Genomic DNA, 122,500 nt, shown 5'->3' on the forward strand with positions numbered 1-122,500 from the left:
CCAAATCGAGTTGCCAAGACGTAAATATTAACAGGATAAAAGACCCCCGCTTTTCACCCTGCGTCTCTACTGCAATATTAAAAGAAGGAAAAAAAAACTTATGCAATATTTGCTGGGGTCAGAGAGCTGCACCAAGGTGGCAAAAGAGGACTCGGGGTGCAAATTCGGAATTCGTATGAACCGGGCAATATTCGCGAAAGGCTTTGACTGAGTGGGAGAAAAGGTGGAGACGAAAAAAGAAAAAATATTGTTTGGGAAAAATCGTGTCGTTTTTAGCTGTTCTTCAACTTCCTTTTTTTTTTTTATTCGGGATCTCGGGACGTCAGAAATGCATTAGTACCTAGGTCTAATCTTGCTGAGAGAGAGAGAGAGAGAGAGAGAGAGAGAGAGAGAAGATGAGACCTGATTGCAAATTAGGGACACGAAAAATATGATGAATTTTATACAAGTCTCTTCGTTCTCTGTCTGTCTGTCAGTCTGTGATGTTTTTTTCTCTGTTTTAATAATCCTTTAATTAAAAGTGAACTAACATATAAGGATTCATAATCTATAAACAATATTATTAATTTTCTAATCATATAATTAAAATGTTAACTTAATTAGGGAAAAGCAAAAACAATGTTGAAAACGTGTCAAAAACAGAGGAAGGGTAATATAAGAGATGGTCGGGGTAGATATCTTGTCCTAATCTATATGAATGTTATCCGCTATATTGTCTTTCACCAGCCAGTGGAGTTTTTACTTCCTAGCAAGGGATAAAAATAGATTATAAATTGTTTAAAATATATAGAATAAATGTTTTTATTTGTGAAATATTATTATTATTATTATTATTATCATTAGTAGTAGTAGTAGTAGTAGTAGTAGCAGCAGTAGTAGGATACTCAGGCAAACTGTTCTATGTTTCCTTATTTCCTTTCCTCACTGGGCTATTTTCCCTGTTGGAGCCCTTGGTCTTGTAGCATCCTGCTTTTCCAACTAGGGATGAAGCTTAACTAATAATAATAATAGAGATAATAATAATAATAATAATAATAATAATACTAATAATAATAGTTGTAGTAGTAGTAACGGTAGTACTGGAGAGAGAGAGAGAGAGAGAGAGAGAGAGAGAGAGAGAGAAATAAATCTCAGTTTTTCCCGCCATTTTTTTTCCCCCAAAAAAATCTCTAGCAACGTCAAGACTCGAGTTCCCCCAACTGAACTGTTTCGAACACTCGCCTCAAGACAGTTCCATCCAAAACAAGAGCAATTGCTACAGTTTCAATTGGGCAGTTGGCATCAGAAGCTTCGAGGCTATAGGGCCTCGTGGGTTCTCTGGAACGGGAATGGAAAGATTCCAGTTTCCAGATGAATGGGAATCGGCTCTGGAATGGGAATGAGATTCCCGTTCGGAGTGAAAATACGAGACGACAGACGGAGATAGAGAGGTAATACACTCATATCTATCTATCTATCTATCTATCCATATGTATATATATATATATATATATATAACACCAACAAGAAATACAGCTGTTTCTAGTTCACTACAGGACAAAGACCTCAGACATGTCCTTGCTCATGTCTGAGGTTTGGCCATTCTCATCACCACGATGGCCACTGGGGGTTGGTGATGGTGGGAGACTTAATCTGATCGACTACAACAAACCAACATAGTATGGGTGGCCATGACTAGTACATCTTTGCTTACTGATATATATATATATATATATATATAATACATACATATATATATATTCTTTATATATATACATATCTATATATTTTATATACAACTTATCAACCAAGCCCTTCTCCTTATAAGCTGCGACCCACAACAGTCGACTATGTACCTGAATTCTTATGACTGATCTTAGCACCGAACAGTAATGCATTTGCTGGTGGGCTGAGTATCATAACTGATAAGAAATAATTTAATTTTAATAAGTAATAAATGGCTCCAGATAAAGAATAAAATTGAGACACTGTGCCACTCACCTTGATATATTCTGGATACTATTACATTTCAAAGCGATTCTTTATACATGACCAGACCACCTGAATCATTTAGAATCAATAGCTTTCCTTATGCTTCAACTTAAGCCATACATTTGTTGTACACGCGCGCACACGTAGAAATACTCTTTAGCCAAGCTTGCAACGAACCTTCGCAGTCTGGTGCAAAAGGCAGTGGGTTATCATGAGGCCCAAGAGACCAAACAGGAAGAGTTCGATTCATAATAGAAAGATCTTAATCGAACAACAATCAACTGATTCTCAATTTCAAATCGAGGTCCTCCGCTTAGTTAAGAAATGGACGCGTCATCGGCCTAATCGTAAACCCAGATAAATCCACAGGGAAAGGCTCTAAGCGCGCTTGCATGCAAGTCCCCATCTCTCCACTCTTCACATGAATGTCCTGATAAGCGCTTCATTATCGGCTGAAAGCAATAAGCGAATGCTTGGTTCTCTCTTGGTCCCAGATCTCTGCTGCAATGAACAAGAAGAAGAAGAAGAAGAATCGAAGGAAGACCATCGATGTAAACAAAGGCGGGAAACTGGAACCGTTCTCTCCGGAGAGAGAGATACAAAACGCAATTATGCTCCAACTACGAGCGTTTGAGAGCATCTCGGAGCATTTGGAATCTTTGGGAGACAATATGAGCACAGCAGGTGGGAGGGTGGACACAATTATGCCCGCCCAAATGGGCGTGTAGGGACCTGGCACTTGATGGAGGGCGTTGTGAATGGTTCCGCTGATCCGGGCGTTGTCATATTATTGCCTCTTTCGACTAATCCTTACATCTGACGCTTCCAAGATTTTCCTTCTTCCTTTGCCTTCGAGTTTCGATGGAAGGAGAGCTCTCTCTCTCTCTCTCTCTCTCTCTCTCTCTCTCCCCCTTATTATCTAATTACCTCTTCCACATGAGTAGTGTTCAGAAACATCAAAGCCAGGCTACCTAACCCCTCTCCATCAAGCCATCCCCAAACCCCAGGGGGACACGGGACACCCCCCCCCCCCAGACTTCATTACTTCACAGCAGAGAGCGAAAGGGGACAGACGGGGTCTCCCCCCCCCCCCCCCCAAAGACCACTCGGATATTCGGTCCCTCATTTTCTGGTCTGTTTTTCTGGTCTTTTTTTTCCAGTTTCTTTCTTTTGTTTTGGTCTTTTACAATATTGTTTTTAGTCTTTTTATAAGTCTATTAGGTTGTTTGGTCTTTAATTAAGTCTTTTTTTGAGATTTTTTGAACTTTTGGGCTTTAGTTCCAAGTATTTTTTTAAGAGAGAGAGAGAGAGAGAGAGAGAGAGAGAGAGAGAGAGAGAGTTTTGATTAAGACCACTGTTTATTTCCTCGTCTTTTGTTTAAAGTCTGCCTACCATTTTCTGGGATGTGATTTAATCTCTTTCAAAAATATTAACTGGAAAGATATTATCAATACAGTATACACACACACACACACACACACATATATATATATATATATATATTATATATATACACAGTCATACCCCTTTCTGAGTGCGGATACCTCAACACGGTGAAAGGGTTTGCGTATCGTCATGATCAGGAAAGGTGTACTAGTCAGGGCCTCCCATACTAGGTTGTTTCGCTGTTAGCGAATAGACTGAAGTCTCCCACCTTCACCAATCGGCGGTGGCCAGCGTAGTGAAAACTAGCCAGATCCCAGACATGAATAAGCGCATGTCTGAGGCTTATGTCCTGCAGTGGACTAAAAAGGGCTCTATTTGTTGTAAGACTCCTATCTGCCAATTAAGGGCGCAACACTTCACACCAAGGGGTCCACAACTCTTCAGTAGAATCCACTCCACCTTGAGAGATATTGACACATGCTAATTAACCCTTAGAATATATCTCCTCTCCCATGGGATCCACAACCCTCCATCAAGGTGTTCAAACCCCTTGTCATTGGAAAACCCTCGATATTCCAGATGTATAGATCTTCCTCATTAGGAAAATTCTAATTGAGCTGACTCTTCGTGTCAGTCAGGTGTCAAATACTCCGATATGTGGACGACACTATGTCACATCTGGAGTCCAGGATTCTCTAACTAATTCTTCTTCTTGATCGATATTTTGTAAACAAAGTGATTTTGAGAAAAGTCTGAATTGAAGAAATTGTTGTTTTTTCTCCTCTCTCTCTCTCCTCTCTCTCTCTCTCTCTCTCTCTCTCTCTCTCTCTCATTATGCTAAGCCTAGAAAGGGGAAGGAGGCTGGCTACTCTTTGTAAATATCATTAAAGAGAGAGAGAGAGAGAGAGAGAGAGAGAGAGAGAGAGTGGGGTCTCCTTACCTAATCAGTATGAAGGATACATATAGATTTCCATCCATTTTTTTATATCAATATGCTAAAAATGTGGAATTTCTTTATTCATATTAATGTATATGTTATGTATGGCTAATATTAACTTATTGTACCATGCATATGAATGGTAGAGAGAGAGAGAGAGAGAGAGAGAGATGGGTTGGTGAAACATCTTTTAGAAATACAAGATCGAATCTCCCGTTTTCTGTTCATCAAATGGCGCCCTGTCCTGTCGTCTGCCACACCTCCGAAGGGGGGAACCAAGATGCCCAATTATATCTTGTCGTATCTCTCTCATCCTATTGATTTCGAATGCCCTCGGGAGGTCCTCGAGAGGGCAAAGTGTCTCCGAATTTATTGACGTCATTATAAAGGCCTGCCCTTGATCATGTCCGCCGGAGGAGAGAGGGTTTTTATTTGTACGTCGTCTTCTTCAGAATAATTGATGGATCCTTCTGATCTTCTTCTGTTATTCTTTACGGTTTTTTTTGAAGATAGGTACCTGGAAAGGCCCCAGAATGTATTAATAGACCCCTGGACCCAGAATGTATAAATAGACCCCTGGTCCCAGAATGTATTAATAGACCCCTGGTCCCAGAATGTATAAATAGGCCCCTGGTCTCAAAATGTATAAATAGGCCCCTGGTCCCAGAATGTATGAATAGGCCACGGTCCCAGAATGTATTAAAAGACCTCTGGTCCCAGAATGTATTAAAAGACCCCTAGTCTTAGAATGTATAAATAGCCCCCTGGTCCCCAAATGTATAAATAGGCCACAGTCCCAGAATATATTAATAGACCCCTGGTCCCAGAATGTATAAACAGGCTCTAGTCCCAGAATGTATTAAAAGACCTCTGTCCCTGATTGTATTAATAGGGCCCTGGCCCCAGAATGTATAAAAAGGCCCCTGGTACCAAAATTTATTAAAATACCCCTGGTCCCAGAATGTATAAATAGACCCCTGGTCCCAGAATGTATAAATAGTCCCCAAGTCACAAACTGTATAATCATCCCCTTAGTCCCAGAATGTATTAAAAGACCTCTAGTCCCAGAATGTATTAATAGGGCCCTGGCCCCAGAATGTATTAAAATACATCTGGTCCCAGAATGTATAAACAGGCTCTAGTCCCAGATTGTTTGAAAATACCTATGATCCTAGAAGATATGAAATTTGCTCTGGTCCCAAAATATATGGTAATTACTGGTCCCAGAATATATTAACAGACTTCTGGACCCAGTATGTACGAAAAGGCCTATGGTATCATAATGTATGAAAAGGTCTATGATCTCAGAATGTATGAAAAGGCCTATGATCTCAGAATGTATTAAAAGGCCTATGATCTTAGAATGTATGAAAAGGCCTATAGTCTCAGAATGTATGAAAAGGCCTATGGTCTCAGAATGTATGAAAAGGCCTATGGTCTTAGAATGTATGAAAAGGCCTATGGTCTCAGAATGTATTAAAAGGCCTATGGTCTCAGAATGTATTAAAAGGCCTATGGTCTCAGAATGTATGAAAATATCTATGGTCTCAGAATGTATGAAAATATCTACGGTGCCAGAATGTATGAAGGGCCTATGGTCTCAGAAAGTATAATAAGGCTTTTAGACCCAAATCTTTTTTAGATTGTATTTTTCGTAAATTATTATCATAGCAACAATAATAATACTTATTCCTTCATATTCCCAAAATCTCCATTATTCCTCCCTGTCCTATTTCCTCTTTTCCTCAAGTTTTTCCTCACTTTCTCTTTTTCCCTCGTTCCCTCCATCTCATTTTTCCTCTGAGGAAAAAAATATTCACGAGACCTTAGCTTTTGTATTCGTGTGGGTCGGAAATAGGAAAATTTATATGTCAAAGGTCCAAGTTTGCTGCTCTGTTCGGGGGGCCAATCTCGCTTTATCGCTAGGGGAGAGAGAGAGAGAGAGAGAGAGAGAGAGAGAGAGAGAGAGAGAGAGAGAGAGAGAAAGAGAGAGTTAGTTCATCTCATGAACAGCAGGAAACTTGTTTTCTTATTAATAATACGAAAATTACTCTTTTATAGGAATACATTTTTTAGAATTCATTCATTATTTTGTAATCGACTTTTAAATAACTGACAGATGAAAAAACAAATCTCCCTCTCTCTCTCACTCTCTCTCTCTCTCTCTCTCTCTCTCTCTTTTTCCGTCCATTTTTGACGGGTCACGTACGCTAGCATTACATAAATTATAAAAAAATAATATTAATCTATTTACTTAGGCTCGTACCCCTCTGGATTTCCCGCCCAAAATCATAACAAAAACATTAAAACTCTATTTTTATTAGGCAGCACTTAACCCCTTCCGGGCAGCCAATCTGAACAAAGTTAATGAAAAAAAAAGACCTCCTTTCTCTTATACATATTTTTCATTCTCATCTTTCAAGTGAATAAAAATGTCTGGGGGGAAATGAATGATGAATAAAAAGGCCGCGAAAATAAGTGGGAGTTAAAATCCGTGCGTAGATAATGGACCGGAAAGGCGAAGTTAAATGGCTGGTAAAATGACGGTTTTGTTTTGATTTGAATAAAAATACTTTAATGGTGTTTATTCGTTCGTTTGTTTGTTTCAGGATATGATAAGTTGTTTAGTAAGTTGACGAAGGAATAGTTGATCAAATCTTGTGTTTTAAATTTTTCATACGAAAATTGTTTTAATTATACAATTATCAATCTATCTATCTATCTATCTATCTATCTATCTATATATATATATATATATATATATATATATATATATATATATATATATATATATATATATATATATATCATCTCCTACACCTATTGATGCAATTGGGCCTCGGTTAGATTTCTCCAGTCGTCACTATCTTAGGATTTTAATTCAATACTTCTCCATTCATCATCTCCTACTTCACGCTTCATAGTCCTCAGCCATGTAGGCCTGGGTCTTCCAACTATATATATATATATATATATATATATATATATATATATATATATATATATATATATATATATATATAAAAGAACCACAGGGAAAATTTATTTTCAATATTTTACTTTTTGTAAAAAAAAAGGCATTTATAGTTTTTTTTTCATTATTAAAAATTGCACAAAATAATACTATTTTTTTCCCCGAAATAATGTTTTTTTTATATTATTTGTTTATAAAAAAATAGTTTCCATAATTTCTTTTTTAGTCAAAATATGAATTGTGGTTTTTTCCATTATATGAAATTGGCTAATTCAGATCATTTTTTGATAATGCTGAGAGAGAGAGAGAGAGAGAGAGAGAGAGAGAGAGAGAGGAGAGAGAGAGAGAGAGAGAGAGAGGGAATCACAAGCACTCTTCTAAGCACAGAAAAAAAACTAGCTAGTATGATTGAGTGTTTTACCGATGATAAAGTTATTCAATCTCTCTCTCTCTCTCTCTCTCTCTCTCTCTCTCTCTCTCTCTCTCTCTCTCTCTTCTTCCGCTGATCGATTCTCCATTCATTTGTCACGCGATACTCCTGTAGAGAGAGAGAGAGAGAGAGAGAGAGAGAGAGAGAGAGAGAGAGAGAGAGAGAGAGAGAGAGAGAGAGAGAATAAGAAAAAAATGCTAATTAACGAACAGAGAGACACGCAGACAATGAAGAGGTAATTGAAACAAGATTAAAGACTTAAGCGGAGAGAAAACGAGAAGAAATAGACAATAGATAGGAAATGAATGACATAAACAGAGGAAGAAACAGAAATAACAAACTAGAAAAAGGACAGAGAGAGAGAGAGAGAGAGAGAGAGAGAGAGAGAGAGAAGAGAGAGAGAGAGAGAGAGAGAGAATCAGCATCAGATATAATTGTCTTTTGGAAGTGAAATCAATTGATTTTAAGAAAATATTATACAATACCTACACACATACACGCACACACACACATACACACAATCTCCCCTATATAATAAAGAGCATGTATATATATATATATATATATATATATATATATATATATATATATATATATATATATATATATATATATATATATATATACATATGTATATATATATATATATATATATATATATATATATATATTTCTATAAATATATATATGCGTGAAAATCACAGGAAAACGTGATGCTCAGATGCAGAAGAACCACAGGGAAAATGAAAATACGAAATATACACTTGAGTCCTGACTAGTTTCGTGATACTTCTTCAGAGGACTGATTTATTGAGAGAGGTTTCTTTACATTTTATAGGGAAAGCAAACGTACGATTATACATATAGAGATTTAGAGAACAATGACACTCCCTTACCAGCTACCTGGGCTTGAGTCAGGTGTTAAGTGGGAGGAGTCCCCAAGCTCATTAGACACCTGCCAAAAAGGGTCATTTCTAGTGGCGGGTATATTCTTGTTTTTTCTTTTTTACTTTGAGTACAGTTTATTTATATGAAAACACGGTAGCCTTATCTATATAAATACATAAGCAAAACATACACAAACATACAAATATATATATATATATATTTATATATATATATATATATATATATATATATATATATATATATATATATATATATATATATATATATATATATATATTACAACAAAATTCAATCAACATCCATAAAAATTCTTAAAAACTAATGGGTCAATGATCTTCAAATTCATCACAAAGTGACAGTCCTTCCTAATCTCATATTTGTTAGGAAACATCTCCGTGTAGCAATCTGTTGGACTGGGGTTCAAGACCCGCTCAAGCGCGATAGTTTCTTGTCGAGGCTGCAACCTCACTATCCTTGTGAGCTAAGCGGGGGTGCCGGTGTTCAGGGAGCCTATGAAAGTCTACATTCTAAATCATCTACAGCCATTCCCTGGCGCATCCTGGTTCTAGCTTGGGCGGAGAGGGCTTGGGTGCTGATCCTATGTATATATGGTCAGTCTCCAGGGCATTGTCCTGTTCTTTGTCTCTGCCATTCATGAGCGACCTTTAAAACCTTTAAACTAAATAGGTATCATTTCTTACTAGGGCAGTTTGTAACACAAGTCGACCCACTTTTTCCCACATTTGCTGTTTTAAGTCGTCAGTCGTTGAATCGCCTCTTTCCTCCCACCACCAGGCTTTGGAATGTTCTCCTTGCTTCTGTATTCCTAAACTCTCATCATAACCTTCCATCTAGGGTAGTGCAGTCAGGGCACCTTATATGGAGCACTGTGGGCATTACACCCATCCCCTGAACGATCTCCTTGGCCCCAGGGGCCAGGCATTGCAGTCCCAAATCCAGTCTAGATAACGTCAAATGTACAACCTCCTTTTGTTGTTGTTGTGGCAGACTGATAAGGGTCTTAACAGAGAGACGTACTTGACATAACTGACTTCATTCAAATGATGTAACAAGCTTATATACAAACGGTTGAGGGTAACAATGGCATGAAAGTTTAACAATGTGAAACATGCAGTGGCAAGCTTAAGAAGGTTTTTTCTATTATCATTGCAGGAAAGAGAGAGTGAGAGAGAGAGAGTGAGAGAGAGAGTTGAAGAGGCCCAAGTCAAAAGTCCATTCTAAATAACGTCAAATGAACAACCTCCTTTAGTTGTTGTCTCTGTTTACGTCAGAGTTCCAATTCATCCCTGTGATTTGGTCCATCTCAGGCTCTTCCCTCTTGAGCAGTCGCCGGCCATTTGCATAATTAGCGACGAGGAGAAAAACTAGACGGTATTTAAACCCGACAAACACTGAATCCATGTTTGTACACAGATGTCCGATGTTTACTTGTTTACTTGTTTATCCTCGGATACAAACAGTGGGAGTTACTGCCGTACCATTTACATAATTAGGCATTTTTTTTTTAATTTGGCTTTTTAGGGGGTCGTGTGTCTGCCACTCTTTTGTCTTTAATTTAGAAGGGATTAGTAATCTATTTAACGATCTATTTGTCTATCTATCTATGTCAGTATCTATCTATCTTTAAACATATAAGTGAAATATTCATGAAAATAAGAAAAGTTTAAAACAAACTGTCCGTGGTGGTGACTGAAGAAGGGAAATAGCTGAATTGTATGAAATAAGATTTCATCTTAGCAAGTGAAAGTTCAGGTTATAGATAATTCTATTAAAAGAAAAGAGTTATATTAACAAATATCAAAGCACTGAAAAGCTATGCGAATTAAAGCACAGTTTGTGATGAACGTATTGAATAAAAGAAAATGCGCTTTTTGGATGTAGGACAGAAAGAACACGCCCAGGAAGAAACCAGAGCAGGCTAAACATTTCCTTGCTTGCGATGTGAATAAACTTAATCCCATTAGTGTCCAGTGTAGGACAAAAGATGAAATCATTTCAATTTCATAATAAGACATATCGCTCTTGACTAAATATTTGTTTAGTTACCGCTGGAATGAAAACAAAAAGTGTCAACTGATTTATCTGCCGGGATTAGTCGTGGAAGCGAGTCGTGCGTTTAAGAGGGAATTACTGGGTATATATATATATATATATATATATATATATACATTGCAGGGTAAAGGCTTTAAACATGTCCTTATCCATGTCTGGGATTTGGCCAGTTTCCATCATTACATTGACCACTGCAAACCAACCTCGTATGGGTGTCCCTGACTAGTACAGCTTTGCTGATCATGACAATAAGTGAGTCCTTTCACCATGTTAGGGTATCCCACTGTGGGTGCAAAATTGAATGTATGATATCATACAGTACTCGGAAATTGTCACGAGTAAGCGTGCTTAACGTATAAGTTTAGAATTAGCTTTGTGTGACCCTGTTTGTTGACATAAATGTAAAAGTTTAGAATAAGCTTTATTTATTTGATGGTTTATCTATGCTATGTTTTGTCGAGGTCATCACATACCTTTTATGTTTATTTTGGATTTATGAGGTTATTAATAATAATTTGTGTAAGTGTTTTTGTAGAGGTGAATGCCTGCATTTAGATATATTTTAATCAATGACTTATTTCATGTACTTTTCATTCATGTATGATATTAGAAGTGTTATAGTAATTAATAGTAGATGTGTAGATGTGCTTGTATACATGAATGCACGAGTCTATGTTTAGAAATTCTTGTCTACGACTAACATTATCTACTTTTCGCTGACGTATAATCTCATGATAAGTTTTTACAACTAAGAAGAATTAGGAAAAAGACAAATGATCTAATAAATATCCTTAGCAACTAAAGATTAGCTAAGTAATTATGTCATGTGGTTGTACTTGTAGACATGAATGCAATAGTTTGCCTTTTGCTGTTCGAATCAACGGCTTATCTGATTTAATTTTCAGTGGTGTATAACAACACGGTGTGGATGAACATTAAATCATATCAAGTGGTGTGGCTTAAACCAAAGTATATGATAATAAGAGAATTACAGATAGCAGTAGGCCTAGTTATATAGAATTATTGGGAACTTCATATGGAAGGAGAATTATATTGAAACGATTCTTTGTGTTATTATAATAAACAGTATTATTTAAGCATTTATAAATATCACTTTATCCATAGATTATTTGGTTTTAAAATTCCAGCAACTTTTGATTTTTAAAAAAATATTCAAAATATCAATTTTCTCACCAGAAACCATTTTTAAACCGTTGAAGTTTTCAGGTCATCAATTTATCCGATTCCATGCGTTCGGAAGATGACTTTGACTTCGCCGTAGAGTAAAGCTGTATATTCTACGACTCCAACAGACACAGCATCTTTAATCTGAGAATCCTCATTGTCCGGGTGATATTTAGAAGCTTTTGGGGATCCTGATTGATAGAATAATTAAGCAACATTGCTGGAATTTGCTGCCTTAATTACAACGCTATGAGGCCTTTCGGACGCGTGGACTAGGTAACTCTCACTCCGCCTGTATGGCTAACGGTATTTTTGGAATTTTAAAACGAATAAAGACAGATAAAATTGTTTATTATATATAAAAAAGAATGCAGATTACAAAAGCATAATTTATATAATTTATTCTAATTACATTAATATAATTTGTTGAATAAATGTAATGCATCGGTCTATAATCTCCCGAGTTCTTAATGGCGAAGTAATCGGTCATTATCAGTGCAATTCTTCGTCTAAAAGGCGGGTAGCCTTTTTATCACTTGGTATATTTACCTCTCAGTGTTCAGGGAGGTAAGAGGTGTGAGGTGGGAGGTAAGTGAGAGGCACGAAGATATGAGAGGAAGGGAGAGGTATAGGTGGGGCGGAACGATCTCCCGATCTGGAGGGAGAAACTACCTACTGAACGAACCCCTATATCCATCATTACTATATTTTATTTCGAAATTATAATAACTATGTATTTTATACTTCCATTATGCTTAATATATATCCTATATATCGTATGTCTATTTAGATATGGTTTTAATTGTCTATTAATTTAAAAACAAGGAAAATTTCAAAACGTAAAAGAATCGATTTGGAAGCGTTCATTAACAAGAGGGCTTACAGAAAACGGCTGACATAAACAGTATTTTAACCTAAAGTTTTTAAGTATTTTATATTTTCATATAGATATTTTATGTATAGACCCAAGTGATATGAGTCTATTTAGATATGATTTTATTGTCTATAAATTTATTAAAAGAAAAAAAATGAAAATAACCAAAATAAATTTGGAAACTTTCATCAACGTGAAAGCTAACGGAAAACGGCTGCATAAACAGTATTTTAACTTCCCAAAGTTTTTAAGCCCTTTATAGTTTATGTATAAATATTTTATATATAGACGAAATTAGTATGAATTTCTATAATCCCATAGCATCTATAAAACTATATTTACCATAATCATATATTTATATTTAATAATTTAGCCAAAATAAATATATTTTTAGCAACTTTTCTCGAATTTTTCAACCAACGAAGCCATCTGCTTCGTAATAGAGATCGGAATTTGAAATTATCTGTGGTATTAAGGGAGGAATTCTCTCTCTCTCTCTCTCTCTCTCTCTCTCTCTCTCTCTCTCTCTCTCTCTCTCTCTCTCTGACACAAAGGCAATAGTCTTATATTATTATTATTATTATTATTATTATTATTATTATTATTATTATTATTATTATTATTATTATTATTATTATTATTATTATTTAAACTACAATCCAAGTTGGAAAAACAGGATTTTACAAGCCATATACTACTATCCTAAGTGTTACTACTAGCAATAGCCTATTAGTAGCTAGTAACTAGCACCCATATCTATTATTGTTACTAGGTAAGCTACAATCCTAGTTGCAAAATGAGGATGGTACAAGCTATATGTTACTTTTTAAGTGTTACTACTAGCAATAGACCTATTACTGGTTAGTAAATAGCACCATTAGTAGCCAGTCCCTAGACCGACTCACCTGGTAATACCAGCATACCAGCCCAAAATCGTTTGCCCTATTTGACTATCACTACTAGCACTAAAACTATTACTAGCTAGTAACTAGCACCATTAATAGTTAGTAGCTAATCTCTAGATCGACTCAGCTGGGAATACCAGCATACCAGCCCCAAATCCTTTGTCCTATTTAAATATGACTACTAGCGCTAGACCTATTACTAGCTAGTAACTACTACCACTAGTGGCTGGTAGCCAGTCCCTAGATCGACTCAGCTGGGAATACCAGCTTACCAACCCCATTTAACTATTACTGCTAGCGCTAGACCTATTACTAGCTAGTAACTAGCACCATTAATAGCTAGTAGCTAATCCCTAGACCGACTCAACTGGGAATACCAGCATACCAGCCCCAAATCCTTTGTCCTATTTAACTATTACTACTATCGCTGGACCTATTACTAGCTAGTAACTGCTACCATTAGTGGCTAGTAGCCGGTCCTTAGATCAACTCAGCTGGGAATACCAGCATACCAGCCCTAAAATTTTGTTCTATTTAACTGTCATAACTAGCACTAGACCTATTACTAGCTAGTAACTACTACCATTAGTGGCTAGTAGCCACTCCCCAGATCGACTCAGCTGGGAATACCAGCCCTAAATCCTTTGTCCTATATAACTATTACTACTAGCGCTAGACCTATTACAACTAGTAACTACTGCCATTAGTGGCTAGTAGCCAGTCCCTAGATCGACTCAGCTGGGAATACCAGCATACCAGTCCCTTCGAGCTTTGCTTCCGGTTAAGGGGAGATCCGGATACCAGCCCCAATTTCCGGGTGAATTAAACATGGCCGACAAGGCAGACATCTTGACCAGATTGTATTATTCAGTTTTCTGATACAGGCAACTGTTCTTGTTGCTACTCTGTGTATTAATACACTTTTGTGTGTTTGTGTGTGTGTATAATGTGTTTTTTAAATTGGATATTGTTTAGATATACATTAGAAGGAATTATTAGTCCTATGTCTTTTCTTATTTGTGATTTTATTAGGCCTATGCATTTCACCCACTGCTTTGAATAGTTTTTGTGTGTTCTGTGTATTAATACACTTTTGCGTGTTTATTTGCGTGTATAATTTGCTTTAAATAGGACAGTATTTAAATGTTTACACATCAGAGAGAATAATTGGTCCTGTATCTTATTGTGTGTGTGTGTGTGTGTGTGTGTGTGTGTGTGTGTGTGTAATTTATAGCTTACCAATTAAATACATATCAAAATTAATTACAATTTTTTAAATTTTTGGTGTTTCATTGTGCCAATACAATTTTTTATCTAGTGTTTGCCAGACGGGGGTTCGAGCCCCCCGCTCAGACTCGTTAGTGCTTTTAGCGTCTGCAACCTTACCATCCTTGTGAGCTAAGGTTTGTGGGAGCCTATAGGTCTATCTGCTGAGTCATCAGCAGCCATTGCCTACCCCTCCTTGGTCCTAGCTTGGATGGAGAAGGGGCTTGGGTGCTGATCATATTTCATTTGGTCAGTCTCTAGGGCATTGTCCTGCTTGCTAGGTCTATGTCACTGTCCCTTGCCTTTGCAAATCATTTACTAAAGCTTCAATATGAGAATCAATGTCAGCAGCTATTATAAAATAATTTATTTCCTTATTTCCTTTCCTCACTGGGCTATTTTTCCCAATTGGAGCCCTTGGGCTTATAGCATCTTACATATGATCAGCGCCCAAGCCCCCTCTCCAACCAACCAAGGACCAAGGAGGGACAGGCAATGGCTGCTGATGACCCAGCCGGTAGACCTAATAGGTTTCTCCAACCCCCCCCCCGCCCATCCTTAGCTCACAAGGATGCAACGACCAAAGGAACTAATGAGTGAGCAGGACTCGAACCTCAGTGATAATCCAGATTTGTCTAATTTCAAACATAAAAAACTTAACAAATTTAATGTCCTTAAATGTAGCCAATCATGTATCTCTTTGGTCCACACCAGGCACATTAAAAAGTAGTCTTTTATCCAAGTATTTATAGCAGTTTGGTTACATTAAATAGTTTCTATAGATTATATATGAAAGATATATTTTAAAGTGGTTAGTGTTCGTATAATATTTCATTTCAATTGCTCGTTACTTCTATACAATAGTTTGTTTATTTCCTTTCCTCACTGGGCTATTTTTTTCCCTGTTGAAGCCCTTGGGCTTATAGCATCCTGCTTTTCCAACTAGGGTTGTAGCGTAGCTAATAATAATAATAATAATAATAATAATAATAATAATAATAATAAGATAATAAAAGTTCATTACACTGAAAATTGTATATAGGCCTACCAAGTTTTTCCTCGTGGTATTTTAAATCTAATTAGTAGGCCTACAATTTTGATGGTATAGTACAATATCCGCTGTTTAAGATATATAAAATTAGATTTATAACTATTATTGAAGGTAAAAATGTAATTATATACGTATGTAGGCCTATGTGTGGTGTATAAAATACAGTAGATAAAATTAGATTTTGTAACTATTATTAAAGGTAAAACTGTAGTTATAAACTATGTATGTATGTATGTATGTATGTATGTATGTGGCTGAATACAGTAGAAATAAATATAATTTTATATTTTTAGTATTTTTCATTCTGGGCAATCATAAAATATATAAGCTATACCTTTAATGTATTATAAATTCATGTATTTTCAATGTTATAAAGGTAATGATTATGTATGTATTTATAAAGATTATATTATAATTATGAATTGTTTTATTTATGACTCTGGGTAAACTTAGAAAATATAAATTTCTTTTAGCATGTTAATTAGGCAAATAATCACTAATAGGCATTAAATATAGTAAAAATATAAATATTGTAGCTTTATAAAAGTAATCATTATGTATTTGAAAATAATAATTATATTGCAAATGTAAAAAAATGGTATTTTACCGAAAGAACCATCGTTCAATTATATATAAATTACATTTTATCTTCATAATTAAGCTAATAATCGGTAATAAACCATTATTATATTAATTATAAAACTATTAAAATTAATATAAAAGTAATTACAACCTCTTTTACTATAAAAATTATATTATAAATCTGAAAAATTGGTATTTTGAAAAAAGAACCATCGTACAAGTTCTCTGTCGCCCCAAACGTAAACAAATCCACGATTCTCTCAACCTTCAACATATTTGATGTAAAAAATGCCTGTTTCAGAGGAGTAAGTCATATAAAATGCACATTTACAGTATATTTTACGTATTTTAAGGAGATTCACAACGTATTTTATATAAGATATTTGTTATATAAGTGAGAAAACTTCCGTTATTTACGAGCTCCTTGTTCAGATTGTGCAATGGGGTTCGGTCGAATCATCCTGTTATTTACTATATTAATAGTTATATTAACTATAATGTTATTTAAATAACGCCATATGTTACATGTATATGTAATATTTCAATGGTTACTAAGTTGTAGGTGATTTATAGGGATTAGCCTCGTATTTTTGTGAAGACGACCCACCGCCTGTACCATTTCACCGCATTTACCGGTAAAATTAATAAAACAACCTTAATTATTAAAATAAAATGTTCTTAACGTATTTATACCTAAGTTGAACGGTTATAATGGAGGAATATGTTGCTAAAATTGGTTTCCTTAATGTTAAAGAGGATTAATTGTTGGATTTACAACTTGGTGTTATGGTGAAACCATATTTTAAAATATAAATGTATTACTCAAGGCTACAACCTTGCAACCAGAACTGGCATGCTCCTTTCCTATCTTCATGTCTTCAGCTTCCCGTAAGGCCTTGTTCAAACAGGGCGGTTTGCACCGCATATTTTTATAATCTCTGTCTCGGAGCTTTTGTCCGCATAAGTAATTAAAATGTACTTAAAAAATCACTGTGGCACAATTAATGTTCTAATAGAAATATAGGAGCCTTTGTATATCAGCGGCCAGTTCCTCCATCGTACGTAAATAATGAACACATCTAACCTAAACTTCAAGCCATATCGTTACCTGCTTACCAAACGGGGGCTAATGTCCACTGCGGCCCCCTTACACTGCCGTATTCTTAGTCGGCTGTCATCATACATACATTACAGGTGGCCGCTCTCATACATACACCCCAACTAATGTTCAAATAGCGATATATTGATATAAACTAGTTGAAAGTGTTGTGAGAATGTTGAGTGAAACGATGTGGCATATATTTATTCTTGTACAATATTCCTGATGACTGAAAAAAAGAAGTGTTTCTGGCGTAGATGTAGGTAGCTGATGCAAATAATTGGGGAAATCCATATTTTTTTTTAATTCTAAAAGATTTAAAAATCCAAAAATTATGGCTTTGATAAAAATCACATATTAATGAAGAAACAAACACACAAACATCGGTATTATTGTACTCTATTTCAGGGCAATGTAACCTAGGGAAAAAACACTTTTTTCTATAGAAAAAGGTCCGCTCTTCAAAAATGACACTCGTTCCTGTCGCAAATGAATAGTTTCAGAAATATATATATATCTATATCCACCGATAATGGGGAACCCCCAGTGGGAACTCGGCGTTTTGGGTGGGGAAAACATACTGGGAAACGGTATATAATGGTAAAACAAGCCTTTTCTTCTCTATACATTACCCTCTTGGATGTATAATAAACCGATGAAAAAATACGCTAATTATTTATATCCTATACTAACAGTACATTTTTCATTTATTTGTTGACATTCTACAGTATGTGTAGGTTGTAGTCGCTCACGTTCGTTCGTTTGTACATAGCAGTTTTCAACCTTTTGCACATAAACTCCTCCCACCTGCGCATAAACTCGCCTCCACCAATAGGATTACTTCTTCTCTTATAACCCCTCCCCATTTCCCCTTCGTCACCTTACCCACCACATTCAAGGATTCGACTTCACTCGGTTTATTCAAATATTTGCCTTGATCCAGTACAACTATACCATTCCTTTTATGTAATGACCTTGTATACATATTACGTTTGACCCAAGAAATACTCGTTTTATTATCCGATAAATTATAAAATAACCTTATTTTATATTCCCATTGAATATTATTTATCATACACTCCTTTTTATCTTGCTACATTACTTTTATACATTTTGTTATTACCTTGTCACGCCCAGGTTTCACATAAATACTTGCTCTGGACAAGTTTTCCATTCTAGATCGTTCATGTTTCTTTTTCTGGACTCCGTTGTTTTTCCGTTAACCAATCACGAACCCATACATATGGAAAGTTTGCACCGGGGATTGGTTAATATTTCCCAACCCCCTTCCCTTATCTCTTCAAGTGGTCTCTTCATACCCCTTCCAACAAATCTTTTTCCGTGGAACCCTTTGTCCTAGTCAGGTCTTTGTTATTTCAAGTGAGGTTTTTTCGTATTTTACGATGGAAGTTATAGAAACTTGTAACGGCTGCAGTCTTCCATACTTGAAAGCATTTGCTAAATTTCATGGGGAATTTTGGGATACATCATCCAATGTTGATAATTTCCTTAAATCACATAATGTAATACCCCAACGTTTACAGTGTTCCAAGTCTCAACACCCCGGTGACCCACAAGTTTCGTTGTCCGGGTCATAAAAGTAAGTCATTAATTTCTTTAATTTTAATGATTTTAGTGTGCGCAGCTCAACATTACTGCTTGCCAGTACATACGAGCTTGATGTTTTATTTTCATGCGAGCGAAGCGAGCCAGTGGCGGAACAATGTTAACTTAACATTGATAGTATTAGTTAATATGAACGTAACATTGCTAAAGTTAGCAATGTCAGCGCAACATTGCTAATATTAGCGTATCTTTGCTAACGTTAGCAACGTCAGCGTAATATTGCTAATGTCAGCGTTCTTGATGAGTGAAGTGAGGACGGAAATTGAACAAGAGCCATTATATTTAAACATTTTAACGGAAAATATATTTTTTCCTGTAGGAAATAAAGTGATTTAACCGGTTTTCACCTTCATTTCATCCGCAACAACAACAACAACAACCAGTTCGGCTACTTGAAGTTAGTTGAACTGGTTGTTCTGTTTGTTTGCGGTTGAAGTGAAGCTCAAATTCGGTTAAATCACGTCATTTACTACAGGAAAACATATATTTTCTGTTCGAAATACAGTACAACTTTACCCAAACATCACCTAATGTAAGGTTCCCCACCTAACCTAAGGTTCCCCACCTAACTTAACCTAGGAGCTGTGTCCTTACAAACAATAAATGAATTTGAGACATGGCTCGCCAAACCTTACGGCGTAAACTGTCGAGTGCGAACAGCGCTTAAGGCAGGCAACATCCCTGTGTTTACTTCTTCCCTTTTGAAATTTGGTGTGCCCAACTAACTAGTAAAGTACATTTTAAATGCCTTATATTATCGCCATCAGAATCTATTTATATCACCAGCAATACATTTGATTCTTTGACTTGACTTGGATTGCTATTTCCTTACCTACTGAGGGGAGTTACTCTCCTCTTCAGATCCCCCCTAATGAACCTCTTGTCAATTCGCGTGATGCTATATCAAAGCGCTTTGTACCTTGGGTGACGTCTGTTGTTTTTGGTAAATGCTGTAATGGAAGAAACCATGGTCGCTTCACCTAATTTTTTATATTGATTTGAACTTATGAATTATTTGGTGTGGTAGGATTATTTTCCTAGGTTTATGAATAATCGGTTAGGTAAGAATATATTCCTTAACTTGTGAATAATCATTTAGGTAGGACTATTTTCCTAAATTTATGGATAATTAGTCTGTTAAGATTATTTTCCTGAAGTTTACGAATAATCAGTCGGGTAATATTATTTTCCCATGGTTTTGGATAATCGGTCAGGTAGGATTATTTTCTTAAGGTTATGAATAATCAATGAGGTAGGATTATTCTCCATGCTTTTGAAATACATTGTACGAGTTTTATTCTCGTAAATGTTCTGATCGGGTGGAAATGGAATGAAACGACCAACCTATCTACAACTCTATATGCTACCCATGGTGTTAAATACTGCTTTGTATTTGCTTTTACGCAATCTCATTCTTACCAAATATGTTTCTTTCATATGAATTTGTCCGTAAAAGCATTGTTTGTGCATATGAATTAGTTACAAATTTTTTCAACGTTATCTTGAGGTATACATGTTGGTTTGCATAGGGAGCATATGCCTCCCTTCCTGATTACGTAAGGACATTAATTTAGATCAGGTTCGGTTGGAGCACCCTTTAACTTCCTTAAAATTCTTTAACCCTTTTACCCCCAGGCTATTTGGAAATTTCCAACCCTTAACCCCCAGGGGGTTATTTTTTTCCCCAGCACATTTTGCAGTATATTTTTTTTTAGATTGCTCTAACAGCCTTAATATTTGTCAGAGAGAGGTCAGGTTGGTTGCATTCTCTTGGAAAATGCCTGAATTTTCTCAAAAAATTATCAAAAATATGAAAAAAAGAATTTTTATAGCATTTTTTTGCAAGGACGTACTGGTACGTCTATGTGGGTAAAGGGATGGCTTTTGTGAAACGTACTAGTACATCCTTTGGGGGTTAAAGGGTTAACACATCGCTTATCTCGGTCAATATTGGAAACAGGATTGTAAGCCAGACGATAATACTGTATATGATTAAGAAGTGTTTGCCCATTAGTTAAAATCACTTTACATTACAGCTTTTAAAGATGAGAAATAAAGATATTAGCTTTCAACGTAGCTTACAGGCTTTGTACAAATAGTTAGAAATCAAAACAAACACGCACACATTGCCCTGACCGTATTTGAATGATCCACTTTATTAGCAATGCTTTAATGAAATTGTGTACAAATTAGATTTTTCCACTTAAGCAATCTATCCCATACCATTTCACTGCTGTTTTGAGGTATACCTTCGCCGAGGGAGTCAGGTGTACGCTAACATGGCGGATATAGTGAGGTATTTGAAAAAGATCGTTAGTTGATATGTATCATTTAATGTCAGTTTGGTAACCTTTCTATTCTACCATATTTAAAAATGTCCAGAGTTTATTAAATTATGTGTTTTTACTAACAAACTATGATAATACAAACCATCTTGGTTATGGTAACATTCTGATGCCGTTTGGTTGTGCTTGGCCTGATGTAAAGCTAATGGTTAGCCAATAGAAATTTACAGTACCCGGTTTCCAGAACTAGTAAATGCCGAAACCTCGCGTTCCTTGATGACCCATATACCACAGTCTTACATATTGTACTTTACGTAGGAATTCCTTTATCCGAAAATGATTAACCCTTTTACCCCCAAAGGACGTACTGGTACGTTTCACAAAACACATCCCTTTACCCCCATGGACGTACAGGTACGTCCTTGCAAAAAAACTGCTATTTACAATTTTTTTTGCATATATTTGATAATTTTTTGAGAAACTTAAGGCATTTTCCAAGAGAATGAGACCAACCTGACCTCTCTTATGACGAAAATTAAGGCTGTTAGAGCAATTTAGAAAATACATACTGCAAAATGTGCTTGAAAACAAAAATAACCCCTGGGGGTTAAGGGTTGGAAAGTTCCAAATAGCCTGGGGGTAAAAGGGTTAATGTAATACCGTCATGCCCTAGCCTTATGGAACATGTTAAGTAACATCTTGCTGTGAATTACTCCAAGCTATGATATTTCAGGGTATTAGAAATGAATAGGGAACTATTTAAAGTAATGTAACCAACATCAATTATTGTAGTCTTACAAAAACAATCCCTGGAAAAGTTTTGCTTCATTCAGCATTCATGTCGAGGAATTATCATCAGTGAGAACATACTGACGGAACTTTTTGTCTTTTTCAGAGTGAAGTCCAGTTGGGCTGATGAAGTCGAGGAGGTAGAGGGTGAGTTGGTAGTTATGGGTACATTTCTATGTATCTTTGGTGTGGTTCAACAATACCGTAATCAGATTGAATAAACTTACATCTCAGGAAGCTATTTTGTCTAATAAACTACATCTGTCAATCTTCTTTGACAATCTCTAGTTATAATCTTGTTTTGATAAAGGTTCAACCTTTTAATTTAGTGATAAGAAAGTATTAGAATCAATAGAGCATAGTTCTAAACTGTTGGTTGAATGATAAGAAAGCATTATAGCATATTACCCAATCTCTTAACAAATTTCCATCTCTTTCAGGAGGAAGTCTCCCGGCCCCAGTCGAGAAGAGCGACAAAAACTCCAAGACAATCACGGAGTATGCATTCAATGAGGAGGGCAAAAAGATTAAGGTTTGATGCCCCCCAGATGTCGTAATATATTCATGCAGATAGAGGGACATTGGCAGGGGTGCTTTAGATTTTATTCATAATCTTATATTTTCAATATTAATCTTACCCGATGATCATGTAGCTGTCAACTCCGTTGCCCGACAGAAATCTAAGGTCGGGATACGCCAGCGATCGCTATACAGGTGGGGGTGTACACAACAGCGCCATCTGTGAGCAGGTACTCAAGTACTTCTTGTCAACAAGAACTCAATTTTTCCTCTGTCGTGCCACCGGCAAGACCTACTTGGATACGCTGTTGATTCTGGAGTTGTTTTTCACGATTTTGGTGATGTATTCACTCTAGATTTTAGCCTTCGCTATTCAGGAAGCTTTATCATTAGCTTAGCAAGCTTTTGGAATTAATTTGGATTAATTGTTAACGAACTTTGCTAGATTTTGGAATCCCCCCTTGACTATTTCTACAATTCAAGATGTCTGACCAGTCTCAAGCCCCTAAGTACAGGCAGTGTAGTGTTAGGGCTTGTACTAGGCGTCTTCCGAAGGCCTCCATAGATCCTCACACCGTTTGTTCCAATTGTAGGGGTAAATCCTGTCAATTGGAAGATCGATGTGAGGAATGCATTGGGCTTTCGGAATTCGATTTTAACGAATTCCTTAAAAATGCACGTAGGCTAGAGAAGGATAGAATCAGGAGGAGTTCTTCTCGCTCTGTGGATTTTTCCTCTCCCCATGCCCCTCAACCTTTTCCTTCCCCTGTAGTGGTGACTCCCGACCCTGCTACTAGTGCTCAGCCATCTATGGCGGATATGATGCGTGCCATTCAGGCTCTCGGTGACAGAGTGGAGTCATTGGCTAATGACCGTAATCAGCTTTTGGCAGATGTCAAAGAGCTGAAAGCGAAAAGTGCAGTGGGAAGTGTTTGTGCAAGTGAAGTGAAAAGTGTCAGTGTCAGTGTTGCGCATGAGGGTACATCTGTTCGTGCCAGTCGTCCTCCTAGTCCGGGACCTCTTGCAAGCTCCCAAGCCCAGGGGAGAAGCAATGTCGAAGGACCAAAGGGTTCGGCAGGCCTTGATCAGCGTACGGATGTACCCTCAGTGGTTGCGGACGTTTCTCTTAGAGATCGTCCCATCCACATACAGACGAATGAGCCCTATCATCCCTCGTCTGTGGAAGAAGTTTCCAGGAGGAAACGATGGACCAAGGTCTCACGACCTCTTAAGCGTAAGGTCCCTTCCGAGCGAGTCCAACGGCCCAGGTGTAGCCACTGGGTCAGTTCGGACTCGCCGCAGTCTTCCGAAGACTGCACACCTCCCAAGAGAGGTAGAGTGGTTCCACAACAGGCTACTGCTCCAACCACGGTAGACCCTAAGTGGTCCATGCTGCAGACTATGCAGTCTCAGCTTGCTGCGTTCATGCAAGAGTATCATGCTGAGAAGGTTGACACTGCCCCCGTTAGCCTACAACCTGCCGCGGTTGTGCGCTCAGCAGATACTGCGGCTTCCTGCTCCCACACTCCACCTGTGAGACCTCCACCACCGATGCGCAGTCCTCCCTGCCAGACGCATGTTCTTGCTGCACCATCCGTTAACATGCGTGAGCTACCGCATCAGCAGTGGGAAGGTGCTGTAGAGCTGCCGGGTTCTGACTCTATGCGGCATGCTCCGCAACCCATGCGGCATGCTCCGCATCCCATACGGCATGCTCCGCAACCCACGGCAGTCCCTCCAACGCACCAGCACTCTGCCTTTGTTGTTGCCAGCTCGCAGACTGACCAGCAGCGGCATGATGTTGGATCCGCAGCAGCTACACATGCACCTGTGCTGCCGGATTCAGCCGTTCAGCTTTCTGCTCTGCCTTTGCCACTTCCTACTCAGCTTTCGGATGATGGAGTTTCGGATGACGAAGATGCACATGTGGATGAACCGCACTCAGACTTAGAAGAGCCCAAGTCTACACCTCCCTCCTTAGACTTTCGTAAAGTCCTTGCCTTGTTCAGGGATTTGTATCCAGAACAGTTTGTGTCTGCAACCCCTCGCTCTCCTCCCTCCGAGTTTGCTCTGGGCATGCAGTCTGCTGCTCCTGCCTTCACCAAGCTTGTCCTCGCACGCTCATCCAAGAGAGCTTTGAGGGTTATGGGAGAGTGGTTGCAGACCAAGAAGCAACTGGGAAAGACTGCTTTCATCTTTCCCCCTACCAAGCTTGCTTCCAAATCTAGCGTCTGGTATGCCACGGGAGAGCAACCCGGCTTGGGAGTTCCTGCCTCTGCCCAGGGCGACTTTTCAAGTCTGGTTGACTCTCCCCGCAGGCTGGCTATGAGACGATCGAAGATTTGCTGGTCCTTTTCTGACATGGATCATCTGTTGAAGGGGGTCTTTCGTGCTTTTGAGATCTTCAACTTCCTCGATTGGTGTTTGGGAGCGTTAAGCAGAAAGACTTCCCCTTCGGATAAGGACTCTGCCATGCTGATCATGTCTTGCATGGACAAAGCCATTCGGGATGGGTCTGGTGAACTTGCGGCTTCTTACACGTCGGGAGTGCTTAAGAAGAGAGAACATCTTTGCTCCTTCTTGTCGTCTGGTATCACTCCTTGCCAGAAGTCGGAGTTGTTGTTTGCTCCTCTCTCCAAATGTCTGTTTCCGGAGGAGCTGATCAAGGGGATGGCTGCCTCACTGGTCCAGAAGGATACCCATGATCTGATGGCTTCTTCTGCACGTAAGGCTAAAGCTTTACCTTCCGTGCCTAGACCTTTCCGTCCTGCAGCAGTAGACACACCAGCTACTAGGTTCATCCCGCCCTTTCGTGGCAGAACCTCCAGCAGAGGAGGTACCCGTGCCGACAGTCACCGTGGCAAATCCAAGAAGGGTTCCAAGTCCGCAAAAGGCAGGTTCTGACTGCCTTCCTCTCCAGACAGCAGTGGTAGCCAGGCTCAAGTTCTTCTGGCGAGCTTGGGAGAGCAGAGGTGCAGACGCTCAGTCTGTGAAGTGGCTAAAGGAGGGGTACAGAATTCCGTTCTGCCGCAGTCCCCCTCTAGCTACATCTCCCATCAACCTCTCTCCCAACTACAAGGAGAAGGACAAGAGGCTAGCGTTGCAACAAGAGGTGTCGCTCTTGCTACAAAAGGGAGCGGTAGTCATAGTCCGGGACCATCAATCCCCGGGCTTCTACAACCGTCTCTTCCTGGTAGCGAAGAAGACAGGAGGTTGGAGACCGGTGCTGGACGTCAGTGCTCTCAATGCTTTTGTCACCAAGCAGACGTTCACGATGGAGACGACGAAGTCGGTCCTTGCAGCGGTCAGGAAGGAGGACTGGATGGTCTCGTTAGACCTGAAAGACGCGTACTTTCACGTCCCCATCCATCCAGACTCCCAACCTTTCCTAAGGTTCGTCTTTGGAAAGGTCGTGTACCAATTCCAAGCCCTGTGCTTTGGCCTAAGCACGGCACCTCTTGTGTTTACCAAACTGATGAGGAATATTGCCAAATTCCTTCACTTGGCAGACATCAGAGCCTCCCTCTATTTGGACGACTGGCTTTTAAGAGCTCCGTCAAGTCGTCGCTGTCTGGAGAATCTCAGATGGACTATGGATCTGACCAAGGAATTGGGCCTCCTGGTCAATATAGAGAAGTCCCAACTCGTCCCATCCCAGACCATTGTCTATCTAGGTATGGAGATTCAGAGTCGAGCTTTTCGGGCTTTTCCGTCGGCCCCAAGGATCAATCAAGCCCTAGAATGCATCCAGAGCATGCTGAGAAGGAACCGATGTTCAGTCAGGCAGTGGATGAGTCTAACAGGGACACTTTCATCGCTGGCCCAGTTCATCGAGTTAGGGAGACTCCACCTCCGCCCCCTTCAGTATCATCTAGCTGCTCACTGGAGAAAGGACATGACGCTAGAGGCGGTCTCAGTGCCTGTTTCCGAAGAGATGAGGTCTACACTAACGTGGTGGAAGAACAGCATTCTTCTCAAGGAAGGTCTTCCATTGGCTGTTCAGACCCCCGACCACCGTCTCTTCTCGGACGCATCGGACACGGGCTGGGGTGCGACACTGGACGGACAGGAATGCTCGGGCACGTGGAATCAGGAGCAAAGGACACTTCACATCAATTGCAAGGAGCTTTTGGCAGTTCATCTGGCCTTGATAAACTTCAAGTCCCTCCAGCTAAGCAAGGTGGTGGAGGTGAACTCCGACAACACCACAGCCTTGGCTTACATCTCCAAGCAAGGAGGGACTCATTCGAGGAAGTTGTTCGAGATCGCAAGGGACCTCCTCATTTGGTCAAAAGATCGAAAGCTTTCGCTGGTAACGAGGTTCATTCAGGGCGACATGAATGTCATGGCAGATCGCCTCAGCCGGAAGGGTCAGGTCATCCCCACAGAGTGGACCCTTCACAAGAATGTTTGCAGCAGACTATGGGCCCTGTGGGGTCAGCCCACCATAGATCTATTCGCTACCTCGATGACCAAGAGGCTCCCGATGTATTGTTCTCCGATTCCAGACCCAGCAGCAGTTCACGTGGATGCCTTTCTGCTGGATTGGTCCCATCTAGACCTGTATGCGTTCCCTCCGTTCAAGATTGTCAACAGGGTACTTCAGAAGTTCGCTTCCCACGAAGGGACACGGTTGACGTTGGTTGCTCCCCTCTGGCCTGCGAGAGAATGGTTCACCGAGGTACTGCAATGGCTAGTGGACGTTCCCAGGACTCTTCCTCTAAGAGTGGACCTTCTGCGTCAGCCTCACGTAAAGAAGGTACACCCAAGCCTCCACGCTCTTCGTCTGACTGCCTTCAGACTATCGAAAGACTCTCAAGAGCTAGAGGCTTTTCGAAGGAGGCAGCCAGAGCGTTTGCCAGAGCAAGGAGGACATCCACTCTCAGAGTCTATCAGTCAAAATGGGAAGTCTTCCGAAGCTGGTGCAAGGCGAATGCAGTTTCCTCAACCAGTACCTCTGTAACACAGATAGCTGACTTTCTGTTACATCTCAGGAATGTAAGATCCCTCTCAGCTCCTACGATCAAGGGTTACAGGAGTATGTTGGCAGCGGTCTTCCGCCACAGAGGCTTGGATCTTTCCACCAACAAAGATCTACAGGACCTTCTTAGGTCTTTTGAGACCTCAAAGGAACGTCGGTTGTCCACTCCAGGCTGGAACCTAGACGTGGTTTTAAGGTTCCTGATGTCATCAAGATTCGAACCGCTTCAATCAGCCTCTTTTAAGGATCTCACATTAAAGACTCTTTTCCTCGTTTGCTTAGCAACAGCTAAAAGAGTCAGTGAGATCCACGCCTTCAGCAGGAACATAGGTTTTACATCTGAAACGGCTACATGTTCCTTGCAGCTCGGTTTTTTGGCTAAAAACGAGCTTCCTTCCCGTCCTTGGCCCAAGTCGTTCGAGATCCCAAGCCTGTCCAACTTGGTGGGGAACGAACTAGAGAGAGTACTTTGCCCAGTAAGAGCTCTTAAGTACTATTTAAGACGGACAAAGCCATTACGAGGACAATCAGAAGCTTTATGGTGTTCTATCAAGAAGCCTGCTCTTCCGATGTCTAAGAACGCAGTTTCTTACTACATCAGGCTTCTGATTAGAGAGGCTCATTCTCATCTGAAGGAAGAAGACCTTGCTTTGCTGAAGGTAAGGACGCATGAAGTAAGAGCTGTCGCTACTTCAGTGGCCTTCAAACAGAACCGTTCTCTGCAGAGTGTTATGGATGCAACCTATTGGAGAAGCAAGTCAGTGTTCGCATCATTCTATCTCAAAGATGTCCAGTCTCTTTACGGGAACTGCTACACCCTGGGACCATTCGTAGCAGCGAGTGCAGTAGTAGGTGAGGGCTCAGCCACTACATTCCCATAATCCCATAACCTTTTTTAATCTTTCTCTTGAAATACTTTTTATTGTTGTTTTTGGGTTGTACGGAAGGCTAAGAAGTCTTCCGCATCCTGGTTGATTTGGCGGGTGGTCAAATTCTTTCTTGAGAAGCGCCTAGATTAGAGGTTGTGATGAGGTCCTTTAGTATGGGTTGCAACCCTTCATACTTCGGCACCTAGGAGTCGTTCAGCATCCTAAGAGGACCGCTAGGCTCAGTAAGGAAGACGTACTTAAAAAAGGCAGAGTAATGGTTCAAGTCGACTTCCTTACCAGGTACTTATTTATTTTATGTTTGTTATTTTGAATAACTGATAAAATGAAATACGGGATACTTAGCTTCTAATGTTAACATGTATGCTGGTCTCCACCCACCACCCTGGGTGTGAATCAGCTACATGATCATCGGGTAAGATTAATATTGAAAAATGTTATTTTCATTAGTAAAATAAATTTTTGAATATACTTACCCGATGATCATGAATTTAAGGACCCACCCTTCCTCCCCATAGAGAACCAGTGGACCGAGGAGAAAATTGAGTTCTTGTTGACAAGAAGTACTTGAGTACCTGCTCACAGATGGCGCTGTTGTGTACACCCCCACCTGTATAGCGATCGCTGGCGTATCCCGACCTTAGATTTCTGTCGGGCAACGGAGTTGACAGCTACATGATCATCGGGTAAGTATATTCAAAAATTTATTTTACTAATGAAAATAACATTTTTCTGTGGAATTGTTTGTTCCTACACGTATGCAAACCTGTCGTCCTTTGTAATAGGTAACTTCTTCATTGGAGCGGGAATGTTTTGATTTCTTAACGATGAGTGGCGATCATGGGCGAGTAACCCCGCCCATTTTATTGTCAAAGACTTCACTTTTGTCATCGGTAGCAACTAGTTGATGTTCTTTTTCTCTTTCTTACAGTTTGGATGTTTTTTTTGTCTGCTATTTAAACAGGGAGATGAAGCAAGATGCTCTTTAATGCTACGGGAATTGTGGACGATGTAACCGATTCATGGCTAAAGTGGCTGTCCAATCACAGACAGTGTTATTTCTACGTGGAGATTTACTAAAACTTCTACATAACAGCCCTGGTTTGGTCCCCCGGAACACGTCTAAGGAATCAGGAGAACGTGGATCTTCATTGGTGAATTTCCCCGGTGCTGCATGTCGGTAGTCGAGAAAACATTGATCTACATCGCTAAGTTTCTCAAGGATTTTGGTGGCGTTTGCCAAGAGAACCCCGCACTCCAGTGCACACTGAAAGCTTTCCTGTTGCCATGGAGGTTGTCACTGATGCATTTAACTTGAAGAAGTTGGCATCTATAGGTCCCTCTGATTGACCTTTATTTTTAAACCATATTGAAGGAACTGTTAGCAAAGGATATTTTTCCCCTGGTGTGCAAGACCTAAGAAGCAGCCTGCAGTGCCCTTGCCAGCATTGGTGATCTCGGTGTCTGTGGCCCCCTAAACAATTCCTGTGCCAGTGATAGTGATTACTGCTTCGCCAATGAGTGTGCCCCATTGTTGTGGTTCCTTTCCCTTTGGAAAAGCTGTCAATGGTCACTCAGACCTTGACTCCTCTTCCAGCAGTGTTTGTTGAGGAAGCCTGGTTGAAGGGTGTATGCCCTTGGCTTCCTCCTCTTTCCTCTTCCACCTGTTCCTGATTCTGGCTCTCCTTTCAAGAAGAAGAAAAAGTCCTAGAATGCTGATCACAAAAAGGTCTCATGGAACCTCTAGCCATCTCACTTCTCATCTGGGAGAGGTTGATGGCTCCTGGGTCGGGGTTGTGGCCTTGGAAACCATGCTTATCAAAAGTGCTTGTGTTGGAGGAGCTTAAATCTACCTCCTCCTCACCCTTCCTATTTGGATGTTGGAGCACTGTTCTCTTCTCTTTGCCTAGGGGTACTTCTGCATTCCTGATAGAGAAGATGGCGGCTCTCAAGGATGTCGTCGCCTGCCATCGTTGTTTCTGAGTTGGTGGGTGAAGACCATAGTTCTGTGTTTAGTAGCAGAAGGCGATGCTGAGTTCGTAGCCATGATCAACAGTTGGAAACATACAGGATACTGCGTGTCACTGCTTTGATTGGTGCCAGACACCAGCCACACTCCAGTGTCGACGGCAAATGATCTCACCTCTGTCATCTGCTCCCAATCATGTTGCTGGCTCGTATTTTTTGGGCAGAGATAGATCTCCTGAGTACCCCGACAAGAAACAAGAGGACCTTAGGTTGTCTTGACATGAAGGCGCTGGTCCTTTCCCTGGCAATGATAGATACCTGAGTTTCTCAGTCATTGACCAGTGCCTTGGCGCAAGGTTCAAAACCTCTGGAATTATAAAATGACCAGATCTGAAGATTGGAGAATTTACTTGTGTCCAGCAAAATCCTGCTGTTGCATTTTGGAGGCAGCAGAGGTTCTATGTGTCAAGTCTTAGCTACTGTTGCCTTTACAGGTAGACCTCCAGTATCTGCCTTGTCAGATTTTTCTTTCCTTGTAGAGTCAGAACGAGAGGCACGTCCTTGGCGTCCGAGTCAGCAATCTTAGGGTCTTCTGCAAAGGCCATACTCCAAGCATCTCATGGCTTGACCAGATCATGTGAGATGATAGGTTGAATAATTACTTGCTCTTTGGTGATGTACATGATGCACGTGCTGTGTGGAGGGAGGGCAGTGACCTTTATTGGCACACCTGTGTGCTAATTGAATAGATTGCCAATTAAAGAAATACCTTGTTGTCCCGATTGTCTTGCGGTGAGATATGGTTTGACGCTGCATTCCACGTCGCTATTCTTGGAGAGCAATGTCAAGGCAGCAGTGAAAAAGTAGAGGACAGCATCGCAGGATCCCCATCTCATCGTGCAGTAGCCTTCTAGGGTCTCAGCTCTTCAAAGGCCACTGGAGCCATGCCTTCAGGATTGGATGTAAGGAAGACCTTGGTCTTTCCTAAGCACCAATTGGCAACATCTTCCTCTTAGACACGGTTCTTTCAGTTCTTTCAAGGACCTTAATCTGGCCAGTTGAGGGAAGAAGGGAGAATGAGGGGGAAGTGTATACTGAAGTTGGTGTTCCTCCCTCTCCTGCTACTGTAAGTAGGGCCATGGCTGTCATGCCATTGGGCAACTTAACAGCGACACGGGACTGAGCCTTGGGTAGAGAGTGTCTTTCAGTACCTTTACTCGCTACATAATCATGTCTGGCGGCTCCATCTGTCTTGAAGACTGGTAACGATCGTGTCCCATCCTCTAACATTACCGGACGTAGGGCATTATTGACCTAAGTGGAAGGGACGTCGAAGCGGATCTCTGGCTTCTACACAGGGGAAGTCAGGCGGGGCTGGAGACGTCTCTCCTCCAGAACCAGTTTGTCGTCTCTTCTCCAGAACCAGTTTGTCGTCTCTCCTCCAGAACCAGTTTGTCCAGCAAACAATATTCAAGATGGAAGCTGTAGAAAGTGTACCAACTTCATACTTTTTCAATGGATCTGAATGATGCATGCTTCCAAGTACAGTAATACCTTGGTATTCGACCATAATTTGTTCTAAAAAGATGGTTGAAGACCGATTTGTTCCAGTTGATTCGCTAGTAGCATGAAGTAATGCAGTTATGTAGCTTTCGCACAAACAGGGTACACTCGGGCACACTATTCTATCTAATTTCTCTTCCTCTTGTTTTGTTAAAGTATTTAAAGTTTATATATGAAATATTTATTTTTCAATATTAATCTTACCCGATAATCATGTAGCTGTCAACTCCGTTGCCCGACAGAATTCTACGGACGGGATACGCCAGCGATCGCTATACAAGAGGGGGGTGTACTCACCAGCGCCATCTGTGGTCAGGTACTCCAGTACTTCTTGACAACACCACCTCAATTTTTTCCTCTGTCGTGCTTCCGACAAGACCTACATGGATACGCTTATGATTTTGGAGTCTTTGTTCACGGTTTTGGTGAAGTATTGCTCTGAGATTTCAGCTTTCGCTATACAGGAAGCTTTTCCCTTAGCTTAGATAGCTTTTGGATTGATTTTGATTAATGGTATAACGATCTTTGCTTTAATTTGGAATCCCCCCTTGACTGTTCTCTGATTCAAGATGTCCGACCATTCTCAAGCTCCTACCCAAAGACGATGTAGTACTTGTATTAGGCGTCTTCCGAAGGCCTCGGTTGATCCTCACACCGTTTGTTCCGACTGTAGGGGAAAATCCTGTCAGTTGGAAGATCGATGTGAGGAATGTGCCGGGCTTTCGGAATTTGATTTTATTCAATTCCTCAAGTATACGACTAAGTTAGAGAGAGAGAGAGTTAGGAGGAGTTCGGCTCGCTCTTTACTTTATTCCTCCCCCCATGATCCTCAACCTTTTCCTCCCCCTGTAGTGGCTACCCCCGAACCTATTATTAGTGCTCAGCCTGATATGTCGGATGTTTTACGTGCCATTCAGGCTTTAGGTGATAAGGTGGAGTCGGTAGTGAGTGACCACAAGTTTCTCTTGGCAGATGTCAAGGAACTTAAAGTGAAAAGTGCAGTGGGAAGTGGTAGTGCCAGTGCTGTGCCTAGTGTCAGTGTCAGTGTTGCGCATGAGGATACTTCTGTGCGTGCCAGTCGTCCTCCCAGTCCGGGACCTCTTGCAAGCTCCCAAGCCCAGGGGAGAAGCAATGTCGAAGGGCAAAAGGGTTCGGCAGGCCTTGATCGGCGCACAGTAGTATCCTCAGTGGTTGCGGGCGTATCTTATAGAGATCGTCACTTCCACTCTCAGACGATTGAGCCCTTTATATCCTCGTCTGCAGAAGATGTTTCCGGGAGGAAACGCTGGACCCAGGTCTCAAGGCCTCTTAAGCGTAAGGTCCAGACCGCGCGAGTCCAACAGCCCGGGTGTAGCCACTGGGCTAGTTCGGACTCGCCGCAGTCATCGGATGGCTGCACGCCTCCTAAGAGAGGTAAAGCGATGCCTCAACAGACCTCAACTTCTGTTAAAGCTATGCCTCAACAGACCTCAACTTCTGTTGATCCCAAGTTGGCTATGCAGCAGACTATGCAGTCGCAGCTTGCGGTGTTGATGCAGGAGTTTCAGGCAGAGAAGGTTATCACACCTCCTCCTGCGAGCGCTCCCCCACCTCTGCGCAGTCCAGCCTGCCAGACGTATGAGGTTGAGGTTCCTCAAGCTACCTCCATGCGTGAGCTGCCGCATTGGGAGTTGCCAGATACCAGCGCTGTGCAGCAACCTCCACTTTCCTTGAGGCAGGAGCCTCTTGCCACGCGGCAACCTCCTCAACACTTGGGGCAGGAGCCTTATGCTTTGCAGCAACCTCCTCTACCCTTGAGGCAGGAGCCTCTTGCGTTGCAACCATCCTCGAGGCAGCAACCTCTTGCGGTGCGACTACCTCCACCATCCTTGAGGCAGCAACCTCAACTCTTGCAGCAGCCACCTCCACTTTCCTCGAGGCGAGAACCTCAACTCTCGAGGCAAGCACCTCAACTCTTGAGGCTAGAACCTCAACTCGTGGGACAAGAGCCTCTCTCTGCGCAGCCACCTCAACCCTTGAGGCAAGCGCAACTCTTGAGGCAGGAACCTCATGCTATGAGACAGCCACCTCAACGCATGCAGCAACCGCATTCTTCTCAGCTTAAGCCGCTTCCTATTCAACTTGAACCGCAGACTATGCAGCATGAGCCTCATGCTTTACAGCATGAGCCTCTCACCACGCTTGCTCCTCAGACCTCCGCAGAACCTCCTTCATCCCAGCCTCAGGACTTTGTCATTACCAGCCCTCATCCTCTTCAGCAGAGTCTTGAGGATGAATCCGCTAGTGCGCATGCACCCGTTCTTCAGGATTCAGCCATTCAGCATACTGCTTTATCGTTACCTCTCGCTTCTCAACACTCAGGTGATGAGGTTTCTGAGGATGAGGCTGCTCACCTGGATGATCCTTCATCTGATGTGGAGGAACCCAAGTCATTGCCACCCTCCATTGACTTTCGCAAGGTCCTTACTCTGTTCAGAGAGTTATACCCTGAACACTTTGTTTCTGCTACCCCTCGTTCTCCTCCATCCGAGTTCTCTCTAGGCATGCAACCTGTTAAGTCTGCCTACACTAAGCTTGTCTTTGCTAGATCTTCAAAGAGAGCTTTGAGAATGTTAGGGGATTGGTTGCAGTCCAAGCAGCAACTGGGAAAGACGTCTTTTATGTTTCCGCCTCCTAAGCTGGCTTCTAAGGCGGGCGTCTGGTATGCCACGGGAGAGGAACCAGGCTTGGGGGTCCCTGCCTCTGCCCAGGCTGACTTCTCAAGTTTGGTTGACTCTCCACGAAGGTCGGCTATGAGACGCTCTAAGGTCTGCTGGACCTTTTCGGACCTGGACCACTTCTTAAAGGGAGTCTTTCGCGCCTTTGAAATTTTTAATTTCCTCGACTGGTGCCTGGGGGCCTTGAGCAAGAAGACTGCCCCTTCTGACAAAGACTCGGCCATGCTGATCATGTCCTGTATGGACAAAGCAATTCGCGATGGTTCCGGCGAACTTGCCTCTATGTTTGTATCGGGAGTCCTCAAGAAAAGGGAACAACTTTGCTCCTTCCTTTCCACTGGTATCACCTCTTGCCAAAGGTCACAGTTACTTTTTGCTCCTCTTTCTAAGTTCCTGTTTCCTGAGGATCTTATCAAGGAAATGTCTGCGGCTCTTATACAGAAGGATACGCATGACCTCGTGGCCTCTTCAGCACGGAAGGCTAAGGTTGCACCTTCAGTACCAAGAACTTACCGCACCCCAGTGGCTGATACTCCTGCTACCAGATTTATTCCGCCCTTTCGTGGCAGAGCCCCCAGCCGAGGAAGTACCCGCCCAGACGGTCACAGGGGCAGGTCCAAGAAAGGTACCAAGTCTTCGAAAAGCAAACATTGACTCTCCTCCTCTCCAGACAGCCGTAGGAGCCAGACTCAAGACCTTCTGGCAAGCTTGGGAAAGAAGAGGTGCAGACGCCCAGTCTGTCAAGTGGCTAAGGGAGGGTTACAGGATCCCATTCTGCCGCAATCCCCCTCTGACCACTTCTCCCATCAACCTCTCTCCCAACTACAAGGAAAAGGACAAGAGGCTAGCGTTACATCAAGAGGTGTCGCTCCTGTTACAGAAGGAGGCAGTGGTGATAGTCCGGGATCATCAATCCCCGGGCTTTTACAACCGTCTCTTCCTGGTGGCCAAGAAGACAGGAGGTTGGAGACCGGTGCTGGACGTCAGTGCGCTCAATGCTTATGTCACCAAGCAGACGTTCACTATGGAGACGACGAAGTCGGTCCTAGCAGCGGTCAGGCAGGAGGACTGGATGGTCTCGTTGGATCTGAAAGACGCCTACTTTCACGTCCCCATTCATCCAGACTCCCAACCTTTTCTGAGATTCGTTTTTGGAAAGGTTGTGTACCAATTCCAAGCCCTGTGTTTTGGCCTAAGCACGGCACCTATGGTGTTTACGCGACTGACGAGGAATATTGCCAAATTCCTCCACTTGGCGGACATCAGAGCCTCCCTTTATTTAGACAACTGGCTTTTAAGAGCCCCCACAAGTCGTCGCTGTCTGGAGAGTCTCAGATGGACTTTGGACTTGACCAAGGAACTGGGTCTTTTGGTCAACTTAGAGAAGTCCCAGCTTATTCCTTCCCAAACCATCGTTTACCTGGGAATGGAGATTCAGAGTCAAGCTTTTCGGGCTTTTCCGTCGGCCCCAAGAATCAACCAAGCCCTAGAGTGCATCCTGAGCATGCTGAAGAGGAACAGATGCTCGGTGAGACAGTGGATGAGTCTAACAGGGACCCTGTCATCGTTAGCCCTGTTCACCGAGTTAGGGAGACTCCACCTCCGCCCCCTTCAATACCATCTAGCAGCTCACTGGGACAAGAATATGACGCTCGAAGCGGTCTCTATTCCTGTTACCAAAGAGATGAAGACCACTCTCTTGTGGTGGAAGAGCAACATCCTTCTCAAGGAGGGTCTCTCGTTAGCTGTTCAGACCCCCAATCTTCATCTCTATTCGGACGCATCAGACTCGGGCTGGGGCGCGACCTTGGACGGACAGGAATGCTCGGGAAACAAGGAACAAGGAACAGGAAACGCTTCACTTCAATTGCAAAGAGTTGTTGGCAGTACATCTGGCCTTAATGAACTTCAAGTCCCTCCTGCTAAGCAAGGTGGTGGAGGTGAACTCCGACAACACCACAGCCTTGGCGTACATCTCCAAGCAGGGAGGGACTCATTCGAGGAAGCTGTACGAGATAGCAAGGGACCTCCTCATTTGGTCAAGAAGTCGAAACCTCACGCTGGTAACGAGATTCATTCAAGGCAATATGAATGTCTCGGCAGATCGCCTCAGCAGGAAGGGTCAAGTCATCCCCACAGAATGGACCCTTCACAAGAACGTGTGCAACAGGCTTTGGGCCTTGTGGGGTCAGCCAACGATAGATCTGTTCGCTACCTCGATGACCAAGAGGCTCCCATTGTACTGTTCCCCAATCCCAGACCCGGCAGCAGTTCACGTGGATGCTTTTCTGCTGGATTGGTCCCACCTCGATCTATATGCATTCCCGCCGTTCAAGATCATCAACAGAGTTATTCAGAAGTTTGTCTCTCACGAAGGGACACGGCTGACGTTGGTTGCTCCCCTTTGGCCTGCAAGAGAATGGTTCACAGAGGTACTGCAATGGCTGGTCGACGTTCCCAGGACTCTCCCTCTAAGAGTGGACCTTCTACGTCAACCTCACGTAAAGAAGGTACACCCAAGCCTCCACGCTCTTCGTCTGACTGCCTTCAGACTATCGAAAGACTCTCTAGAGCTAGAGGCTTTTCGAAGGAGGCAGCCAGAGCGATTGCCAGAGCAAGGAGGATATCCACTCGCAGAGTCTATCAATCCAAGTGGGAAGTCTTCCGAAGCTGGTGCAGAGCCAATGCAGTTTCCTCTACCAGTACCTCTGTAACCCAAGTTGCTGACTTCCTGTTGCATCTTAGGAATGTTAGATCTCTTTCGGCTCCTACGATAAAAGGGTACAGAAGTATGTTGGCAACAGTTTTCCGCCACAGAGGCTTGGATCTTTCCTCCAACAAAGATCTACAGGACATCCTTAAGTCTTTCGAGACCTCTAAAGAACGTCGCTTGTCCACTCCAGGCTGGAATCTAGACGTAGTCTTAAGGTTCCTTATGTCTCCTAGATTTGAACCTCTCCAGTCAGCCTCTTTCAAAGACCTTACTCTCAAAACTCTTTTCCTCGTCTGCCTTGCAACAGCCAAAAGAGTTAGTGAGGTTCACGCCTTCAGCAGGAACATAGGATTCACATCCGAAACAGCTACATGTTCCTTACAGCTCGGGTTTTTGGCAAAAAATGAACTTCCTTCACGTCCTTGGCCTAGGTCGTTCGAAATTCCTAGCCTTTCCAACATGGTGGGTAACGAGCTAGAGAGAGTTCTTTGCCCTGTCAGAGCTCTAAAGTACTATCTTAAAAGGTCAAAACCTATACGAGGACAATCAGAGGCCTTATGGTGTGCCATTAAGAAACCTTCGATGCCTATGTCCAAGAACGCAGTTTCGTATTACATAAGGCTTCTGATTAGAGAAGCTCATTCTCACATGAAGGATGAAGACCTTGCTTTGCTGAAGGTAAGGACACACGAAGTGAGAGCTGTGGCTACTTCGATGGCCTTCAAACAGAACCGTTCTCTGCAGAGTATTATGGATGCAACCTATTGGAGGAGCAAGTCAGTGTTTGCATCATTCTATCTCAAAGATGTCCAGTCTCTTTACGAGAACTGCTACACCCTGGGACCATTCGTAGCAGCGAGTGCAGTAGTAGGTGAGGGCTCAGCCACTACATTCCCTTAATCCCATAACCTTTTTTAACCTTTCTCTTGAATGCTTTTATTGTTGTTTTTGGGTTGTTACGGTAGGCTAAGAAGCCTTCTGCATCCTAGTTGATTTGGCGGGTGGTCAATTCTTTCTTGAGAAGCGCCTAGGTTAGAGGTTGTGTAGAGGTCCTTTAGTATGGGTTGCAGCCCTTTATACTTCAGCACCTTAGAGTTGTTCAGCCTCCTAAGAGGAACGCTGCGCTCAGTAAGGAAGACGAACTTATTAAAGGCAGAGTAATGGTTCAAGTCGACTTCCTTACCAGGTACTTATAATTTCATTGTTATTTTGAATAACTGATAATATGAAATACGGGATACTTAGCTTCTTGATTAACATGTACACTGGTTTTCACCCACCCCCCTGGGTGTGAATCAGCTACATGATTATCGGGTAAGATTAATATTGAAAAATGTTATTTTCATTAGTAAAATAAATTTTTGAATATACTTACCCGATAATCATGATTTAATTGACCCACCCTTCCTCCCCATAGAGAACCAGTGGACCGAGGAAAAAATTGAGGTGGTGTTGTCAAGAAGTACTGGAGTACCTGACCACAGATGGCGCTGGTGAGTACACCCCCCTCTTGTATAGCGATCGCTGGCGTATCCCGTCCGTAGAATTCTGTCGGGCAACGGAGTTGACAGCTACATGATTATCGGGTAAGTATATTCAAAAATTTATTTTACTAATGAAAATAACATTTTAATGTTGTTACTGTTCTTAAAATATTTTATTTATCCTTGTTTCCTTTCCTCACTGGGCTATTTTTCCTGTTGGGGCCCCTGGGCTTATAGCGTCCTGCTTTTCCAATTAGGGTTGTAGCTTAGCAATTAATAATAATGATAATAATAATATAAAGCTCTTAACCCTTTTACCCCCAGGCTATTTGGAAATTTCCAACCTTTAACCCCCAGGGGTTATTTTTTTTCAAGCACATTTTGCAGTATATTTTTTTTCAAATTGCTCTAACAGCCTTAATTTTCATCATAGAGAGGTCAGGTTGGTCTCATTCTCTTGGAAAATGCCTGGAGTTTCTCAAAAAAATTATCAAAAATATGCAAAAAAAAATTCAAATAGCAGTTTTTTTGCAAGGACATACCGGTACGTCCATGTGGTTAAAGGGATGAGTTTTGTGAAATGTACCAGTATGGTCTTTTGGGGGTAAAAGGGTTAATAGTAATAAGAACATTAGAAGTCATTTTAACATTAGAAAACTGGACGATATGATGAATGGATGGCGGTGTAGGGAGGAAGGTAGGAGTCATTGCCGGGAAGGGGAATCCCCTTCCATAAAAAGTCTGGTAATTGAGGTTTCGGGGCAGCTTTTCCTTTAATTAAAAACTGGTCGAAGCTTTGTTGCTTTTAGCCTTTTTGCAGAATTTTACGGTAATGAGACATAGCATTAAAGAAGGTCCTCAACTTATTAATTGGTTCCAAGAAGCCGAATTTTGTTATATTTTGTTCGTCGAATTGTTTCTAAGCCAAATCTTGTTAAATTTTGGCCTAGCATAGGCCTAACCTGATTCCCATGCCTATGATTTCCAGCTGCAAAAGTGAACAATTAGTCAGGTTTCATGTGCAATAGAAATCAGGTTATTACAAATGTTGTAAGGGTAGAAGAGACTTTAACTATGGTAAGCGGTTCTTCTAAGAGAAGGACACTCCAAAATCAAACCATTGTTCTCTAGTCTTAAGTAGTGCCTTAGCCTCTGTACCATGGTCTTCCACTGTCTTGGGTTAGAGTTCTCTTGCTTGAGGTTACACTTGGGCACACTTATTCTAACTAAATTCTCCTCTTGTTTTGTTAAAGCTTTTATAATTTATAAAGGAAATATTTATTTTAATGTTACTGTTCTTAGAATATTTAATTTTTCCTTGTTTACTTTTCTCACTGGGCTATTCTCCGTTTTGGAGCCCCTAGGCTTATAGCATGCTGCTTTTTCAACTAGGGTTATAGCTTAGCAAGTAATAATAACAATAATAATTGAATGATATAATCTTTATTTATTACAGTATTTTTTTTATCTTCTCATTGTTATTTTCATTTAGATTTGTGTTTGTTTCGAGAACGTCTGTATCGTTTGAAAAGGTTTACAGCTCTGCATTGATTATAACAGCATTGACTTCTCCACATCCTCGAGTATTTGAGGCCTTTGCTTCGTCAAAGTAGTGACTCCTTTGGCAACATTAGCTCCTCCCTTTAGCATTTCTTTATTCTGTAAAATAGTCGATATCTTCTACTTAGCCGTAGAGTCTTCGAGAGCACGATCCAACGCACTTATTACATTTTCGTGTTTCGCACTGATTTCCTTCTTCAGTTCGATGTTTGGTCGCGCTGTTTTCCTTTTTTCATGTCCACTTTCACTCTTGTTCTTCTTTGGATCCATATTTAACCCTTTTACCCTCAAAGGACATACTGGTACGTTTCACAAAACTCATCCCTTTATACCCATGGACGTACTGATACGTTCTTGCAAAAAACTGCTATTTACATTTTTTTTTTGCATATTTTTGATAATTTTTTGAGAAACTTCAGGCATTTTCCAAGAGAATGAGACCAACCTGACCTCTGTATGATGAAAATTAAGGCTGTTAGAGCAATTTAAAAAAAAAAATATACTGCAAAATGTGCTTGAAAAAAAAATAACCCCTGGGGGTTAAGGGTTAAGTTCCAAATAGCCTGGGGGTAAAAGGGTTAAGTGCTTATGAATCAAAATAAATAATAAACGATGCTAACCAAAGATGTACCACAGTGTAACGCAGAAGATTAGCCAGAGCGTATGTTTACGTTCATCCGAAATCCCCGCGAGTCTTGTTACTATCGAAATTGTGGCCAGGAAGCTCTTCACAAACACACACACACACAAACAGGGGTAAAAACATAACCTCCTTCCAATTTTGTTAGTGAAGGTAATTACTGGTCAGGCCCTATCAGCTATCTTATCCCTATATTGATAGGAGATTGCTAGAGTCATCTGCCTTGCACAGATAGAAAGAAAAATGATGAACCAGTTCAGATCTAGGGGACTTCTTCCCCCCAATAATCGAGTCTCCCTATCTTAAAGGAGGAAAGATTTGAATACGAGCATGAACTGATGACGAGGGTTTAAAGGTAATTAATATTTCTTCCGTTTATCCCGGGGTTAGCCTTAGGGCGCGTATCACTCCGCCTGAGGTTAACCCTCACAGAAAACGGAAGTAGGGTAAACTACACAAAACTCTGGTCGGATGGGAGGAGATCCCAGATACTCCTAAGAAAGTAGTTCGAGGTAAGTACGGTTAGGAAAAATACAAATTACTAAAAATTTGTGTTTTCTTCCGATTATTGAACTTGCCACTCCCACCACTTCTCTCAGTCCGGAGCCATAGGTTGTTTGGATCACTTGTCCACATTCACCACTTTTCGTTAGATATGTTGACGAATAAGAAGGCTTTTTCCAGCCACTCGGAAGACTCAGGTTAGTATAGCTAAGAAAAATACGGTATTTTCAATTTTTTATTCTTAATGTGCTGAAAGTGGTTTTATTTATAATAGTGACAAAACTTTACTAAATTCTTAAAGAATGGAATGATCGTTTAGAAAAGGGCAATGCCCCTTTTATTTCGAGTAAAAGAAAAGGAACTTAAGTATTCAACAAAATGGATATTTACTGTATATTATTATAAAATGAGATGATATTCATTACTGTTTGAAGTCTTATAGCCATTCCACACGATATGAAAGAAATGATTTCAATATAGGTGGATATTCTGGCAATACTTTCTATCAATTTGAAGCAGTCAATCAAGATAAATGAATACTTTAATGCGTATAATGAGACAGTTCTGTCGTATCATTCCAAGTAATGAGCACTTTGTCAATTGTTGAATTTTTATATCGAATGTCTTCGTAGAGAAGCGCGTGACCTAACCGACCCCTTTCGTTACAGATCGTCAGTAATTACCGCATTGAGAAGGTGCGTGTGGCGAGGACCATCGCCAAGAGGAAGACCTGGGCCAAGTACGGCCTGAGCAAGACAGACAAACCGGGACCCAATCCCGCCACCACCATAAATGCCGAGGATGTTTTCATGCACGTGAGTAGAGATTGATCCTTCTGTTGGGGTTTGACGTAATTTGTGTGCGTGCGTTTGTTTGCGAACAGCTTTTTGGGCACAAATTTTAATTGTAGACTAATGAAACTTGCAGGGATTAACTGCAGGAAATGATTGAATTTTGGAAGGTTAGAGGTCACGGTTAAGCAAAATGTCTAATTCACGTAATCAGCCATAAGTTTGAACATCGTTGTCACAAAAACTTCAAACTTGGTTAACCCTTTTACCCCCAGGCTATTTGTAACTTTCCAACCCTTTACTCCCAGGGTTTATTTTTTTTTCAAGCACATTTTGCAGTATAATTTATTTAAATTGCTCTAACAGCCTTAATTTTCGTCATAGAGAGGTCAGGTTGGTCCCATTCTCTTGGAAAATGCCTGAAGTTTCTGAAAAAAATTTCAAAAATATGCAAAAAAAAATATAAATAGCAGTTTTTTGCAAGGACGTACCGGTACGTCCATGGGGGTTAAGGGATGAGTTTTGTGAAACGTACCAGTACGTCCTTTGGGGGTAAAAGGGTTAATAATTGAGTGTATGAAAATACACGCCAATTAATACATGTTAAGATCAAATGTCTTATAATCATACAATCATAGAAATGATTGTATGATGTCTAGGGATGATTTCTAGGTTTGGTACGTATTTCTAGTATGGGGAGATTTCCTCCAAAATGGCCGCCATCTTCTGGTACGTATTTCTAGTATGGGGAGATTTCCTCCAAGATGGCTGCTGCATCCAAAGGGAAAACAGTCTATGTTTTGAGAGCGGATGCTTCTAGATGAAAACTACAAGAGACTGGATTTGTTCAAAACATTTTTCTACACCAGATGAATGCCGTTTTGTGCCGTTTATTGGCAATATATAATTAGATTGATGAATTGGCCAATTACACTTCAATTCCATCAAAACAAATGCTTAACTCGCTTCATTATATGAGTTTAACGAATGTGGAGTCAGCTGAACATAAGTGTTGTTACGTTTAATGAATAAAGAGTTAGATCTAGTGACAAAGAAGTTACTGGGCGAAAATAGGTATAGACGGGTATTTGTGATCTCCACGAATATGTCCATCAGACTGTACAGTATATGCATGGTGATTATACAGGGCACCAGACCACGAGGAGCCCCGAAAATGCGCTATAAAGATCAACTAAAGCGCACCCTGGCTCTAACTGACATCGATCCTTCCTCATGGGAAGAAACAGCCAGGGACAGGAAAACCTGGAGGAGTACAGTACACCATGGCACCGTGGACTTCGAGGAGAAGAGGAGACAAAATGAGGAGGCTAGGAGGAGAAGAAGGAGAGAGCGATTAGATCAGTCCCGCCCACCACCTACCCTCCCCTGTGAACACTGTCCGCGACTCTTCCACCACAGACTAGGACTTAACAGCCACATCAGACATAAGCACCCACCCCAAAGATAGGAGGCTGATGGCTAACGACAGAACCCAATACTCGGACACGAGCGGGCGCCGACGACGATACTGTGCCGCAATTTGCAGGTCCCAGGGGCCTTATTGGGCTGTCCTAAGCTGGAATTACACAATGGTTGGTATATGGTCTACGTGAAGTTATATGTACCAAGGATGAAATAATGAAAACTGAATAAACAACCAATGAATCAATCAGATTCTGAACTGAAAATTCCTTTCAAAACTTACTTTAGTGCGAGGGATATCTGGCCGTCTCGTCCACCAGTGCCTTTGTATATACCATGTGCATAACTGGCCTTATATATTTTGTTTGCAATTGCTTGAATTTCCACTAGCACAAATTCTTGATACCAAGTTCTTTCTGCATTCACATAAGTTTGGTCTGTAACAAATCTTGCAATTACACATCAGGAAAATACTTGAATATTGGCTCGGTAATATGAGGAGAAATGAATAAGGAATATAGAGTATTTTTAAGTTAGTAACAACTTTGAAATAGATCTTTCACATATAATCTACGAAGTGAGACTCGTGTCAACCTATTCGGCATAAAACCATTCGCAGCAAGTTTGAACCTCTCAAGTTCCGCTGATCAACTGCGAGGTTAGGAAAGCAGCGATTGAATTTACTCTATTGGTTATGAAACTTTGAGATTAAAAGGTAGTTTTGCTCATACAGTAGGTTCTCAACTTACAGACTTAATAGGTTTCAAGAAACTGTTTACAAGTTAAATTTTGTTAAAGTTTGTTAAGGTTTCATATGAAATAGATATCAGGGTATTACAAATGTTGTTTTGCTTACTCTATTAAATATAATGTTTTATTACAATATTTCTTTATATTATCTTTATTATTTTCAGTTTGATTTGTGTTTGTATCTCTAAATATCTGTTAAGTCAAATGTTTCTAAGTTTGGGGCCCTCTGTATTTTTCAGTTAAAGGACTTGATATGAAGCTGAAACTAATTTAAGATTCATTATTAACAAGTTAACCCTTTTACCCCCAGTCTATTTGGAACTTTCCAACCCTTAACCCCCAGGGGTTATTTTTTTTTCAAGCACATTTTGCAATATATATCTTTTAAATTGCTCTAACAGCCTTAATTTTCATTATAGAGAGGTCAAGTTGGTCTCATTCTCTTGGAAAATGCCTGAAGTTTCTCAAAAAATGATAAAAAATATGCAAAAAAAAATGTAAATAGCAGTTTTTTGCAAGGACGTACCGGTACGTCCATGGGGGTAAAGGGATGAGTTTTGTGAAACGTACCAGTACGTCCTTTGGGGGTAAAAGGGGTTAAATATATCTTCCATTAATGAAGAAATTAAAAATGCAATTCGTTTCGTTTCTTTTCGGCAGTTTTTGACCAACAAAGAAGAGGACCAGAATGAACAGGAGGACCTCAAGAAGAAGCTCCTGGACCAGCAGAAGGGTCAGGTCAAGTGTCGTCTCTGCAAGGAGGACCATTGGACCAAGCAGTGCCCTTACAAGGACAAGCTGGAGCCGTTGCGCACGTCTCTGTTGGTCTGTATATCGAGGGTTTCTTGTTGCGGGTTATTACCTCCGCCAACGAAATTGGAAGGTTATGTTTTCGTTACTGTTTGTGTCTTATATGGTTGTGAACAGCTTCCTGGCCATAATTTTAATCTTAGAGTAATGAAACTTGGAGGGATTAACTGTTATAACTTATGTAAAAAGCTGGAAATGATTAAATTTTAGAATGTCAAGGTCAAAGGTCAAGCAAAATGTCCAATTCACGTAATCAGCCATAAGTTTGGACATCGTTGTCACCTTGACTTCAAATTTGGTTCATATTTGATTGTATGAAAATCCACGCCAATTAATACATGTTAAGGTTAAAGGTTAAAGGTTAAGGTTGAGAAATAAGCTTCTGCAGAAAAGGTCTGTGCTCTACTGAGTGCCCCTCTAGTATTTTTACGTTTGCTTATGGGTAAACAAGTGAATGAAGGTGTGGGTAGGTTACTGATATTAACACTTTTTATGAATAGAACTTACCTGGCAGTTATATATATATAGCTGAGTCTCTGACTGCGGCAGAATTAAATCGAAAATCGCGGCAACCGCCTTGTGGTGGTTGTGTGGTTAGATGGTTAACAACCCTTACAGGGTGGTACTTGGAATCATTCCCATTTTCTGTTCCTCAGATTATCTCTGCCGGCCGGATCGACAACATCGTTGGTCCGCCTTTCAGAGTTTTTCGGATCGCTTTCCCTTCATCGCCTGTTTGGACTTCGTTTTTGGTGAAGTACACTGTGTTGGGATTTGGCAATCGTGTTATTTTTGTTTTTTGTCTTTTTTCCTTCATTATCATGAGTGAGAAAATTCATTATCGTGTTTGTGCGAATGATATTTGCAAGGTGAGGTTGCCGAAACTTTCGGTTGACCCTCACACTATCTGTATGGGTTGCAGGGGGTTTGAATGTGCCTTAGATAATAAGTGCAAGGAATGCGAGGTTTTAAGTGATAATGATTGGTTAGCTGTGCAGCGCTATGTGCGCAAACTCGAGATTGATAGAGTTAGAAGAGCTAAATCAAAGTCAAAGTCTGCTAGTGAGCCTAGCTTAGATTTATCTATTGACCCTTTGCTTGTAACCCCTTTGGAAGGTATTCCTTCCCCAAATGTAGTGACTCCTGCCCCTTCTACAGGACCTGTGCCTACGGATGACCCTGGGTATGCTAAATTAGCTGCTGAATTGGAGGCCATTAAAGCACAGTTGGAGGCCTTTAAAGGTAAGTGTGTTGGTGAAATTAGTGCTTGTGAAAGTGCAGTGGAGGTGGCGACTGATCGAATCTGTCATACCCCTAGGTCTAGACCTCTACCAAGCTCCCAGGACCAAGGGAGAAGGTACGTCGAAAGCCGAAAGGGGGTGAGAGGTGCTTATCCTCGGTCAGTCGTCGCCTCTGACAGTCCTGTTGCGATCTCCCAGGCTGCTCTTGACCGCCGTAGGAAAGGCGTGTCGGATATGTTTGTGTCTTCGCCTGATCGTTCTCCCAGACGTAATTGGCGTTACGAATCAAGACCAATGAAGAGAGGGTGGAACCGGGACGTGCAGTCTCGTTCTCCCTCTCCCGGTTCGAGTAGCAGAGACCCTGATCCTTCGGAAGACGATTTCGATGTTCCTGTTAAAAGGGCGAAACAGAGAGTCCTTAGCCCAGTTAATCCTGCTAGACTCCCTGCTTCTTCTGCCAGCGCTCCCAGTCAAGCCGTACGACAACTGCCGTCTTCGGCACCGCGAGAGCCAGCGGAGGTTGCTAAAGCTTTCATGGTTGTTATGCAGGAACAACTTTCATCGTTAGTTAAAGCTTTCAGCCACCCTTCTCAGTCCGTCAGACGTAAGGACGTCTCTGCCTGTTAAGAGATCTTCTTCTAAGAGAGATTTTAGTATCTCTCCCAAGAAACCTCTGCGCACTTCGTCGGCCGTACGACAACGTGCACCCTCTTCATCGGCACGCTGCCAGGAATTTCCTTCCCCCCCCTCCCGCCGCCAGGACAATACTGCCTCTCGTTCTCGGCGCCGTGACGATTCCGTTTCCCTTTCGAAACACCTGGACGTTACTGCCTCGTTTCTTAGGAAACAGGATGAATGCAGTCTGCATTTTCAAGGCGACGGCAGCCTGCATCTTCAGGACGCTTCCGTTTCTCGTCATCGTGACGATACTGCCTCTCGTCATTGTGACGATACCGCTGCTCGTCATCGTGAGGATACCGCCTCTCGCCGACTGGGTGTTAGCGGCGCTCGGCGCCAGGATTCAAACAGCTCTCGCTGCCAGACTGCTGGCAGCCCAACTCTTCGGGATGTTATCCTTGAGCAGGACCTCGAAGATATTTCGGAAGAGGAAGAAAAACCTGCCGACTCTTCTAGCGATTACAAGGTTCTTTCTCGCTCTCTTTTGGAACTTTATGGGGAGGAATTTCAACCTTCGGCCCCTCGTTCTCCTCAGTCTCAATTTACCAGGAAGAAAGCTACTAAACCTTCGGCCTTCATCAAAATGAAACTTTCAATTTCGGCCAGGAAAGCTCTCGCTAAAGTGGTTGATTGGATGGAGGAACGGAGACAAGCTGTCAAGACCACCTTTTCTTTTCCACCGTCCCGGCTCGCTTCCAAGGCCGGTATGTGGTATGAGACAGGGGAACCTTTGGGGTTAGGAGTGCCTTCCTCCTCCCAAGGTGACTTCTCGGCTCTTGTGGACTCGGCAAGAAGGCATGCTTTAAATTCTGCCAAGGTGATGTGGTCCATGTCGCAGCTTGATCACCTCGTCAAGGGAATTTTCAGGGTTTTCGAGGTTTTCAGCTTCCTGGACTGGTCTCTCGGGACTCTGGCCAGGAAGTCTGAACTCCTGGAGGACAAGAAGGACCTGACGAGTATCATGTCCTGCATGGACAAAGCTCTAAGGGATGGAGCTAATGAATTGGCTTCCCTTTTCTCAGCAGGGGTCTTAAAGAAGAGGGCCCTTTTGTGCTCCTTCACCTCTAGATCTGTGACTGTTGCCCAGAAGTCGGAGCTGCTTTACGCCCCTTTTTCTCGTCATTTTTTTCCTGAAGCTCTGGTCAGAGATATCTCCCTTTCTCTGGCTCAGAAGGCTACTCAGGACCTTTTGTCTCGGTCGGCTAGAAAGACCTTACCTGTTGCTCCTGCTCCTCTGAAGGAGGAGGAGAAGAAGTTTCACCAGCCCTTTCGGGGAAGGATCTCCTCGAGAGCAGATTTTAGGGGGAGAAGACAAGAGTCAGGGCCAAGGAGCAGCAGGGGTGCGTTTAGGCCTCGGTCCAAAAAATGAGATGGAAGTCCTCCAGACTCCAGTAGGGGCAAGACTATCTCGTTTTTGGCAGTCTTGGGAAAGGAGAGGGCCGGACACTTGGTCCCTCTCAGTCGTCAAGGAAGGTTACAAGATCCCCTTTTTAGCTCCTCGGACACCCCTTTAAGGGTATACTCGGACGCGAACGACCCCGACGCCAAAAAAAATTCTTGAAAAATCAGTTTTTGCAGTAACCTCCTTTTTTCTTTTGCCAAAAAAAACTTCAATGAATGCTTAAAACAACTGTAAAGATAAATACTACTCATCTGCAGAAAAACTATTTATTATAAATATTTTAAAAAATTAAGTAGAAAAAAAAAGACCTGACATAAAAATTCATAAAAAAAAGTTTATACATATATACACAAATCCTTTTAGGAATTGATTCTTGAATGTTTAGGACACATCTTGATGTATTTTGGATGAAGTCAGACCCATGGAGGTGAAGATCTGAAATGAGAAAAAAAGGGTAACTTTTTTTGGCCAAAAAAATTTGTCCAAATTTCATGAATTTTTTTGGGTACCCAAATGAAATAGGAAGTGGCTAATTTTTTTAGGGAATAAACATATGTTATCTTAAAATAGAAATATGTAAAAAAATCTTCATTATTTTGTAAATTACATTTATATCAGGGGCCATATCTAAAGGTAATTTTTTGAGTACTTAGAAATTTCGTAAAAAAATACATATATTTAATATATAATATGATATTTATGCAGGTAAAAATATACCAAAATATCACAAATTCTATAGGGAACAAGAATATATATAGATAGGGCAGCTTACGCTTCGGATATGTCCACAAAATGGCCGCCAACCACACTGACTCAGACTCCCTAATCTGCCACTTGAAATGTAGGAAGGGTATGTCAATTTCAAGGTGTTATTTACTAATCTAATTATTATTGGATATGCATAAAAATTGTATGGTGGGTTGCTGGATAATTGTCGATTATTTTACGACTATAAAATTAAAATTCTGACCCAAAAAAAATTTTTTGAAGGGAAATAAAATCGAAAAAAAAAAATGTAAAACAATATATTTTAGCTAAAAAAATTTGATGATATTCAATCAAAAAAAAAAGTAAACAAAATTTTCCGACAAATAAACATCTAGAGGAATCATTACTCTGTGATAGTTCCTTAGTACGTAGTAATTTTGAAAGAATTGGGAAAAAACGAAAAAATGGCAATCACCGGAAAATCGAACACATACCTATATATACGCCATATCTGGCTAAAAAAAAGATAGGCATGGGTAGCCAGATCATCTAGAAACACTTTCCAACACTATAAAAATATAAGTTTTGCGACACTACTTGCCAATTCCTTACGGTAACATGACTAAGCGAAAAAATGCAAAACAAATAAAAAGTGGCACTCGCGGAAAAATGGCTAACATTCTAATATACGGCATTTCAGAAAAAAAAAAATTCAGCCACGTGCTAGGCAAACCATCAAGGCACATTTTCCGACAAATAAACATCTAAATGAATCATTACTCTGTGATAGTTCCTTAGTACGTAGTAATTTTGAAAGAAATGGGAAAAAACGAAAAAATGGCAATCACAGGAAAATCGAACACATACCTATATATACGCCATATCTGGCTAAAAAAAAAAGATAGGCATGGGTAGCCAGATCATCTAGAAACACTTTCCAACACTATAAAATTACTGTATAAGTTTTGCGACACTACTTGCCAATTCCTTACGGTAACATGACTAAGCAAAAAAATGCAAAACACATAAAAAGGGGCACTCGTGGAAAAATGGCCATTCTAATATACGGCATTTCAGAAAAAAAAAAAATTTCAGCCACGTGCTAGGCAAACCATCAAGGCACATTTTCCGACAAATAAACATATAAATGAATCATTACTCTGTGATAGTTCCTTAGTACGTAGTAATTTTGAAAGAAATGGGAAAAAACGAAAAAATGGCAATCACAGGAAAATCGAACACATACTTATATATACGCCATATCTGGCTAAAAAAAAAATAGGCATGGGTAGCCAGATCATCTAGAAACACTTTCCAACACTATAAAAATATAAGTTTTGCGACACTACTTGCCAATTCCTTACGGTAACATGACTAAGCAAAAAAATGCAAAACAAATAAAAAGGGGCACTCGCGGAAAAATGCCCAACATTCTAATAAACGGCATCTCAGATAAAAAAAAGACATGCACGTGCTAGCCCAACCATCAAGGCACACTTTCTAACACATAAACATGAAAAAAAATCAATAATATACGGCAATTCCTTACTATGTAGTAAATTTTTACAAATATTGAAAAAAAAAACAGAAATTGGCAACCGCAGTTAAATACCCAATATACCAATAACTACGTCGTATCTGACAAAAACAAAATCACGCATGGGTAGCCAGATCATCTAGACACACTTTCCAACACTAAAAAAGCAAAAGTTTTACGACACTATTTCGCAATATCTTACGGAAAAATGACTTGGCAAAAAAATGAAAAAAAATGAAAAAGGGGTACTCTCGGTAAAATGCCCAACATTCTAATATACGGCATCTCAGATAAAAAAAAAGACATGCACGTGTTAGCCCAACCATCAAGGCACACTTTCTAACACATAAACATGAAAAAAAAAAGAATAATATACGGCAATTCCTTACTACGTAGTAATTTTTACAAATATTGAAAAAAAAAACAGAAATTAGTAACCGCAGTTAAATACCCAATATACCAATAACTACGTCGTATCTGACAAAAACAAAGTCATGCATGGGTAGCCAGATCATCTAGACACACTTTCCAACACTAAACAAGCAAAAGTTTTACGACATTATTTGGCAATATCTTACGGAAAAATGACTTGGCAAAAAATGAAAAAAAAATGAAAAAGAGGCACTCGCGGTAAAATGGTCCTCGTGGTGATGAACGACATTTTAACTAAAAAAAAAATCATGCACATGGTAGCCAAACAATCCACCAAGACTTTCCACAACTGATAACCTATACAAGTTGCACCATTCTACGACAATTTCATAATACGTAATAACTTTGATAATTATGCAAACTACCTTAGAAGGGTAAACTCGGTCGCGCTCGACCCCGACGCGTCTCAGAAATCGGGGAAGGAGTACAGCTACAGCAATGCACATCTGGACACTACTAGAGCGTGTAGGGGAGACACCTCCTGCAGGTCGATCACCCACAAATTCAGTCACGGGGGTGAGTCACGTGAGAAAAACCTGTTTTTTTTTTACGCTCGGGGTCGCGAACGACCCATCGTACCTATCCAGGGTTAAAGAAACCACCTCTCTCAAACTCTCCCCTGGCCTTAGTGGCTCAGTACACCGACGCGGGGAAACGAGAGGCTCTTCTGGAGCTAGTCGACCAGATGTTGGTCAAGGGAGCAATAGAGCCAGTTCAAGACCTCGCCTCACCAGGCTTTTACAATCGCCTGTTTCTGGTTCCCAAGAACTCGGGTGGATGGAGACCAGTCCTAGATGTCAGCTCTCTGAACGCCTTCATGGAGAAAACAAAGTTCTCCATGGAGACGACTCAGTCAGTGCTGGCTGCAGTTCGTCTAGGAGACTGGATGGTTTCTCTCGACCTACAGGACGCTTATTTTCACGTCCCCATTCATCCGTCTTCGAGGAGATATCTGAGGTTTGTGTTCCAGGGCAGGTGCTTCCAGTTCAGGGCACTTTGCTTCGGTCTCAGCACAGCTCCCCAAGTCTTCACCAGACTTATGGCGAATGTGGCAGGCTGGTTACACCAGGAGGGGATAAGGGTCTCCTTCTATCTAGACGACTGGCTGATCCGGTCACAGTCGAAAGAGAAATGTCTGGAGGACCTAATGAAAACTTATACGATCACTCAGGACCTGGGACTCATCGTCAACTGGGGGAAGTCTCAGACCGAGCCGAATCAGACTATTCTCTATTTGGGGATAGTTCTGAATTCAGTTCTTTTTCAGGCTTCTCCCTCCCAGGAGAGGCAGACCAGGTGCCTGGACAAAGTCAAAGACTTTTTGAGGAAGCAGGAATGCTCAGCGAAGGAGTGGATGAGTCTGCTGGGAACTCTATCCTCCCTGGAGCAGTTTGTCTCTTTGGGGAGACTGCACCTAAGGCCTCTGCAACACTTCCTCGCAAAGGTTTGGAACAGAAAGATCCAGGAGGACACTTTTTTCTTTTCCCATCCTGACAGAGATCAAGGATCTTTTAATGTGGTGGCTGGACCCAGCTCTGTTGGGAAAAGGGATCTCCTTGTTCAAGAAGAACCCCGACCTAGTGTTATTCTCAGACGCGTCCGAGTCAGGCTGGGGAGCAACACTAGGGAACAAAGAGGTCTCAGGTATTTGGGAAGGGAGTCAGGTCAGTTGGCATATCAACAGGAAGGAGTTGATGGCCATTTTGTTAGGGCTCAAGGCCTTCAAGACCTCGGTCTCGGGAAAGACTGTGGAGATCAATTCCGACAACACCACGGCTCTCGCGTACATAAGGAAGCAAGGGGGAACTCACTCCCTCTCTCTGTTCTCAACTGCGAGAGAGCTTCTCCTCTGGGCGAGCAAGAACGAGACCCAGCTGTTGACAAGGTTTGTTCAAGGGCAGAGAAACATCAGGGCAGACATGCTCAGCAGGAGGGGACAGGTCCTTCCTACGGAGTGGACTCGCAATCCGTATGTCTGTCGGAGCCTCTGGAAGTTGTGAGGCAGACCAGTAATAGACCTTTTTGCCTCCGGTCTAAACAAGAGTATCCCAAACTACTGCTCCCTAGTACCGGACGAGGAAGCTGTTGCAGTGGACGCCTTCTTGATGGATTGGACGGGGCTGGACATGTATGCCTTTCCCCCGTTCAAGATCATCAATCTGGTTGTCAGGAAGTTCACTCTCCTCGATTCGGGACGAATGACCCTTGTGGCTCCATTCTGGCCTGCGAGGGAATGGTTCACCGAAGTGGTAGGGTTACTGATGGACTTTCCAAGAAGACTCCCGGCAAGTCCAGATCTTCTCAGACAATCCCACTTCGAGAGATTTCACCAAAACCCCCTCGCTCTCAATCTGACTGCCTTCAGACTGTCGAGAAGCTCGTTAGATCTCGAGGCTTTTCAGCACAAGCGGCGAAAGCTATTGCCAGGGCAAGGAGGATCTCTTCACAAAGAGTCTACCAGTCAAAGTGGGAGACCTTTAGAGCTTGGTGCAGGAGGCGCAAGGTTTCCTCGTCCTCTACCTCTCTGAGCCAGATTGCAGACTTTCTTTTGTACCTCAGGCAGGATGCTAAGCTGGCTGTATCTACCATTAAAGGATACAGGAGCATGCTCTCAACTGTCTTTAGGCATAGAGGCTTAGAGTTATCTCAGAATAAGGACTTGCAGGACCTCATTAGGTCTTTTGAGACAACGAAGCAGGTGCACTTAAGGCCCCCTTCTTGGAACCTGGATGTGGTGCTTAAGTTCTTGTGCTCCAGGAAGTTTGAGCCTATCTCGCAAGCTTCTCTGCGAGATCTGACTAAGAAAACCCTCTTCCTTTTGTCTCTAGCGACTGCCAGGAGGATCAGCGAGGTCCAGGCAATCGAGAAGCGTGTAGGCTTCACCCTAAATGGAGCGGTTTGTTCCTTGAGGTTCGACTTTCTCGCCAAGAATGAGAACCCTTCGAAACCCTGGCCTAGGACTTTTGAAGTCCCTAACCTCACGGATCTAGTAGGTCAGGAACAGGAAAGCCTCCTCTGCCCGGTTAGGGCTCTCAAGGCGTATTTGGCTCATACTAAGAGCGTGAGGGGTGCTTCCAACTCCTTATGGTGTTCAGTGAAGGATCCTCAAAAACCCCTGTCAAAGAACGCTTTGTCCTTTTTCCTGAGGGAAACTATTAGGGAAGCCCACCTCTTTTGTGAGGAAGAAAACTTCGCCCTGTTAAAAGTACGGGCTCACGAAGTAAGGGCCATTGCTGCTTCTCTGGCATACCGGAAAAATATGTCAGTTAAGCAGATCATGGACACAACGTTCTGGAGGAGCAACTCTGTCTTCGCTTCTCATTACCTCAGAGAGGTAAGAGTGGACTACGATAAGTGTTATACCTTGGGCCCATACGTAGCTGCGGCTTCTGTATTAGGCAAAGGAGTTACTACCCCCACTCAACCTTAGTTTATGTACTTGTATATGGGTTTGTGTTTTTTTTTACGGTTGTCTGAGGTCCTCGTCCTGTGGTACGGTTCCCTCAGTCCAGATAGATAGTTTATATCTATTTCTGCAAGGTTAGATGGTTAGCTTTAGTAAGGTTGCAGGTTTTTTATATGGGAAGGTAGTTTTCTGAAGTCTAGTCAAGTTGTTGGTCCTACCCCTTTGACAGACTCGATTGAGTTGTTTGCAGCGTAGCGGGTCTACTCCTGGCTGAACACTCCTAAGGGAAAGCGACTCTAGAGGCAGTTACCTTTGAAGTCAGCTACCTTAGCAGGTAAGGAATCAAGGTGTTTGTTCTCCTACAACTCTTTTGTTGTTTCCCCAACTATGTTTTTTCTGTCTGTTTCCCTCCTCCAAATGTGTGAATCAGCTATTTATATATAACTGCCAGTTAAGTTCTATTCATAAAAATGGAGTTTTTATGATAAAACAAAGTTTTATGAATACTTACCTGGCAGTTATATATATATTTTAAAGCCCACCCACCTCCCCTCAGGAGACAGGTCGGGCAAAGATAATCTGAGGAACAGAAAATGGGAATGATTCCAAGTACCACCCTGTAAGGGTTGTTAACCATCTAACCACACAACCACCACAAGGCGGTTGCCGCGATTTTCGATTTAATTCTGCCGCAGTCAGAGACTCAGCTATATATATATAACTGCCAGGTAAGTATTCATAAAACTTTGTTTTATCATAAAAACTCCATTTTACCCCCAGGCTATTTGGAACTTTCCAACCCTTAACCCCCAGGCATTTTTTTCTTTCAAGCACATTTTGCAGTATATGTTTTTTAAATTGCTCTAAGAGCCTTAATTTTCATCATAGAGAGGTCAGGTTGGTCTCATTCTCTTAGAAAATGCCTGAAGTTTCACCAAAAAATTATCAAAAATAGGAAAAAAAAATGTAAATAGCAGTTTTTTGCAAGGACATACCGGTACGTCCATGGGGGTAAAGGGATGAGTTTTGTAAAAAGTACCAGTACGTCCATGGGGGTAAAGGGATGAGTTTTGTAAAAAGTATCAGTACGTCCATGGGGGTAAAGGGATGAGTTTTGTAAAAAGTATCAGTACGTCCATGGGGGTAAAGGGATGAGTTTTGTAAAAAGTATCAGTACGTCCATGGGGGTAAAGGGATGAGTTTTGTAAAAAGTATCAGTACGTCCATGGGGGTAAAGGGATGAGTTTTGTAAAAAGTATCAGTACGTCCATGGGGGTAAAGGGATGAGTTTTGTAAAAAGTACCAGTACGTCCTTTGTGGGTAAAAGGGTTAAAGTAAACAAAACAATAGATCTGTTAGATAGAGAGGTGAAGTAACCTGCCAGTTTGGGAAATGGAGTTTTGCAATATTGCATTTGATGTTTTATATTTAAAAAAAGAATTTATAGTTATAGTTTGAAAGCAGTTTGGGGATGACCACAGACATCTCGGAGGTAGAGAGATAGAAAGTTGAGGGCTTCTTACTAAAAGATTTGTCGTAATTTGGAATTTAAGAAAGAAATTTTAGTCATAATTTGAAAACAAGAGAAAGAAAAAACTAAGGCTTTACATTATTCAGTTCTTTCTTTTTCAATTTTAGTCATAATTTGGAGTTTAGAAATTACTCGATTCAAAATTTAAGAAAGAAATTTTTACTCAATTTGAAATTTGAGAAAGAAATTTTCGTCATAATTTAGAAGCAATTGGAAGATTACCACCGACAGCTTGAAGGAAGAGAGGTGCGTAAACGAATGCTTTTCACTAACCTGCTCCTTCTTTCCCCACAGGGCGAAGAGAAGGGTGAAGAGGAAGGCGCCCCGGCCCAGGGCCAGGCCGACAAGGGCAAGATGGGCTCGACGGACGGCCCCGGGAAGTACGTGCCGCCCTCGATGAGGATGGGAGCATCGAAGAAAGGAGAATCAATGATGTCGGCGAGAGGTAGAGGTAAATTTGCCTTGACACATAGAGAGCAAATATTCTTTCTGTTGTGTGGAAATGAAATAAGAGTGATGCTTTTTCATGATGCTTTTTCATGATGCTGCTGCTTTGCTTTGCCTTTGAAGAGAAATGATTGATCTTATAATACTTTGATGGTGTGTGGATTTGAATATGATTATATAGTAGTTGTTCTTACGTCAATGCAAAACTTTTATCTATTTGGTCCGTGTCATCTAGTAGGGGACAGTTATTGTAAATGCAAAACTTTATCTATTTGGTCCGTGTCATCTAGTAGGGGACAGTTATTGTAAATGCAAAACTTTATCTATTTGGTCCGTGTCATCTATTAGGGGACAGTTATTGGCAATGCAAAACAATATCTATTTGGTCCGTCTCATTTAGGAGGGGACAGTTATTGGCAATGCAAAACAAAATCTATTTGGTCCGTGTCATCTAGGAGGAGACAGTTATTGGCAATGCAAAACAATATCTATTTGGTCCGTCTCATTTAGGAGGGGACAGTTATTGGCAATGCAAAACAAAATCTATTTGGTCCGTGTCATCTAGGAGGAGACAGTTATTGGCAATGCAAAACAATATCTATTTAGTCCCTGTTATCTAGGAGGGGACAGTTATTGGCAATGCAGAACAATATCTATTTGGTCCCTGTTATCTAGGAGGGGACAGTTATTGGCAATGCAAAACAATATCTATTTGGTCCGTGTCATCTAGGAGGGGACAGTTGTTGTCAATGCAAAACAATATCTATTTGGTCCCTGTCATCTAGGAGGGGACAGTTATCTACAGTCAAGTCATAGGTGATTGTTATTCAAAGCTATATGCATCTGGTCCCTCTCATCCATTAAAGGCGAGGACAGTTATCAACAGTTAGTTGATATATGACCGTTTTAAAAAGTTGTCTGTGATAGTTAACTTAACCAATACTTGAATTTGTTAGTGTTAGTGCCATAGGTGTGCCTCATGTGTTGGGCTGAAGCTATTACCTTAGGGGTCTTTGTCGCGTTCTGTCGGCCCCTAGCTACACTTCATTCATATCCTTCTACTCTATCTCTGTTCCTGCATCTTTAATTGATCTATCTCGATAGATATCAAACACTACATTGACCTTATCACTTTTGTCTCCTTGAAGAAGTCTCTTCAACACCTTGGCAATGTCACTGAATTTTCATTGGCAACCCTCCACTTTCTGTTTAGTGCACATAGCGTGAACAATGGAAGCGGACTTTTCATAGAAAGCTTCAACCACTGGTACATTCTGTGCTATCTTCTTTCCCATCATTATCCCTACATTAAGGGGCCGGTTGCCTCATGCAGCCATTGCAGTGCCTCTGTCAAAGGCATCCTCTTCCACCAAACCTCTTCTCTCCATATCATCCTTCACCTTACCTCGCCATCTAATTCTCTGCTTCGTCTTGATCTTCCTGCCTAAGAGGTTCCTCATCTTCCAAAACAGTGGTTGATAAAAATAAAACTATCTTTGTTCCAACACAGAGTACTTACCTAGAACTCTTAGGAATTACTGGTAACTCTTTCCCAACCGACCAGAATTTTGTGTAGTTTACCCTATTCCCATTTTCTATGGGTGACCTCAGGCGTAGTGATACGCACCCTGAGGCGACCCGGGGTCGGAGAGCGTGCTAGTTCAGGTCGTGCTCCTCAGTAAGTTTCTGGTCGCGACGTGATTCACATCTCGCCGCGCTCTCTCTTACCCAGTGCGACCCTTTGTGTCCCCGACCCTTTGTGTTCACCACGTGGTTCCTGTGCCCGTTACCCCTTTCCCTTGTGTCCCTGTGTCTCTTGGTGTGTTAGTGTTTTCATTATGGAGCATCCCCGCCGTTGCCCTGGGCCTGTGGCCGGTAAGTCTTGTGGGGCTTTCCTTTCGAAGCCCGAGGTTGACCCACATCTCGCGTTGTTCGTCATGTAGGGGCAAAGTATGCACCCCTACCGCCACATGCTAAATAGACTGGTTGTAGCAAAATCCTCTTAAAATTATAGGATTTCCAACCTAACCTTTGAATACAAAAGCAAACTTTAATTCTCTGCCTTTCTCTTAATCTTCTCCCCCTAATAGGTGATAGGTGTTTTCAAAGCACATTCTGTCCTAGTCATTCATGAATTTCTCCTTGTCAGTTTATCCAAGTGACACATCCCCATTTGCGAGCGTCCATGACTCAGCACTTGTTTCATCTCAAATTGCCTTGTCAGTACAACAATGACATGTCCAAAGAGATTTCTGTCTGCTTTGAGGACTATTTCCTTTCCTTTGCATGTCACCATCTTTGCATACACATCACTGAAGGTCTTCAGTTTCTGCTTCATCAATGTTGCAAAGAAGTCAATTGTAGCTTTCTAAAATCCGAGTTCTGAATTTCTCGAATTCCTCACCGCCATCCTCTTACGCATTAGTCAGGTCGCATACAGTTTCCGTGGCTGCTGTGGCCGCCGTGGCTAGATTGACAAGACCATTTTGACCGTACCTGAATCCGTTAATCCAGCCGTCCTCTGTTAGGTTGACAAGAGTCTCGATGTCTGCCTCATTCTGTAATATCTTGGTTGGTTGTAAATCTGTGTGGTTTAATGGAAGGCCCCCCAAGGCCGATCATTTCCCTTTGCTTTCTTGAGAAGACATTCCTGTATTCAGGATCCAGATATTATTTCTTCACAGCCTTCCTTTCAAACTGAATTCAGTAGTACCACCAGGAGTTTGGATGTCCTTATTATTATTCTATTAATATGCTTTTCTCCCATATTGTATGGGGGTAAGCACAGTTGCCATCCTTTTGAAGGACTTTGCTTTGGCTTTAGCGTAGACTGTAGTCCCGATCAGCTGCCCTGCTTGATATTGCTTAGACCCCGGTAGCGTATGTTCACGTGTTTTACCAGTCACCAGTGCTCTTCCCCCCGGCAGCGGGGAGTCTTGGCGCGGTTAGGTCGACAGTTTGAGACGTGTGAGGTGTCTGTTATGTGTTTAGAAGGTTTTGGAATGACTTTGTTTGTGTGTGTATTAGTCTCTAACACCGATTTGCTTTTTTTTAAGCAAACCTCTTCGTCAAATACATAATTAATCAGGAGGCGTCTACATGGATAGCTAAGTGTCCGCCTCTCTGACTGGTTGGCTCAGAATTTGAACCCGCGCCGCATACTTCTACGAAGTCCGAGATTGCTGACCTAACCGACTTAGCCATCGAGGCTCTATGTCCTTATTGATGGTTTCTTCGTTGGTTTGGTCAAAAGGGAGTTTGCCAAAGCAGTTGCATGAACTAAGTTATATAAAAATGCCTCCCTGCTGAAGTGCTGATAAACAGCTGGATAGTCTACGCTTAGATAACACACGGCTGTGAAACAGTATGGAAGGTACCGTACGCAGTTCATGCCGTGCATTCAGTCTTAGGCAAAACACCTTGGTGTCATATACCTGATGTACATAAGGTGGTGCGCAAAATCTCCTTCCCTGGATGCGCGGACAAGCCTGAGAACAATATCCACCGTATTGACATCCAGAAGATTGACATATCATTATTTTTAGTTCTCAGAAAGTCCTGATATTCTTGAAGATACTGTAGTATATGAGAACAAAGTGTACCTTCAGGAACTCAAGCCAGATTTCACCAGAAATATTCCCTGCGAAGTCATTCACACGGAGCAATGTTTCAGCCAGCTTGGTTTTGTCTCCTTCTCTTGACCTTGCTTCAAACCCACACCAAGCTAAGCGTAGGAAGGCCTCATAAATCAATTTATGTAGCTAAATAGGTCTTTTGGTATTTCTTACCATCAAAAACTCATGCTATTAAACCATCGGCTATCTCACCCGATTTTTACCTATAGATCTTGCAGACTACTTCTTCCCCGCCGTTATCACTACGTTAAGGGGTCGGTTGGCGGATGCGCCCTCTTCAATGCCTTCTGTCAAAGGCATTCTCTTCCACCAAACCTCTTCTCTCCATATCATCCTTCACCTTATCTCGCCATCTAATTCGCTACTTCCTCTCGATCTTCTCCCACTTACAGATTCATCCCAAGCCCTCGTCACATCCTCCCCACCCTCCATCCATAACACTAGTCCACACCGTCTCGGTCGTGACACTCTTATCATCTCTGTAATCTTCACTACACCTGCCATTGTTCCTATTTCATCATTTTCCAATCTTTCTAAAGATCTTGCATCTCCAAATAGTTTTCCAATCACTTAAAGCATGGTGCAAAGTGTGTGGAAGACGTCTTGCCCATTCTCATTACAATGGAGTGAAAAGTTTCTGGGTTCTTTCATATTACCTCGCAGACCTTGGCATAAAGTGCTTGGTCTAAAACACGCAATCACATTCAAATTGAGGACCTGCAGGATTTTTAGAGAACGGAGCAGAACTTCATAGACCGTTCCCAAATCAAATGGCGGGGTAATTTACTGCCACTTCCCAGTTTTGATGTTGAACCTAGTCCAGCTGTTGCCACTCTGACACTGCACATTGGACAGGTGCGACAAGACCTGTGCAGTGTTCTTAATCGCTGGAATAAAATTTCTAGAATACTGTGTAGTATTGAGCCTCATGATGGAGAAGGCATGGATTTGCCATCTTTTAGTTTATCATACAGGATTTTAAAAGAAAAACAAATGCGCTAAGGTTTGTTTTATTTTGAAATTCAGTAATTGGTGTAATTATCGAGGTCGGAATGTAAAAATGAGTTACAAATTGATGTTGGGGCGTTATTTTGGGCATGACCCAAAATTTGTGACCTTTTAACCTCTGTTGACCTACTTTCAAAAGTACATACATACATATACCAAGGCACTTCCCCCAACTTTGGGGGGTAGCCGACATCAACAAATGAAACAAAAACAAAAAAAGGGGACCTCTACTCTCTACGTTCCTCCAAGCCTAACAAGGGACTCAACCGAGTTCAGCTGGTACTGCTAGGGTGCCACAGCCCACCCTCCCACATTATCCACCACAGATGAAGCTTCATAATGCTGAATCCCCTACTGCTGCTACCTCCGCGGTCATCTAAGGCACCGGAGGAAGCAGCAGGGCCTACCGGAACTGCGTCACAATCGCTCGCCATTCATTCCTATTTCAAAAGTAACTTGCAATAAATACTTTTCAGTCTAAAGAGTGCTTCAATCCATACAATTTAAGTGGTTGGTTACTAGCCTAGCTTTATATTGGCTCTAGTAACAGCGAATTAAAGTTCCCCAAACCCAAAAATAAATTGACGGAAAATTTAAAGTTCTTACATTAGATTTTGAAGTTGGTAAAACAAAGCTAGTCGATAGGCAGGGCTATCACTCCAAATTATTATCCGGACATTCTGGAGGCCTGTCTAAAGAATGATATTAGGCTATGTCCATTTTGGTGATACCAATTCTTGAAAAAGTATCTTCTGGCCCATGGAATATCAGCGCCAAAATTAATAAATGTTTGTACTGTGCTAACTACTTCGTTAACAAGATTCAACGACCAAACCAGTCGTTAGTAGATGACACTCCTTAGTAAACTACCGCTCTTTATCCATTTCCACCCGGCTTTTCCCTCCTACCTTTTTAGCTTCTCGAGCTTTTGTGTTGCAGACTAATTGATCCTGGGGTCTCCCTTTTCTGCCTAACCACGAATCTCGTATTTGAAAGGACGAGGGGTTTGTGTTCGTGTCGGAACTAGCCACAAGTTCAAGTCATTACTGAGTCCTCTTAAGATTTACCGTCCACCTCGTAAACCCTAGGATGGACCCCTAGAGAGTCAACCCCTTGCGAGAACAGTCACACTGTCTTCTCCCTCTCTCTCCATCGTCTCGACTTCTTGAAATCCGTTATCTTTTCCAGCCAGATCAGCGGAAACTCAACTCTGAATGGGCGGAGCTTCCTCTCTGCCCATCGCTAACTACCGGCTGTTGCCGACACCTCGTCACATGTCTTTAACTGCCGAGTTTTGGGTGCGCTTGAATCAATTTTTTGCAGAGCGAAAATTTCAGATTTTCCGACCAACTTATGTTTACGTTTGTTATTTGTTACGACGTAACAAATAAAAGATAAGGAAAAAATCAAAGGAATTATGAGGCCAATTAAACTTTCCTATTAAAGGCCTCAGGTTTGTTGAATTATGAAAAATACAAATAACTTAGAAAATTTGTGATTTTGTAGGTTTTCAAACCGATAATAACAGTAAAATTTATGACGACTACTTTCCACTTAAACTCAATAAAACTGTATTATTAATAGTTCACTAGGTACTTAAGATTTATGTCCGTCGTTCTTACTTCAGTTCTTTCTCTTTTCTGTCCCTGTTTAATAACTCCAGTTCTTTTAAGATTTATTTTATATTGTCAGTCTGGGACACAATAAATTCATTCTACATTATTGATGCATTTATGATTTAGTGTATTCTTCATATCCCTTTCTGATGTGGTGAAAGGGTTTTCGTATCGCGACGACCAGCAAAGCTCTACTATAGTCAATTTCCTTTAGTGAGGCATATTTGCACCCACTTGCAGAGGTGCCCTTTTAGCTCGGAAAAAGTTTCCTGATCGCTGATTGGTTGGACAAGATAATTCTAACCAATCAGCGATCAGGAAACTTTTCCGAGCTAAAAGGGCACTGTTGCGAGTCTGTGCAAATATGCCTCGCTAAAAGAAATGGACTATAGTCTGGGCCACCCATAACTAGGATGGCTTGCTGTGAGCGATCAGGCAAAACTCTCCTGCTATCACCAATCCGCAGTAGCCAGCGTGGTGATGAAAACGGGCCAAACCCTAGACATGAGTTGACATGTCTGAGGCCTCTGTCCTGCAGTGGACTAGAAACGGCTGCATTTGTCTTTTGTAAGTTCACCATTCACTCATTTCTGTCATGCAATTTACAGATGAAACGGCGACAGTCAGGGTGACGAATCTGTCCGAAAATACGAAGGAACAAGATCTTCAGGAACTCTTCCGGCCCTTCGGAGAAATCAGTCGTATTTTCCTCGCTAAGGACAAGAATACCGGACAGTCTAAGGGCTTTGCTTTCATCAATTTCAAGGTAAACATGTTTATTATTGTTGTTATTATTATTATTATTATTATTATTATTATTATTATTATTATTATTATTACTGGCTAAACTACAATCCTAGTTGGAAAGGCAGGATGCTACAAGCATCAGTAACAACGTTGATATAGTGTCATATATAAACTTTGAAGAGAGATTTCCGTCAACCTTTTCAACATAAAAACATTTGCAATAACTTTATTATTATTGTTATTACTAGCAAAGCTACAACCCTAGCTGGAAAAGCAGGATGCTATAGGCCCATTAAGGGCTCCTACAGGAAAAATAGCCCATTGAGGAAAGAAAATAATGAAATGATTAAACTGTACGATAAATAATGATTGAAAAATACAGGATATCTCAAGATCAGTAACAACTTTAGAATGGGTCTGTCATACATAAACTATAAAGAGAGACTTATGTCAGTCTGTTCAACATAAAAACATCTGCTGCTAGTTTGAACTTCGGAAGTTTCACCGATTCGACTGCCCTATTAGGAAGATCATTCCATAATCTGGACATAATAATAATGTCGTCTTCTATCAAGAGACCACCAAAATTTGTTAACATATTCTTGAAAGAAACTACAGAAGGTCTTCAACGTGCAAACATTCAGAGATACAATTGCAAATCGAACTGAAAATAACAAAGATAAATAGATACTGTAATAAAACAATATATCATTTAACCCTTTTACCCCCAGGCTATTTGGAAATTTCCAACCCTTAACCCCCAAGGTGTTATTTTTTTCCCAGCACATTTTGCAGTATATTTTTTTTAAATTGCTCTAACAGCCTTAATTTTCGTCATAGAGAGGTCAGGTTGGTCTCATTCACTTGGAAAATGCCTGAAGTTTCTCAAAAAATTATCAAAAATATGAAAAAAAAAAACATTTATAGCATTTTTTTGCAAGGACGTACCGGTACGTCCATGGGGGTAAAGGGATGAGTTTTGTGAAACGTACCAGTACGTCCTTTGGGGGTAAAAGGGTTATTACAGTAAGCATAACAAAATTTTTAGTAACCTGACATCTATTATGAAACCCGACTATTTAACAGAATTTAACTTACAAACAGATACTTGGATATTCTGTTATACATTTCATATTAACTAGTAGACTTGGCTTTGAAAATAACTTTGTTCCGTAACCGAAATACAAACCACGCTATTTACATTGGGTTTACCTTTTAGCGCAGCTGAAATGACTAGCCAATAGTTTTAACGAGGGTTAATTACCCCCGCGCTAGTTAGCGGAGGGTAGGGGAAGGGTAGCTTGCTACCCCTCCCCCCCACACACACCGGTGACTTGCTTCACTTCACTTTTGGCTCGGCGATGAACAGACGTGTCTGTCCATCATCCTTGTTGACAGCCTTTAATCTTTTTTCTGCTTTTTCTCTACAGCTTGTGTGTGTGTTTGAAGTTGACTACCTATTTTATCTTTGCTATGCGTACGTGCCTTGGTGTTGCCGGCCGCCCTTGTGGGACCTTTATGTCGGCCTTGGATACGGATCCTCACACCCTTTGCCCTCAGTGTCGGGGCCGACGGTGTGACCAGGAAAACATGTGCAGTGAGTGTAGGGAGTGGTCTGCCTCCCAGTGGGAGAGGTTTGGCCGCCGGCTTAAGAAGAAGTCCAAGAGAGACCGTTCTCCTTTGGGGGTTGCCTTGAAGGAGGAGAGTTCTCGGGACTCTTCTTTCGTCCCCTCGTCCGGCTCCTAAGGAGAGTCGGCCGAGTGGTAGCGCAGGCCCTAGTTCTGTTTCCCGACCTTGGGTGGGGGGAGAGGGCGTCGCCTCCCATAGCGGGGCGGTTCCCCCTCCTCCTCCGGGGGAGACCATTGATAACTCCTTGTCTAATGATGATCTTTTACAGATTTGGGCTTCCCTGGGGCTTAAGGGCTTGCCCTCCAGGGTCGCCTTGATTGACCTTGTCTCGGTGGGGGCTGCCATTAAGCAGTCGCCGGCGGTAGCAGAGGTAGACCCTCTGTCTATCGTCGACGTCGTTGTGGCAGAGGCCTCCGACGGGGCGGGGCAATCCTCTGCAGGTGCAGTAGAGGATGTTGATGCTGACGGCTCTCCTCCCCCTTCCGTACATCCTTCGAAGGGGGAAGTGAGTCCTACGGGCACTTCTGCTGTTCAGCTTCCCTCTAAGGGAGTGCCTTGACTGAGACTCCCCTTCGGAGGACTGATGGTCCTGACGATCTTCCCCTTGGCCGCCTTCGCCGTAAGGCTCACCGTCCGCTGCGTCACAAGGGCCTCCCTTCCCCTTATAAGGGGGTTAAGAGGCGCCTTTTTGGATCTTCTTCCTCCGAAGGGGACTCTCCTCGTCGTACTCAGCCTACAGCTCCTGCTCCTTTGGACCTCTCTGCGGACCGTTCTCCTATTCCTGCTAGAACTTCACCTTCTGGGGACCTCGTCACCCGACAGGCAACGGTCCCTTCGGGGCAAAGGGATTCTTCCCTTTCATGTGCAGTGTTAGCGCACAGGCGCTCTCCTGCTCGTCAGCGCTCTCCTGCTCGTCAGCGCTCACCTGTTCGCCGGCGCTCTCCTGATGTTCGCCCTCCTCGTCAGCGCTCTCCTGAGGACATTCTACATTCTGTGGTTCCTGAAGAGCGCTTAGCGCGCCAGCATTCTCCTGCTCGCCCTTCTGCAGTGTTAGCGCACAGGCGCTCTCCTGCTCGTCAGCGCTCTTTTTTGAGGATTATCGCCCTCTTGCTCGCCAGCGCTCCCCTGTGGTCTCTGATCATCCTGCAGTCCCTGTTGGGCACCCTGCGCGCCATCAGTCTCCTGAGCTCTCTCGCGATCCTCATCTTGTGTCTACTCAACATCGTCCGCGTTCTCCAGCGCGTGTTTCTAAAGCACATGTTCGCCCACGCGCCTACGCTCTTCCTGTTCGTGAATGCGCCGCGCCAACTGCTCCTTCACAGGATCTCACGCGTCGCCCCCTTGCTCGCCAGCGATCACCTGCTCGCCATCGTTCACAGACGATCCTAGTATCGCCTGTTTGTCAGCGTTTTCCTACGCGTCAACGATCACCTGATCATCGGCGATCTCCGGATTGCCCGCGTGACTTACAGCCTGCGCGCACGCGTTCTCCAACGCGTCGTCGACCAGAGATTCTGGAAGGACATGATTCGCCATCTGCTAGCTCGCCATCGCGTGATCATTCACCTGCGCGTCCTGCGCGCTATCGCTCGCCAACGCGTCACCATGCGACAACGCGCCACCGCTCACCTGCGCGTCAGCGTTCGCCTGCTCACAATCGCTCTCCCTCGCGCTACAGGTCTCCTGACCTACGTCGCCAGCGACCTTCCTTACCCACGCGGCAACGCGTTCCCTCGCCATCGCACCAACGCATTCGTTCGCCGACTCGGCCACGCGCTCGTTCGCCTGTGCACCCTCGCGCCCACTCGCCTGCGTGACCGCTCGCCTGCGCGCCCGCGCGACCATTGTTCGCGGCGAATTTCGCAGCCAGTGGTAGCAGCAGGAAAGCGTGTTCCCAGACAGCGCTCGGGATCGCCTCCATCCAAACGCAGGACTGTTGTGCAGGACAGGGAAGACACTGCGGAGAGGTTAGTGCATCATTCTTCCCCCCCTTCTTTTCAGGCAGGTACCGTCGTGTCCACTCCAAAGGATCGCCCGATCCCTTTCCCTCCAGCGAGGATTTCGGACTCTGTGTCCGTGGAGCAACAGACTTGGTTTGGTCCTCTGATGCGGGCGTTAGTGAGGGTAATGAAACCAGCACTCGCCAATCAGGGCAACAAACCAACGGCTGCCTCTCCTACGCTGAAGAGAAAGAGAGGAGTGGACTTCGTGGTGACTTCCCCCAGGGCGAAGTTGGTTCCCAAGAGGTCTGTCGCGAAGCCCCTTTCTCTTGCTCGAGCGTTGTCTCCTTCTCCCGTGGACGAGGCTTTTCCGTCCTCGGGTGAGTTCAGTGAAGCGGTAGCCTTCCCCTCGGCACCAAGGGGGAGACTTCGCTTCATGGAGGGGAGTCGTCTCGTGTGGAAGGGTCTCTTCAAACCTCTTTGTTGGGATCCTGTATCCCTCCCAGGAGGGAATCCAAGGACTCCAAGACCGTCCCGAAATCATCTTCGAGGATTCGCCAGGAACCCGCGGCTCCCCAGGGGAACGTCCATGCTTCACCCCAGGAAGAGATTCCGGGGACAGGAGACTTAGCTGCCAGCCCGCAAGGAGGAGATCAGCAGGAATCCGAATATGCTTTCTGGCAGGCCCTGAGCCTGATAAGGCAACTTAACGGGCTTATGGACCCCATGATCGCCCCCCATGAAGGCAAGGACACTATCTTGGACGAAGTGTTTGACGTTCTGAAGGCCCATAAGTCCAGTGCGGCTCTGCCCTGGTCTCGGGGTCTGAAGAGTGCCAGAGCTAGGGCCAACGCTCAGCTCGCGATTCTTGCTTCCTCCAGTCATTCCTCTGCCGGGAACAAGCTCATCCCTCCTCCTCGCCTTCAGCAGAGGAGGTATTTTGAGATCTTGGGTGAGTCCAGCCTCGCTCTTCCTCTCCATCACTCCGTGGAGGAGCTGGCGAAGGGAGTTCCCCTTGAGAAGCTCTCTGCCCAGCAGGTGTCGTTCTCGGCGGCAGAGATCCTTAGCCATGAAAAGGTTGCGAAGTGTGCCATGCAGGCCACTTCGTGGCTGGACTTTTGGCTAGGAACTCTGGGCATCCTATTGCGCTCCAAGGACTTGTCTAAGGAGACCAATAGGAAGGCCCTGGAGACTTTCTTACTCTCGGGCACCCGCTCCATCGAGTTTTTGGCGCACCAAGTCACCACCCTGTGGGCCAACTCGGTGTTAAAGCGGCGCGATGCTGTGACCGAGAGATTCCATCCGAAGGTCCCCGCCGTGGATGTGTGTAGGCTCAGACATGCTTCCCCTCTTGGGGAGAACCTGTTTGAGCCTCAGGACATGGAGCGAACGGCTGAGAGGTGGAGGAAATCCAGCACGGACTCCCTCCTCCATAGGGCCCTTACAGCTCGGCCCTATAAGCCTCCAGCTCCGCCGCAACAGCAGCAGCAGCCTCGTAAGGCTCCGAAGCAGGCACCGGCAGTTAAGAAGGTGGTGTCTAAGCCCCAGCCCTTTCCAGCCAAGGTCAAGAGGGGCGGTAAGTCCTCCAGGGGAGGCAAGACTCCTAGGGGTGGCGGCCGCGGACGCAAGCCCTAGGGGTGGCAGTCCCCCTGCGTGTCCACCTGTGGCGGGATGCCTTCAGCGTTGCGTCCGCCGGTGGCAGCAACACGGGGCCGATGCTTGGACGGTCTCAGTGATCGGCCAAGGCTATCGCGTCCCATTCACAACATCTCAACCTCCCCTGACAGCGAATCCAGTGTCGTTGAGCTCCTATGCCACGGGGTCGGCAAAGGGGCTGGCCCTTCGGGCCGAAGTCGAGACTATGCTCGAGAAGGGTGCTCTCCAGGAGGTCGTCGACGGCTCCCCAGGCTTCTTCAGTCGACTCTTTCTTGTAAAGAAGGCGTCTGGAAGCTGGAGACCTGTCATCGACCTCTCGGCTCTGAATGGGTTTGTCAAGCAAACCTGGTTCAGCATGGAGACAGCAGACACGGTCAGACTTGCGGTGAGACCACAAGACTTCATGTGCACACTGGATCTAAAGGACGCGTACTTCCAGATCCCAATCCATCCGTCTTCCAGGAAGTATCTGAGATTCTGCCTAGACGACAAGATCTACCAGTTCAAGGTGCTGTGTTTCGGTCTCTCCACAGCTCCTCAGGGGTTCACCAGGGTGTTCACCCTGATTTCATCTTGGGCGCACAGGAACGGCATTCGTCTCCTTCTTTATCTGGACGATTGGCTGATCCTAGTAGACTCGGAGTTGACTCTTCTTCGGCACCGAGACAGGCTTCTGGATCTTTGCCAGGATCTGGGGATCGTGGTAAACCTCGAGAAGTCCACTCTGCAGCCGTCCCAACTACTGGTTTATCTAGGCATGCTAATAGACACCAATCTCCACAAAGCCTTTCCATCAGACGACCGGATAGCAAGGCTGAGGAGGGTGGCGGAACCCTTCCTCAGGCGAGAAGAGCTCCCCGCCCAATCGTGGTTGCGTCTCTTAGGTCACCTATCCTCCCTGGCTCGTTTGGTTCCAAACAGCCGCCTCAGGATGAGATCCCTACAGTGGCGGCTCAAGTCCCGGTGGAATCAAGGATCCGATTCTCCGGACATTCTGATCCCGATGGGGTCTTTGGAACAGACGGACTTGCGGTGGTGGCTGGTCGACGAGAACCTGCGGAAGGGAGTGAGTCTTCTCGTCCTCCCCCCGGAATTGACTCTGTTTTCGGACGCGTCAAAAGAAGGGTGGGGGGCGCACGTTCTGAACCAGAGGGCCTCAGGCCTTTGGTCAGAATCAGAAAAGTGCCTACACATCAACCTGCTAGAATTGAAGGCCGTCTTTCTGGCTCTTCAGCAGTTCCAACGGTCCCTGGCGGGTCACTCCGTGGTGGTGATGAGCGACAACACCACGGTAGTGGCTTATATCAACAAGCAGGGAGGCACTTTTTCGCAGCAGCTATCCCATCTTGCAGTAGAGATTCTGAGGTGGACCGAAATCCACTCAATAACACTATCAGCTCGCTTCATTCCTGGCTAGAGGAATGTGCTTGCCGACAGTCTGAGCAGGGCCTCGCAGATAGTGAGTACCGAGTGGTCTTTGGATCCTCAGATAGCCAACAAAGTCCTGACTTTGTGGGGTTCCTCAACTGTGGACTTGTTCGCGACAGCGTTGAACTTCAAGCTGCCCCAGTACTGCTCCCTAGTCCCGGACCCCAAGGCACTCTGGCAAGATGCCTTCCAGCAACGGTGGGACAACATCGACGTGTACTCCTTCCCACCGTTCTGTCTTATGAGAAGGGTGCTCAACAGGACCAGACTATCGGTCAACTGTTCGATGACTCTGGTAGCTCCGCTATGGCATCACGCGGAATGGTTCCCGGACCTTCTGCAGCTCCTGACGGAGCTCCCGAGGGAACTTCCTCCACGACACGAGCTTCTCAGTCAACCCCACTCCGGTGTTCCTCACAAGGCCGTGGCCTCGCTTCGGCTTCACGCCTGGAGACTATCCAGCGTCTCCTCACGGAGAGAGGCTTTTCGCAACAGGTTGCGGAGAGAATGTCTCGGCACCTGCGAAGGTCCTCTGAGGGAGTCTACCAAGCAAAGTGGAGAGTCTTTTGTGGTTGGTGTCGTAGGAGGGGTATCTCTCCACTCGATGCCACTATTCCAGCAATAGTGGACTTTCTCGTTTATCTGCGGGAAGAAATGCGCCTTTCTGTCTCGGCAGTGAAAGGCTATCGCTCAGCCTTAAGCTTGGCCTTGAGGCTGAAGGGCGTGGATATTTCTTCATCGCTAGAACTCTCTTTACTCATACGTAGCTATGAGCTTACCTGCCCCCAGTCGGAAGTGAGACTTCCTCCTTGGAACGTGGTTCGAGTCCTCAGGGCTCTGAAGAGACCTCCCTTCGAACCATTACGCCAGGCCTCCGATCGCCACCTGTCTTGGAAGATGGCTTTCCTACTCGCTTTGGCTTCATGGTCTCTCGTACGACATCGCCCATTCAAGGGGATGGGGGGAGGTAACGTTCAGGTTCGTCCCTGAGTTTGTTGCCAAGACTCAGAATCCTGGAGTGCCGGATCCTCGCTTCGACTCTTTCAGGATCCCGAGTCTCCGTTCTGTAACAAGCGACCCAGACCAGCTGCTACTATGTCCAGTGAGGTGTCTGAGGCACTACTTGAAGAGAACGGCTGCAGTCCGTCCTCAAGTGCGAGCTTTGTTTGTGAGCACAGGCAGGACTAAGAGGAGGGTCACCAGGAACACCATCTCAGCTTGGATTCGAAGGGTTATCCACCATGCCTTGAATCCAGACCCTCCTCCGTCACGTCGCCCTCGGGCACACGATGTCGGGTGTTGCTACATCCCTGGCCTTCAAGAGAAACTTCTCTGTGACGCAGGTACTTCAAGCTGGGGTCTGGAAGCGTCAGATGACCTTCACAGCCCACTACCTGCAAGACGTGACCCACAGGAGCCTTGATACGTTTTTTATCGGCCCTGCGGTGGCTGCACAACAGCTGGTCTAACCTCAGGCTCCTTTTTGGACAAGTAGCAGTAGGTTGAGGGCGTTGTTACCCGGTCTTAGTCTGCGTGAATGAAAGAGTATGTCTGACCCTTACTTCTTTCTTCATTCTCCCCTCTCTTGGGGAAGCAGCATCCTGGTCCTCACATAGCTGACCTCGACCTCTGCAGGTAACCCATGCTTCTTTGTGCTCCTAGTATTAAGCTTAATACTGTTGCCTCCCCCATACCCTGACGAGGTGGTATTGGGAACGTCCTATCCTAGATTCCTATCTAAAGGTCTCAAGGTCAACTTCATAGGACGAGTCACACTTTCCTCCACACACTGCTTATGTAGGCCACTCGTTCCTGGCGATGCTAGGAACTTGTGAGGTGCAGGGGCTCCTTTTCTCTAGTGCTGCTCACTGAGGGATTGAGCCCCCGGGCAAGCCGAAGTCAGTAAGGCTGGGGACTTTCCACCCCTCCTAAGGGGTAAGTCACCCAATGTAAATAGTGTGGTTTGTATTTCGGTTACGGAACAAATGACAAATTTGAAGATAATTTGTATTTTTCCTAACCATACAAACCTTAGCTATTTACACATAAGTGCCCGCCAGCCCTGACCCCCAAGTCAAGTCCTACCTCTAAGTGAAGTGAAGCAAGTCACCGGTGTGTGGGGGGGAGGGGTAGCAAGCTACCCTTCCCCTACCCCCCGCTAACTAGCGTGGGGGTAATTAACCCTCGTTAAAACTATTGGCTCGTCATTTCAGCTGCGTTAAAAGGTAAACCCAATGTAAATCGCTAAGGTTTGTATGGTTAGGAAAAATACAAATTATCTTCGAATTTGTCATTTTTTTCTCTTGTCGTTGCTGTTTTGATATGCGATCTCATTTATGACGAGATCTCGGAAATTATTCTTTTGCTTTGGTATGCCATCTCAATATTTTTAACCCTTTTACCCCCGTGGACGTATTAGTACGTCCTTGCATAAAATTGCTATTTACATTTTTACATTTTTTTTTTCTTTTGCATATTTTTGATAACTTTATGAGAAACTTCAGGCATTTTCCAAAAGAATGAGACCAATCTGACCTCTCTATAATGAAAATTAAAGGCTGTTAGAGCAATTTAGAAAATATATATTGCAAAATGTCCTTGAAAAACAAAAAAAAACGCTTGGGGGATAAGGGTTGGAAAGTTCCAAATAGCCTGGGGGTAAAAGGGTTAATAGGTAAAAAAACAGACAAGAATAATAGGAAATCTAATGGTTCTTGCTTCGCCGGTGCGCTTGCTTCGCTTGCGATATAATAAAAACATCAAGCCCCATATGTACTGTCAAGCGGTAATGTTGAGCTGTGCGCGCTAACATCAATGATTGATTATTATTTCTTAGATAATTATTCCCGGTATATAATGTGGATAATGTGGGAGGGTGGGCTGTGGCACCCCTAGCAATACCAGCTGAACTCGGTTGAGTCCCTTGTCAGGCTGGGATGAACGTAGAGAGGAGAGGTTCCCTTTTCTGTTTCATTTGTTTGATGTCGGCGACTCCCCCAAAATTTGGGGAAGTGCCTTGGCATATGTATGTATGTATATTTTTTGAGAAAATCTAATGGTTCTTGCTTCGCCGTGAAGTGAAGTGAGATCGCATACCGAGGCAAAAGCACCACTTTGAGATCGCATACTAAAATAGCCTCCTTTTGTCACCTGACCAAAAGTTTTAGCAAACGACGTATCATATGACCTAACAAAAGTAAAAACATCATGACTTTTTATAAGTTCATTTGTTAGTGCTATATCTTTGCGCTTACTAATTCCAGGCTGGTTTTAACAAACGAAAATTGCTGATTTTTTCTTTATTGTTTGTTTTATATTTTTAAAGAACACAACAAAAATTAGAATACCAGCATTGGTATGAAAGTTTCTTACATACATACATATACCAAGGCACTTCCCCCAATTTTGGGGGGTAGCGGACATCAACAAATGAAACAAAACAAAAAGGGGACCTCTACTCTCTACGTTCCTCTCAGCCTGACAAGGGACTCAACCGGGTTCAGCTGGTACTGCTAGGGTGCCACAGCCCACCCTCCCCCGTTATCCACCACAGATGAAGCTTCATAATGCTGAATCCCCTACTGCTGCTACCTCCGCGGTCATCTAAAGCACCGGAGGAAGCAGCAGGGCCTACCGGAACTGCGTCACAATCGCTCGCCATTCATTCCTATTTCTAGCACGCTCTCTTGCCTCTCTCACATCTATCCTCCTATCATTGTATTTGTACAAGTATGTTGTGGCCTATCACAGTTTACATGCAGTTAGTTGAAAGTTGATTTTTATAATAAGGTATCACATGGATATATGAATGTACTCTCTCTCTCTCTCTCTCTCTCTCTCTCTCTCTCTCTCTCTCTCTCTCTCTCTCTCTCTCTCTCTCTCTCTCTCTCTCTCTCTCTCTCTCAATTTCCAATATCAAGAATCCCTTCTCCATTCTTTAAAGCTAAATGTCCTCGCCACCTCCCAGCCATTGGCCTTAAACTGAAACTAACACTTCCATTTTATCCGCAGAGACGGGAAGATGCCGCCAGGGCCATCCAGGTTCTCAACGGCTATGGGTACGACCATCTCATCCTGAGCGTGGAATGGGCCAAGTAAGTATACAGTGTCGATAAATATTCGTTAGAGGATTCGTGTGTTTTAAGCTTTTCAGGATTTGAATCCTCTTCTTGTTTGTACCACGTCGGCTTTCCGTTTAGTTCTGTTTGCTGTAATTAACTTTGAACAATTATTATTAAGTATTTTATTATATAGTATCTCTTCGGCCTTCCAGACAGGGAGTGTGTATATTATATAGATGTTGTACGCTGTAATATTAATGATTTTTTATTATTTTTTTTATGGTGGGCCTTCTCTATTATTATTATTATTGCTTGCTAAGCTACAACCCTAGTTGGAAAAGCAGGATGCTCTAAGCACAATGGCTCCAACAGGGAAAAATAGCTCAGTCAGGAAAGGAAATAAAGAAATAAACCAAGAGAAGTATTGAACAATATAGAATATTTTAACAGTAAAAGGCATTAAAATAGACTTTTCATATAAATTTGAAATTAGATGTGCAAGACAGAAAAGTTTGCCCGAGTATACCTTCCCGTTATCAGAATCTCAACGTTATTATTATTATTACTTGCTAAGCTACAACCTTTGTTGGAAAAGCAAGATGCTATAAGCCATAGGGCTCCAACAAGGAAAATGTCACTGTGAGGAAAGGAAATAATGAAACTACAAGAGTAGTGATTAACAATTAAAATATTTAAAGAACAATAACAGCAATAAGATAAATCATTCATATATAAACTAAAAACTTTAAAAAACAAGTGGAAGATACAGAAGATAGAAAAGTGTATAGAGTGACCCATATTTGCATCTTCAGATTCTGAAAAGGGTTTTGGTATAAAAGTTTTCGATCTTCTGTGGTTGAATGCTGTAACCCACACCTCCCCTGTGGAGAGAAGTTTGTGGTACGTCCATCGACATCCGCTAAGAATGATGCATAGTCTGACCTTGACATTCTCACAACATTCACTTTCGTTTTAATGTTTAAATTTGCATTACTGTGTATGATACCTAATTGATAACACTTCCTGATCCTCTATATTCTTCTTCTATTAATGTGAAATTTTCCCATTTGTATGGTTGCTTTCTTTTTGAAGGATTTTTCTTTGGCTTTGGGGTAGACCGTGGTTCCGATCGGCTGTCCTGCCAGACATCTCTTAGACCTTGGTAGCGTATGTTCATGTGTTGTACCATTCACCTTCCTACAAGCAGTTTAGGTTGACAGTTCGAGACGTGTGGGGCGTCTGTTATTTTTTTAGAGCAGGTGTTGGAGTGGTTTTGTTTTTGTGTTTATTAGTCTGTAACACCTATTTGCTTTAAGCAAACCTTACAGTTGATTACTTACGTAATCCTGAGGTGTCGACGCGGATAGCCACAGGCTAGTACAAAGTCCGAGCTTGCTACCCCAACTGACTTAGCCAACGAGGCTCTCTTCTTTGGCTTATTAACATCTCTATATGGGGTTGCCATTTCGAATGAGCCTTTTCGATGTCGTTCTATCTTGCGCCTCCTCTTCATTCATTCTCCGCTCTCTCTAGTCCTCCCGTACACAGTCCCTCCATCTCCTTCTTGGTCTTCCTCCTCTTCTACCTTGAACTTCGATGTCCATAGTATGCCTCCCCACATGATTCTCCTCTCTCCCACCTCCTCAGTAGATGTCCAAACCATCTCAATCTTCCTTCCTACACTTTTTATTGATATTTCCAAAAACTTTGTTAATCCTCTGATGTAGTCATTCATAATTCTATCCCTTCTTTTCACTCCAGACATCTACCCAAGCATTCTCATTTCTGCCACATCCATCTTTTTCTCGTCAGTTTTCCTTTGACCTGCTGTCTCTTTACCGTAGAGCATTGCTGTTCTTACAACTGTCTTGTGGAGTTTTCCCTCAAGTCTCGGTAGTATTCTCTTGTCACATAGGATTCCAGAAACAGGTCTCGTTTTTCCAGCCTTCTTGTACATGGTGATTTCCAGACCCTAATATCTATATAAAAAAACATCTGTATGTATTAGCATTTGTTTCTACGTAATGCCAAACATAGAAAAATGTTTATGTAATGGTAAGTATAGGATAGTGCCTTAGCTGAAAACATACAGCCATTATTACAGAAGGACTTCATTTACTTGAATTAATTTAATATTATTTGTCTCCGGAATCCACTCTCCTTTCATTATAGTATTAATTCTGTTTTAATTTTTATCGCTTATAACTGAATACGGTTTGTTTTCCGTCACGGACCAAGTTGTGTATGGTAATAGTGCTTACTTGGATAAGATCTCTTGGAGGAGACTGATGCTGTGTAATAACAGCTTTTGTCTCTTCATTTAGAACATCTTAAGAAATGTTATCCTGTGTTAGTTGTTCACATCCATGCCTGGCAATCTATTTAACATGAGTTCAAGACCTCCTGAAGCTTGGTAGTTTATCGTGGCGTCTGCAACCTCGCCATCCATGTTGGGATGTGGGTTTTGTTGGAGCCTATTGGTCTACATGCTGAGTCATCAGCAGCCTTTGCCTGGCCCTCCTTGATCCTAGCTTAATGGAGAGGGGGCCTTGGGTGCTGATCATATGGATATATGGTCAGTCTCTAGGGCATTGTCGCTGTCCTTTGCTTTTGCCATGCGTGAGTGACCTTTAAAATAGCTGTAAATGTATTAGTTTGAAGGAACTTTCTGTGAACACGTGTACGAATATTTATGCAATGTACTCTGTTCGATGGCCGATTCTGTGTGTTTTGTCTCGGGAGTTGCTGTTGTAGGAACATCATCACTGAAATAGGCATACACTACTGCGCAGTTAAAACTTCGTTTTTCGTCCCCAAATTTGTTGCTATTTTTTGTTTTTTTTTTGTCCCCAAATTTGTTGCTATTTTTTGTTTTTTTGTCCCCAAATTTGTTGCTATTTTTAGCTGATAGAAAAGATGGGTGAAATAGGATACAGGATAGTTAGCTAACTAACCTTGGTAGGGAATAGTTGGGAAAGTTAACCCTTTTACCCCCAATGGACGTACTGGTACGTTTCACAAAACTCATCCCTTTACTCCCATGGACGTACTGGTACGTCCTTGCAAAAAAACTGCTGTTTACATTTTTTTTTTGCATATTTTTGATAACTTTATGAGAAACTTCAGGCATTTTCCAAAAGAATGAGACCAACCTGACCTCTCTATGATGGAAATTAAGGCTTTTAGAGCAATTTAAAAAATATATATTGCAAAATGTGCTTGAAAAAAAAAAACTCCTGGGAGTTAAGGGTTGCAAAGTTCCAAATAGCCTGGAGGTAAAAGGATTAAGTTTTTGTAAGAGTAATGTAAAGTGTGGCTTAACCACAACTCTATATAAAGGTACATTTTTCTTGTTATAGTCTTAAGGTTAATTGAATAACCTTTTTTTCATTTTATTGCTTTTTAAGACATTATAATCCTGGTTGAATTCTTTTGGGTAATTGTGGTTGGCAGTCTTAATACTTAACGCTGTAGAATTGCAGTTTGACATTAATTGAATATAGATAAGTCTGCAGTGATGTTACTTCAGAATCTGAGCATTTTGTTTTTCTTGCTTCTTCTTGTCTGTCATCTTCCATATGTCCCTTGTGAAGAAGAGGAGATCCTTTATTGTTATTGTTATTACTTGCTAAGCTACAACCCTAGTTGGAAAAGCATGATGCTATAAGCCCAAGGGCTCCAACAGGGAAAATAACCCTGTGAGGAAAGGATATTAGGAAACAAACTGCAAGAGAAGTTTAAGAACAATAACATTGAAATAATTTTTTCATATATAAACTATAAAAACTTCAAAATAACAAGAGGCAGAGAAATAAGTTAGAATAGTGTGCTTGAGTGTACCCTCAAGCAAGAGAACTCTACCCCAAGACAGTGGAAGACCATAGTACAGAGGCTATGGCACTGAGAACAATGGTTTGATTATGGAGTGTCCTCCTAGAGAGCGGCTTGCCATAGCTAAGGAGTCTCTTCTACCCTTACACTTAAGAGGAAAGTAGCCACCGAACAATTCCAGTTTGTTTCTTAGTTACGGAATGTCTTCTTTCTAGTACTCTATAGTGTTAGACTGATTTTCAATAGTTCTTTGATTTCCTATTCTTTTTTTGGTTCAAGGATTTTATTCTCTCTAGTCCTTCGGAGAAAGTAGTGTATCAGTTGGACGTCAACTCCTTTTGATATTGTTGCATCCTTGGGTTGGAAAATGTTTTGCAGGGATGGTTTGACTGTTTCCCCTCAAAAACTACGGAAATGAGTACATTTTGTAGTGTGTTTCTTTCAATAAAGAATTTAACTCCCTTTATTGTGTTACAGGTATTTCAAAAGAAGTCTGGAAGTTTGGCTATCTTTTTGGGTAGCTACCCTTATTTTGAAAACCCAATAGACCATAAAATCATCATCTGCACCTATTGGCGCAAAGGGCCTCGTTAAGATATTTACAGTCGTCTCGATCTTGAGCTTTTAAATCAATACTTCTCCAATCATCATCATCTACTTCACGCTTCATAGTCCTCAGCCATGTAGGTCTGGGTCTTCCAACTCTTCACCATATGATACTCACAGGAAATTTCTCTTTCGGTGAAAGCCGTCTCTTCTGTTGGTTTCTTTCTATGAGGCGCTCTGTCGAGTTCCAATGTGCCTGAACTCGAGGGTCTCCTTTATACACATGTCGAGTCCGTGCTTTGTATGTTTATACTTTAGCCCTAATGGGAGAGTCAATATTCCCTTTCATGGGAATGTCTTTAGAGACCACATAGTATGTCCCAGAAAGTTTATTTTTATTGTCAAAAAAAAAAAAAACTTCTTTGTTCATCATCATCATTTCCTCCTCCCACACCTATTGACGCAAAGGGCCTCGGTTAGATTTCGCCAGTCGTCTCTATCTTAAGCTTTTAATTCAATACTTCTCCATTCATCATCTCCTACATAATGCTTCATAGTCCTCAGCCATGCAGGCCTGGGTCTTTTGGGGAGTCCAATTAAAAGTTTGTTCATATGAATTATTTGCAAGTATCTCAGTTGCAACTTGTTAGTCCGTATGCATCGAAAGGTTTATGCATGCAATTAAAATCCATTCTTCTTCATGGTTCTGATTTCATCTCGTTTTAACGTTTTCAGCGAGGGAAAATACTTCAGTTCGCTTCAGTTCGCTCTCTTGTTGAAGTTGCAATCAACTTTATTTTTTACGCCATGGGTGAATGTACCGTCAGTACACCTCAATCCTTTACAGCGTACGTTAATTCTTAGCCTTGGAATTTTACCTCGGTTCTTGCTTCCCTCCTTCAATCAGTGTTGGACTGTATAGGCCAAATTTATAAAACCACACTAATCATGTGGATGAGATCATGCTGAAGGGTAGATGAAGATGGTTTGGGCATGCTCCTCGCACTCCCCAAGAGAGATTAGTTCACCAAACTTTCAACTGGGCTCCACAAGGCACTAGAAGAGTTGGTAGACACAGGCCTACATGGCAGAGGACTATGAAGCAAGAAGTAGATGATAAATGGAGAAGTATTGAGATAGAGACGACTGGCGAAATCTAACCGAGGCCCTTTGCGTCAATAGAAGATGATGATTATGATGAATCATCAAGGAACTAAAGACGTTTAATATTGGTGGCCAGCTTAGCACATGTTGGTAGCCCTGCTCTTAGGTGCATGTCAGGCCTGCCAACCCTCCCAAAACAGGAGCAGTTGCTTTGTGTACATCACTTAGGAAAATTAATTTATCAATTTTTTATATCATTGATTGATTATTACTGTATTATTATTATTACTATCTTAGTTGGAAAAGCAAGATGGTATAAGGCCAAGGGCTCCAACAGGGAAAAATAGCCCAGTGAGGAAAGGAAATAAGGATAAGAAGTAATATTTTAAAAACATTAACAACATTAAAACAGATATTTCATATATAATCTATAAAAAGATTTATTTTACCTTGTTCAACATAGAAACATTTGCTGCAAATTTGAACTTTTGATAATGATTATCATCTATGATTGATTATTTTTATCATTGATTAATTATCTGTATCACTGATTGACTCTCTCTATTCCAGGCCCTCCGGAACGCACTGAGCCCCGCCCGTGGATAGCTCCTCCGCTTACTCTTCTTTGATCGGTTCCGAAGAAGAAACGCAATTATCTGTTTTGGTATCGGTCACTTGTTATTCTTTATCTAGGAGTATATAAGAAAATAAAGGTCAAATGAGTCAATGAAGTGTTATTCTAGATAAGTAAGTAAACCATGATTTAACGTTTCTAAGTTTTTTGTAGATTACATTGAGTTATTTTTGGCGTGTTGGGATGTTGGTTCTTATTAGGGTAGATGGAGTTGAGCGAGACGGAGATGGAGAAGGGGTACATTCCTGTTGACGTCATTTTTCATAATGTATAATACAGCACATTATTCATTGCGTAATGTAGTTTGCAGGAATGGAAATATTATGATCGGCAATAATCGTCGAATGTTAGATGCTAAATCATTCAACATTTTTATTTATCCAGTTACTTTCTAAATGTTTTATCAGGCTGGTTTCTTACTACATAAATACATATACCAAGGCACTTCCCCCAATTGTGGCGGGTAGCCGACATCAACAAATGAAACGGAAACGGGGACCTCTCCTCTCTACGTTCCTCCCAACCTGACAAGGGCCGAGTTCAGCTGGTACTGCTAGGGTGCCACAGCCCACCCTCCCCCGTTATGCACCACAGATGAAGCTTCATAACGCTGAATCCCCTACCACTGCTACCTCCACGGTCATCTAAGCCACCGGTGGAAGCAGCAGGTTTCTTTCTAAGACATATAATTAGATATCATATAAGAACAGCCTAATTTAACCATCTCTTTAAAATAGTCTCCAATCTACAGTTCATAATAACAGGCTCACTGTATATAGTAGGTCCTCACTACAAGGTCATAAGGATCAAATAAAACTGCTTGGGATTTGTGTATGAACTTTATTTATCAGTTGAGAATGTCCCACGATTCATGTTTTATACCCGACCACCATTCACACTGCTAATTCTAGTCTTCGTGCATGACAAAATGCTTTATTTATATCAAGGATATGTTTATGTTTGCCAAAGGTTTTCTTAAATAATTTGTATTCTGGTTTTTTCACCGCCGTTGTTAGAGGTCTTACCTTTGTATGGGTAAATCTTGAAGATGGTTTGGCCTAGAAAAGAAACTTTGCATATGCAGAAGATGCTACTCTCTTTTCATCAATTCCATTTCCTGAATAATTTGTATTCTGGTTTTTTAACCGCCATTGTTAGAGGTCTTACCTTTGTATGGGTAAATCTTGAAGATGGTTTGGCCTAGAAAAGAAACTCTGCATATGCAGATGATGCTACTCTCTTTTCATCAATTCCATTTCCTGAATATAGATCTGGAGTTGCTGAATCCTTAGCCATTAGGTGAATTGGTGATCGGGTTAGATAATACTTGAATTATCAATAAAAAAAACAATGTATATTTCAAACGTCACTCCTGAACCGAACTGGGACCTGGCAGGGGTGAGTATATTATATTACTGGTATAAATCTGTTCTGATGTGCGAGATAACAAAGGTGAGAATTGAAACGGAAATAAACGAAGCATCGTTGAGAACGCCATCCCGTAGATGGGTGTCTTGGAACGAGTACCATACTATAGCTACGAATAAATAAGGTTTTGGCCATTTCGCGTATTGGAGTTGGTAACACCGAGGTTTTGAAATTCCTTTCCTCGTATTATTTTATTATTACTATTATTATTATTACTTGTTAAGCTACAACCCTAGTTGGAAAAGCTGGATGCTATAAGCCCAGGAGCTCCAACAGGGAAAATAACCCAGTGAGGAAAGGAAACAAGAAAATAAAATATATTCTAGGAACAGTAACAACATTAAGATAGAAGTGTTGTGTGTTTCTTTTGACTGATTTTTTGCGACATTAATGAATTCATATTTTTGTTACTCCTATTTTCATCTTTGTCTTCCTGTAGTATATTCTTTGTTTTAGATATATATTAACAGAATTTAGTATAAAATCAGTCTGTAGTGTACACACATGGATGTTAAGTATTGTCAACCAATTCTGAGGTTTCGTTAGAAATCTTAAAAGAAATATTCATCATTGACCAAACAGTGAAAGGGCTGTACTCTAATCACCTTGAGTGGAAAATTGTAGAATGTAATCTATAAAGATATACTATAATGTAATGCTAATTGCCAAATTTAAGCAACGTCAGTTACTAAAATGGCTATATGTATTTTGTAAACAAACCCCAGTTCTTAAAAGGGCTGTACTTACTGTATAAACAAACCCACTTCCTGAAATGGCTTTATGTATTTTATAAACAAACTCCATTTCCTTAAAGGGCTTTACATATTTCATAAACCAACTCCAGTTCCTAAAATGGCTGTACGTACAGTATATGGTAAGTGAAATGAGGCAATGAACCCTAATCTCTAAACTTGGATTTGATGAAGGATGGCAGGGGAACCAAATAGAGAACCAGGTTTAGCACCAGCATGCCCCCAAAGAACGAGAAACAGAGCCCGAAGTTGGACCACAGGTCCAGGTCTTGGCGGCCGAGGTCCAGTCCGTTCTCCGGGAAGTGGTATCGCTCGAGCAGGTAGTAGGTCCCGTTCCTGTATCGGCACCCGTACTCGGCGTTGTTGTCGGGGCAGTCCGCGCTGGTGTTCACCGGCAGGTTTGGCAGCTTGTCCAGAAAGGCCTGCTCGTGCAGGACCGCCGCGGCGTAGCGGAAGACGATGACGTGGCCCAAGTAGTAGAGCCAGTCTGGTAGGCCGACGAGAGACCTGGAAGTACGAGATGATGATGCGATTGCGGCAGTAAAGTCGTTATCTGTTATATCTTGGTTTTATGGTAAGAATAGCAGTTGAATCTAATGACAGATGTTTTCTCCTGGACTTAAGAACCGTTGATCTGTAAGATCCGTTATCAAATGAAAGATCCGTTATTGAACAAATGAAATACCCACTATCAAACAAGTGAAAGATCCGCTATCAAATAAATGAAAGATTCATTATAAAACAAACGAAAGATTCATTATCAAACATAAACTGAAATTATGTAAAGAATGCAGACATCTTATTGGTAGGAAAGAATAAAGAGAATGACTAAAAAGAAAAAAAATATTCAAGCAACATTAGTTATTAAATCGAATCAAGAGACACTCCTGAGATCGAGTAGTTTGAAAGATACGTTATCAAACAAAAAGTGAATTTATGTAAAGAATACAGACAACTTTAGAAAGAATAAAGAGAATTACTGAAAAGGACAAATCGGAAAGGCCAATGCACCAACCTCAGCGAAGCCGAAGCGACCAGGAGGTAAAACGTGGTCAGACTGACGGAGGTCGCGGCTGCCGAATAGGAAGACTTGACGATCATCATCAGGGCGATGGTCTGCTGCTCGACGAACGCCCACACCGCCCACAGCACCGATCCGAATATCGCCCACCCCAGCCAGTCCGGGCCCTCTGCTGCGGTGTCGCCTAGACCAAGACCGCTGTTGGGAGAGAATTTGAGATTTGTATCGATGTAAAACTATTAGGTAGAGAAGTAGGTGTACAAAAACCATCAAAAGAGTGATTTCCAACTAAAAATAGCAATGATGAATGCTTATAAAACTATTATTTTTATTATTACTAGTTGAGCTATAACCCTAGATAGAAAAGCAAGATGATATAAGCCCAAGGGGCTCATTCATGCCCAACCCTCTATTTTTTACTACTCCCTTAACTGCCCCCAACACTTTGCATCCTTCATTCACTCTTTGACGTACATCTGCTTCCACTCCACCATTTGCTGCAACAACAGACCCCAAGTACTTAAACTGATCCACCTCCTCAAGTAACTCTCCAATCAACATGACATTCAACCTCGCCCCACCTTCCCTTCTCGTACATCTCATAACCTTACTCTTACCCACATTAACTCTCAACTTCCTTCTCTAACACACCCTTCCAAATTCTGTCACTAATTGGCCAAGCTTCTCTTCCGCGTCTGCAACCAGTACAGTATCATCCGCAAACAACAACTGATTTACCTCCCATTCATGGTCATTCTCGTCTACCAGTTTCAATCCTCGTCTAAGCACTCGACCATTCACCTCTCTCACCACTCCATCAACATACAAGTTAAACAACCACGGTGACATCACACATCCCTGTCTCAGCCCCACTCTCACCGGAAACCAATCACTCACTTCATTTCCTATCCTAACACATGCTTTACTACCTTTGTAGAAACTTTTCACTGCTTGCAACAACCTTCCACCAACTCCATATAACCTCATCACATTCCACATTGCTTCCCTATCAACTCTATCATATGCTTTCTCCAGATCCATAAACGCAACATACACCTCCTTACCATTTGCTAAATATTTCTCGCATATCTGCCTAACTGTAAAAATCTGATTCATACAACCCCTACCTCTTCTAAAACCACCCTGTATTTCTAAGATTGCATTCTCTGTTTTATCCTTGATCCTATTAATCATTGCTCTATCATACACTTTTCCAACTACGCTTAACAAACTAATACCTCTTGAATTACAACACTCATGCACATCTCCCTTACCCTTATATAGTGGTGCAATACATGCACAAACCCAATCTACTGGTACCATTGATAACACAAAACACATATTAAACAATCTCACCAACCATTCAAGTACAGTCACACCCCCTTCCTTCAACATCTCAGCTTTCACACCATCCATACCAGATGCCTTTCCAACTCTCGTTTCATCTAGTGCTCTCCTCACTTCCTCTCTTATAATCTCTCTCTCATTCTCATCTCCCATCACCGGCACCTCAACAGGTATATAACAGATATTTCATAATATATAAGGTATAAAAAGACTTATGTAAAGATGATAAAAGTGAGAAATTATGAAAATTGTATAATATACCGGGATTTCTGCTTATACTTGATATTTTTTCATCAATGGGGTGGAACAGAACACTCACGATACTTGAAGGAGTACTGTAGTCATACTCCCTCAATACTATACATCTCAAATTTCAAGTCCCTTCATGCATACTATTTGACTTATTTCATCGAAACCACATAATTGGAAAAGTTTGTTTTGCGACCATTCACCTTATGATATAGATAACTTAGTGACCACATTTTCATTTTTAATTCCCTAAATTACAGTTTTGTCTTGAGAAGTTGATTTCAATACTGTAATACGATACTTACATAGAAAAAGTAATTCTTGATTTAGGTAAGTAATAACAGACCATATAAATCAGGGTTATTCTTAGATGCTGATATTGAATATATCAAATGTATTATCATTTCAAACTAAAATTCATAACTAAAGCAATTTCGTTTTTCATGTTTTGTGGTGAGGGTGAGAACGGGTGTAAGAAATGAGTTAGCAGCTAGAGTGGATATAAGAATGCGTTGAGGTGGTTTGGCCATGTTGAGAGAATGGAAAATGGCTGTCTGCTAAAGAAGGTGATGAATGCAAGAGTTGATGGGAGAAGTACGAGAGGAAGGCCGAGGTTTGGGTGGATGGATGGAGTGAAGGAAGCTCTGGGTGATAGGAGGATAGATGTGAGAGAGGCAAGAGAGCGTGCTAGAAATAGGAATGAATGGCGAGCGATTGTGACGCAGTTCCGGTAGGCCCTGCTGCTTCCTCCGGTGCCTTAGATGACCGCGGAGGTAGCAGCAGTAGGGGACTCAGCATTATGAAGCTTCATCTGTGGTGGATAATGTGGGAGGGTGGGCTGTGGCACCCTAGCAGTATCAGCTGAACTCGGTTGAGTCCCTTGTCAGGCTGGGAGGAACGTAGAGAGTAGAGGTCCCCTTTTTGTTTTTGTTTCTTTGTTGATGTCGGCTACCCCCCAAAATTGGGGGAAGTGCCTTGGTATATGTATGTATGTATGTTTCTGTTTTTATGCTCCATAAATCTATGGCCATTTAATTTAATTTTTTGTATTTTATATACTTATATTTCATAAAGCTATGGCAATTATATTTTAGCTTTCATATTTTCTTCTGTTCATAATCCATAAATTCATGGCCTCCTTAAATGCATTTTTGGAACCATTAAAATTATACTGGTCATCGCTCTTTATCTGCTGTAGTCGGTTCTTCGCCGAGTGCCGGTCTATTTCCACCCTAATGAGAATTACTCTCACAGGAGAGGGTTCTCCGTCTCAAGGTGTGACCCCACGATAGAAATCTTGCTGCTCGGACTTGTCCCGTCACAGAATCCAATCGCGTTAGAATTCACGGCAAAGACGGTGGTGGGGAGGAAGAGTCCAGGTCTTGAAATAATCGGATGATATTTCTAGTACAATCAGTTTAGAAATTGTCTCGGTAGTTTAGAAAACCAATAAGGGGTGGGATTTTGTATGTAGGCAGTGCAAGAAAACTGGTGAATGGTGCAATGACAAATGTTTTCTTATGCTGAACAAGCTGAGGCTGACATAAGTCCCTCTTCGTAGTTTATATACAATAGATCTGTATTTTAATGTTATCGATCTTTGGATATTTTATGCCCTTCATTATTTCTCAAGTATAGTTTATTTCCTTTCCTCACCGGACTATTTTTCCTTGTTGGAGCCCTTGTGTTTATATTGTCCTGCTTTTCCAACTAGGGTTGTAGCTTGGCTAGTAATAGTAATAATAAAAAGGATAATTAATTCACTACTCTTGCTTGAGGGTACACTCGGCCACACTATTCTATCTTATTTCTCTTCCTCTGGTTTTGTTCGTTTTTATAGTTTATATAGGAAGTATTTGTTTCAATATTGTTAGTGTTCTTAAAATATTTCATTTCCTTGTTTCCTTTCCTCACTGGGCTATTTTTCCTTGGAGCCCTTGGGTTTATATTATCCTGCTTTTCCAACTAGGGCTGTATCTTTGCTAGTAATAATATTAGTAAAAAAGGTAAATTTATTGTAGGTTTTATAGAACTGCCAAAAGAGTGTATATCATCTTGAACTACGGTGCATCACTAAGTGGGCAAATGTGACTAAACTGCTCTTTTTTTTTTTTTCTCCCACCGAATTAATTTTGAAATTTCTGAAGGGAAATCACAATTCCTGACGCCAGGAAAATTGTGTTGGCTTTCTGAAATTCAAACCTTGGCAAGTACAAAAAGTAAGTGCATATATTTCCCTTCTGGAGGCCTTGGACATGATTATAGCATCCTGCTTTTCTGTAATTCTAATTGTAGATTAGTGACAATAATAAATGTATCTATCTAATTTCAAAACTATGGTTTTCTCAGTTTTCCTCAGTATTATTATCATTATTATTATTATTATTATTATTATTATTATTATTATTATTATTACTATTAGCCTTACGACAACCATGGTTGGAAAAGCAGGATGCTATAAGCACAAGGGCTCTAACAAAAAGTAGCGCAGTGCGGAAAGGAAATAAGGAAAACAAATGAATTATAAGTAATGAATTGAAATATATAAAAAGTTTTAAGATCAGTAACAACATTGACTTAAATATGTCATGTATAAATTATGAAATAAGATTTGAGTCAATCTTTTAACATAAAAACATTTCTTGTAAGTTTAAACCTCTGAATGTCTTCTGATTCAACTGCAAGATTAGGAAGATCATCCCACAATCTGGTCACAGCTGGAATAAAAAACTGGGACATTATTCAAATGGACAACCCCAAACTAAAACACTGTCTTGATCTACGTAAACGTAAAGGTTTACTCACAAGAAAACAATCGCCGAAGCGGCCATGACGTTGAGGTACGAAACGGGTATTGAGAACAGGTTGTAGGTCATGATGAAGAGGGGACCTCTGTACAAGCCCTCCCGCGCCTCGTGGTAGTAGCGGGTTCTGTGCTGAGCGACTGCGAAAGATCAAGGTTTATCCGGTTTAGCATTTTTGTCAGAATTCAGGAGTGCTGAAGAATGTAAGGGTGTTATTGTAGGGAGCATCAGATATATTTGCTTGTTTTTAACATGTACGGGACAACCGTAGTTTACCGTAACATAGTTTAACATGTACAGGACAACTGTAGTTTACCTACCATAGTTTAACATGTACGGGACAAGCGTAGTTTAGCGTACCATAGTTCAACATGTACGGGACAACCGTAGTTTACCGTACCATAGTTTAACATGTACGGGACAACCATAGTTTACCGTACCATAGTTTAACATGTATGGGACAACCATAGTTTACCGTACCATAATTTAGTTTGTACCGTACCTTAGTTTAACATGTACGGGACAATCGTAGTTTACCGTACCATAGTTTAACATGTACGGGACAACCGTAGTTTACCGTACCAGAATTTAACATGTATGGGACAACCGTAGTCTACTGTACAGTAGCATACAATACTCACAAGTCTTCGAAGTGGCAGCCGCTGCCAAATAAGCCGTCCCCGCTATGCAGTTGAATAGGAGTCCGCCTCGACTTTGGAATGACCGCTGCAGAGGCTGTATAGGGAAGAAATTGTTGATGAATTATTTTATTCAATTTTGAATACAAAATGGACTTAAAATACTCCTACGTAAAAAAACCACTTAGAGTAGATTATAAAAATGCAGATGTTCACTGCATTTGGTTCATATCATAATACTTTAACTGAGAGAGAGAGAGAGAGAGAGAGAGAGAGAGAGAGAGAGAGAGAGAGAGAGAGAGAGAGAGAGAGAGAGAGAGAGAGAGAGTGAGTGAGTGAGTGAGTGAGTGAGTCCCTCCTTCCTTCCATTTTTGTGGTTAGTTTTTTTTTCCAGATTTTATTCTTGGGCTCCGATTGGCCTCCCATGTCCCTGTGGTGGATTATCTAATTCTAAATTCATAAATTCAATCCAATAAGGTCAATTGCTATTAAAATTATATTCTCGTGAACACCCACAATGGAAATTCTATGTTTACTTATCTTCTACATTTCTCTTAATTATTATTATTGTTATTATTACTTACTAAGCTACAACTTTAGTTGGAGAAGTAGAATGCTATAAGCCCAGGGGCTCCAACATGGAAAATAGCCCAGTGAGGAAAGGAAATAAGAAAACAGATAGGATAGTGAGCCCGAGTGTACCCTCAAGCAAGCGAACTCTAAATCAAGACAGTGGAAGATCACGGTACGGAGGCTATGGCACTACCCAAGACTAGAGAACAAGGGTCAGATTTTGGAGTGTCCTCCTCCTAGAAAAGGTACTAAAGATTTCTTCTGCCCTTACTAAGTGGAAAGTAGCCCTTGAACAAGAAGTTTTCAGTTACCTAAGCGTTGTCAGGTGTATGAGGAAAGAGGAGAATGAGTAAAGAATAGGTCATACTATTCGGTGTAAGTTTAAGCAAAGGAAAAATAGCTGTAACCAGAGGGGTTCCAATGTAGTACTATCTGGCCAGTTAAAGGACCGAATATTATTATTATTAATTGCTAAGCTACAACCCTAGTTGGAGAAGTAGAATGCTAGGGGTCTGAACTGGGAAGATAGCCCAGTGAGGAAAGGAAACAAGGAAAAATAAAATATTTTAAGAACAGTAACATTAGAATAAAAATCTATATAAACGATAAAAATTTAACAAAACAAGAGGAAGAAACATAAGATAGAATAGTGTGCCCGAGTGTACCCTCAAGCAAGAGAACTCTAACCCAAGACAGTGGAAGACCATGGTACACAGGCTATAGCACTACCCAACACTAGAGAACAATGGTTTGACTTTGGAGTGTCCTCCTAGAAGAGCTGCTCGTCATAGCGAAAGAGTCTCTTCTACCCTTGCTAAGATGAAAGTGGTCACTGAACAATTACTGTGCACTAACCCCTTGGGTGAAGAAGAATTGTTTGGTAATCTCAGTGTTGTCAGGTGTATGAGGACAGAGGAGAAACTGTAAAGAATAGGCCAGACTATCTGGGGTGTGTGTGTGTAGGCAAAGGGCAAGTGAACCGTAACTAGAGAGAAGGATCCAATGTAGTACTGTCTGGCCAGTCAAAGGACCCCATAACTCTCTTGCGGTAGTATCTCAACGGGTGGCTGGTGCCCTGGCCAACCTACTACCTATAACACTAGTGATAATATCTCAATGAATATATTGATCATTGTCGTCTATTTATGATCATCGGGCAACATGGGAAAGTCACGAATAAGGATCCTCAACTTAATTTATTTGTTACGACGTTTCGTTTATTTATATCCGTCGTGTTCCAGTACAGTTTGATGAAAATACAGAAATCTCTTGATATTGATTGTAAATTACTCTATAGATAGAAATTTATTTATCATTTCATCACGCTGAAGTTTGGAAAAAGGACCTTTGTTGAAAGTGATGTAGATTAATGTTATTAACAACGCTATAAGTGTTACTTATTGATTATAAATTATGGCTAATCATTGTTGTGTGTTTATTCTTTCACTTTCTATCTCTAGTTTTTGTGCTATGTCTTCCTGATGGCTCATCGGGTCATCCTGAAAATATCTACTTCCAATATCCTTTGATACAACAAAAAGTGAATTTATTTTGCAGACGACCAGAAATAGCATCATCGCCCAAATGAAGAAAATCATGAGATTGTTGAAGAATTTTTATTAATTTATTAACCCTTTTACCCCCAAAGGACGTACTGGTACATTTCATAAAACTCATCCCTTTACCCCCATGGACGTACCGGTACGTACTTGCAAAAAACTACTATTTACATTTTTTTTTTTTGCATATTTTTGATAATTTTTTGAGAAACTTCAGGCATTTTCCAAGAGAATGAGACCAACCTGACCTCTCTATGACAAAAATTAAGGCTGTTAGAGCAATTTAAAAAAAATATACTGCAAAATGTGCTTGAAAAAAAATAACCCCTGGGGGTTAAGGGTTGGAAAGTTCCAAATAGCCTGGGGGTACTGTAAAAGGGTTAATATCAAGAAACATCAAACAATCCAGGGAAAAAAGTAAAAAAGTGAGAACCATTGAGTTTTTCGGGTAAAGGATAGATATAGAACTACGATAAAACAGCAGCATTAATGAAATTCCAGAGTATGTCCTGAGGGCCACAACAGGGTGTATTCCCTTGAAAATCTTTTAGGCTAGATCACATGCTGGCATATGACCACCTGTAGCTAATAATAACCAATCAAAAGTAATTTTAAAGGAACTGGTGTGCAGTATATTATCACTATGATGAAGCAGTCTCTCTTCGTAGTTTGTATATGACAGATATATTTTAACATTGTTACTGACTAACTGATGTTGAGATATTTCATATTCCTTCATTACTTCTCACAAAGTTTATTTATTTCCTTATTTCCTTTCCTCATGGGCTATTTCTTCCCCTCGAGGATTGGATTCAAGATTTCGGTCAGGGACCAGGGAGGCCATTCTACGCCACATCAACTTCGGGGGAGTTTTATAGTATGAATTAAAAGTCGAGAGGTTGAACAACAAATGGGAAGAATGAAGCAGGAATGGAGATATAGTAGATGTGTAAAATGAAATTTAAGCTAGGGTCCAAAAAGGACTATATACCCTGCAGTGATGTGTACAGTTCACTTCTCGATATAAACTGAGGGTATTGCCCCCCCCCCAGGTGGTTTTGGGGGCCATGTACTCTTTAACAAATTGTAGTGATGCTGCTCTACTGATTACTGTTTCGGCGAGTAACTTAGAATCGTGTTAGGGAAGGTCAAAGAAGATGATATTGGAAGGGGGGTAGAGGTTCAATCCTTTGATGAAAGAGATGAGTACTGGGCGGGAAAAATGCACCAAGAATCGTAAACGGTCTGTAGAAATTCTTTTCCGTTCCACCAGTTGTTTGTCTTCCCTAACAGCCTAAAATGGAGTTACATGAAGAGACATTTAGTAGAAATATAAATAGATGATGATGATATAAGTATTGAAGTATCGTGTATATCCCTGACTTGTTTATATAACTATAGAAGAAGTGGTGAAGTTTGGCACAGGATATAAACAGTTGGAGATGAAACAGAGACATCTGGCATCCATTCATTCAATTCCTACGTGACCCTTTGCTTGACGAGAAATGACGAAATGTTGATGGGAATAAATTGCCCTCGTCAAACGAATTACCGTACACATTTGCTTTGTGTTCTATAGAGGAGTATCCGTACAGTTTGCCCACCACTCTGCATATTTTGGTAATTGTTTATTTTAAATATAAAACTTATCCGCTGGTTATATAATGGCTAAAGTCTCCTGACGCCCTGGAGACTTTAGCCATTATATAACCAGCAGGTAAGTATATTCAAAAATTTATTTTATTATGAAAAATGTTATTTTCATTAGTAAAATAAATTTTTGAATATACTTACCCGATAATCATGTAGCTGTCAACTCTGTTGCCCGACAGAATTCTACGGAAGGGATACGCCAGCGATCGCTATACAAGAGGGGGGTGTACTCACAAGCGCCACCTGTGGCCAGGTACTGCAGTACTTCTTGTTGACACCACTTCAATTTTTCCTCGGTCCACTGGTTCTATGGGGAGGAAGGGTGGGTCAATTAAATCATGATTATCGGGTAAGTATATTCAAAAATTTATTTTACTAATGAAAATAACATTTTTCAATATTAAACTTACCCGATAATCATGTAGCTGATTCACACCCAGGGAGGTGGGTGAAAACCAGTGTACATGTATATCAAGAAGCTAAGTATCCCGTATTTCATATTATCAGTTATTCAAAATAACAATGAAATTACAAGTACCTGGTAAGGAAGTCGACTTGAGCCATTACTCTGCCTTAAATAAGTTCGTCTTCCTTACTGAGCGCAGCGTTCCTCTTAGGAGGCTGAACAACTCTAAGGTGCTGAAGTATCAAGGGCTGCAACCCATACTAAAGGACCTCATCACAACCTTTAACCTCGGCGCTTCTCAAGAAAGAATTGACCACCCGCCAAATCAACAAGGATGTGGAAGGCTTCTTAGCCGACCGTACAACCCATAAAAAGTATTCAAGAGAAAGGTTAAAAGGTTATGGGATTATGGGAATGTAGTGGCTGAGCCCTCGCCTACTACTGCATTCGTTGCTACGAATGGTCCCAGGGTGTAGCAGTACTCGTAAAGAGACTGGACATCTTTGAGATAGAATGATGCGAACACTGACTTGCTTCTCCAATAGGTTGCATCCATAACACTCTGCAGAGAATGGCTCTGTTTGAAGGCCACTGAAGTAGCCACAGCTCCCACTTCATGTGTCCTTACCTTCAGCAAAGCAAGGTCTTCTTCCTTCAGATGAGAATGTGCTTCCCTAATCAGAAGCCTGAATAGTAAGAAACTGAGTTCTTAGAACTTGGAAAAGAAGGTTTCTTGATAGCACACCATAAGGCTTCTGATTGTCCTCGTAAAGGTTAAGACCTTTTTAGATAGTACCTAAGAGCTCTAACTGGGCAAAGTACTCTCTCCAGTTCATTCCCCACCAAGTTGGACAGGCTTGGGATCTCGAACGACTTAGGCCAAGGACGTGAAGGAAGCTCGTTTAGTAAAAACCGAGCTGCAAGGAACATGTAGCCGTTTCAGATGTGAAAACAATGATCCTGCTGAAGGCGTGGATCTCACTTACTCTTTTAGCTGTTGTCAAGCACACGAGGAAAAGAGTTTTTAATGTGAGGTCCTAAAAAGAGGCTGATTGGAGAGGTTCAAATCTTGATGACATAAGGAACCTAAGGACCACGTCTAGATTCCAGCCTGGAGTGGACAACCGACGTTCCTTTGAGGTCTCAAAAGACCTAGGGAGGTCCTGTAGATCTTTGTTGGTGGAAAGATCCAAGCCTCTGTGGCGGAAAACCGCTGCCAACATACTTCTGTAACCCTTGATCGTAGGAGCTGAAAGGGATCTTACTTTCCTAGATATAACAGGAAGTCAGCAATCTGGGTTACAGTGGTACTGGTTGAGGAAACTGCATTGGTCTTGTACCAGCTACGGAAGACTTCCCCTTGAGACTGATAGATTCTGAGAGTGGATGTTCTCCTTGCTTTGGCAATTGCTCTGGCTGCCTCCTTCGAAAAGCCCCTAGCTCTTGAGAGTCTTTCGAAAGTCTGAAGGCAGTCAGACGAAGAGCGTGGAGGTTTGGGTGTACCTTCTTTACGTGAGGTAGACGTAGAAGGTTCACTCCTAGAGGAAGAGTCCTGGGAATGTCGACCAGCCATTGCAGTACCTCTAAGAACCATTCTCTCGCGGGCCAGAGCGGAGCCAACCAACGTCAGCCGTGTCCCTTTGCGAGAGGAGAACTTCTGAAGTACCCTGTTGACAATCTTGAACGGCGGGAATGCATACAGGTCGAGATGGAACCAATCCAGCAGAAAAGCATCCACGTGAACTGCTGCTGGGTCTGGAATCGGAGAACAATACAACAGGAGTCTCTAGGTTATCGAGGTAGCGAACAGATCTATGGTTGGCTGACCCCACAGGGCCCAAAGTCTGCTGCAAACATTCTTGTGAAGGGTCCACTCTGTGGGGATGACCTGACCCTTCCGGCTGAGGTGATCTGCCATGACATTCATACCGCCCTGAATGAACCTCGTTACCAGCGTGAGCTTTCGATCTTAGACCAGATGAGGAGGTCCCTTGCGATCTAGAACAACTTCACGAAAGAGTCCCTCCCTGCTTGAAGATGTAAGCCAGGGCTGTGGTGTTGTCAGAGTCCACCTCCACCACTTTGTTAAGCTGGAGGGACTTGAAGTTTATCAAGGCCAGAAGAACCGCCAACAACTCCTTGCAATTGATGTGAAGTGTCCTTTGCTCCTGATTCCATGTTCCCGAGCATTCCTGTCCGTCCAAAGTCGCACCCCAGCCCGTGTCTGATGTGTCCGAGAGGAGACGGCGGTCGGGTTTCTGAACAGCCAAAGGTAGACTTCCTTGAGAAGAAAGCTGTTCTTACACCACGCGAGAGAAGACCTCCTCTCTTCGGAAACAGGAACTGAGACCGTCTCTAGCGTCATGTCCTTTATCCAGTGAGCAGCTAGATGATACTGAAGGGGGGGAGGTGGAGTCTCCCTAACACGATGAACAGGGCCAGCGATGAAAGTGTCCCTGTTAGACTCATCCACTACCTGACTGAGCATCGGTTCCTTCTCAGCATGCTCTGGATGCATTCTAGGGCTTGGAAGATCCTTGGGGCCGACGGAAAAGCCCGAAAAGCTCGACTCTGAAGATCCATACCCAGGGAGACAATGGTCTGGGATGGGATGAGCTGAGACTCCTCAAAATTGACCAGGAGGCCCAGTTCCTTGGTCAGATCCATAGTCCATCTGAGAATCTCCAGACAGCGACGACTTGTGGGAGCTCTTAAAAGCCAGTCGTCTGACGGAGCCGGACACAAGATCATGGTACTGCTGCACAGTCTGTGAACTGTCAACCATGGGGAAGCGAGGAAGTACAGTGACAACCCGAAGCTGTCTAGACTGTCTGGGTCGTACAGACAACTCCTTATCGGGTTGCTGAGGTTGCCGCACTGCGTCACAACAAGTCACTTCTGCTGGTTGTTGAACGTCTTCCCAGTGACACAGACTCCGTAAACAAAAAATCCTTTAACAAGGACTAAGCTTGGACTGCATGTCTTGCAACACAGCTCAAGGTCTATGGGAGCAGGTGTGGTAACAGACGGGGTTAGTGACTGAAGTGGAACCATTACCTTCCCTGGAAGCATGTTATGCTTAAATAAAAGTCCATAGGAGGCTACGCAGCTAAAGGCTCCTCTCCAAATGACAGAGTCCTCAAGGGAATATCAGAAGGAGGGAGAAAAGCACTTTCTCATCTACAGGGACCATATCCGAGAAAAGCTAAGTTCTCTCAGTGAGGGTTTCAATGGTGCAAAAGCAGCAGACTAGAAGGCAACGTTATGAAACTGCTTGACAGTCTAGTGAGTTGGCAACAACCAAAGATGTGTGACTGAGAAGCATGCGGTAAGGTATGCAGAGCATGTTGTATGCAGAGCATGCTGTATGCAGAGCATGCTGTATGTAGAGCATGTTGTATGCATAGCATGCTGAATGCAGAGCATGCTGTATGCAGAGCATGTTGTATGCAGAGCATGCTGAATGCAGAGCATGCTGTATGCAGAGCATGTTGTATGCAGAGCATGCTGTATGCAGAGCATGCTGTATGTAGAGCATGTTGTATGCAGAGCATGCTGAATGCAGAGCATGCTGTATGCAGAGCATGTTGTATGCAGAGCATGCTGTATGCAGAGCATGCTGTATGTAGAGCATGCTGTAAGGTAAGCAGAGCGTGTTGCATGGCGTGTAACATTTCTCAGAAATTCCATGACCAGTGCTAGAGTGAGTAATATCGCATTACCGTCCATTGAAAGTGCACGTGCCGAGGGAATTGATTTAGACTGTTTTGTTGATGAATTTGATAGCCGGCATGATAATCGTAGAATTAAGCTACACTAAATGTACTATAATCTACTTCACCTCAGGAAAGGGAAACTCGCCCTGTTGGCAACACTGCATTACTTCATGCATGCTTGCATGGGGTTTTAATATCAACATAATATTTACCTTACATTCATAACTCATGATTCATTTTTGTTTTGAAGATATTTTTGCCATATTTTGCGATATTGTTAAAAATATATTGCAAGGAATACATATATATTTTTATATAAGTAATACAAATAACCTCCATTATCATAATGTTTGTGTAGGCATACATGTATATGATTACAAATGCAAGTTATGAAAGTAATGAGGTGTTATTATTGTCATTTGTTATTTCCAAGTTGAATGGGAAGAGGCTCAAGTTGAGGAGAAAGTGGCAGATGCATGCGTTGAGGTGGCTGACTCATAGCATGAGGTTGCTGCCTCAAGAGTTGCGCTTGCTGTAAGGGTTGCGGATGCGCAGTAGCAGGTTCCTGAGGAACGAGTTAAGGTTCCTGAGGTGTGAGCTGCGAGAGTTGAGGTAGCGGCTGCGCAGAATGCAGTTCTTGTCTCGCGAGTTGAGATTCCTGAGGTGCTAGCCTAAGCTGCAGCGAGTGCTGAGGTGGCTGCCTCATTGATGGAAGAGGTTGTCGTACCTCAAGAGATTGTTGCCTCGCTGGTGGAACCGCAAGCGGAAGCGGAGGAAGTAAGGCATAAGATTCCTGCTCCCATTGCTGAGGTTGCCTTAAGGAAGGCGGAGGTTGCTGCACACCGCTGGTAACTGGCAACTCAGTACGCGGTAAGGTATCCTGAGGAACCTCAACATCGTACGCCTGGCAGACTGGACTGCGGTGAGGCGGAGCGATCGCAGGAGGAGGTGTAACCTTCTCAGCCTGACACTCACGCATTAAGACCGCAAGCTGTGACTGCATGGACTGCAGCAAAGTCATCTTGGGGTCGGCAGACGCTAAGGTCTGCTGAGGCAAAGCCTTAACAGAAGATGAGGTCTGTTGCGGCATCACCTTACCTCTCTTAGGAGGTGTGCAGTCACCTGATGACTGCGGAGAGTCAGAGCTAACCCAATGACTGCATCCGGGTTGTTGAACTCTAGAGGTCTGGACTTTACGTTTAAGAGGTCTTGAGACCTGAGTCCAGCGTTATCTCCCCGAAATTTCTTCTGCAGACGAGTAAAATAAGGGCTCAATCGTCTGCGGGTGGGAGTGACGGTCTCTGTAAGACACGCCCGCAACCACCGAGGATACTTCTGTGCGCCGATCAAGGCCTGCCGAACCCTTTTGCCCTTCGACATTGCTTCTCCCCTGGGCTTGGGAGCTTGCAAGAGGTCCCGGACTGGGAGGACGACTGGCACGCAAGAAGTACCCTCACGCACAACACTGACACACTTTGCGCTAATCACTTACCACTTTTGAATTTCTGTTTGCACTTATTTCACTGAACTCGAAACTTTAAGTGGTTTGTACCTGAAACACGCAATTCTATCCTTCTTTAAAAGTTAGTAATTGCGAAAACAGAATTACAATGTAACAGAAAAATCTAATGAAAGATAAATAATTCAGTGGCTGGAAAGAGACTAAACACTAGATCAAATAAACTACGTTTAAAATCTCTCACCGCATAAAGCTTGAGAACAAGAATAAACTCTAGAAACGTTTACCTTCTTCCCCTAAAGAGACTAGGGAGAAGAGCAAAAACGATAACAACGTTACTCGCTTGAACGAAACGTTTATCCAGCTCTCTCTCCCTCCGTCTCTATCTCTCTCTCTCTCTCTCTCTAGACTTAGAACCTGAGAGAAGAGCCCAATCATATATACTCGTTAAAACATATTAATGTTAAAGGAAAAAAACTGAAAGATTTCCCAAATAAAAAGTTCCTTTATTAGAATTAAAACCATTAAGCTAAGAAAGAATGAACAAAACGTTATAAACGGTTTACTCTTACTGCAACGTGACACCGTGAAAACTCTCTCTCTATCGTAACGATAGAGCGCAAGTTGAACGTTCTGAACGTCAACAACTGCAGAGACAAAACAAAACGTTAGTTCAACTTTGAAACAGTACGAGACTATCAAAGAAATTCTTTCAAAAACATTAAAATAGCATAATATGTTAACAGGTAAAACCGAAATGACGGGCTCAATGTTAATTAACTTCGGTACAAGAAAAGACCGCCTACTATTAGGAAAGGTCGAATATAAACAAATATAAAAATTAATTTTAATAATTTTATAATAAAAGGAAGTTAATCGAAGAGGCCTATAAAAGGCGGAGAGATATAAAATAAATCTATAACTTTTGTTAAGCAAAATAAAGAAAGAGAGTCTATACTCTCTTAGACACCAACACTTCCGCTAAGGGAAGGGTCGGCCATTTAAAGGTGAAAGAGAGTTCATACTCTCTTCGTCACCATAATTAATCAAATTAATTCCAAAAGCTAGCTAAGCTAATAATAGAACTTCCTGAATAGCGAAAGCTGAAATCTTAGAGCAATACTTCACCAAAAACCGTGAACAAGACTCCAAAATTATAAGCGTATCCATGAACGTCTTGCCGGAAGCACGACAGAGGAAAAATTGAAGTGGTGTCAACAAGAAGTACTGCAGTACCTGGCCACAGGTGGCGCTTGTGAGTACACCCCCCTCTTGTATAGCGATCGCTGGCGTATCCCTTCCGTAGAATTCTGTCGGGCAACAGAGTTGACAGCTACATGATTATCGGGTAAGTTTAATATTGAAAATATCATTTTACAAATGGAGGGAATTGTCCTTTTTCCTGTTTCTCATGTCAATGATCGGAACCATATGCGTTGTACTGTACAGTAATTGCTAATCCTCGTTAATGTGGTTCCACCATCTACCTATACAGCCCTGTATCCTTTGCTGAGCTGGTTTAGACCTTCAATTCTCAGGTTCTAAGACTACTAGTAAAAGGAAGAGAGGAAAGTCACATTGGCTGATCAGTTCTGTCTTTTATTTATGTCTGAAGTCGGGGAAAAAAAGTGTGCTTAACCCTTTTACCCCCAAAGGATGTACTGGTACGTTTCACAAAACTCGTCCCTTTACCCCCATGGACGTACCGGTACGTCCTTGCAAAAAAACTGCTATTTACATTTTTTTTGCATATTTTTGATAATTTTTTGAGAAACTTCAGGCATTTTCCAAGAGAATGAGACCAACCTGACCTCTCTATGAGGAAAATTAAGGCTGTTAGAGCAATTTAAAAAATAAATACTGCAAAATGTGCTTGAAAAAAAATAACCCCTGCGGGTTAAGGGTTGGAAAGTTCCAAATAGCCTGGGGGTAAAAGGGTTAATAAGAATTACATTTTTCACTACTGCTGAATAAAGATAAAGACTTAATTGATAAGTAATACTTACAGGGTCTTGAATTCCATGAATAGTTGCACTATACTGTACGTCCGTAGGGATAATCGGTGAATTTTAGTCAATAGATGGCCCTGATATGAGAGCTGATGCTCACGGGAGCTTTCTGGTCTTTCCTTTGACTGTGTATTAGATTCCCCCCTGACTTTCGTACAGGTCTCGTGGTACCAAAGATGCATAGAAGGTCTTTGTACCAATCCAATGATATAAAAGGGGGATTGTCTCTCTAAACATAACCAGAGGGTCCAGTTCTTACCTTCAGTTCATAGTAGAAGTTCCACAGCAGGAAGAAGAACGTCGGTAGCAGCAGCAAACGGAAGAACAGCTGCTGGAAGCCGATCGAGGTAGCGGGATTCATCATGGCAAAGCCTCTCCTGTAATGAATTGTTGTTGTTATTAAGGTCAGACTAAGGTCACCAAATCATTTCATGACTGAAAAACTAACCTAAAGTCTATTAATTCATTTTGTTCTTAAATTTGAAGAAAACGGTCAGGAAGATTAAGAGACCAAGAATTTATGGCAGTTCTGTTCAGTTTGATGTGACAGTCATTTTTATTGTAGGTTTTCAAGAAGCTCCCTATAATTCTGGAATCACACTAGTCATTTCTTGCTCGAGGTTTTCGCCAACCTCCAGCCAATGATAGCGAGCAAAAGGGTTGTAGCGTCACACTACCATCTCGCGGTTCGAGGAGCAAATAGGAAAAAGATAAAAACCGATCAGCTGACATCATCATGGTGCCCAGAAATATTCTAACTGTTGCAGTAATATTGTATTTTTGGAATATTACGTGAATTGAAGAATTCCACTACTACCACAGGATGAACAAGCAGATTTTTATTATCTCTTGAAGCTTGTTGGACTCGAGATGTCCAAGCAAGAGCACGTCCTCTCTGCAGCAGCCATCTTGTTTGTTTACATCCGAAGTCATGCTCGCAGTTTCTGCTCGCTTGAGCAACAAGCTCTCATGTTTTCTATTTTGGGCAGCAACGCCTCGCTGCTTAGCGAGAAAAAGCTTAGTGTGATTCCAGCTTAAAGGTAATCTGATTCAAGAAAGTTCAAGAAGCTGGAGGATAAAGTGGAAATAGTTTTTTTCATCAGTTTCTACAGAGCAGGCGCACAATTGGATCAGCTGAAAGAAAAAGCTGGTCTTCCACACAAGGGCGTAGAGGTTTGTAAAATGACCGAAGACATCACCTGTCCTTACTTTAGAGCAGTGGTTCCTTCTACAAAACTACAGATTTTACTTTTCACTAAAGGCTAGTGGTTCCCTTTGTCTACTACAAAACTATAGATTACTTTATACTTTTTAGATGTAAGGTAACTATCTTTTAGTACGTCATTATAAATGTTCTTTATTTCTTTCAGAAATAAAAGTAGGTTCTCAACTTACAAGCATTTTGCAAATACAAACAAATTCAACCGAAACCGTAAAGCTCAGATATTGCATCAAAAAATTTCATAATGAGATACTGCGATTAAATAATATCCCTTTTACCCCCAAAAGGACGTACTGGTACGTTTCACAAAACTCATCCCTTTACCCCCATGGACGTACCGGTACGTCCTTGCAAAAAACTGCTATTTACATTTTTTTTTTTTGCATATTTTTGATAATTTTTTGAGAAACTTCTGGCAGATTCCAAGAGAATGAGACCAACCTGACCTCTCTATGATGAAAATTAAGGCTGTTAGAGCAATTTAGAAAAAATATACTGCAAAATGTGCTTGAAAAAAAAATAACCCCTGGGGGTTAAGGGTTGGAAAGTTCCAAATAGCCTGGGGGTAAAAGGGATATCATATAATTTAGCGCAGTAAGCACAACAACATTATCAACATGTGGGTTAGGTGAAGCCTAAACTAGGCCAACATTTAACAAAATTCGAGTTGAAAACAGATTCTTGGAAAGGATTAAGTTTATAAGTTAAGGACTTTCTGTACAGTACTATTATAAAACCACATGATTAAATCAGATGTCGGGTCACTCACCCCAACAGAGCAAAGAGCGTCGAGAAAACCCCAGGCCGTCCGTACGCGGAGAGGGGAATCTTGTGCTCCGATGGGTCCACGTCCGGAGGAGGCCCCGCGTACTTTCGGTACGGTCCGCCCTCGAGCTTGAACTTCTCCACCAACGCGGCGATCTGGTTGTTGGAGTCGATGAACCTCTCGCGCGAGCGGCGGTCGACCGTTGAGAGGCACACTGTAAAAGTTATAAGTGCTTTGGTATTAGATGAAATGTCAGTTGAATAGAAAAGGGATTTTGACGTAGGAAAAATCTATTTTTGGGTGAGAAAGCCATGTCGTCCTGATGGATGGAAGTTCCCTCTGGCAACTTCTACAGTATAATATTTCTGCGAGTGATATTACAAGAGAATTACCGTCAGGTATCACAGGGTTCCAACCCCCGGAAACGACTATCCGAAGATATCGTGTATAATCAGGGGCGTATCCTAAGATAACCATAGATATCTGCACCCCCAATAGACCTTACCCAGTCTAATCCACTAAGGGGAAGGATAAGTAAGAAGCCAGAATATGATAAAGTGCAAGTGTCTAGTCAAAATTGTTTTAGCAACTCGGTGTTCAGGGGATACTGTGTAAGTTTTATTCAGTTCAAAGTGCTCTACAGTACAGTAATCACAATAATATCTTGTAGATGTACAATACGATGTCCTCTACATAAGACAAGGATGCGTTTTCAATACAGAATCACTATGAAACTCGGAGGCAATGTTAGAAACAAGACAAAACAGCGGTATCTAGTGCAATCACAGTGATCAAAATACTGTTCACAAATCACAGCAATCTACTTAATTATTATCATTATTATTATTAGCTAAGCCACAACCCCAGTTGGAAAAGCAGGATGCTATATTCTCTGAAAGGCTTCCAAAGGAAAATAGCTCAGTAAGGAAAGGAAATAAGGAAGCAAATATAATAGTGTGCCTAAGTGTATCCTCAAGTAAGAGAACTCTAACCAAGACAATGGAAGACCATGGTACAGAGGTTATGGCACTACCCAAGACTAAAATGGTTTGATTTTGGAAATATCCTACTAAAAGAGTTGCTTACCAAGAGGAAATTAGAAAGGCAGTAACTCAAGACCCCTATGTAAGACCAGGTCATCGTTAGAAACAAGACGGTAGAGTAAACATATTGTGCACTTACAGTAATACATCAGAGGATTCTCCAACTCCGGGCAGGGGAACCCAATGCTACGGAAGTAGTCGATCATGAGACGCGTGGACCCGGTGTAGACCACGTCTCCCAGGCACAGGTAGCTGACGCGGTCCAGGAAGGGCAGGATGTCGGACCTGGGGAATGAAGGGATCTTTCAATTGCGTTTGGTTGTAAGTACGGTACAGCGTAGTACAGGCGATCTACAGGTTTCGGTCACCAGAACTGTATTTTGATAAGTAGGGACATCTTAACCCTTTTACCCCCAGGCTATTTGGAAATTTCCAACCCTTAATCCCCAGGGGTTATTTTTTTCCCCAGCACATTTTGCAGTATATTTTTTTTTAAATTGCTCTAACAGCCTTAATTTTTGTCATAGAGAGGTAAGGTTGGTCTCATTCTCTTGGAAAATGCCTGAATTTTCTCAAAAAATTATCAAAAATATGAAATAAAAAATTTTATAGCATTTTTTTGCAAGGACGTACCGATGGTGGTAAAGGGATGAGTTTTGTGAAACGTACCAGTACGTCCTTTGGGGGTAAAAGGGTTAAAATCTACTGAATACACTCACTGTATTTTTACAGGTTGTGGTATTGTATAGGAAATGTAATTGCCTGTTGACCTGTTCGGTGTAAGTTTGTGAGCTAAGGATGGGGAATTATAGATCTACCTGCTTTTGTCATCAGCAGCCATTGCCTGCCCCTCCATGGTCTTTTCTTGGAGAGGGGACGGCTTGAGTACTGGTCATACGTATACTGTATATGGTCAGTCTCTAGGGCATTGTCCTGTTCCTTGCATCTACCACTCATAAACAATCTTTAAAACCTTTTAATTAGTGACCCTGTAATTCACGGTGCCCGTATACTAATTTGTTAATGCAAAACTGTAAAAACACGACTGTCTAACATAACTATGGAGCATCCGATTATTGATTGAAGCAATGCATGGAGAATGCAGTTGAGTCTGATTTGCTAGTTCCAACATTTCTTTCCAAAAGGACGTGTGTTTGAACATCCGGGAAAACAGAATTTCTTTCTTTAATCTTCAAAAGGACGTGTGTTTGGATGTCAGCCGGGAAAACAGAAGTTCTTTCTTTAATCTTCAAAAGGAAGTGTGTTTGAATGTCATCTGGGAAAACAGTTCTTTCTTTAATCTTCAAAAGGAAGTGTGTTTGAATGTCATCTGGGAAAACAGAAGTTCTTTCTTTAATCTTCAAAAGGACGTGTGTTTGAACATCTTGGAAAACAGAAGTTCTTTCTTTAATCCCCAAAAGGACATGTATTTGAATGTCATCTGGGAAAACAGAAGTTCTTCCTTTAACCTTCAATAGGACGTGTGTTTTTAAACGTCAACGGGAAAACAAGGTCTTTCTTTAATCTTCAAAAGGACGCAAGTTAGAATGTCATGAGGGAAAACGGAATTTCTTTCTTCAATTTCCTATCTTTGAAAGGAAGTCATTTTATGGAAAGCACTTACAGATATTCTTTCCGGGGATTTGTCGAACTGAGAAGTTGAGGCTTTGCCAAGTTGTGAAGCTGTTACCATTCAACTTAAACTCTCAGTTTGTTTAATGTTTGCAATAATCCCAGTGTCAATAATAAAGACTGGTTTTAATCAACTTCCGCCTTAGTTTTGGTGACTTCCATCGCTGTTTTTGTATGTGATTAGTAATTTTCTAATTTGTAAATTAATGTCTTTGGACATCAGGAAAAGAATAACAATAAAGTAATATGTTTATTACAGCTGTTGTTTGAACGCACGCTGGTGCGCTGCTCGACGTTTGCTACCCAGCCGGGTTATACCACCACACTAGCTATTCTGTTGCTGGTATTTGCCAACCAGCTGGGGGTTATACCACCTCACTTGCTATTCTGTTGCTGGTATTTGCCAACCAGCTGGGGGTTATACCACCACACTTGCTATTCTGTTGCTGGTATTTACCATCCAGCTGGGGGTTATACCACCTCACTTGCTATTCTGTTGCTGGTATTTGCCAACCAGCTGGGGGTTATACCACCTCACTTGCTATTCTGTTGCTGGTATTTGCCAACCAGCTGGGGGTTATACCACCTCACTTGCTATTCTGTTGCTGGTATTTGCCAACCAGCAGGGGGTTATACCACCACACTAGCTATTCTGTTGCTGGTATTTCGGGAGAGCATTGCCACGAACATGCCCTTGTTACATATTGAAAGAAAAAAGCTAGAGCATTTTTGATGAAAATTAAGAAATTTATAAAAGGTAATAAAAGTTTGTGGCAGGCATAAAAACTTCTATTTGTGTTTGATCTACTGGAATCTAGACTAGGAGGATGATTCTATCTTCGATTTAATAATAACGCGATAGTTCATACATTTAGGATGGTACCGAATGATCTCGCCAGTCTCATTTTGTCCTATCTCCAAAATCATATACAGAAGGTCTCCCAACTTACAAAAGTTCGACTTACAAACATTCAGAGATAGAAACACATATCCAACTATAATCATAAATCTCAGATATTGTATCAAAAATTTGTATACTGTTATACATACATATACCAAGGCACTTCCCCCAATTTTGGGGGGTAGCCGACATCAACAAATGAAACAAAAACAAAAAAGGGGACCTCTACTCTCTACGTTCCTCCCAGCCTAACAAGGGACTCAACCGAGTTCAGCTGGTACTGCTAGGGTGCCACAGCCCACCCTCCCCCATTGTCCACCACAGATGAAGCTTCATAATGATGAATCCCCTACTGCTGCTACTTCCGTGGTCATCTAAGGCATCGGAGGAAGCAGCAGGAATACTGTTATAAAATAAAGAAATATTGTAATCAAACAATACAGTATTGTATAATTTATTTCAGTAAGAAGCGACTCGATTCGTAGTTTATATACATTAATATTCATAATTCTAATTTATTTTCTTGATAGATCATTCTATCATTATCAATTTCTTTTCGTGGACTAGGTAGGCTTTTAGTGTCGGTCCCCTCGGTCTCACGGCATTACTGTTCAGTACACGGGTTCTTCTGTGATGAGTGCTTGGTTCCTCTGACCGTAAGACCCAGTCTTAAGGATATCAGAGAACTATCCCTCTCTAAAGCTTGTAAGGAGGATAGCAGGTACATCCTCACCAAAATTCTTGGAAGGAGAAGCTGTGTACGATGCCAGTGGAATTTTTAAGCTCGCATTGAAAGCTGGGTTTCGTATGTGATTTTAAAAGGTATATATAATCTTCAAGTGTTTTATGATTATTTATTTTTATGCGTTTATTTTTTGTTATTTAGATTTCTTTTGTTACTAAATCTTAAGTAATCGTACTCCAGTCAGCATCATTGACCATTGATGTTATGATGCCAGATAATTAACAATATTATGTTCATTCATTGTATTACTGTTGAATCTTTGCAACCATTTTGAAATCCTTAAATTGCTTCCCATCACTGACAGCATATGGTACGATAATGTTTATGGCTATAAAGGAACACAAGTGCAATGATTTTTGTACTTTGCTCAGTCAATGAGTTTATTTCTTGTTTCTTTGTTTTGTTGCAAGGAAAGTTAGACATCTAGACTGGCAACTGCAAGTCAGATTTGGGAAGGGGTCCTTGTCTGTCGTAGGACGTTTGTAGTCCTATATGTTATGCAAATGGATTTTAGGAGATCCTCAAAAGTCATAGTTTATACTCAAAACTCTTGGTGAGAACCGGACCAAGAGGATATGAGAGATGCTGAACAACTAATGCTGGAATCACACAAGTCATTTCTCGCTCTAGGTTTTCGCCAACCTCCGGGTGATGCTCACAAGAGAGAAAGTGTTGTGGACTCGTACTACAATTTCGCGTTTCGAGGAGAAAATAGAAAATGTAAACAAAACTGATCAGCTGACATCATCATGGCGGCCAAAAACTTTCTGACTGTTGCAGTAATATGTATTCTCGTATTACGTGAACTGATGTATCCTACAACTACTATAGAAAGAACAAAGCAGATTTTTATTATCTCTTGAGGCTTGTTGGACCCAAAATTGCCAAGCAAGAGCACGTCCTATATGTAGCGGCCATCTTTTTTGTTTACGTTCGAAGTCATGCCCGTAGTTTGTGTTTGCCAAAATCGAGCAAAATGCTCCCGGTGTCCCATTTTTGGCAGCAACGGCTCGCTGATAGCGAAAAAAAAAGCCTGGTGTGATTTCCGCTAAAGTTGCAAAATACCGAAAGAAACGGGTGAAAAGCTAAAATGGCTAAAGTAATACCACTAATAAAGTATGGTACTGCCTATGGCAAACTGCAGGGGCTCGCTGTAGGTTGGACATCCCTCCGGGATTTCGATTAAACTTGACTTACTATTTGCAGTTTAACCCTACCTTGGCTTCTCCATCGTGACGATAATGATCCGGTTGTACTTCTTGGCGTGGTTGCTCAATATGGAGATGACAAAATACGTGTTCAGAGGGTCGAGGCCCCAGGCTGGTTCATCTAGCAAGAGCACCACTGGAAGGAAAAAAACGGTCGATTTCAGTGTTACGGTGAACAGAATTCGAGAAGGGTTGGGATGATGTCGGGTTATGCACAGCTAGGCATTCGGGAGGTGATAAAGATTATCAAAGTGGACTTATAATTAACCGAAGAGTTTTGTCCGAATGAGTATGATATATGAGGAGAGCTTTGGTTAATCACAGATGTCTGAACTGATATGACAGCACTGATGGTCAGTGTATCAAGAAAAGCTAATTACACTACTACTACTACTACTAGCTAAGCTACAGCCCTAATTGAAAAAACAGGATTCTATAATCCCATGGGCTCCAACAGGAAAAGTATCCCGGCGAGAAAACGAAATAAGGAAATAAATTACTGACACTACATATGAGAATAATTTCACCCGACTGTTTATAAAAGAAGAGTGGACATAATTGTAAACAACTTGAAAATAAACGAAGCAACATTTCACAGACTAAAGATAAAAAGAGATAAGGAAATAACACAGCAATAGAGATGAATGAATAAGCTGAAGTAATGACGTAGTGTCTAAAATTTATACAGTAACTGAAAATATCATTAAAAATGCTTTATGCTCGCATGCACGTCAAGTGGTGGACTGTAAGCCTTGGTTGAGGATCTTTGTAGCGTCGTTTCGGCCAATAGTTTCGTCCACTTTTGGCCTTTTACTTTATACTTTACACTTTTACGTACACTTCGCTTTCCAATTTTACGTACTTAACGCTTTCTATTTTTACGTACTGAACGCTTTCTATTTTTACGTACTGAACGCGTTCTATTTTTACGTACTGAACGCGTTCTATTTTTACGTACTGAACGCGTTCTATTTTTACGTACGGAACGCGTTCTATTTTTACGTACGGAACGCGTTCTATTTTTACGTACGGAACGCGTTCTATTTTTACGTACTGAACGCGTTCTATTTTTACGTACTGAACGCGTTCTATTTTTACGTACTGAACTTGCTCTATTTTTATGTACTGAACGCGCTCTATTTTTATGTAAAGTACTTTAAACTTTCATCTTCTAAATATACTTTAAACTTAACATTTCAAATGTACTTTACTCTTTCCATTTTTATGTACTTTAAAACTTTCTATTTCTACATATAGTTTAAACTTTCCACTGCAATTTATAATACTTTACACTTGACAATTTTATGTACTTTATAATTTCCACTAATATTTTATGCTATCCAATTCTACGTACTTTACACTTTTCATTTTTACTTCACATCACATCTGGGATGAATACCCCCAATTATACCCAATTACTGAATCGACTCTGGCCTTGGCACCAGGCAATTTCTTCCAGATTTATGGCTAATTGAGGCATTGAAGAAATGGTTGAAACTCGCTTAGAATACTCACGTGGATCTTTGATGAGCTGGACTCCAATGACGAGCCTGCGATACTCGGAGGGCGTCAGGTGGTCCACCGACCTGTTGGCGACCTGCGTTAGGGCCAGGTCGGCCAGGACCTGGCGTACCCGGGCGGAACGCATCGATCCTCCGATCTGGAAAAAAATTAGTTTCCATTAGTTCGGGTTGCCTTTGTGGGTCGAGAATGGATGTGTTCTTTAACATGTTGCTTTAGACAATATATATATATATATATATATATAGATATATATATATATATATATATATATATATATATATATATATAGAGAGAGAGAGAGAGAGAGAGAGAGAGAGAGAGAGAGAGAGAGAGAGCCCATTCCATGTACATAAAAATCGATGGAGATCTTTGTACTTAAGGTTATTGTAGAGAATGCACTCTAGTATAGACTACCCCTAGGCAAAATGAAACCTTACTTTAATTCTCTATGCAAGGGTTACGGTTATTCATTAAGGAGAGGGAGAGAGAGAGAGAGAGAGAGAGAGAGAGAGAGAGAGAGAGAGAGAGAGAGAGAGAGAGAGAGAGAGCTTAAGGTACTAAACTCTTCCAAGTGCTATCAAGCCATATATCGACAAAGCCGAAAACGTCTTACCTTAGAGCTGAGGGAAAGCTTGGCAGCGTACTCGAGGGTCTGCTTGGCCGTGAGACCGTCCAGGAGCTGCGTCTTGTGGGTCACGTACCCGCAGGAGTCCTGGAAGAGCCGTAGGGACATGGGCACGTGGTTGAGCAGAATCTGGCCCCTGGTCGGACCCTGGGCTCTGCGGGAGATGACCTCCAGCAGGGCTCTCTTGCCACTGCCTGAAGGAAGAAGAAGTCATATTACATGGATCTAGTATGTAGCAGTTAGTGTCCTATGTAAGGATGAGATAGTTTCAAGACTAGGTTCCTCTGATATCCGACATGATTGATTTAGACGTCCAGCTCGAAATACTCGACTCATTGATCTTCGTTGTTTTCAAACACGAGCGAGTTACCATACATATGTATTGAGAACTCCTACAGCTATTTCTACATGAAATTGTTTTCAAAGATTTCTAACACGGGAGAGCTATCATACATATGTATCAAGAATCCCTATGGCTATACCTACGTAATGAATTTTTTTAAAAAAAGATTTATAACACGGCAGAGTTATACAAATGTATCGAGAGTACCAACAGCTATATCAATTTCATATTCTGTTTTACGCTTATCCAAAACGGATTTTAATTTAGTTCACAGACAGGATTTTGTCTGTAGAGAGTATTTCAGCTGAATGTTCTTAACTAAATAAAATCCGAATAATCACAGATATCGCACATTAATTTTGGGGGAGACAATTATCAAATAGAAGTGAGAATCATCACAATTTAATAATGCGTAATAAAGATTCTAGAATGATAAGAATCGAAGCTTTCGAGACAGAAACCGACCTTTAGAGCCGAGGATGGCCATGAGCTCGCCCCCGTGTATTTCGAGCGACACATCTTTGAGGATGACGCCCGTCGGCACGTTCCCCACCAGCTTCTGGACGCAGGATCCCGGCTCCACCTGGAAAACGAGCTGGAAGTTTAAAATCTGGGGTCTCTGTAGCTTTGCACACTTTTGGGCTTTCAACATTAACCCACTTTTTAGCCTTTATCTTCACACCAACTATTGGGCTTTTAATTTTACTTAAATTTTCTTCTTCAACTTTAGGCAGTTTTTAGTCTTCAACTTTATACTACACCCACTTTTTGACCTTTAACTTTATACTACATCCATCCTTTAGCCTTCAACTTTACATCCACTTTCAGACCTTCAACTCTAAACTACACCCACTTTTTGACCTTTAACTTTATACTACATCCAACCTTTAGCCTTCAACTTTATATCCACTTTCAGACCTTCAACTCTAAACTACACCCACTTTTTGACCTTCAAATATTACCCTATTGATGCTTATTTTCTCACATCCTGATCCACAACCTCTTTTAATTCTCAACTGACTGGCCCCCCCAACCCTGGTGACTGACCATAAGACTAAAAAAAATCTTTTAAATCTATAAATAGTAGCTAGAATCTCTCCTGGTCTTACCGGACCGGTGTGGAAGACGCTGATGAGCTCCAGCACGAACTCGCTGTTCATCATATTTGCGAAGACGCAGTTGGATCTGGATAGAAAACGGGGGAAATAAGAAACAGGAATTTATATAAAAATAGCGTAGAAAACAAATAAAACTGATGATAATTGTTGGCAAAACGAATGGCAATGTTTGTGCTCATCATCGAGAAGCTTATTTGTATCAAACCTAGGTATTCTATCTACATTTCTGTTGGGTGCTTTCAATTTTAATTTCAGTGTGGCAATGAGGAGCTGGTGATCCCTGCCAATAACCTCTGTAGCTTCTTACATATCTCAGAGTCCTCCTCCTCCTCTTTTATTAAAAGCAATTTGATTGGTCAGTTCCTGGATAGGTAACCCCCCGCGAATGATTAGACATGTTTCGTATGTTATACCTCCATCACTGTGACTGAGCTGCCGAGACTATGCAGTGGATTTATTTTGCAACAGTAGGTCTACGCTGCGAACAAAGGAATGGGGCTTCAGAGACGAACGCGGGCACCTTAGGGTGAGAGGATATGTAATGGCTCCTCCCTTATCCTTCCCCTTAGTTGATTAGACTGGGTAAGGTCTATTGGGGGTGCAGATATCTATCTTAGGATACGTCCCTGATTATACACGATATCTTCGGATAGTCATTCCTGGGGTTAGAACCCCGTGATACCCGACGGTAATTGTCTGTACTGTAATATCACTCGCAGAAATATTATACAGTAGGAAGCTGCCGGAGGGAACTTCCATCAGGACGACATGGCTCGAGCCCAAAAATAGATTTTTCTTACGTCAAAATCTGTTTATTTTGCATTAACCAACCCTTTCAGTCGCTAGGCCACGGCATTGCCTAAACCGTGTCGGAACAAGAGATACGATAGGAGACGTTTTACATCGTTTGCAGCACGGGAAGTTACTTGCGATACTTCTAAGTTGCTGAGGTTTGGTAGCTTATTGGAAATTTCCCAGCCTGGCAATCTGCTGGACAGGAGTTCTGCGCACTAAAGCTCGATAGTTTCTTGTAGTGTCTGCAACCTCACCGTCCTTGTGAGCTAGGGATACGTGTACCTGCTGAGTCATCAGCAGCCATTGCCTGGCCCTCCCAGGTTCTAGCTTGATGGATAGGGGGCTTTGATGCTGATCAGATGTATATATGGTCAATCTCTAGGGCAATGTATCTGTCCCTTGCCTCTGCCATTCATGAACGACCTTTAAATGATGAGTTGGAAATTGTGTTTTGCTAAGCGTCGGGCCGTCGTAAATATCTCCATAATTCTAATTTGAATGATTCGTTAGCGAGTCGTCATTGATTTATGCAAAACTTGTTCATATGATAAAAAACCTCCAACGTATGAAACTCTATTCGTAAATTTGCGTAGCGGTCTGAGGATGATCAACACTACATTTAATGCCGCAAAACATTAAAGTAAGAATATGCATAGCAATATAATGTACTGTAGTGGCATTGCAATGTTACTTAAACTGACTACACAAAAGTAATGCAATATTACCTCATTGATATTTAGATAACAAAAGTACACTTTTGAATATTGATGAAAAAATATTTTTTTTTTTTCGTTTAAATGGGAAATGGTTTCTCTATCGCCATGATCAGCAAAGCTGTACTAGTCAGGCCCACTTATACTAGGTTGGTTTGCTGTGAGGTATCAGACCAAAGTCTCCCACCGTCATTAATCCGCTGTGGCCAGCACATACTAGGTTGGTTTGCCGCGAGCTATCAGACCAGAGTCTCCCACTGTCACTAACCCGCTGTGGCCAGCCCATACTAGGTTGGTTTGCCGCGAGCTATCAGACCAGAGTCTCCCACACTCACTAACCCGCTGTGGCCAGCCCATACTAGGTTGGTTTGCCGCGAGCTATCAGACCAGAGTCTCCCACCCTCACTAACCCGCTGTGGCCAGCCCATACTAGGTTGGTTTGCCGCGAGCTATCAGACCAGAGTCTCCCACCCTCACTAACCCGCTGTGGCCAGCCCATACTAGGTTGGTTTGCCGCGAGCTATCAGACCAAAGTCTCCCACCCTCACTAAACATACTAGGTTGGTTTGCCGCGAGCTATCAGACCAGAGTCTCCCACCCTCACTAACCCGCTGTGGCCAGCCCATACTAAGTTGGTTTGCCGCGAGCTATCAGACCAAAGTCTCCCACCCTCACTAAACATACTAGGTTGGTTTGCCGCGAGCTATCAGACCAGAGTCTCCCACCCTCACTAACCCGCTGTGGCCAGCACATACTAGGTTGGTTTGCCGCGAGCTATCAGACCAGAGTCTCCCACTGTCACTAACCCGCTGTGGCCAGCCCATACTAGGTTGGTTTGCCGCGAGCTATCAGACCAGAGTCTCCCACCCTCACTAACCCGCTGTGGCCAGCCCATACTAGGTTGGTTTGCCGCGAGCTATCAGACCAGAGTCTCCCACCCTCACTAACCCGCTGTGGCCAGCCCATACTAGGTTGGTTTGCCGCGAGCTATCAGACCAGAGTCTCCCACCCTCACTAACCCGCTGTGGCCAGCCCATACTAGGTTGGTTTGCCGCGAGCTATCAGACCAGAGTCTCCCACCCTCACTAACCCGCTGTGGCCAGCCCATACTAGGTTGGTTTGCCGCGAGCTATCAGACCAGAGTCTCCCACCCTCACTAACCCGCTGTGGCCAGCCCATACTAGGTTGGTTTGCCGCGAGCTATCAGACCAGAGTCTCCCACCCTCACTAACCCGCTGTGGCCAGCCCATACTAGGTTGGTTTGCCGCGAGCTATCAGACCAGAGTCTCCCACCCTCACTAACCCGCTGTGGCCAGCCCATACTAAGTTGGTTTGCCGCGAGCTATCAGACCAAAGTCTCCCACCCTCACTAAACATACTAGGTTGGTTTGCCGCGAGCTATCAGACCAGAGTCTCCCACCCTCACTAACCCGCTGTGGCCAGCCCATACTAGGTTGGTTTGCCGCGAGCTATCAGACCAAAGTCTCCCACCCTCACTAAACATACTAGGTTGGTTTGCCGCGAGCTATCAGACCAGAGTCTCCCACCCTCACTAACCCGCTGTGGCCAGCCCATACTAGGTTGGTTTGCCGCGAGCTATCAGACCAAAGTCTCCCACCCTCACTAAACATACTAGGTTGGTTTGCCGCGAGCTATCAGACCAGAGTCTCCCACCCTCACTAACCCGCTGTGGCCAGCCCATACTAGGTTGGTTTGCCGCGAGCTATCAGACCAAAGTCTCCCACCCTCACTAAACATACTAGGTTGGTTTGCCGCGAGCTATCAGACCAGAGTCTCCCACCCTCACTAACCCGCTGTGGCCAGCCCATATTAGGTTGGTTTGCCGCGAGCTATCAGACCAGAGTCTCCCACCCTCACTAACCCGCTGTGGCCAGCCCATACTAGGTTGGTTTGCTGCGAGCTATCAGACCAAAGTCTCCCACCCTCACTAAACATACTAGGTTGGTTTGCCGCGAGCTATCAGACCAGAGTCTCCCACCCTCACTAACCCGCTGTGGCCAGCCCATACTAGGTTGGTTTGCCGCGAGCTATCAGACCAAAGTCTCCCACCCTCACTAAACATACTAGGTTGGTTTGCCGCGAGCTATCAGACCAGAGTCTCCCACCCTCACTAACCCGCTGTGGCCAGCCCATACTAGGTTGGTTTGCCGCGAGCTATCAGACCAAAGTCTCCCACCCTCACTAAACATACTAGGTTGGTTTGCCGCGAGCTATCAGACCAGAGTCTCCCACCCTCACTAACCCGCTGTGGCCAGCCCATACTAGGTTGGTTTGCCGCGAGCTATCAGACCAAAGTCTCCCACCCTCACTAAACATACTAGGTTGGTTTGCCGCGAGCTATCAGACCAGAGTCTCCCACCCTCACTAACCCGCTGTGGCCAGCCCATACTAGGTTGGTTTGCCGCGAGCTATCAGACCAGAGTCTCCCACCCTCACTAACCCGCTGTGGCCAGCTCATACTAGGTTGGTTTGCCGCGAGCTATCAGACCAAAGTCTCCCACCCTCACTAAACATACTAGGTTGGTTTGCCGCGAGCTATCAGACCAGAGTCTCCCACCCTCACTAACCCGCTGTGGCCAGCCCATACTAGGTTGGTTTGCCGCGAGCTATCAGACCAAAGTCTCCCACCCTCACTAAACATACTAGGTTGGTTTGCCGCGAGCTATCAGACCAGAGTCTCCCACCCTCACTAACCCGCTGTGGCCAGCCCATACTAGGTTGGTTTGCCGCGAGCTATCAGACCAAAGTCTCCCACCCTCACTAAACATACTAGGTTGGTTTGCCGCGAGCTATCAGACCAGAGTCTCCCACCCTCACTAACCCGCTGTGGCCAGCCCATACTAGGTTGGTTTGCCGCGAGCTATCAGACCAAAGTCTCCCACCCTCACTAAACATACTAGGTTGGTTTGCCGCGAGCTATCAGACCAGAGTCTCCCACCCTCACTAACCCGCTGTGGCCAGCCCATACTAGGTTGGTTTGCCGCGAGCTATCAGACCAAAGTCTCCCACCCTCACTAAACATACTAGGTTGGTTTGCCGCGAGCTATCAGACCAAAGTCTCCCACCCTCACTAAATATACTAGGTTGGTTTGCCGCGAGCTATCAGACCAAAGTCTCCCACCCTCACTAAACATACTAGGTTGGTTTGCCGCGAGCTATCAGACACAAGTCTCCCACCATCACCAATCTGCACTGGCCAGTGTGGTGGTGAAATCTAGCCAAACCCCAGACATGAATAAGGACATGTCTGAGGCCTTTGTCCTGCGTCATAGGGTAGTGCCATCAGGGCACATCATGGGGTACACTGTAGGCATGCCTTAGATACTGACTTAATTAAAAGAAATATTAAGTGAATTAAACTCATTTTGAATTAATTTTAATTTATTAATAAATTTCACTCTATTAATTTTAATTTATCTATTAACTTTAGTTTAATCATAATTTTAATTTTTTAATTAATTTTAATTTAATTTTAAATTGATTAATTTTAATTTATCTAACTTTAGTTTAATCATAATTTTAATGTTTTAATTAATTTTAATTTAATTTTCAATTGATTAATTTTAATTTATTTAATTTAATTTCTTAATTAATTTGAAGTTGTCAATTAATTGTAATGATTTAATTTCAATTTATAACTCAATTTTTTATTATTTAATTTAATAATTAATTGCGATTGCGAGAAATATTCAATCAAAATTAATTAATTTTATTTATATATATTTCTTTGACGTCAACACATATCTTGTAATAGAGGCTGGCTCTATAAAAATCGCACAACAGTCACTGCCCCAGTACTCCTCAGGACCCTCCCCCCACCTTATATTTACACAGATGCTTCATGAACAGGATGTTTAGCCCGTAAATATGCATTACAATACTTGCCCTTCGTTTCAAATATATCTTTTATGTTTTACCTGAGTTATTATTATTATTATTATTATTATTATTATTGTTGTTTTTGGAATATTTTTTGTGATTTTTTGGCTATGAGAATGAATATATATATATATATATATATATATATATATATATATATACATAAATATATATATATACATAAATATATATATATATATATATATATATATATATATATATATATATATATATATACATATATATATATATATATATTTATATATATATATATATATATATGTGTGTGTGTGTGTGTATGTATATATATATATATATATATATATATATATATATATATATATATATATATATATATATATATATATATATATATATATATATATATATATATATGTATGTATATATATGTATATATATATATATATATATATATATATATATATATATATATATATATATATATATATATATATATACAGTATGTATATATATATATATATATATATATATATATATATATATATATATATATATATATATATATATATATATATATATATATATATATATATATATATATATATATCAACGCATTAAAAATGCCAACGTAATATCCAATTGCCTAATTAAACTAGAAGAAACAAAATCAGGAAAAGAATAACCAATAAAAATATGTAATTAACGAAATCGTGTCAAATGGAAGTACCGTTTTTGACAGAACCTTCTACACATATCGTTTTCTTTAACAATATTCTAAGTCATTTAAACGTTTTATGGTCTTATTTCACTTACCTTTAATTCGTTAAAATGTTCCTGTGTAAACGTTCACCCGTGTGATATATAAATAAAGGGTTTGTTTGCAGTAATAACTTATTAAATATCACTACGCCATTTTTTAGTAGGTTTCGAGTCCGTAGCGTTTGGTTGTGCCTAACCAACTGTCGGTGATGAGAACAGAGAACAGAATGGTCGCGTTCATGAGATTGTTTGTGAGGTATTTTAGAAAACGTTCGCTTAATCAGCTAATGTTTATATGTGTTCGATTCGTTTATCGTCAACTTAGGCTTTATATTATTAGTTTATTTCACTTAAAGCTATATGATTCATTAAATCCTAACATCATATTACAATGAAATAAAAGACGAAACTATATATTATAATATTACTATGTAAATAATCAAACAAAACATCATATTATAAAACAGTTAATATAGAAAAACACGAACATTCCAACCACCAACAGGTTACTCTCATGAACGAATCGCAGGCAACTTGCACGACAGGTTAACAAACTTTGACGTCACCGATATTCCTTCCTGTGATTGGCTCTCATTATGACGTCATAACCTCATGGCCTCTTCCGATTGGCCAGCGCGAAACGTCAAGGACTGTCGTCGTTTGTCATTGGTTGAAGTAACGAAGGAAGCTAAGTTACCGTTGGTTTTTTATGCGGCGTAATAATATCACGAATGTTTTTTTTTTAGATTTTGATATACGTTTTTAGTTAGAATGTTTTATAGTTATTTATGATTTTGATTAGTATGTTTATAGGAGAGACGTTAATATGATGGGGTTTTATATAAGCGAAATGTATCGAATAAGAGATTTCTCTCGAAAGGCAAAATTAAAAACCCACCAAAAATGGCATTTCGCGCATTGGTTCACTCCAAAACACACGCCAGCCAGCGAAACTGTACGCTGGTATGTGTAGTGATCTGACGGCCTAGTGTTGTAGCTCCGAAATTCTCAGCATTTGTCGGCATTTTTCGTACAAATGCCGACATTTTATCGCATACGGTGAAAAGATAGTGAACGGGGAAATGGTGGAGTGTATAGTGAAGACGTTTTAGTGCTCTAAAACACGGTTGATTAGGAACCAAAACGTTTTAAAAGGATGTATAGTTAAGGATATATATATATTTGCACTGTCTGACAACAGGATTTTTTTAAACAGGTAGGATATAGTTTTTAATGTTCTTTTGTACGTGAATGAATTTGGTTTATATAATAAGCTGGTTATATTAGATTTAGTAGGCTTTGTTATATATATATATATATATATATATATATATATATATATATATATATATATATATATATATATATATATATATATATATATATATATATAATTCCTTCTGTCCCTTCGTCATGTGTTGGTAATTGCAGTCACATATACGCCCGTGAGCTCTCTCTCTCTCTCTCTCTCTCTCTCTCTCTCTCTCTCTCTCTCTCTCTCTCTCTCTCTCAAAAGACGAAAATATCGAATGTATATTTTTCAAATTTCTAATTATACTTCAAAATATATTTAATTGAGATTTTCAGTGAAAGTGAATATATTAAATTTCTCTCTCTCTCTCTCTCTCTCTCTCTCTCTCTCTCTCTCTCTCTCTCTCTCTCTCTCTCTCTCGTGACCTCTGACCCTCTGAATTTTCATACGACCCCGGTAGTATTGGAGAAAGATTTTCCCTTTAAAAGGGAAAGCTGTTTTCTGTCTGTCTCCCCATGTTGGATTCCCGGGGGAGGGGGTGATTTGGAAAATTCATTGGGTAACTGGTTACTAATACTTTCATCTCTCTCTCTCTCTCTCTCTCTCTCTCTCTCTCTCTCTCTCTCTCTCTCTCTCTCTATATATATATATATATATATATATATATACATATATATATATATATTATATAAAAGCCAGTTTTCATCACAACGCTGCCTAGTGATGATTGGTGATGGTGGGAGACTTTCGTCTGATTTCTCACAGCAAACCAACCTAGTATAGGTGGCCCTGACTAGTACATCTTTGCTGATCTTTGTAATACACAAACCTTTGAATATATATATATATATATATATATATATATATATATATATATATATATATATATATATATATATATATATATATATATATATATACAGTGAAGTAGATGATATAAAAATGGTTGAATTAGGTAGACTAATAGACATATTGAAAAACAAGGGGTTTGGTAGTCGACAATCAGCACCTACCAGACAGTTCCATCCTGTTCGTAACACTAGTCGGGCAGTTAATTCTAATGGCCAGGCCTTCTCCATCATGCTGCTTAATACTACACAGTATTCTAGAAGTTTTATTCCAGCTGTGACCAAGTTGTGGAATGATCTTCCGAATCGGGTAGTTGAATCAGTAGAACTTCAAAAGTTCAAAGTTGGAGCAAATGTTTTTATGTTGACCAGGCTGACATAAGTCATTATGTTTTCATTACTTCTTATATCGTTTATTTATTTCCGTGTTTCCTTTCCTCACTGGCCTATTTTTCCCTGTTGGAGCCCCTGGGCTTATAGCATCTTGCTTTTCCAACTAGGGTTGTAGCTTGGCTAGTAATAAGGATAATAATGGTAATACTACCACTAGAGAGTTATGGGGTCCATTGACTGGCCAGACAGTACTACATAGGACCCTTCTCTCTGGTTACGGTTCACTTTCCCTTTGCCTACATAGACAGAATAGTCTGGCTTACTCTTTACAGATTTTCCTCTGTCCTCTTACACCTGACAACACTGAGATTACCAAATAATTCTTCTTCCCCCAAGGGGTTAACTATGGCAATGTAGTTCATTGGCTACTTTCCTCTTGGTAAGGGTAGAAGAGACTCTTCTAGGAGAAGGACACTCCAAAATCAAACCACTGTTCTCTAGTCTTGGGTAGTGCTATAGCCTCTGTACCATGGTCTTCCACTGTCTTAGGTTTAGAGTTCTCTTGCTTGATGGTACACTCGGGCACACTGTTCTATCTAGTTTCTCTTCCTCTTCTGTTAAATTTTTTATAGTTCTTATAGGAAATATTTATTTTAATATTGTTACTATACTTAAAAAATATTTTCTTTTTCTTTATTTCCCTTCCTCACTGGGCTATTTTCCCTATTGGATCCCTTTGGCTTAAAGCATCCTGCTTTTCCAACAAGGGTTGTAGCTTAGCATTTAATAATAATAATAATCGCAAGAGTGCTTGCAATATAGTCGATAAATGGCGCAGTTTTAGTTTTTTGGTCTGACGTGTTGCTCATGAGCGTGGAGGAAATGAGAAAATGCTTGTATTATTGATCACAAGATAAAGATGTAAAATGGTGCAATTTTTGTTGGTGGTCTGATGAGTTGCTCATGAGAAACTTCTTGAGGTATTGAACAGCGATGGCTAAATACAACTATGGCCGTCATCCTCTCTCTCTCTCTCTCTCTCTCTCTCTCTCTCTCTCTCTCTCTCTCTCTCTCTCTCTCTCATGAGAAAATAATTGTGGTATTGAACAGCTATTGCAAAATGCAACGATGGCCAACATCATCATTCTCTCTCTCTCTCTCTCTCTCTCTCTCTCTCTCTCTCTCTCTCTCTCTCTCTCTCATGGCCGTGATTTGGCGTAATTCCCGTCCGAATTACACAGAATTACACTTCATAAATAGCCATAAAGCCATTGTAAATTCCACCATGATTCAGTATAATTGGATGAGTGAACTAGAATCGGCTTCTTGTAATTGCGATTGAAAAAGGATTTTTAGAACGATATATGTCTGTCTGTCCGTCTGTCTGTGTATGACCGGCTAGATCTGTGTTACTACAAACACCTATACACATATGTGCACATTTTATTTCTATTTATCAGTTAGCATATGTAGTTTGACCTTGAAAACAATCTTGTGGTTTGTGCAGATGATTCTACTCTTGTGCAGATGATACTACTTTTATGCGGGTGATTCTACTCTTATGCAGATGACACTACTTTTATGCGGGTGATCCTACTCTTATGCAGATGATAGTACTTTTATGTGGGTGATTCTACTCTTTATGTAGATGATACTACTTTTATGCAGATGATTCTACTCATGTAGAGGATTTTATTCTCTTCGCATCAATATCATATCCTGGTGCAGACCCATGTTTACTAAATCTCTCTCTCTCTCTCTCTCTCTCTCCAATTTTACAGGAAACCACAGCTTTGACCAGGTATCTGAGGATCTATCATTGGGAAAAACAAAATAAATTGTTCTTTATTGTAGCTGTTAGGAAAAATAGAGGTGGTTATCTCAAAGATTGTTTTTTCTTGGGAAAGATAATATTTATTATCTTTGAGCAACCTTTTTGCTGAAGATAGAGGAAATCATCAAGATGGACTTAGGCTAGCATAGAAGTAAATTATCTTTTACGAGACATATTGTTGATAATTCCACTGTGGGGAAAATGTTGTTAATTCCATTGTGCTTCCCCCTGCTGTGGGGTCTTTTGGTACCCCCCCCCCAATTGGGGGTGGGGGGTGTGGTCTAATTACAATGGCTTCTGCAGGTATGGAACGAAGTTTATAAACTACAGGAAATCCTGTATTATGAAGATTTGTCTTGGAGTCAAGGACATATTTTTGTCCTTTTTATTCATCGTTTTTCTGTGATTTAGTTTTTTGACTATCTATCTATATATATATATATATATATATATATATATATATATATATATATAT

At 41.8% G+C, this 122,500-nt stretch overlaps 2 protein-coding genes across 3 annotated transcripts; one reads left to right on the plus strand and one right to left on the minus strand.

The window, feature by feature from the left end:
* Positions 1-16,739: 16,739 nt before the first annotated feature.
* On the plus strand, positions 16,740-80,961 carry LOC137618820 (eukaryotic translation initiation factor 3 subunit G-like). Of its 2 annotated transcripts, none has more exons than XM_068349028.1 (9): positions 16,740-16,848; positions 22,449-22,489; positions 22,783-22,874; positions 42,547-42,693; positions 45,502-45,666; positions 56,881-57,037; positions 63,901-64,058; positions 74,704-74,786; positions 80,805-80,961. In XM_068349028.1, the coding sequence occupies exons 1-9, from the start codon at positions 16,832-16,834 to the stop codon at positions 80,821-80,823; spliced, it is 879 nt and encodes a 292-aa protein (XP_068205129.1). In that variant the 5' UTR covers positions 16,740-16,831; the 3' UTR covers positions 80,824-80,961. The 2 variants fall into 2 exon arrangements, with proteins under 2 accessions (XP_068205129.1, XP_068205130.1); XM_068349029.1 differs by having other exon boundaries at positions 56,881-57,031.
* Positions 80,962-82,992: 2,031 nt separating this feature from the next.
* LOC137618819 (ATP-binding cassette sub-family G member 5) lies at positions 82,993-117,969 on the minus strand. Its single transcript, XM_068349027.1, has 13 exons — positions 117,813-117,969; positions 111,601-111,676; positions 110,957-111,074; positions 110,137-110,342; positions 109,515-109,659; positions 108,009-108,135; positions 103,653-103,798; positions 102,474-102,684; positions 100,742-100,859; positions 89,111-89,204; positions 88,471-88,609; positions 84,064-84,267; positions 82,993-83,555 (listed from the first exon to the last, which is right to left on the minus strand). Exons 2-13 carry the CDS (start codon positions 111,652-111,654, stop codon positions 83,195-83,197), a joined length of 1,923 nt encoding a protein of 640 aa, XP_068205128.1. The 5' UTR covers positions 111,655-111,676; positions 117,813-117,969; the 3' UTR covers positions 82,993-83,194.
* Between the last annotated feature and the right edge of the window lie 4,531 nt (positions 117,970-122,500).

This window comes from Palaemon carinicauda, chromosome 25, assembly GCF_036898095.1.
Source record: "Palaemon carinicauda isolate YSFRI2023 chromosome 25, ASM3689809v2, whole genome shotgun sequence".
In the NCBI taxonomy this organism is placed as follows: Eukaryota; Metazoa; Arthropoda; class Malacostraca; order Decapoda; family Palaemonidae; genus Palaemon; species Palaemon carinicauda.

What these genes read in the sequence shown, in the direction of transcription:
- LOC137618820 (XM_068349028.1), top strand. An exon ending in CGTTGCGCACGTCTCTGTTG is followed by an intron (nt 45,667 to 56,880) that starts GTCTGTATATCG and finishes CTTTCCCCACAG; the next exon opens with GGCGAAGAGAAGGGTGAAGA. An exon ending in GATGTCGGCGAGAGGTAGAG is followed by an intron (nt 57,038 to 63,900) that starts GTAAATTTGCCT and finishes TGCAATTTACAG; the next exon opens with ATGAAACGGCGACAGTCAGG.
- LOC137618819 (XM_068349027.1), bottom strand. Translation starts at nt 111,654, where the DNA reads ATGATGAACAGCGAGTTCGTGCTGGAGCTCATCAGCGTCTTCCACACC. An exon ending in GCGTCTTCCACACCGGTCCG is followed by an intron (nt 111,075 to 111,600) that starts GTAAGACCAGGA and finishes CTCGTTTTCCAG; the next exon opens with GTGGAGCCGGGATCCTGCGT. An exon ending in GAATCCTCTGATGTATTACT is followed by an intron (nt 102,685 to 103,652) that starts GTAAGTGCACAA and finishes TAACTTTTACAG; the next exon opens with TGTGCCTCTCAACGGTCGAC.